Below are 144,179 nucleotides of genomic sequence, written 5' to 3' on the forward strand. Positions count from 1 at the left end.
GTGTGACGTCATTCTGGTTCAAGCTGCCGCAAGTGAGGTGACCTTGGGGCGAGGCGTTGAGCACTGATACGACGCAGGATGCTAGCAGGTAGCGGAGTACCCTGCTAGCTGGTAGCGCTTGGCTTAAATATTTATTATTAATACCTTATCAGGCAAATGATTTTTTTCTCAGTGGATTTATTGCACAATTTGTGCATTGCGGTAGACTCCGTAAAGATATGGCCGTGGCTTGTCCCGGTATTATTAAATGAATTAAATCTTGAGAATGGGGTAATATTGTCTCGGATTAATCTGTTTTTATGCGCTATGCGACTTTTGGCTACAATTCCAGTGTCTTGAATTCCAGTGTCTTGAATTCCAGTTTCACAAGTAAAGCGTAGCATAATTATAGTATATCAGATTTTTTCTAATTTTCTTAGATATCTCAATCCCTTTACTGGAATTTGTTCTTCCATTATAGTTTTCCGTTCTTCCGGGAATTTTCTCTTAGGTTAATTTTCTTCATTTAATCGCAGCCTAAATTGGAATTATAACAATATGTTGCAGATTTAAAGTAAAGTTTTAACCATTCCACTATCATCATCTTAATATGTATTTATTATTTTCATGTTCAGGTGATGTTGCAAGGTTTCATTCAAATGTACTCGCTTTCAGACTCCCTCATAAAATTTTCTGGGCAATCTAAGAGTTCTTCCAATTTTGTTAAACTCTGAGGCCTCAGGTACGATACGAGCGGCGAGCGGCAACCTGAGCGGCACGTTAGCGGCAGCGGTGGCTACAATACGAGCGGCAATTTTCTTAACCGCTCAGGTTTCTCACCTTTTCTAACATCAGTCTTCCTTTGTTTGGCCGTATTCTCACTACTTTGATGTATCTACGCTGACATTTTCAACTACACTGAAGGATGAATCTACTGAGCGGCAGTGGAAAAGAAATCGGTCTGGACTTGGAACCATGAGCGGCACTGGGCGGCGCCGCTCACTGTCGCTCGACGCTCAAACGTATCGTACCCACCCTCAATGGATTTACACGCAACTAAATGAGGACCGATATCAGAGCTCACGCCGCTTGCTGCTCGCCGCCCGCCGCTCGTATCGTGCCCGAGGCCTAATGCAATATGAAAATTCACTATAAATTTAAAAAACATTCAAAAATGAAAAAGGCCCTTACAATTAAATATTATTTAACCTTCTCATGAAGGTATTTAAGTTATGCAGGAAGTGTTCAAAAACTACCTTTGGTTGGCCGATCCAATCCCCTGATGTCGGAAAGAAAATTTCACAGGATTTGAAAGCTCGTTTTGAGGGTCTGTTTTATGTTTGTGATCTTTTCTTGACAGTTGGTTCGTCTCTTGAAATCAATTAGTGATGTCAATTAGTCTACTCAGCATCACTACCTATGGGGGTATCCAGGGGGGGCAACTGCCCCCCTCATAGAAGCAGAAGTAAGTACGTGCAGCTAAAAACCAAAGTTTTGAGCCAGTTTTCTTTAAATCCATGAAAAGTGATATTAGTGTAAAACAAGTAATCAACCCTTTCGCTACTAACGAGGAAAATATGCAGCAGGTTGTTTATTGACCAGGAAGACGAAAGCAGCAAATTTTCTTCTGAGTTTTTTTCTTTTTTTAACGCTGGAGAACGAATGCCGAAAATATATGTTTCCCTCTCCCCCTTTTATGACGGTCGCAGGTGCACGACGACTTTGTTTCAGAACCCAGCACTGCAGGGCTTAGGCTTTACCCTCGAAATCCGAGAGTAGGTACCTGGACCCCTCGTCTTATATTACCCCTCTTAGCAGTATGGGACCCCGATCCAAAATGGTACATTGATCATTCAGTCAGTTTGCAAAATAAATATTTTTTCCTTTCTCAAAAAATTAAACTAAGAATTGAATTATTTTCATTTTGAGAAGCATTTACAATTTTTAAACTAAATTCTGCCATAAATATTATTAACTTATAACTTGATTTCAGCAAAAATATCTACATGGAAATTGATGGTGCATTAAATCTGTTAATACAGATGGTAGAGCTTTGTTCAAAATTTGACAATTATCAGAAAAAAAAACGAATTCAGTTCGAAGTCTGCAATTTACATGCAAGCAACAATTATACATAAGTAAGGGTGCGGCCCGACACCTAAAAAGTCGCGGGTCGCACGCTTTGAATTGCGTGGGTTCTTACCCTTGGTGTCAGGAGGCATATAATCACACACAAGTATTTTAAGTTTTTGACCCAACGTTTATTTTCCATTTAAAAACCCAGTTTCCAAATTAATTCAATGAAATGACGTAAAGTAATGATGAATCAATGCGTCTACAATAGCCATAATTTAGGATATTACCAATGTCTCTGGAAGGAGAGGAGTTGCTGGTGATGGCACGGGTGGATATCGAGGCGCTTTGGTACACACGGGCCATATGGCAAGCGCTTCGACTCCAACTGACGGCTACATTGCTGACTGACCACTGACGAGTGCCCAGTGACTGAGTATGAGTTACTGAGTGAGTCTGTGAGCACCAATAGCATCTCCACCGTGCCATTATATATAGGGAAGTGGAACCAGGATGTTTTCATCAAAGAGGAAGGTTTGAAAGTGAAAAGGTACAAATCCCGAGGCATAGTTTGTCATAGCTGGCTATATGGAGCCGTCACACAACAATACATTTATGCATATTTTGGAAATGGAAATCTTCCATTTCTGGATCACTACACATATAGCCAATTCATATAAACAAAGCATGATTGACTGCAAACCAATGCCGCTGGTAGGGTTATAAACCCCTAAAGGAGGGAGCCCAACTACCCTGTGGAGAGGGGACAGAAAAATCCCTTGGGGCTCAGTACAGCAGTCATATGCTAAGGAGAGAACTCCCCTGCCTGGAAAGCGTTAAGATAAAATTATTTTCTTTTAGAGCAAATTGTCTAAAGAACTAATAATGCGCTGTTATAATTTTCTTGAAATTTTGGTTTCCTAACCTTTTCTGTGTTACAACTCGAACAACCATGGCTTGGCCCCCCCCCTCTACTTTTGATCCCGGGTACGCCCTTGTCACTAACTTAGAATTTGAAAATGCCTTCCCCTCATTTTTCTCCTTAATTTAAATGGTATTCCCATTGCAGTATTTACATCATCTCTGTTACACTGGCTTACTTTTTGAAATTCCCAGTCACCAATCTGGCAGCTAAATGTTGAGCTTTCCATCTTGTTCCACGTAAGGATCTCACACCGACCCTCAATATTCATAGATAGGCCTTACGAATGCTATACAGGCTAAATCTTCAGGCTATACAGGCTAAATAACCCTATTTTAATTCACGAAATTGTGCGAATTGGCCAAAATTAAAGTGCTCCCATCATTCTGAAAAGTGGTTCTTCAACATATCGAGTGGTCTAGTTTCGAAAAATGACAGTATTGAATTTTTTTAAAACTAGATTTATTGACCCCCCAAATGCCCTTAATGTACCCGTGGCATTTGAATGTAGAGGGATGATGTACCTGGGTAGCAGGGGTGCAGCTTGGAATTAAGGCTTGGGGGGGAGAGAGGTTTTGGTGCGACTAATACCGGGGTGTGTGAGGGTATGGAATACCCACCAGGATAAGCTGTAGGTATGAGGTTAATAAATTGCAGAATTTTAAGATAAATGGTTCAAGATGGTGAGTTTTACGGCTTTCTGAGGGATATTTTTTATTAATTCTTACACTTCTATTAGCAATATCAATCCAATCAAGTAAAATGGATTAATCTTAAGGCCGCTATACACAGGGAATGATCATGATGAATGATCACGGGATCATTCACAGGATCATGTGAGCAAAATAGAACATGTTCTAATTTTCACTGAATGATAATGCGCATGAAGGTTCATTGGCGAATTGTTCTGTTGTACACGGTGAATGATCATGCGGAATGATCATGCAAATGACATCATTTGCCGTGTATAGCGAGCAGCCTTTAACAATTTCTCTGAGCTCTGGGGGGGGGGGGGGTTTATCCCCCAAAACTGTGCCCTCGCCGCACCACTGCTGGGTAGAAGTGTTGTGATGGAAAATGTGTGCTTATTTGGGTGGACTCCCAGTGGTTTAAACGTGCATAGTTAAAAACCTAGCGTTTCAAATATAACTTTATTAGGGATGGACAGATTCAGGATTTTTATCGGATTCGGATCGGATCCTTGATTTTCGGAGCCGGATCTTTCGGATCGGATATTTTTGGATTTAAATGCATTTTCAAATTCCTGACATTGAGATTCCCCTGATGATTGTTCACTCTCTTGGGAAGAGTCACACTATGTGCCAGTCGTATTTTGCTATTTTTATTTTCCACGGCTGAAATTCTCCTACGTAACCTATGCGAGAGCATTTAAACAAAACGGTTCATGAGTAGGACAAGAATCGCCTGCGACGGCGCATTCCAAGATAGATTCGGAACTCTTTCCACCGTTATTGGGCGTTGCATTCACTGACGCTATTATTTTAAATTTCGGATCCACATCCGATGTCTTCCGCGACTTTGGATCCGATGTATCCGATGAAGGGCAATATCCGCGGATATTTGGATCCGAGGTATCCGATCCGACCATCCCTAAACTTTATCTGATCAAGCAATATGATTGGTCAGTTTATAATAAGTAACGAGCAATCACTGAAAACGTACTACCAAATACTTGTAGTATGCTTTAAAATTCTTCAAGCTAATGCTCCTAATTGACAAATATATTCTTCATTCAGTGGCGCTGACTCGATGGGGCCTGAGGGGGCCCAAGCCCCCTCAAAAATTAGTTATGGGTCCAAGGAGAAAATGCATCAGGCTTGTCGATTTTCCCCGGTGTGTCCAGATATCGAGATTCGAGTTATCAGTGTTCTAATGTTGATCATATGACTATAGTGAAGGCTTTGCCTATGAAAACTGGAGTTAATTTCAAATATGTCCATATTTTTACGCGTAAATATTAACAGAGATAATAAATAGACACATGGTAACGGGAGGATCTTAAAAGTTTTGAAGATCGGGCTGGAGGGAGCATCATAAGGTTTTTTTAATATAATTCTAATTGCCCTTTTTTTTTCTATGGTAATTATTTTGGATGCGTGAGGTGATGAGCCCCAAAAAATTATGTTAAACGACATCAGGGAATAAAAAGCACCATAGTATACAGTAAGTAAGATATCTGCACTAGCAGAGTTTTGGAGGTGGCGTAAAAGGTAGCAAATAGAGCTAAGTTAATTGGCTAAAGATTGAATATTCTTAACCCAGGACATGTTACCACTTATATATGAACCCAGGAATTTAGTTGGAGTAACATTCTCAATGGACTTTTTATCAATTTTAATTAAAATACTTTCCAGATGACTTCTACAACCAAATTGAACAATATGTGACTTTTCAGTGTTTAATTTCAGTTCATTATCTGCGCACCAGTGAAGAATGATTTCATTTGCAGATTTAGAACTCATGGTAAGGTCATTTTGTGATGGGGCAGAAAGTAAGATGTTTGTGTCATCAGCATATATTATGACTTCAGCATTAGGAATATTGGAAAAGGATGCTGGCAAATTGTTTATGTAGATTAGAAAAAGAACTGGGCCCAATATGGAACCTTGAGGTACACCAACAGAAGTGGTACTACTCTCCGAGCAATATATATTACCCTTTACGGAGAGTGACACAGCTAGTGTTTGATTGGTGAGGTAGGCGTGAAGCCATTTGTTAGCTATACCTCTCATGCCCAGATTATTAATTTTGTTGAGAAGGCATGAGTGATTAACATCATCAAGGGCCTTAGAAAAGTCAGAAGATTCCCATAGATTTTTTTGTGGTCAAGAGAAGACAATAAGAAGTCAGTGGCTTGAAGTAAGACAGTAGTAGAGGAACGGTTTTTTCGAAACCCATGCTGATTAGAAGATTAGATTATGGTAAATTTTTCTAAGAATGATGTTAATTGGTTACAGAAAATTTTTTCAAAGACTTTCGACAGAACATCTTGAAGTGCAATTGGTCTGTAATTATTCAAGTTGTTTGAGCATCCCTTATTTTTATAGAGGGATGATTTTTGAATGTTTCAGAGAAGATGGGAAGATGCCTTGCCTGAGAGATTCATTGACAAGAAATAAGAGAGGTTCTTTTATATAGGTATAAGAAAGATGTAATATTTTCCCTGGGATTTCAGCAGGGCCTGAGAAGTTTTTGCTGGCAAATGTAGATATTATGGCTCTTAGTTCAGGTTCCGTACAGGGACGAATGAAGAATGAAGAGGCCAGAGGGGGGGTTATATGATGGAGTGAGTTATTGGAAGGGGTAGAAGGTGAAGTGGTCGCTGATTTGAATGTAAAAAGGTCATTAAATTCATTTGCTAGGTTTGAACATTTAATGTGTAAGTCATCCTCTGACCGTACAATTCGAGGGAGAATGCATTCGTGGAATTTCCCTGTTGACTCACGTATAATATTCCAAGACACTTTGGATTTATTTTTTGATGCAAGGGCCCTATTATTGTCATATGACGTTTTGGCATGTCCCAAGAGTCTCTTGTATTTCCTTCTTTGGAAAGTGAACTCATCATGTAGGAGAAGATCATTTGAATGTTTCACTCTTGCTGAGAGATTTTTGAGGAATATAGCACCTAATTTGATCTGTTGTCCAAGGTTTTTTTTGGGATATCACAGTTTTTTTCATGGGAACAAGAGGGAAGGCAACATTATAGCTGTGCTGAAGGTAATGTGTGAAAGAGTTGAAAGCCTGCATCAAATGCGATGCACTGTTGTAAATTTCAGACCAATCATAATTGACTCTAAGTTCGATAAAAATGTGTCCTGGTTTACTTTAGAATAGACTCTTGAGTAATAAATATTCCTACTGTGAGTGGGTGGACCGACATTTATGGACGACAATAGGGGACAATGATCGGATATGGTTGCATCAAGAACTTTGGTAAACACCTGCCTTGAGTGCAGGTTAGATACAATGATGTCCAGTAGAGATTTTGAATTAGACGTGATTCTGGTGGGTGTCATATTGACAGTAGGTAATAAATTATAAGATTTAAGTGAGAGCAGGAAGTCACGTGATGCATTATCGTCAACTAGCAAATTGCAGTTAAAATCACCAGTTAAAATAATGGAGATATGAGTGAGTACAGAGCTGTGATACGTGAAAGGTTATAGCAATATTTGTTACGATAGTATAAAAATAGTTGTAAATCAATTATAAAAAGCAGAGACTAGAATTTTGACATGCCTTTCATTCCATTGAATTGGATTTGTTTATTGATGGTAACTAAGCTGAGACAGTTCATAGTTAGCTTTCAATTTTGATTTCACTGGACACTTACAAAAAGAATTCCCTGCTCAAAAAGACATATCCTAGACATCTAGTAGATTTTATAATATCCACCAAATTGAAGATATTTTCAAGACTTCTAGGAGATATTTAAAATATCCAAGACGTTGAAGATATTTTCTAGACATCTAGTTCATATTTAAAATATCCAAGAGATTGAAGATATTTTCTAGACATCTATTTGATATTTAAAATATCCAAGACATTGAAGATATTTTCTAGATATCTAGAAGATATTTTGTGCTATGTGGGTTGTCAGGTTCACCCCAAACGTTTGTTTATCGAGTTAGTCAGTGATCAGAAGTGGATTTTATAGCAGTATTATATGTTTATATTTATATTCAATAGGTGGAGGGCCAAAAGAGTTAGAGGTGTAGATGGTATGACTCAGGACTAATTGGTTTGATAAGATGGCTGTCAGTGCTGTGTGTGGCCAAAACATGAACTGCTCATGAATATAAATCATGGGTTATCACTCGGATATGGATAAGTGAAGAATGGATATTACAGGGGTATCACGGCAGACTACGAGCAAAAGGTTGAAGGACGTAGACAACAAATTGTGGCCCTTGCTCAAACACTTTAAATAGTTTTTTAAATGTATATTTTGTTAAAGAAAACAGAATGCACTAACTATTGTTTTGGAAACGCCTTTGTAGAATTGTTGGTGCACTTAGCATAAGTTCCTGGTCCTATCTCTGTTATTTCTCTGTCATGCTGAGATTTTAAGGTAAACATCTGTTGTTGGAGTTAAACCTAAGTGGCTTGATTTCCACGTGATCTAACTGGTCAATCGGGAATCAAGCTTCACAATTCAAGCCGAAAAGCTGGATGCAAGCTTGAATCACATGCCTCCATGCTAGCTAGCTTGATGCTGCTGGAATCAAGCGTACAATGTAAGCGTTGAATCAAGCCTACCAAAGCCAACTTATATACGAGGTATCAGTGGCACAGTGAGGGGGGGTTTTGGGGGATATACCCCCCTCATAGCTCAGAGAAATTTTTAAGTTTAATCCACTTTACTTAATTGGATTGATATTGCTAATAGAGTAGTGTAATGATTAATAAAATATCCCTCAGAAAGCCGTAAAACTCACCATTTTGAACCATTTATCTTGAAATTCTGCAATTTATTAATTTCGCACCTACCGCTTATCCTGATGGGTATTCTATACCCCCACACACCCCCGGTATTAGTTGCACCTAAACATCCCCAGCCTTAATTCCTAGCTGCGCCCCTGCGATGTATGTTCAGAGGGTAAGTTCCGTATAGACATGATAAGAGAGAAAGTGCAAATACTTCAAAGAAATTTATTATTGCACTAATATCGACCATTCTTACACTAGTTTGCGTATTGGATGCCGTGATTTTCAAAGTACATATCTGTCATGGCGTGGCAAGAGTTTTTGTGTACCTTCTTCGCAGAATGTTGCAGCCACAGGGATGCCGACTTACAAAAAATATTGGGGGCCCAAACTGGGGATCTTGATCTGGGAACTTTAATAAGTAGGTACTGTATATTCTGGTTAAATGGTACATCGGGACTTGTGCACTTTGCCCCAATTAAGCGGCTGCCCCAATTAGTTGAACTATCCTGGGTACAGGCATAAACAAAGGTTTAAATGATAGAAAGAAGACTGAAGAATGTTTATAATGCAACACCAGTTTGTTTAACTATTAATTTGATTATTAAATCAGCGAGTTTAGTTAATTTATTATGATTTTTAAAAATTACAACAATTTAGTTAAAAATATTTTTCACAGCCTCGGGCGACGCTGAATGAGTGTCTTCTACTAAGTCCTAGTAAAGAAAAGTCCTATCCTCTTGTGGATAGTATAACAACAAGAGATTTCAAAATAAGGCAAGAATAGGAACATTTGTGAAAAATAAGAGTAAATCAAAGGAGGAAAATTAAAAAAATAGTATTCTGAAACAAAACGCGAGTACAGAGTCTATGTTGCCGACTCACGGCCCAATTAAGTGGAGAATACTCTAGGATATTCCTCTCTTGGGTTCTGTTCTTCACTATCTGCCCCAAGTAACCGGTGGACCCATCAAACGGAATCTAATGTTGTGAGTTTTAAGTTTTTTAAGCATTTTAGAAGAGTCGTATGATCAACATTAGAACTCCGATTACTCAAATCTCTTGCGTCTGGACACTCCGGGGAAAATCGACTAGCCTGACACATTTTTTCCTCACACCCATGACGAATTTTTGAGGGGGCTTGGGCCCCCTCAGGCCCCATGGAATCGGCGCCACTGTACAGCCAGTGTAGTCATCCAGTGGCGTAACTATGGGGGGTATGAGGAGATGTATACCCCCCCAAAGTCAAAGAGAAATAAAAAAATAATTTAAATTTCTTGTCTGGATTTGATATACACTAACTAGGGATGATCAGATCTGATACCTCGGATCCAAATATCCGCGGATATTGCCCTACATCTGATCCAAAGTCGCGGAAGACATTGGATCTGGATCCGAAATTTAAAAAAATAGCTTTAGTGAATGCAACGCCGTGGAACATATGAGTGGAAAGAGTTCCGTTCTCTCTTCGAATGCGATTCTTGTCCTACGCCACTGGTCAGTGGTTTATCCGAAGATTTTTCCTGTTTTCATTGGCAGTCCTAAGCATGTAAAAATGTTAAAAGAATAATTTGAAGGCCTATAAAAATATAAAAATGTCTACGAAAATCTAAAAAGCATCCTTCGATTGTATGTACCCAGAGTGTACTTGAATAATTACTTTGTTTAATTGCAGGAATTTGAAAATGCATTTGGATCCGAAAATATCCGATCCGAAAGATCTGGCTCCGAAAATCAAGGATCCGATCCAAATCCAAAAAAAATCCTGGATCCGTCCGTCGCTAATACTAATTGCGTCTGCTTGAAGTTAAATTTTAAGTGCCAAAATGATGTAAAATATATTTTCAGGCATGTTATTTTTCAAAATTTTTCCTTAAACCCCAATTTCCTGGAGGGGTTGCCCCCACTAACCCCCCTCATACCCCACAAAGGATATTCCTAGTTACGCCACTGTAGTCATCCATGAGGCTACATTTTCTTTCTGCTCTTTGTCGCTGTTTGTCGATGTTTATGATAATATTCCGTGCAGCACCGACCAAGCAGGGGTGGATCCGGGATTTCTTTCTGGGGGGGCACAAGGATACAGTGGTGCAGTGAGGGGGGTTTTGGGGGATAAAACCCCCCTCAGAGCTCAGAGAAATATTTAAGTTAAATCTATTTTACTTAATTGGATTAATATTGCTTATAGAATGGTGCGAGTATTAACAAAGTATCCCTCAGAAGGCCGTAAAACTCAACATTTTGAACCATTTATCTTAAATTTTATTCTGGCAGAGGGCACCCGCACCTCCCGCTTACCCTGGCGGGTATACCACTCCCACAGGCACCCCAGTATTATTTGCACCTGAAAACCCCCCCTAGGCTTAATAGGGTGGTTTCCTATTATTTTTTTTTGCCTAAATCGAAAGATTAGAGTGGAGTGCGCATTTCATACTCTTAGATTTTCGAATGATGATGCCTATTATCCGCGATTAAATGAAAAGTGAAAATTTTCAAGCACGCGAAAACGTGATGGCTAAATATGAAGGCCGGGAAAACCCCGTTTGACATCATTCTGGTTCCCGCTGTCGCCGTGTGAGGTGACCTTTGGGTCAGGCTCTGAGCGCTGATACGACGTAGGATGCTAGCAGGTAGCAGAGTACCATGCTAGCTGGTAGCACTTGGCTTAAATAAGGATTATTAATACCTTATCAAACGAAGAAAACTTTGAGACCTTAGGCAATTTTAATAAGTGGTTATTAAGATATGTTTCCCTGAGCTCTGTGCCTCATCCATGCATTGGTAATCTCAGACGACGTATAACTCCTATCTACTCGTATAGAAACTAGGTCCCTGTGGCGTCACGTGGAGTGGCATCGCATGGGCACCAATCTGGCCTTTTCCAAATGAGGATAAAATTGACCATTGCCGTTCGTCTAAACTGGGATTTGTAAAACCAAATAATTTGTATATTATGAATAAACTAATGGTGGGTAACGAATCGCAATCAATGCCTTTCGTTTTCTTTGATGAAGGAAACTACGCTATTCCTAGCTGTGCCCCTGCAAGGATACCTCGTAATACAAAACGAACGCAATGATGTTAAGGTGTACTCAATTTTTATTTAACACTTACACAGTTTATTGAACCTCGACTATAAATTTGGTAAACTTTCATATGTTGATGAGTTTCTAACGCAATAAGTATTACTGCACTGAAATAACTAGTATTCGTGTGATGTGCAATTTTTTACCCAAATGTACGTGGTATGTTCATGATTGCATAGCAACTCAATGGAAAGCAAAGCAATTCAACTGGAGAATTTTAAGTCCCTGGGAGATTTTTTAGTGTTACGTAGCCTTATTTTGACGTTAGTGGAGATCCATCTTTGCTATTTCAGGTCAATGAAGATAAATGGCCTTAAATGTGGCCAACATGCATATCTGGCCAACTGTAGGTACCAAAATAATGTAACTGCTCAATTACATTTGGTTTTATAAGTTTGTAATCAGAAGCACCGGTTACAATTTGAATATATTTTTTTAAAATCAAGGTCTTACGCAAGAATTTAATGGTGGTGGTTTAGTCAAGAGAAATAATCTTGTGTAGCTTTCCACATTATGAGAATGGGACTGAATAATTAATTAATGGATGCAAATAACCCATTTCAATGTTTCCATAGTGTTCTATCGTCGTGCATATGGTTGTCACCCAAAGCGCAGTGTGTAGGTAGCACAGAAAATGTTAAAAATTGAAAATTTGACAATTTAGGTAATATTGTAGCAGTGCTTCTTATTTCATTAAATACGCAAGCTAAATGCTAATACCACATTTAAAAAAATCTAGTTTTCTAGGTTGTACAAAACGTCAATAGATATCAGGGATGCCGGCTTATGAAAAATATTGGGGGGGCCCCAACCAGGGATCTTGCCCCGGGAAATTTTATAAGTAGTGAATTTTAAGTTTTTTAAGCTATTTAGAAGAGTCACATGATCAAAATTAGAACCCTGATAACTCGAATCTCGATATCTGGACAGTCCGGGGAAAATCGACAAGCCTGACACATCTTTTCCCCACACCCATAATGAATTTTTGAGGGGGCTCGGGCCCCCTCAGGCCCCTTGGAGTCGTCGCCACTGATAGATATCCCAGGAATCAATGGGTAGAAATGAAAGATATCAAATATGCCCTTTGCTGGATAGTTGCCAACTTGCATCAGGGGCTCAGGTAAGAAAGTTCTCAAAATCGGACTTCATTAATCACCTCCGCTCGACGGGCCCCAAAGTTAAAGATTTTGCAAACATTCAGGCTGAATTTAGACATTGGATACAAGATTTAGATATGGAGAATAAACTAATGCTAGCATAAGCCCGTTTTGGTGATAAACAGTGATAAATATAGCATTTATGGTTATAATTACGAAGTTTGAAGCTAATCTTATGAATTTTATGCTTTTACGATGGGTGAGAATGTTGTTGATGTGAAAAATGAGAGAGGAAAAAATAAAAGAACAAATATTGAGAGTATGCAACCCGCGTGCCACCAAAAAGTCTGACTGGGGTGGCATCTCGAGAACCAAACGACAGAAATGAAAGAAATTTGAGTTTAATCTCTGCAAATGTCTAACGAGCCGTTTTAACAGACAAAAAAGTGATATATTAATCGGAGAGTGACATCATCTTCACTTATGTCCGAAAAACGCCCAAAAATACCAAAATTTCAAAACTTAAAGCGCGATGCGGAATGTTTTCCCGGTATCCGATTGTAAAAATAATTTTCATGATTAATTTTCTCACCAAATGGAAAAAAAACTGAGGGGCGTCCCAAAAGAAATTCGAAAACTTTAAACATTAAATTTATAAATAAAAACCACCCTATTTTAGCATAACTTGAGTCATAGAACAGAGAAAATTTAACGATGAAAACTTATAATTAGTCACAATTGATAAATGTAAACTATATTTACTGTTGATCTCTCCATTCTATTCCGGTTTTCACCGCGTCCGTTGTGTTTTAGTGACAACAGTCTCGCTGACATTGCAGTCAGCGTCTTCAGGCCGAAGGTGAGGAAACTCGGAAAAATTTTCCGCCTTTTATATGCATAAAATTATTTTATACGAACCCAGTGGTGGATGTAAGGGGGGGGAGTAAAGGGTTACAAACCCCCCCCCTTTGGGGTCGAAAACATTCACAAGATAAAATCGAAATATTTGTATGCCACCACTTTGTAATATTACTTAGTTATATTTTCTGGTATGTTCACCTGCTATAATGAATTTAAGTACCAATGGAATAGTTTTTAACCTGGGGCCTATTTTACGCACTTTGGCACTAGTAGAACAATGTACTACATGTGCATATTAGTATTTTTTCAAGACTCAAAAACAGCCGTTTTTGAGTCTTGAAAATCCCAAGTTTCTGAAATCCCCGATCCCCCATTGGTTGGGGGGAATTCCTTGTTTGTCCCCCTCTTGGTGCAATCCTAGATCCGCCTAATTTACGAACCATCCTCAGTAACGCACTTATTTTAGTGGAGAGTAGAAAAAAAATCAAAGTCTTACGCAAGAATTTAATGGTGGTGGTTTAGTCAAGAGAAATAATATTGTGTTGCCTTCCACATTATGAGAATGGGACTGAATAATTCATTTACGGATGCAAATAACCCATTTCAATGTTTCCATAGTGTTCTATCGTCGTACATATGGAATGGAATGCTTCCATAGCATTCTATTGTTGGACATCCTGCTGGGTAGGCACACCTCTTGACAATGAGTTCAAAGGGTAAACATAAGTAATAGGATGCTACAATAATATAAATATAAAATAAACCAGGGACCATCAAAAATGTATTAGATATGTATCATATACAGATTTGCGATGAGTTACACATGTTATATCCATATTATGGCAGAAGATATAATACGTATAATATCTATACCAGATCATATATGATGTATATAGATTATATTTTATATTTACATATTATCTGCGTGGTAGAGGATATTTGCATGTATTTTATGCAGAATTAATTTGTATACCATGATACGTATTAAATCTAGATATAATCCATTTGGTGCTACTATAGGGCACCTACATTGATAAAAGAAGCTGTGAAAATATTCATGCGAAGGTTCAAAAGATTCAAAATAAATATTTTAACCCTTTCAAGACGTGGGTGTTCTCTCCTTAGCATGATTGCAGGACTGCGCCCCAAGAGACTCTTCGGTCTTCTCTGCACGGAGCATTTTTGCAGGACGTTCTTTAAGAAGGGTCTCGCGGATAATCACACATTCTCAGCACCAACCTTTTTCGATCCTTCCTAATGGGGACACTGCATTATCTCGGACTCCAGAGTGTAGTTGGGCTCCCACTTTCGGTGTTTATAACCCAACCAGCGGCATTATTTCGCGGTCAACTTAAGATTTGTTTACATGAATTCGCTATATGGATAACTATTGCTTGAACGTAAATTGCAGACTTTGAATTGAATTCCTCGTTTTATTCCGAGAAATTTCAAACTTTGAACGAAGCTATACCGTCAATATTAAAGCATTTAGTGCAATAGCAATAATTTCCATGTTGATGTTTATACTGAAATCGAGGTTAAAGTTAATATTTATGGTAGATTCTCGTTTAAAAATTGTGAACGCTGCTCAAAAGACAAAGAGTTCAATTCTTAGTTTATATCTTTTGAGAAAGGAAGAAAATATTTATTTCACAAAATGAGTGAATGATCAAGTGTACGATTGTTAATAATCCCTTAGCACAAAGAGGGGTAATATAATACGAGGGGTCAGGGTACCTGCTCTCGGATTTCAAGGGTATGGCCCAAGTCCCGCTTTGTTGGGTTCCGAAACTAAGACTTCGTAAACCTGTATAAAAACTTCATACTTCATGCTTCGCAACCATCATAAAATGGGGAGAGTAAGGAAACGTATATTATCGGTATTCGTTTGCCTGCGTCAAAAAATCACCGACGAAAATTTGCGGCTTTCGTCTCCCGGGTCAAGAAACGTCCAGACACATATTTTCGTCTTTAGTAGCGAAAGGGTTAAACATTTGACCATCGCTCAAACTACTATGGCAGTTTCCCAAAGTTTTTTTTTATTGATAATCTCAGATGGAACCCAAGTGGACTTTTCTTCACTGTAGGCATCGCTAATGCGGATTAAATCTCACCGGCCACTCATCACGGCGGGACACGGTGACTCCCGCCATTTTATATCGTACTGGGCATTTCGTACTCTTTCCTTTCCGCTTCATGCTGTTGAAACTTCAAGCTATTCACCGAATGGATGAAACAAAATTATTGACCGGATTAACGTCCGCTTTTTTAGTCTGGAAAGTCAACTAATATTGAACATGGTGGAAGGGTTCCCATAATTTTCACATGTTGTACGTAGTAGAGCTGTGTCGTTCATGAATGAATCGTTCATTTTGAACGGTTCATTGGCATGAACCGAATGAATCGAAATACGCTCCTCGTTCAAAGGGTTCATAAAGAATCGTGTGGTTCATGAAGAATCGAAGAATCATTTAGAATCGAAGAATCATTTAGAATCGAAGAATCATTTAAGAATCGCAGATTCGTTTAAGAACCGAAGAATCATAAGAATTGAAGAATCATGTAAGAATCGAAGAATCATTTGAAAAATCGTCGGAGTAGTAGAAATATAAAGGTCTGGAATTACTTCGCGGGCCGCGGATGACAGTAGGTCTTTCTAGTCATTTAAGAGCAGTGGGGGATCCAGAGAGCCTCTAAATATTACCATTATATCTTGAGTTTTTTAATGCACCATTATATTTAGAGTTAAAGAAATTTTGTTCAGTTGTCGGGGAAGGTTTACTCCTAATCGCCCCCACGTTGCATAGGTTACCCCAGGCACCCAGCCCCCTTCTTGTCACAATCTTGAATCCACCTGCACTGGTTGAGAGTGAATATTCCATGAATTTCTCGCTTATTATATGGAACCTATGGAACTTAACGTTCTTCGTCCTCCGACAGTTGATAAATAAGAAAACACATAAATAGGATTATACTGGAAAATAGGAATTACTTAAATTCATTGAGACAAGAATAGCAATAGTCCATTAAATGTTTTGTATAAGAACGGAATATCTAGGATGTATATATATGTACTCGCTAGAGAGGTTAAATCTTCTTGAATTACTTCGTGAAACATTTATTTTATTTTCTATGTCACTATGGTTTCATTTACTAATTTTTTGTGGCATAATTGATTTCATTGCGGTTGCATCATGATCATTCTCTTTTGATGCTAAAAGGTAAAAAGCCCTCTGAGAGACTGACGCATAATGCCAGGTGGCTCGGGCTTTAATTCTTTCTTTGAGCAGCTTAAGGTTCGTCGCTGAATTTTTCATAAAATCACACTTTTCCTAGAGTTAATATGACAAATGTTATGCCGTTTTACCCGTATGTTGTAGGGGTCGCGTGCGCCATGATGCCTAACAATATTGCTGACACCGCTGTCAGAGGTGTTGCGTGAGTTACCCGGAATAATTTCATGACCACTTTGCTCCCGATAAGTCTGTCTGTTTTAAGGGAAAATTTCTTTATGGTGTAACGCCAATTAATAGAATCTAATTTAATAATGAATCACCGAATACGAAGGAAACATGTTTAGTCGTATATCTCGATTATTACCTTAAAATTTTATATGCATATATTCATGAAGATATTCTTACTAATAATTACATACATAATTATGTAAGTTCATGCGTACAGCCTTAAAATGTTTTCGGTGAACTCTGGATTATTTCGCTTCATTGCAATCATTTGATTCACATTGTTCGTTTAGCTCGCAGAGTTCATTGAGTTCACGTTGTTCATTTAGTTCGCAGAGTTCATTGAGTTCACGTTGTTCATTTAGTTCGCTGAGTTCATTGAGTTCACGTTGTTCATTTAGTTCGCAGAGTTCATTGAGTTCACGTTGTTCATTTAGTTCGCAGAGTTCATTGAGTTCACGTTGTTCATTTAGTTCGCTGAGTTCATTGAGTTCACGTTGTTCATTTAGTTCGCTGAGTTCATTGAGTTCACGTTGTTCATTTAGTTCGCAGAGTTCATTGAGTTCACGTTGTTCATTTAGTTCGCTGAGTTCATTGAGTTCACGTTGTTCATTTAGTTCGCTGAGTTCATTTAGTTCACGTTGTTCATTTAGTTCGCTGAGTTCATTGAGTTCACGTTGTTCATTTAGTTCGCTGAGTTCATTTAGTTCACGTTGTTCATTTAGTTCGCTGAGTTCATTGAGTTCACGTTGTTCATTTAGTTCGCAGAGTTCATTGAGTTCACGTTGTTCATTTAGTTCGCAGAGTTCATTGAGTTCACGTTGTTCATTTAGTTCGCAGAGTTCATTGAGTTCACGTTGTTCATTTAGTTCGCTGAGTTCATTGAGTTCACGTTGTTCATTTAGTTCGCAGAGTTCATTGAGTTCACGTTGTTCATTTAGTTCGCAGAGTTCATTGAGTTCACGTTGTTCATTTAGTTCGCTGAGTTCATTGAGTTCACGTTGTTCATTTAGTTCGCTGAGTTCATTGAGTTCACGTTGTTCATTTAGTTCGCAGAGTTCATTGAGTTCACGTTGTTCATTTAGTTCGCTGAGTTCATTGAGTTCACGTTGTTCATTTAGTTCGCAGAGGTCATTGAGTTCACGTTGTTCATTTAGTTCGCAGAGTTCATTGAGTTCACGTTGTTCATTTAGTTCGCAGAGTTCATTGAGTTCACGTTGTTCATTTAGTTCGCAGAGTTCATTGAGTTCACGTTGTTCATTTAGTTCGCTGAGTTCATTGAGTTCACGTTGTTCATTTAGTTCGCAGAGTTCATTGAGTTCACGTTGTTCATTTAGTTCGCAGAGTTCATTGAGTTCACGTTGTTCATTTAGTTCGCTGAGTTCATTGAGTTCACGTTGTTCATTTAGTTCGCTGAGTTCATTGAGTTCACGTTGTTCATTTAGTTCGCAGAGTTCATTGAGTTCACGTTGTTCATTTAGTTCGCTGAGTTCATTGAGTTCACGTTGTTCATTTAGTTCGCTGAGTTCATTGAGTTCACGTTGTTCATTTAGTTCGCAGAGTTCATTGAATTCACGTTGTTCATTTAGTTCGCTGAGTTCATTGAGTTCACGTTGTTCATTTAGTTCGCAGAGTTCATTGAGTTCACGTTGTTCATTTAGTTCGCAGAGTTCATTGAGTTCACGTTGTTCATTTAGTTCGCTGAGTTCATTGAGTTCACGTTGTTCATTTAGTTCGCTGAGTTCATTGAGTTCACGTTGTTCAATTAGTTCGCAGAGTTCATTGAGTTCACGTTGTTCATTTAGTTCGCTGAGTTCATTGAGTTCACGTTGTTCATTTAGTTCGCTGAGTTCATTGAGTTCACGTTGTTCATTTAGTTCGCAGAGTTCATTGAGTTCACGTTGTTCATTTAGTTCGCTGAGTTCATTGAGTTCACGTTGTTCATTTAGTTCGCTGAGTTCATTTAGTTCACGTTGTTCATTTAGTTCGCTGAGTTCATTGAGTTCACGTTGTTCATTTAGTTCGCTGAGTTCATTTAGTTCACGTTGTTCATTTAGTTCGCTGAGTTCATTGAGTTCACGTTGTTCATTTAGTTCGCAGAGTTCATTGAGTTCACGTTGTTCATTTAGTTCGCAGAGTTCATTGAGTTCACGTTGTTCATTTAGTTCGCAGAGTTCATTGAGTTCACGTTGTTCATTTAGTTCGCTGAGTTCATTGAGTTCACGTTGTTCATTTAGTTCGCAGAGTTCATTGAGTTCACGTTGTTCATTTAGTTCGCAGAGTTCATTGAGTTCACGTTGTTCATTTAGTTCGCTGAGTTCATTGAGTTCACGTTGTTCATTTAGTTCGCAGAGTTCATTGAGTTCACGTTGTTCATTTAGTTCGCTGAGTTCATTGAGTTCACGTTGTTCATTTAGTTCACAGAGTTCATTGAGTTCACGTTGTTCATTTAGTTCGCAGAGTTCATTGAGTTCACGTTGTTCATTTAGTTCGCTGAGTTCATTGAGTTCACGTTGTTCATTTAGTTCGCTGAGTTCATTGAGTTCACGTTGTTCAATTAGTTCGCAGAGTTCATTGAGTTCACGTTGTTCATTTAGTTCGCTGAGTTCATTGAGTTCACGTTGTTCATTTAGTTCGCTGAGTTCATTGAGTTCACGTTGTTCATTTAGTTCGCTGAGTTCATTGAGTTCACGTTGTTCATTTAGTTCGCAGAGTTCATTGAATTCACGTTGTTCATTTAGTTCGCTGAGTTCATTGAGTTCACGTTGTTCATTTAGTTCGCTGAGTTCATTTAGTTCACGTTGTTCATTTAGTTCGCTGAGTTCATTGAGTTCACGTTGTTCATTTAGTTCGCAGAGTTCATTGAGTTCACGTTGTTCATTTAGTTCGCTGAGTTCATTGAGTTCACGTTGTTCATTTAGTTCGCTGAGTTCATTGAGTTCACGTTGTTCATTTAGTTCGCAGAGTTCATTGAGTTCACGTTGTTCATTTAGTTCGCTGAGTTCATTGAGTTCACGTTGTTCATTTAGTTCGCAGAGTTCATTGAGTTCACGTTGTTCATTTAGTTCGCAGAGTTCATTGAGTTCACGTTGTTCATTTAGTTCGCAGAGTTCATTGAGTTCACGTTGTTCATTTAGTTCGCTGAGTTCATTGAGTTTACGTTGTTCATTTAGTTCGCAGAGTTCATTGAGTTCACGTTGTTCATTTAGTTCGCAGAGTTCATTGAGTTCACGTTGTTCATTTAGTTCGCTGAGTTCATTGAGTCCACGTTGTTCATTTAGTTCGCTGAGTTCATTGAGTTCACGTTGTTCATTTAGTTCGCTGAGTTCATTGAGTTCACGTTGTTCATTTAGTTCGCAGAGTTCATTGAGTTCACGTTGTTCATTTAGTTCGCTGAGTTCATTGAGTTCACGTTGTTCATTTAGTTCGCTGAGTTCATTGAGTTCACGTTGTTCATTTAGTTCGCAGAGTTCATTGAGTTCACGTTGTTCATTTAGTTCGCTGAGTTCATTGAGTTCACGTTGTTCATTTAGTTCGCTGAGTTCATTTAGTTCACGTTGTTCATTTAGTTCGCTGAGTTCATTGAGTTCACGTTGTTCATTTAGTTCGCAGAGTTCATTGAGTTCACGTTGTTCATTTAGTTCGCTGAGTTCATTGAGTTCACGTTGTTCATTTAGTTCGCTGAGTTCATTTAGTTCACGTTGTTCATTTAGTTCGCTGAGTTCATTGAGTTCACGTTGTTCATTTAGTTCGCAGAGTTCATTGAGTTCACGTTGTTCATTTAGTTCGCAGAGTTCATTGAGTTCACGTTGTTCATTTAGTTCGCTGAGTTCATTGAGTTCACGTTGTTCATTTAGTTCGCAGAGTTCATTGAGTTCACGTTGTTCATTTAGTTCGCTGAGTTCATTGAGTTCACGTTGTTCATTTAGTTCGCAGAGTTCATTGAGTTCACGTTGTTCATTTAGTTCGCTGAGTTCATTGAGTTCACGTTGTTCATTTAGTTCGCAGAGTTCATTTAGTTCACGTTGTTCATTTAGTTCGCTGAGTTCATTGAGTTCACGTTGTTCATTTAGTTCGCAGAGTTCATTGAGTTCACGTTGTTCATTTAGTTCAAAGAGTTCATTGAGTTCACGTTGTTCATTTAGTTCGCTGAGTTCATTTAGTTCACGTTGTTCATTTAGTTCGCAGAGTTCATTGAGTTCACGTTGTTCATTTAGTTCGCAGAGTTCATTGAGTTCACGTTGTTCATTTAGTTCGCAGAGTTCATTGAGTTCACGTTGTTCATTTAGTTCGCAGAGTTCATTGAGTTCACGTTGTTCATTTAGTTCGCAGAGTTCATTGAGTTCACGTTGTTCATTTAGTTCGCTGAGTTCATTGAGTTCACGTTGTTCATTTAGTTCGCAGAGTTCATTGAGTTCACGTTGTTCATTTAGTTCGCTGAGTTCATTGAGTTCACGTTGTTCATTTAGTTCGCTGAGTTCATTTAGTTCACGTTGTTCATTTAGTTCGCAGAGTTCATTGAGTTCACGTTGTTCATTTAGTTCGCTGAGTTCATTGAGTTCACGTTGTTCATTTAGTTCGCAGAGTTCATTGAGTTCACGTTGTTCATTTAGTTCGCTGAGTTCATTGAGTTCACGTTGTTCATTTAGTTCGCAGAGTTCATTTAGTTCACGTTGTTCATTTAGTTCGCTGAGTTCATTGAGTTCACGTTGTTCATTTAGTTCGCTGAGTTCATTGAGTTCACGTTGTTCATTTAGTTCGCTGAGTTCATTGAGTTCACGTTGTTCATTTAGTTCGCAGAGTTCATTTAGTTCACGTTGTTCATTTAGTTCGCAGAGTTCATTGAGTTCACGTTGTTCATTTAGTTCGCTGAATTCATTGAGTTCACGTTGTTCATTTAGTTCGCTGAGTTCATTGAGTTCACGTTGTTCATTTAGTTCGCTGAGTTCATTGAGTTCACGTTGTTCATTTAGTTCGCAGAGTTCATTGAGTTCACGTTGTTCATTTAGTTCGCTGAGTTCATTGAGTTCACGTTGTTCATTTAGTTCGCTGAGTTCATTTAGTTCACGTTGTTCATTTAGTTCGCTGAGTTCATTGAGTTCACGTTGTTCATTTAGTTCGCAGAGTTCATTGAGTTCACGTTGTTCATTTAGTTCGCTGAGTTCATTGAGTTCACGTTGTTCATTTAGTTCGCAGAGTTCATTGAGTTCACGTTGTTCATTTAGTTCGCAGAGTTCATTGAGTTCACGTTGTTCATTTAGTTCGCTGAGTTCATTTAGTTCACGTTGTTCATTTAGTTCGCTGAGTTCATTGAGTTCACGTTGTTCATTTAGTTCGCAGAGTTCATTGAGTTCACGTTGTTCATTTAGTTCGCTGAGTTCATTGAGTTCACGTTGTTCATTTAGTTCGCTGAGTTCATTTAGTTCACGTTGTTCATTTAGTTCGCAGAGTTCATTGAGTTCACGTTGTTCATTTAGTTCGCTGAGTTCATTGAGTTCACGTTGTTCATTTAGTTCGCAGAGTTCATTGAGTTCACGTTGTTCATTTAGTTCGCTGAGTTCATTGAGTTCACGTTGTTCATTTAGTTCGCAGAGTTCATTGAGTTCACGTTGTTCATTTAGTTCGCTGAGTTCATTGAGTTCACGTTGTTCATTTAGTTCGCAGAGTTCATTGAATTCACGTTGTTCATTTAGTTCGCTGAGTTCATTGAGTTCACGTTGTTCATTTAGTTCGCAGAGTTCATTTAGTTCACGTTGTTCATTTAGTTCGCAGAGTTCATTGAGTTCACGTTGTTCATTTAGTTCGCAGAGTTCATTGAGTTCACGTTGTTCATTTAGTTCGCTGAGTTCATTTAGTTCACGTTGTTCATTTAGTTCGCTGAGTTCATTGAGTTCACGTTGTTCATTTAAATCGCAGAGTTCATTGAGTTCACGTTGTTCATTTAGTTCACTTAGTTCATTGAGTTCACGTTGTTCATTTAGTTCGCTGAGTTCATTTAGTTCACGTTGTTCATTTAGTTCGCTGAGTTCATTGAGTTCACGTTGTTCATTTAGTTCGCAGAGTTCATTGAGTTCACGTTGTTCATTTAGTTCGCTGAGTTCATTTAGTTCACGTTGTTCATTTAGTTCGCTGAGTTCATTGAGTTCACGTTGTTCATTTAGTTCGCAGAGTTCATTGAGTTCACGTTGTTCATTTAGTTCGCTGAGTTCATTGAGTTCACGTTGTTCATTTAGTTCGCTGAGTTCATTGAGTTCACGTTGTTCATTTAGTTCGCAGAGTTCATTGAGTTCACGTTGTTCATTTAGTTCGCTGAGTTCATTGAGTTCACGTTGTTCATTTAGTTCGCAGAGTTCATTGAGTTCACGTTGTTCATTTAGTTCGCAGAGTTCATTGTGTTCACGTTGTTCATTTAGTTCGCAGAGTTCATTGAGTTCACGTTGTTCATTTAGTTCGCTGAGTTCATTGAGTTTACGTTGTTCATTTAGTTCGCAGAGTTCATTGAGTTCACGTTGTTCATTTAGTTCGCAGAGTTCATTGAGTTCACGTTGTTCATTTAGTTCGCTGAGTTCATTGAGTCCACGTTGTTCATTTAGTTCGCTGAGTTCATTGAGTTCACGTTGTTCATTTAGTTCGCTGAGTTCATTGAGTTCACGTTGTTCATTTAGTTCGCAGAGTTCATTGAGTTCACGTTGTTCATTTAGTTCGCTGAGTTCATTGAGTTCACGTTGTTCATTTAGTTCGCTGAGTTCATTGAGTTCACGTTGTTCATTTAGTTCGCAGAGTTCATTGAGTTCACGTTGTTCATTTAGTTCGCTGAGTTCATTGAGTTCACGTTGTTCATTTAGTTCGCTGAGTTCATTTAGTTCACGTTGTTCATTTAGTTCGCTGAGTTCATTGAGTTCACGTTGTTCATTTAGTTCGCAGAGTTCATTGAGTTCACGTTGTTCATTTAGTTCGCTGAGTTCATTGAGTTCACGTTGTTCATTTAGTTCGCTGAGTTCATTTAGTTCACGTTGTTCATTTAGTTCGCTGAGTTCATTGATTTCACGTTGTTCATTTAGTTCGCAGAGTTCATTGAGTTCACGTTGTTCATTTAGTTCAAAGAGTTCATTGAGTTCACGTTGTTCATTTAGTTCGCTGAGTTCATTTAGTTCACGTTGTTCATTTAGTTCGCAGAGTTCATTGAGTTCACGTTGTTCATTTAGTTCGCAGAGTTCATTGAGTTCACGTTGTTCATTTAGTTCGCAGAGTTCATTGAGTTCACGTTGTTCATTTAGTTCGCAGAGTTCATTGAGTTCACGTTGTTCATTTAGTTCGCAGAGTTCATTGAGTTCACGTTGTTCATTTAGTTCGCTGAGTTCATTGAGTTCACGTTGTTCATTTAGTTCGCTGAGTTCATTGAGTTCACGTTGTTCATTTAGTTCGCAGAGTTCATTGAGTTCACGTTGTTCATTTAGTTCGCTGAGTTCATTGAGTTCACGTTGTTCATTTAGTTCGCAGAGTTCATTGAGTTCACGTTGTTCATTTAGTTCGCTGAGTTCATTGAGTTCACGTTGTTCATTTAGTTCGCAGAGTTCATTTAGTTCACGTTATTCATTTAGTTCGCTGAGTTCATTGATTTCACGTTGTTCATTTAGTTCGCAGAGTTCATTGAGTTCACGTTGTTCATTTAGTTCAAAGAGTTCATTGAGTTCACGTTGTTCATTTAGTTCGCTGAGTTCATTTAGTTCACGTTGTTCATTTAGTTCGCAGAGTTCATTGAGTTCACGTTGTTCATTTAGTTCGCAGAGTTCATTGAGTTCACGTTGTTCATTTAGTTCGCAGAGTTCATTGAGTTCACGTTGTTCATTTAGTTCGCAGAGTTCATTGAGTTCACGTTGTTCATTTAGTTCGCAGAGTTCATTGAGTTCACGTTGTTCATTTAGTTCGCTGAGTTCATTGAGTTCACGTTGTTCATTTAGTTCGCAGAGTTCATTGAGTTCACGTTGTTCATTTAGTTCGCTGAGTTCATTGAGTTCACGTTGTTCATTTAGTTCGCTGAGTTCATTTAGTTCACGTTGTTCATTTAGTTCGCAGAGTTCATTGAGTTCACGTTGTTCATTTAGTTCGCTGAGTTCATTGAGTTCACGTTGTTCATTTAGTTCGCAGAGTTCATTGAGTTCACGTTGTTCATTTAGTTCGCTGAGTTCATTGAGTTCACGTTGTTCATTTAGTTCGCAGAGTTCATTTAGTTCACGTTGTTCATTTAGTTCGCTGAGTTCATTGAGTTCACGTTGTTCATTTAGTTCGCTGAGTTCATTGAGTTCACGTTGTTCATTTAGTTCGCTGAGTTCATTGAGTTCACGTTGTTCATTTAGTTCGCAGAGTTCATTTAGTTCACGTTGTTCATTTAGTTCGCAGAGTTCATTGAGTTCACGTTGTTCATTTAGTTCGCTGAATTCATTGAGTTCACGTTGTTCATTTAGTTCGCTGAGTTCATTGAGTTCACGTTGTTCATTTAGTTCGCTGAGTTCATTGAGTTCACGTTGTTCATTTAGTTCGCAGAGTTCATTGAGTTCACGTTGTTCATTTAGTTCGCTGAGTTCATTGAGTTCACGTTGTTCATTTAGTTCGCTGAGTTCATTTAGTTCACGTTGTTCATTTAGTTCGCTGAGTTCATTGAGTTCACGTTGTTCATTTAGTTCGCAGAGTTCATTGAGTTCACGTTGTTCATTTAGTTCGCCGAGTTCATTGAGTTCACGTTGTTCATTTAGTTCGCAGAGTTCATTGAGTTCACGTTGTTCATTTAGTTCGCAGAGTTCATTGAGTTCACGTTGTTCATTTAGTTCGCTGAGTTCATTTAGTTCACGTTGTTCATTTAGTTCGCTGAGTTCATTGAGTTCACGTTGTTCATTTAGTTCGCAGAGTTCATTGAGTTCACGTTGTTCATTTAGTTCGCTGAGTTCATTGAGTTCACGTTGTTCATTTAGTTCGCTGAGTTCATTTAGTTCACGTTGTTCATTTAGTTCGCAGAGTTCATTGAGTTCACGTTGTTCATTTAGTTCGCTGAGTTCATTGAGTTCACGTTGTTCATTTAGTTCGCAGAGTTCATTGAGTTCACGTTGTTCATTTAGTTCGCTGAGTTCATTGAGTTCACGTTGTTCATTTAGTTCGCAGAGTTCATTGAGTTCACGTTGTTCATTTAGTTCGCTGAGTTCATTTAGTTCACGTTGTTCATTTAGTTCGCTGAGTTCATTGAGTTCACGTTGTTCATTTAAATCGCAGAGTTCATTGAGTTCACGTTGTTCATTTAGTTCGCTTAGTTCATTGAGTTCACGTTGTTCATTTAGTTCGCTGAGTTCATTTAGTTCACGTTGTTCATTTAGTTCGCTGAGTTCATTGAGTTCACGTTGTTCATTTAGTTCGCAGAGTTCATTGAGTTCACGTTGTTCATTTAGTTCGCTGAGTTCATTGAGTTCACGTTGTTCATTTAGTTCGCAGAGTTCATTTAGTTCACGTTGTTCATTTAGTTCGCAGAGTTCATTGAGTTCACGTTGTTCATTTAGTTCGCAGAGTTCATTGAGTTCACGTTGTTCATTTAAATCGCTGAGTTCATTTAGTTCACGTTGTTCATTTAGTTCGCTGAGTTCATTGAGTTCACGTTGTTCATTTAGTTCGCAGAGTTCATTGAGTTCACGTTGTTCATTTAGTTCGCTGAGTTCATTGAGTTCACGTTGTTCATTTAGTTCGCTGAGTTCATTTAGTTCACGTTGTTCATTTAGTTCGCAGAGTTCATTGAGTTCACGTTGTTCATTTAGTTCGCTGAGTTCATTGAGATCACGTTGTTCATTTAGTTCGCAGAGTTCATTGAGTTCACGTTGTTCATTTAGTTCGCTGAGTTCATTGAGTTCACGTTGTTCATTTAGTTCGCTGAGTTCATTGAGTTCACGTTGTTCATTTAGTTCGCAGAGATCATTGAGTTCACGTTGTTCATTTAGTTCGCTGAGTTCATTGAGTTCACGTTGTTCATTTAGTTCGCAGAGTTCATTGAATTCACGTTGTTCATTTAGTTCGCTGAGTTCATTGAGTTCACGTTGTTCATTTAGTTCGCAGAGTTCATTTAGTTCACGTTGTTCATTTAGTTCGCAGAGTTCATTGAGTTCACGTTGTTCATTTAGTTCGCAGAGTTCATTGAGTTCACGTTGTTCATTTAGTTCGCAGAGTTCATTGAGTTCACGTTGTTCATTTAGTTCGCTGAGTTCATTGAGTTCACGTTGTTCATTTAGTTCGCAGAGTTCATTGAATTCACGTTGTTCATTTAGTTCGCTGAGTTCATTGAGTTCACGTTGTTCATTTAGTTCGCAGAGTTCATTGAGTTCACGTTGTTCATTTAGTTCGCAGAGTTCATTGAGTTCACGTTGTTCATTTAGTTCGCTGAGTTCATTGAGTTCACGTTGTTCATTTAGTTCGCAGAGTTCATTGAGTTCACGTTGTTCATTTAGTTCGCTGAGTTCATTGAGTTCACGTTGTTCATTTAGTTCGCAGAGTTCATTGAGTTCACGTTGTTCATTTAGTTCGCTGAGTTCATTGAGTTCACGTTGTTCATTTAGTTCGCTGAGTTCATTTAGTTCACGTTGTTCATTTAGTTCGCAGAGTTCATTGAGTTCACGTTGTTCATTTAGTTCGCTGAGTTCATTTAGTTCACGTTGTTCATTTAGTTCGCAGAGTTCATTGAGTTCACGTTGTTCATTTAGTTCGCTGAGTTCATTGAGTTCACGTTGTTCATTTAGTTCGCTGAGTTCATTTAGTTCACGTTGTCCATTTAGTTCGCTGAGTTCATTGAGTTCACGTTGTTCATTTAGTTCGCAGAGTTCATTGAGTTCACGTTGTTCATTTAGTTCGCTGAGTTCATTGAGTTCACGTTGTTCATTTAGTTCGCTGAGTTCATTTAGTTCACGTTGTTCATTTAGTTCGCAGAGTTCATTGAGTTCACGTTGTTCATTTAGTTCGCTGAGTTCATTGAGTTCACGTTGGTCATTTAGTTCGCTGAGTTCATTTAGTTCACGTTGTTCATTTAGTTCGCAGAGTTCATTGAGTTCACGTTGTTCATTTAGTTCGCTGAGTTCATTGAGTTCACGTTGTTCATTTAGTTCGCTGAGTTCATTTAGTTCACGTTGTTCATTTAGTTCGCAGAGTTCATTGAGTTCACGTTGTTCATTTAGTTCGCAGAGTTCATTGAGTTCACGTTGTTCATTTAGTTCGCTGAGTTCATTTAGTTCACGTTGTTTATTTAGTTCGCGGAGTTCATTGAGTTCTCGTTGTTCATTTAGTTCGCTGAGTTCATTGAGTTCACGTTGTTCATTTAGTCCGCAGAGTTCATTGAGTTCACGTTGTTCATTTAGTTCGCTGAGTTCATTTAGTTCACGTTGTTCATTTAGTTCGCTGAGTTCATTGAGTTCACGTTGTTCATTTAGTTCGCAGAGTTCATTGAGTTCACGTTGTTCATTTAGTTCGCTGAGTTCATTGAGTTCACGTTGTTCATTTAGTTCGCTGAGTTCATTTAGTTCACGTTGTTCATTTAGTTCGCTGAGTTCATTTAGTTCACGTTGTTCATTTAGTTCGCTGAGTTCATTGAGTTCACGTTGTTCATTTAGTTCGCAGAGTTCATTGAGTTCACGTTGTTCATTTAGTTCGCAGAGTTCATTGAGTTCACGTTGTTCATTTAGTTCGCAGAGTTCATTGAGTTCACGTTGTTCATTTAGTTCGCTGAGTTCATTTAGTTCACGTTGTTCATTTAGTTCGCAGAGTTCATTGAGTTCACGTTGTTCATTGAGTTCGCTGAGTTCATTGAGTTCACGTTGTTCATTTAGTTCGCAGAGTTCATTGAGTTCACGTTGTTCATTTAGTTCGCAGAGTTCATTGAGTTCACGTTGTTCATTTAGTTCGCAGTGTTCATTGAGTTCACGTTGTTCATTTAGTTCGCAGAGTTCATTGAGTTCACGTTGTTCATTTAGTTCGCAGAGTTCATTGAGTTCACGTTGTTCATTTAGTTCGCTGAGTTCATTTAGTTCACGTTGTTCATTTAGTTCGCAGATTTCATTGAGTTCACGTTGTTTATTCGGTTCGCAGAGTTTATTTAGTTCACGTTGTTCATTCGGTTCGCAGAGTTCATTGAGTTCACGTTGTTCATTTAGTTCGCAGAGTTCATTGAGTTCACGTTGTTCATTTAGTTCGCTGAGTTCATTTAGTTCACGTTGTTCATTTAGTTCGCTGAGTTCATTGTGTTCACGTTGTTCATTTAGTTCGCAGAGTTCATTGAGTTCACGTTGTTCATTTAGTTCGCAGAGTTCATTGAGTTCACGTTGTTCATTTAGTTCGCTGAGTTCATTGAGTTCACGTTGTTCATTTAGTTCGCAGAGTTCATTGAGTTCACGTTGTTCATTTAGTTCGCAGAGTTCATTGAGTTCACGTTGTTCATTTAGTTCGCTGAGTTCATTTAGTTCACGTTGTTCATTTAGTTCGCAGAGTTCATTGAGTTCACCATGTTCATTTAGTTCGCTGAGTTCATTGAGTTCACGTTGTTCATTTAGTTCGCAGAGTTCATTGAGTTCACGTTGTTCATTTAGTTCGCAGAGTTCAATGAGTTCACGTTGTTCATTTAGTTCGCTGAGTTCATTTAGTTCACGTTGTTCATTTAGTTCGCAGAGTTCATTGAGTTCACGTTGTTCATTTAGTTCGCAGAGTTCATTGAGTTCACGTTGTTCATTTAGTTCGCAGAGTTCATTGAGTTCACGTTGTTCATTTAGTTCGCTGAGTTCATTGAGTTCACGTTGTTCATTTAGTTCGCTGAGTTCATTTAGTTCACGTTGTTCATTTAGTTCGCAGAGTTCATTGAGTTCACGTTGTTCATTTAGTTCGCTGAGTTCATTTAGTTCACGTTGTTCATTTAGTTCGCTGAGTTCATTTAGTTCACGTTGTTCATTTAGTTCGCTGAGTTCATTGAGTTCACGTTGTTCATTTAGTTCGCAGAGTTCATTGGGTTCACGTTGTTCATTTAGTTCGCTGAGTTCATTGAGTTCACGTTGTTCATTTAGTTCGCTGAGTTCATTGAGTTCACGTTGTTCATTTAGTTCGCAGAGTTCATTGAGTTCACGTTGTTCATTTAGTTCGCTGAGTTCATTGAGTTCACGTTGTTCATTTAGTTCGCAGAGTTCATTGAGTTCACGTTGTTCATTTAGTTCGCAGAGTTCATTGAGTTCACGTTGTTCATTTAGTTCGCTGAGTTCATTTAGTTCACGTTGTTCATTTAGTGCGCAGAGTTCATTGAGTTCACGTTGTTTATTCGGTTCGCAGAGTTCATTTAGTTCACGTTGTTCATTAGGTTCACGTTGTTCATTCGGTTCGCAGAGTTCATTGAGTTCACGTTGTTCATTTAGTTCGCTGAGTTCATTTAGTTCACGTTGTTCATTTAGTTCGCAGAGTTCATTGAGTTCACGTTGTTCATTTAGTTCGCTGAGTTCATTGAGTTCACGTTGTTCATTTAGTTCGCTGAGTTCATTGAGTTCACGTTGTTCATTTAGTTCGCTGAGTTCATTGAGTTCACGTTGTTCATTTAGTTCGCAGAGTTCATTGAGTTCACGTTGTTCATTTAGTTCGCTGAGTTCATTGAGTTCACGTTGTTCATTTAGTTCGCTGAGTTCATTTAGTTCACGTTGTTCATTTAGTTCGCTTAGTTCATTGAGTTCACGTTGTTCATTTAGTTCGCAGAGTTCATTGAGTTCACGTTGTTCATTTAGTTCGCAGAGTTCATTGAGTTCACGTTGTTCATTTAGTTCGCAGAGTTCATTGAGTTCACGTTGTTCATTTAGTTCGCAGAGTTCATTGAGTTCACGTTGTTCATTTAGTTCGCTGAGTTCATTTAGTTCACGTTGTTCATTTAGTGCGCAGAGTTCATTGAGTTCACGTTGTTTATTCGGTTCGCAGAGTTCATTTAGTTCACGTTGTTCATTAGGTTCACGTTGTTCATTCGGTTCGCAGAGTTCATTGAGTTCACGTTGTTCATTTAGTTCGCTGAGTTCATTTAGTTCACGTTGTTCATTTAGTTCGCAGAGTTCATTGAGTTCACGTTGTTTATTCGGTTCGCAGAGTTCATTTAGTTCACGTTGTTCATTCGGTTCGCAGAGTTCATTGAGTTCACGTTGTTCATTTAGTTCGCAGAGTTCATTAGGTTCACGTTGTTTATTCGGTTCGCAGAGTTCATTTAGTTCACGTTGTTCATTCGGTTCTTTATGAACGACATGAAAGAACAGTTCATTCACATGAATAGAACCGAATGAATCGAATCACGGAAATGAACCGAAAATCCCACCTCTAGTACGTAGTTCCTTGGATTTGAAAGAGCATTTTGTGTTATGCATGGATTACTGAGAAGTATGATGCATAATGCATGCACGCATTATCTGACATAGACAGTCATTAAAAACTTATTGTTAGCTGTTAGAAGAAAACTCATTAACCCATTTATGCCGAAGGTTTGAAAAATGCGAAATTAACCCTGATTTTTACATATTGTCGATAAAAATGTGTATCAAAACAATATCCGAAAGAAAAAACAATGTATCTCTTGCCAATTATTAATTACGAGGTGTTCCAAAAATGGAACACTCGGCAAATCATCTACTATGACGTACTCATTGATAACATGCAAAAAATTTGATTCAACTCACTATTAATAATGATATCCAGGTGAACACTTAACATGCAAGGATACATTGCAGTTTTTACATTGAAAAATGGTATTTTATGGCATTTGACACAGCGAGTCTGCTTTCCCTGCTTTACATTCTAATGATTCATGCCGTCATTACGTGAGTCAAGTTTATACGATTCATAGATTTCATGGTCTCCCGTTCCCACCAGGCTCAGCAGAATTACCGTATGTCTCTATATAGTGACAGGTCACACGGCGACGAAATTCAAGATCAACGCCTTATCTGACAGAGGCAGTCATTAAAAACTTAGCTGTCAGAAAAAAACTCATTAAAACTTGTTAACGTGGGACGTAAACGTTTTCATATTAAGGGCCGTTTTATAATGTATGGACATCTGTTTTATTGTCTGGTTAAACTGGACATTTAAAAACTGGGATTAGGATTGGTCAAGTCTCAAAATAGGGTTTTATAATGCGTGGTTAAGTTAAGTCTGTACGTTATTGAGGCAATAAAGTAAAACCAAGGATTTCCACGGGACAAAAGGTGTATGTGGAGTTTAAACCTTTAGAGACGGGAGCGTAAAAGTTTTTCTTCCTCTGTGAGCGGGACATGAGCAGGGAAGATATTTTACCCTCGATCCCGGACGTGTGTCTAGCAGGTATGGTGGACACTATTAATCCGGGACCGCCCACCCTATCCACTGACGAAAGACCATGAATATAACATGTCCTTGGTATTTAGGGTAGTTTCCTTCATCAAAGAAAACGAAAGGCATTGATTGCGATTCGTTACCCACGATTAGTGTATTCATAATATACAAATTATTTGGCTTTAGAAATCCCAGTTTAGACGAATGACAATGGTCAATTTTAACCTCATTTGAAAAAGGCCAGATTGGCGCCCATGCGATGCCACTCCACGTGACGTCACAGGGACACAGTTTCTACACGAGAGGATAGGAGTTATACATCGTCTGAGGTTACCCATGCATGCATGAGGCACAGAGCTCAGGGAAGCACGTCTTAATAATCACCTATTAAAACTGGCTAAGGTCAGAAAGTTTCTTCGTTTGATAAGGTATTAATAATCCTTATTTAAGCCAAGTGCTACCAGCTAGCATGGTACTCTGCTACCTGCTAGCATCCTACGTCGTATCAGCGCTCAGAGCCTGACCCAAAGGTCACCTCACACGGCGACAGCGGGAACCAGAATGACGTCAAACAGGGTTTTCCCAGTATTCATACATAGCCGTCGCGTTTACGCGCGCTTGAAAATTTTCACTTTTCATTTAATCGCGAAAAATAGATATCGTTATTTAAAAATCTAAAAGCGTGAAATACGTACTCCAGGAGTAATAAACTTTCGATTCAGGCAATTAAAAAATAATAGGTAACCAACTTATTACGCAGGGACAGAGGACCCACCACCAAAAAGTATAAGAAAGAGAGACCTATGATTTCGAATAATTTTCCCCGGCTAATGGACAACGGGAAGATGTTTAAATTCCAAGGAAATGCAAGGGTTCGTCGAATTACTAAAAGTCACGTTCAAATATTTGAACGTTACTTATAGTAAATCGATTGTTATAGGATTTTTTTCCTCAAATTTGGCCAGCGTGACATATTTATGAGCGATTTGATATCAAACAGTAATAAAACCCATATTACTCGATATTTCAACCATATATTCAGCCGATTTGAACTTCGCACATAACTGGTAATTACGCAGGGGAGAAAGACCCACCGCCAAAAAAGCATAAGAGAGAGAGAGAGACCTATGATTTGAAATAAGTCTCCCCGGCTAATGGACAACGGGAATATGAATAAATTCCCAGGAAATGCAAGGGTTCATTGGAATTGTTTTCATCGTGAATGCGCCGTGAAGAGCTCTCTCTCTCAGATAAGGGATAATCCGGGTAGGACTCCCCGTGGTGAGGGTCAGTGGCGCAGCGAGAAATTTTTAAGAGAATTTTTTTTTCTCAGAGAAATTTTTAAGTTTAATCAATTTTACTTAATTGGATTGATATTACTAATAGAATAGTGTAAGGATTAATAAAATATCCCCTGCGCCCCTGGTGAGGGTACCCAGTCCTTGAAAGACTCCTTCGTGCTATCTGCCAATAGGTTAGGCCGAGTTCAAGGAACCGCGGAACGGACGGCAATAAAATCGTAAGGAAAGGCTGCCAGTGGTAAGAAAATGTGGTCAAACGTAGAAAAACGTTTTTCCCGCACTCACCATTCAGACCATTCAAAACCTTTCCCACAGGCTCAGGGTTAACTGAGCTAAAGGCTATCGATATTTTATCACTACCGTCGACAGGTCCAAAAGATGTAGGTGGTTGTTTTCGGGAATAGCGTAGTTTCCTTCATCAAAGAAAACGAAAGGCATTGATTGCGATTCCTTACCCACCATTAGTGTATTCAAAATATACAAATTATTTGGCTTTAGAAATCCCAGTTTAGACGAATGGCAATGATCAATTTTAACCTCATTTGAAAAAGGCCAGATTGGCACCCATGCGATTCCACTCCACGTGACGTCACAGGGACCTAGTTTCTACACGAGAAGATAGGAGTTATACATCGTCTGAGATTACCAATGCATGCATGAGGCACAGAGCTCAGGGAAACATATATCTTAATACTCACCTATTAAAACTGCCTATGGTCGGAAGGTTTCCTTCGTTTGATAAGGTATTAATAATCCTTATTTAAGCCAAGCGCTAGCTGCGTCGTAACAGCGCTAAGCCTCGCCCCAAGGTCACCTCACTTGCGGCAGCGGGAACCCGAACGACGTCACACGGAGTTTTCCCAGCTTTCATACTTAGCCGTCGCGTTTTCGCGCGTTTGAAAATTTTCACTTTTAATTTAATCGCGAAAAATAGATATATAGTCATTTAAAAATCTAAAAGCGAGAAATACGTTCTCCAGTAGAAATAATCTTTCGATTTAGGCAATAAAAAGTAATAGGAAACCACCCTATTGCTGCTTAGGTAACATTTTCACACTCAAATAACGTTTCACTGCTCCTACTGGGTGCGTTATCAAGAGAATGGGAGGAAAAGCGTTCTCGTCCCGAGCTTAGGTGTATAGGTTTCGATATCCCATTGTTGACCCGAATTTAATTCTCACGGAAGGTCATTAGATTGGAACCCTCGAGAGAAACGAAACGAGTGAAACGTCGCGTAAGAAAATGTTACCTACGCAGCAATAGGGTGGTTTCCTATTATTTTTTTATTGCCTAAATCGAAAGATTATTACTCCTGGAGTACGTATTTCACGCTTTTAGATTTTTAAATTACGATATCTATTTTTCGCGATTAAATGAAAAGTGAAAAATTTCAAGCGCGCGAAAACGCGACGGGTAAGGAAATATCTCCGTGTGACGTATTTCTGGTTCCCCCTCCCGTCTTGTGAGGTGACCTTGATCGAGGCTCTGAGCGCTGATACGACGCAGGCTGCTAGAGGGTAGCTGAGTGCCTTGCTGGCTGGTAGCGCTTGGCTTAAAAAAGGTTTATTAATACCTTATTAGATGAAGAAAACTTTCCGACCTTAGCCAGTTTTAATAGGTGATTATTAAGACATGTTTCCCTGAGCTCTGCGCCTCATGCATGCATTGGTAATCTCAGACGATGTATAACTCCTATCTTCTCCTATAGAAACTAGGTCCCTTTGACGTCACGTGGAGTGGCATCGCAAGGGCGCCAATCTGGCCTTTTTCAAATGAGGATAAAAATGGACCATTGCCATTCGTCTAAACTGGGATTTCTAAAAACAGTTAATTTGTATGTTACGAATACGCTAATGGTGGGTAACGAATCGCAATCAATGTCTTTCGTTTTCTTTGATGAAGGAAACTACGCTATTCCGGAAAACAACCACCCTAGCTGCACCAAAAGGAGTATGTCTGTATATTTTTAAGATTTCGAAATATATTGGTTTACAGATTTGCCAATCTGTATATTATGCATATTTTATACATGTCTGATGATCCATGGTCCTTGATGTATACCAGAATCTCTAAAATATACAAATAATATCCTTACGGCGTAACCAGAGATCATCAAACATGTATTAGATATGTATCATGTACAGATTTACGACGAGTTATACGTATTTAAATAATATAAAATCCATATTATGGCAGCAGATATAATACGTATAACATTTATACCAGATCATATATGATACATATATAGATTATATTTTATATGTACATATTATCTGCGTGGTAGAGGACATTTGCATGTATTTTATGCAGAATTAATGTGTATGCTATGACACGTATCAAATCTAGATATAATCCTTTTGGTGCTCCTAGGGCACATACATTGATAAAAGAAGCTGTGAAAATATTCATGCGAAGGTTCAAAAGATTCCAAAAAGTTTGGTACTTACTGAAAATTAGCTCGGCGGAAGCGGACGACGCAATGGTGTTCCATCATGTTGTTAACCAAATTTAAGACGATGTTTTTACTATTACTACATGTCCTAAACATGCCCCATAATCCTCCTCCTGTCAATGTGCGGGCTACACTTGATGTATTATCATCAACATATCAATAAATAATGAACGTATACAAAAATAATTGGTATTTTCCAGATAAAAAATATTTCTTTTGAAATAAACATAAACATTTTCAACAACCATTAAAAAATTACAATTACAAATAGGTACATCGTTTCATAAAAGTTTGTAAGGTTCACTATTATATAAGTGTGGGCAACACACGAGTTTCGTAACGTAGGGTCCATTTAAAGGTGATTCCAGTCAGTCAGACTCCAGCAGTTACATCTCCAGGTGACTCCGTGGGTGTCTCCAGTCGCCTGAAGATGTAACTATGTTACGAAACCCGGGTCGTGTTCATATTAATATAATAGTGAACCTTACAAAGGTTTATTCCTTTATTTCCAAATTGGGGAGGTTTCACAAAGTAAAGCCTGAAGTTATCAGTTACATCATTTCATGTTAAAAAATTCACTTCAAAGGCCTTTTATCAGCGTTTAAAAAACAACGTATGGTAGGATAGGATAGTTTCCTTCATCAAAGAAAACGAAAGACATTGATCGCAATTCGTTACCCACCATTAGTGTATTCATAATTTACAAATTATTTGGTTCTAGAAATCCCAGTTTAGACGAATGTTAATGGTCAATTTTAACCTAATTTGAAAAAGGCCAGATTGGCGCCCATGCGATGCCACTCAACGTGACGTCACAGGGACCTAATTTCTATACGAGTAGATAGGAGTTTTACATCGTCTGCATGAGGCGCAGAGCTCAGGGAAACATGTCTTAATAATCACCTATTAAAACTGGCTAAGGTCGGAAAGTTTCTTCGTTTGATAAGGTATTAATAATCCTTATTTAAGCCAAGCACTACCTGCTAGCAGGGTACTCTGCTACCTGCTACCAGCCTGCGTCGTATCAGCGCTCAAAGCCTCGCCCCAAGGTCACCTCACACGGCGACAGCTGGAACCAGAAATACTTCACATGGGGTTTTCCCAGCATTCATACTTAGCCGTCGCGTTTTCGCACACTTGAAAATTTTCACTTTTGATTTAATCGCGAAAAATACATATATATCGTCATTTAAAAATCTAAAAGCGTGAAATACGTACTCCAGGAGTAATAATATTTCGATTTAGGCAATAAAAAATAATAGGAAACCACCCTATTATTGACGTATGCAGTTCTAATATTATGTTTTCCTATTCGGTTAAAAAATTCGCCATTAAAATGATATCTTAATCCGATATATGAAAGAACGGATTGCGTAACATGGTCCTTGTAATACATTTATTCATCCTCATGTACATTTTTTCACACTTGATTAGGATTAGTTGCTCCCAGGCTTTTTAGCAAAAATATAAAAAAATACATTCATTGTTAAAAAATAAAACATTGAAGCGTCGACATTGTCCTCCTTTAAAAAAAACTCATTTCAATGAGGAGGAACAGTATCTGCACAAACATACAACAAATGTAGACAACAGTAACATACTAAAACGTTAATGTAAACTTAGAGGTTCACCGATGATATTCGTGAATGTGAACAAATATATATATTTTTTCACTCTTTGTTGTGGCAACCCGCAAACATAGGGATGAGTCGACCCATTAATGCCCAGAGAAAATTTTTATTTAGACAATTTTTATCAAAATTTAGAATGTTTTCCCCAAATAGTTACCTCACTTCGGAAAATAATATTATTCAAGTGGGACAATGTTTTTTCTGGCATTTAAGCTGCCAGAAAAGATATACAGTTCACGATACAGTACAGTACAGTTTGCGATAAAAATTGTTAAAAAAAATGTACACATTTATCAAAATTTACCTTTGAGTACTAAAGAGAGAAGGGGTACCAACTGTAATAAAAATCTTTTTTATTTTATTAAATTATCTCCCCACCTTCCATGTAGCCCTCGCAATATTTATTTCATTTGAACATGATATTAGATATGGTGAAAGGTTTATGTTTTGCTTTTTTAACCAATTCCTCAGTGATAATCCTATCAAAACAATACAGCATGTGAGAAAAAAGAATTTTGATTGTATCAATAATAAAAGCAAATAAAAACTGCGAAAACTAACAATTATTATATAAGGTAGAAGCCAAAATGGATACATTCGTTAGTTCTAGGAGGGGTGTCGAGTCCGGTATTCCTATATTGTTAAACGTCAAAGCTCGGGAATGACCACTTATATACATTGTGTGTATGTAATTCTTATGGTTATGTAAGAAAGTTTGTTATCCATGTGTAAATTACTGTAAGTTCACGATCGAATCTAATCGGTAAGGAAACACATCGCTGAATTAAACGAAATGAATTCATTTTTCATGTTTATTAGCACCAGTCATATTTTAAACAGTGTACGATGGTAGCCTCAAAAGTATTCCACAAAGGGGTACCTATACATTCCACAATCATTAAAGGGTTCGTCGATGTAATGTATTTGAATATCAGTGGAATGAAATTATATTATTATTATTATTGTATATTTTCGTTATTCGGGTCCTATGGCAACGAGCTGTGATATCAGAAGTGATGCGAAATGTTGACGGCGCGTGGGAAGGACCGTGTGATTCAGAAAAATGATCACTAGAGCGATCGCTTTTCGCGACGAAAGAAAATATCTCGTGATTCAGGCTTAGGGCGCGTATTGGGGAAGAAAACATGTTTCAAAAGCGGGAAAATATTTTGGTAACTTAGGTTTCCAATTGGCATTAATGGGTTGATATTGTTTCCCAATTTTTCCCCACACTTCTCCACAGTAAGTGGACAACTAAGCGAGATACCACAAGAAAAAAATGTATCCCCATAGAATATTTAGGTCAAAAAAACCTCATTTAAATTCTTTCAAACATTAAACTCCAAGCATAAAATATATTTTACTATAACTCCCGGCGAGGTTACTAGTTTGTAGATTTAAATCTTTATTGTTGTTGAAAAAATAAATATTCTGTTCGAAAAGTTTAAAAGTAGAACGATTTTGTAAATTTTTTAACATACGAGTTTTTTACAAAAAATTACAATTACAAATATTTTACAAAAAATTTGTAAAATAACATCGAATATATCAATGCATACAAAAATGTTTTGTCATTCCACTTCCATAAGTAAAAAAAACACTGTACAATAAAGTTTCCTCATTGAAAATTGAACAATATTTGTTTCGTAAGGTGCCACGAAAGCTTGCACGTGCACATGCAATAGGATCATTCATACGTCATATAAAAATGTATCGTAAGAAATAAAGTGATCACTTAAGCCATCAAAAAATAATCTGTGTACTTAGTGAGTGCATTCAAATGCAAATGCATATAGTTATTTCAATCATATTTATATGTACAAAAATCACAAATGCAACGATGATTCTTTTAGCTAGGTACAAATGAAATGTCTGATAAAAAGATAATGTATTTCGCTCATTCATACAAAATTGTGTGCGTTGTATAATAGTTTAAAAGTTAACAGCAAACTCTTTCTAGGTTGCGTTGGCAACACGTTCATCTATGTAGCAATAAATAGTAAACGAATGGAAATGACAGACTTAGAAAACGAATGATAAATGGATGTTATTGTTGTCAACGTCAACAACGTTCTACCAAAACATCGGGCAGCACGTTTTTTTAATTCTATTTCGCATCAATTTTTTTACTGCCTCGTTGACAAAGAAATAACGTCGAAAATTATAACATTTTCAGCGATTGCATTTTGTTTACTCTATCGGGCGACATTTAACATTCATTGATCATTATTTAAATATGTCGAACTTCCACCATATAATTCCTGAATCTGTTGAACTTAATCGTTGACATATTTTGTGATTTCTAAATGAAATCATTATTATCGCAAATCATAGGATATATACTGATTTTTTGATACGGATCAGAATGTCCCATTTATCTTGACCACCCGAAATAACTTATTGTCCAGATGCAAATTCAAAAATGTGTCAAGCAAATGTTCATTAGCCGTCAGGGGGAAATTTAATCAGCATGATTGCCTTCCTTGTAGCTTTGTTATTCACAAATATACGAACAGCGGTATGTCTTTTTTAAATGGCACCATTCATTTTTTATTCGGCAATTCATTTCCTCCATTTAAAAAATAAATACCCCTGTTCATATATTTGTAAATAACAAAGCTGCAAGGAAGGCAATCATGCTGATTAAATGTCCCCCTGACGGCTAATGAACATTTGCTTGACAAATATTTTTGAATTTGCATCTAGACAATAAGTTATTTCGGGTGGTCAAGATAAATGAGACACCCTGTATAATGAAAAAATCATACCATATTTCTTCTAAATCTTTGAAAAGGTTATAGATATCTGACCCAGAATTTCTCATTTCTGTTATTTTTCCTTGCATGACAATGACGTTATTTTTCAGGAAACAATTAATGTGTCCTCAGAAAAGTATATTATTCGGAAATCTATTTGAAATGTCATCTACAGAGAGGATTACGAAATAAGCGTACGAAAATACAACTATTTTGTAAGGACTTCACACAAGCATGCAAGCCCAATTCGACGGCACGTGATCAAAAATTTGAAAGGCACAACAAACGACACATTTCAAGCACTTGACGCAAGATGGCACCACAATTGGTCATTGAGTAGTAAATATCGTCGGGGAGATTACTTAGGAGACCCCAGTTTGTCCCCCGGATGCTGCAATAATATTGCCTCTTTGGGCGCAGTTCATACCCGCATTGAAAATACGGTAATTTCCTGATTTTCCGTGAGCGGTTTATCCGTGATCGAATTATCCGTTCGCGAGATTCTCCCTCAAATGAGATCTTTTCCGTGATGTAAATATAAAAGAAATTAATTTAAACACGGTTAAGCCACGCCCACTTGGCTTTAAAGACACATTGAAGCGGGTAATATTTGTTTGCAAAAAAGTACGCAACGCGGCGTTGACGGCAGTGCGAACCATTTGCTCTCAATATTTGCAATGTTATATTTGGAATAGCATTTTGTAAGCATGAATTTAGTAGATGGTTCAATCAAGAATATATCAATTTCGATCTTATTCGAGCTTGTTTCGGAAAACCGGATCGCACTGCCCACTAGCGACGCAAGTGGCGACTTTTGTAAACCTATTTAAATGCACTGTGGGTGACGACACATACAGAGACCAACTGAGGAAGAATTCTCCACTGCAAAATTCGCATTTTACTACCCGATGACCATCACTCTCTCTCCAAGCAACTTCATTTGTTTTTTTTCCGAACACCAGAAACGGAGAGTCAAGTAAACAGTTTCCATGGCTACTGATGTCCGGCGTATTTTGATGTTTCCGCTGCTTATATTCCCCTGTAGTTCCTGTAGCCGAAAATGGCGCTCAGCAGATAGAGGGCAGAGTTGATCAGGCCGATTATCTATGGAGTACAAGAAAAAAAAATTAACAATTCTATGTCAGAAGTTGTGGAAATACATTGCATTCATGATGGAAGATATAAAAATATATACAGAATGTCCCAAGGGTCGTGTGTAATTTTTGACCTGTAATTTTAGTAACTTTCCATAGAGCAACCCACACAGCACAAAGATATCCATTGGATATCCATGGCATCCATTAGATATCCAAATGTCCTCTATCTGGACATACCATGGATATACATTAGGCATCTATTGGATATCCTTTCGAGGTTTCTGTGGACATTTATGACTCCCATTGTTTACGTCGTCAGGAAGAATTGTTGTCCACCATTACTTGACTCATTGATAAAATTTTTTTCGGGTAAGGCCTTACGCAACCTAACCCAGTGCGGAACCCGTGAAGATCATGAAAAGTATTCGTCACGAAAGCCTTCGATCTCTCACGATGTCAATTAAATTACGCAGTCTTCTTTTATCACGCATGCCGAAACATGCCCGTGTGGAAAATATGAACTAAATCCTGATTTCCAGAATAAATTTCGAACTTTACGTAACTGCTGCCCTCATTAAAATATAATTTTCCACATTTTTAAAACGTATAGAAATCGATTTTTACATTTATGCTACAATTACCATGTACCGTAATTTCAATATTTTCAATAATAAATCTACCATAGAAAGTCTAATGAATGTATCTATGGGTGTACTCTAATGGATATACAGCCATGAGTATCCATTGCATATCCAGCCATGGATATCCATTGGATGTTCATTGATTGTACTCTTGATGGATATCCAGCCATGGATATTCTATGTATATGTATTAGACATCTCCCATGGATATGGATATGTGGTGGACATTGTGGATATCCATTGGATATTTTGTGCTGTGTGGGAATGTTCATGAAAATTGGCACACTTATGGGGAAAGGTCCTAAGTTTTGTCGAGTGTAAGCAAAATTTTACAATTTTGAACTTTTGACCTCACAATTTGGGTCCAAACTAAAAATTTGAATTTGCCTTACGGGGTTTCAATGTTAAAAATATCGAGATAGAAAAAAGGCTGAATTTCATTGACCAAGATATCAATTCTTAGGGTTTCGGACACGAGAAACCCGAAAATAACATTTTTATTTACGAAAATTAAACCGTTGACCCAGTAAGGTCACCTTCAAGGTCATGAGGGCGGCAAAAGGAATAGCATACCGACAAATGTGTCGATACATGGGTTTTATAGGGTGCCCAAGTCATTGGTATTGTCCAAATACCCGTATTATTCACTAATTGACCTCCGAGGGTCACAATGGGGGTCATAGAGCTAAAGTTCGGGCCATCATGACAACCAACGTGTCAAACCATAAGTTTCGAAGGATGCCAAAGTCGGTTAGGCAGTTCATAGATCCGTATTGTTGATTTTTTGATTTCCAAGGGTCACAATGGGGGTCAACGGTCATAAAGTTAATCCGGTATCCCAGCGCAGGGGCGGATCAAGGATTTCTTTCTGGGGGGAGCATAAGGATACCTCGTAATACAAAACGAACGCAATGATATTGGAACCGCATTAAAAATCTTGCATATTTTTGAGGGTCTGGGGGTGGGGGGGGGGGCACGTGCACCCCCCCCCTGGATTCGCCTGTGTCCTAGCGCCTAACCATCGTAAAGTGGCAACGTTCGGAACTACGTCAACTATTGTCAGGACATGCATTCACACTGCTAGTTCGGACAACTATCGTGAGAACGATTGTAGTGTGAACGAGGCATTACGTGTATTCGGATGTGGTAGTCTTTGTTGAGGAGGTAACATTACCGTCAACTATCGCAGGAGGGTTTTCCTATCTTTCGTTTTTTAGTTTGACGAATGGCGCCAAATTTTACGGCCATGGGAACTCTTTTTTTTTCATCTGTTAACCCTTTGATGTCCAAGGATCCAAAATATATCCCAATTTTTTTTTAATTTCTCTCAAAATCAAATGAGAAGGTGTATTATTGTAAGAACAGGTTGTTTGGAAGAATTATGCTATTGGCTTCTAGTTTTAAATTCTTCTTGTGATATCCTTCAGAAATTATAGTTTCCTCTTTGCCATGAACCTCACTCGAAATGATGATTACGAAGTGGAATTTTGATAGTTTATAACAAATCAATCAGGATGTCAATTATAAAAAGACTTTCTTTTTATCCTTTATGCGCACATTGCATGTGGAACTGCTACGAAAAACTCCGCCTTTGGGCTTTAATTTTCACAAAAATAGCCAGAAGGAAATTATCAGCGGAATAGCCGAGGCGAAGAGAGCATTCCACCAAAAGAGAGACCTGCTAACAGCGGGAAACTTAAATATGGAAGTAAAGAAACATTTTATAGGAACTTACATTTGGAGTATGCTCCTATACGGAAGTGAGGCATGGACATTGACAGCAGCGGAGAAAGCAAGGATAGAGGCCTTCGAAATGTGATACTATTCATAAAAGGCCATTTTTCGGAATTTGCAACGTTTCAGATTTTAAAATTTTTCAGCTATTTAATTTTATATTATGCATCTAGACTTTTTCCCAATACTTAAGATATATTTATATCTTACAACCATACATAGATTATTAGAGTTTATATAAATTACAGGCGTTGAAAAGGCCACAATCACGAAAAAATTTCAAATAATTCGGGCCGATATATCGGCCCCTTGCAGTTTTCGCTCGACCAGCGAGGGCCGATATATATCGGCCCTGTGGCAGTAAAAGGGATATGAATGATGAAAATCAAATGGATCGACCGAGTTAGTAACGAGGAAGTCCTAAGAAGGGTAGGAGAGAAGAGAAGCCTCATTTAAACCTTAATAAGAAGACGGAACAACCTTATAGGCCACATCTTGAGACATGATGGCCTGATGAAGACAATCGTCGAAGGACAAGTGGAAGGCAAGAATGGAAAAGGAAGACCTCGAACAAAATATATGGAACAAGTAAAGAGAGATGTGAAAGAGAGGAAATACGTAGGTGTGAAAAGATTAGCTGATAGGAGAACTGAGTGGAGAGCTGCGTCAAACTAATCCTAGGATAGTTGACGAGTGATGATGATGATGAAGTTTTTTACGTCATGGGACATATATGTCCCTATGGCCAATAGGGGAGCGAGCCACGATTGGTTTTATTTCACGTCACAGACGCCATCTTAGAAACTATTATAGATGTCGCTTTCGTATAAATGTTTTTTAATAATAATAATTGTATTACTCCACACACAAAATACACGAAAATTGGAAAATTGAGTAATTTTAGGTAGCCGCGAAGGATAACCTGTTTGAGGCTACCATCCAAAATAATAATACATTATGCTTTACATATCGTGTAGCTCATTTTGTGTTACCTTGATAATCTATACTGACCAAGCTTAAGTGCGTACATGAAAAAAACAACTAAAGTAGTATTTATAATTCATTTACATCAATATTTTATAACAATATTTGTTCTACACTCTCTTAAGTGAGAAGCCAAGAATGTGCATTTAGCAAAAACTTTTCCAAGACTTTGAAATAAAGCATGACTGGGGTAGTAAACCTTTGTTCCCACGTACAAAAAACATCTTTTCAACAAAGTCAAATTTGGTTGTGGTAAGGGCACACTTGTTTTACGGATTTTTTTGGAATCCACGCCTTAATAATATTAGCCTTAAAAAAGTTTAATCGCGGCAATTTTTGTGGACCCCAAACAGTGTTGAAATTAGTGCTGTGCGAGAGTCTCGATGGTCGAGACGAGAATTTCATTTCTCGGCATTGCGGGGACGAGACTTTCGAAGCGGCGAGAGTCTCGCCTGTGTCTAGAGTCTTGACGAGAGTCGGGAAGTCTCGCCCCTTCGAGATTTCTCGACACCGGTCGAGACTCCCCGGCAAGGCGAGAATTTCCGATGAATACTGCAATCAGACGATGATAGAGTTTACCAAGCTATCCCTTGCGACTTTTATAGATTTATTCACACTATAAAAATATTTTATTTAACGATTTACCCTCTGCATCCAATTTTTCTAAGAGTGTGCACGATTCTAATAGAGTTCCCAACGAGGGATTTGGAAAAAAAATTACTTCCTGTTCCTGACCTCAATATTTAATATAAAATTTGAATCTTGGAGTGTAGTCTTTAAATTGAAATGTGAATTTTGCCGACGTTTCCGTTTATTTACAAACCATTATCAAGGCTTAAAATGAAATTGTGCATATAATTTTGATACTTAGGCATGTTAAAGTGTTACACCATTGTTTATTTTTGTAGTACTATAGTAAAAAAGTAACATTCACTTGTAAATTAACAAAAAAGAAGAAATCATAGTTTAATTTTATAGAATTTTATACGCTTTTTTGAAATGTTTATTTATGGTAACTAAGGTTCATGGTTACCAGTCAATTTTGGTTTATTAAATAATAAAATATGCTTAAGTTGTCAATGTCGATCTTACAACTATTTCTAGTTTTGGAAATATATAAGATATCATAAAATAATACTTTTGTTAAATTAGAAATGGTTTTATTTTTTTCGAGGAGCTGGGAGTCTCGACGGGTTTCGAGAAATCTTGGAGGGGCGAGACTTCTCGAGTCTCGTCAAGACTCTCGACCCAGGCGAGACTCTCGCCGCGCCGAGAGTCTAGCACAGCCCTAGTTGAAATACAGTGGTGTGGATGTTTGATACTCACCGACGCCGCCAAGAAGGGTTCGTAATAGTAACCGCGGTACTGTTTATTGTTGACCTGGACGAGGAGAGTTGCTGACGCGGCCAGCAGGAGGATGAAGCCGATGGCGTGGTACATGAGCTCCTGAAATATGAGACGGAAAAACAATATGAGAGACACCCAACTCCAATCCACTTGGCTGAATACTAGGGTGGTGCGAAAAAACTCAAGTTCCAAATTTCGTTTCGTAATAGTGCGGAAAAGTTGCGATACGTTAGTACAAGAAAAACAAAAAAAGAATTATTAAAATCGGACGTCATCTTCCGATCCCGCAAAGCACCTGAAAAAATGACAAAAATGAAAAAAATTGTTTATTTTTTCGTTGTAAAAAAATTAAATTAAATTAATATCTTTTACCGCTGTAGCAAAAAATGATTACAAATAGCATAGGGTATTATTTATATACGCATATTTATGGCTTTTAACTGTTATTACCGATCGCACAAGATCATTAAAAATGTATAAATTTTGCAATTTAGCCGTTTTTTCAGAGTTGTGTCATAATAACTTAAGGTAATATTTTAGTCTAAAATACATGTTTGATTATGCAGCTCTTCCTTTGTTTATATATGATTTAATAATATTTAAACAACCCAGAACTCACCGCGGAGAGGTGGCTGCACTTTGAGTTCTACCCACACCCTCCATCCATCCAACCAATGAGGGTTACTGCTTCTACAATATTTAAATTTTTTTGTCCTTCTTTTAAATTGTAACTTTTGAAAACTACTTTGTGCTGCGATTTAGTGGTAAGGTCTGGCATTATGGACCTTGATTTAAATTAGCCCTAATAAATCCATCTCTGGATCGATAGCCACAAAGCTTAAGGGATGCATCCGTTACCAATTTCACACACGGCTCCATTGCTTGCGTGTGATATGGGAAGTTATAATATCCCAATCTTGTTTATCGCCAGATTCAATGAAGGAAGCTATTTCTTCATTAGTAATTATTCTCATAAGAAGAGGTGGAGTAGATAGTTTGATTACATTCCAGGCAATCAATTCTATATGGTCAGTTATTTCGAAGTTCGTGGTAGGAGTAATGAAGTTTACGATAGGTTTGCCTTTTGGTTAAGTCTGTCTGGCTTTAAATAGGTACTCTTTTTAGCCCTGGCTCTCTAATGTGCCTTCTGTAATCAAAAACCATCGCCATCAATACATTCTCTTCGTGATCAAAGTTAGAGTTCGTTCAATAATAGGGAAAACTACTTTCTTTTAATATCCAGGTATGTATCGAGAGGTTTCCTTTGCTCTGTTCACACGAGCCATCTAGCATGTGAAAATGGTCCACTATCCCGGTTTGCTAAGTCATTTGGAAAGTCGCCACTTGTGATTGCTTGACTAATGTCAATAAGGTATCTTTGGTCCTTGCTCAAAATTTATCTATCAACTTGTAGAATTTCACATTCAATTGTTTGGAAATGCAGTTTGGAAGCTTTCCATAACCATTCATATTAGTCCAATTGGCCCACTAAATGATTTTTGGCCACTTGTTTCACCATCTAAATACTGAAAAATATGACAAAAGTAATTCAATGAAATGAAGTAACCCAACTGCCCACTGCAGCGGGTGTCATTGGTGTTTTACGAGCTTTCTAATAGTGCAACCTTTCCATCTAATGTTGATGTTCGTGCCATCACAGCAAACTAACTCTAAGAACTCTAATGATACTCCTTGATCAGAGAGATAAGATAGTATGGAGACCACTATATCTTTAGCAGATCCGGAGCTTGGAGAAACATAACTCAAATACACAAAAGAAAGCCGGTTCTTTTATTAGAGAATGGTGTTCCGCTGTAACTGTCGGACAGTACTCCTTCGATTCAATCATTTCTATTACTATGGTATTGTCTACCCTTCCGTCAAAGTATAACCGTGTAGCTCACCTAAATCAAGATGGATTTGCTGCAAATCGCTTATAATATTTTTCTTTTCCCTTTTAATTCTACATCGGTCAATGAACTTAGAAGTATATTCTTCAGTTATAACACCAAGGTCTACAAGTACACTTGATGCTATAGCAGCAGCTGTACGGTGAGACACCACGTATTGATCACAATGAAAAGCTGTACTTTGGAATTTTACCCCCATTTGCCATGGTGATTTATATTTTTTTGGATGTAATAGGCATGTAATCTTCCTAGTCAACGAATTTATCCTTGATTGTTGAACTTTGCGTTGCGTCATTTAAAACCTCAACATATTCACTTTCGGTTTCAATAGGGTTAACATGCTGCCTTTTTAAAGTGCAATTTTGCCTTTCATTTCTAGTGGTCAGTTTTATAGTCATTTTTGATCTAAAGAGCTAATTAAAACTTCTCAAAAAATATCCTCAAGTAATTATTAAAAAACTGAAAAATAGGCGAAATTGTAAAATTTATACATTTTTAATGATCTTGTGTAATCGGTAATAACAGTTAAAGCCATAAATATGCGTATATAAATAATAAACTATGCTATTTGTAATCATTTTTTGCTACAGCGTTATAAGGTATTAATTTTATATATTTATTTTTACAACGAAAAAAAAAACAATTTTTTTCATTTTTGTCATTTTTTCAGGTTCTTTGCGGGATCGGAAGATGACGTCCGATTTCAGTAATTCTTTTTTTGTTTTTCTTGTACTAACGTATCGCAACTTTTCCGCACTATTACGACACGAAATTTGGAACTTGAGTTTTTTCGCACCACCCTACTGAATACTACTGTCGGCGTCAAAATAATGTGCCGCTATACTTTGAAAATTTATATCTGGACTTCTGTGCCTGCCATTAGAATGAATTATGCGTCATTTTAAATATAATTCTATTGTAAATTTTGAATAATTTTTTGTTTTATGAAAAATTCAAAAATGTTGACACGGGAGTGCAATAAGAGACTCCGTGCACCATAAAATTAGCCGCTTTATCAACTTCATGAACATTGTAACTCAACCTAGGGAAAACTACTACGTCTACCACATTCATCTTCCACAATAAGTTGTAAACATTAATGTAGATTAATGAAATGGCTTTTGCGTATTTTTAAAACGCATATTTTGTTGTGAAATAACGAAAATGTTTAAACACTATCTAGTTCCACGGTTTACCCCGAAAGAAAAAATATAATCGATAAAAAACTTCCTTATTTATTAGAAAAATTTCTATTATCCATAATCTATAAAAATATTGATATTTGTGAATTCTAATAGCTTCTATTAATGTCATGTTGCCAAGCGGGGCTTAACCGGGCCAGTGCCGGTTACCAGGAAGCAAAGTTTTGCGCACAAGACGTGGCAACGCAGCATTTGCTCGCTCCGACGTATTTTTTTAATGCTCACATTTAATCTATAGTTCATTAAAATCACGAATTTTCGGATCATAGAAAATTTTCAAATAAATTAAGACCTTTTTTTTATCAATTTTATTTCGGGGTAAACTGTAGGACTAGCTAGTGTTTAAACATTTTCGTTATTTTACAACAAAATATGCGTTTTAAAAATACGCAAAAGCTATTATATTAATGTTTTCAACTAATTGTGGCAGATGGATTTTGTAGACGTAGTAGATTTCACTAGGTTGAGTTACAAAGTTAATGAAGTTGCCTATGGTCTATGCCCAATGCCACGGTCGGAAAGTTTCCTTCGTTTGATAGGGCATTAATAATCCTCATTTAGGCCCAGCGCTATCTGCTAGCAGGGTACTCTGCCACCTGCTAGCAGCCAGCATCGCAGCAGCACATATATCATCGCCCCAAGGTGACCTCACAAGGCGTTAGCCGGGACCAGAATGACGTCACACGGGCTTTTCCCAGCATTCATACTTAGCCGTCGCGTTTTCGCGCGCTTGAAATATTTCACTTATTATAATCAGAAGTATATTTACTCTGTGAAACTGACACCTGAATTATTTCAAATTTTGCGTAATTTAACGTATTTCAATATGGCCGCCAGCCGAAATTCCTATTTCAATACCATAATGGCGTATTTTCGCTGTCTCCTCTCTAATATTCTTAATTTATGGTTCAGCATGGAATGGTATTTGGAGTTAACTGAGAGTTGAGGTCATTTGACATGACATTCGACTCATTTACAAGATGGCCGCTGGGCGTAATTCCCATTACTATATTACAATTGTGTATTAATAATAATAATAAAATGGTTTATTAACGGGCTTAGACACCCAGTATAAAAGTACAATACATAAAAAATATAAACCATTACAATTATAAAAAAAGAAAAGATATAAATTACTTCATAATATTATGCAATCAAAACTCAATAAGAAAGACCATTACAAAAAGAAGACATGGTATATAGAACGCAAATTCATCAAAGCTCACAAAAGTAATATGGAAGAAAATAATAATTATAAAAGTATTACACATTTACCTACCTGTTGAATTAGCAAAGTTTTAAAAAGTATTTAATGGTGTGTCAAAAAAAGTCCAAGTTATTCTCTTATAATTTATTCTTTATAGTCTTTGTATATCGATGTTTAAGTTATACCAACACGTATCTCAAATTCGGCTGGTTTGAGACAGGTATGTTAAACAAAATGTAATAACATCACAAAAATGAAATACAAGCAAAAAAACAACTCTTTATTTGCAAATGGATGCTTCTTTTTTAGTTTTATGTACTTTTGGTTTTTAATTTCGGTGTGCAAGTAAAAGAAATTAATCGTTCTTTTTTGCTCTCCTGAAAAGTTGCTATTTTTGAGATACGTGTTGTTAGAACTTAGGCATCGATATCTATACTTGTAACTATATGCATGGTTATTGTTGATATTGATATATCCTTGCTCTGAACGCGTTAATGGAGGCATTATTGATGGGTGAGTGACTTACGTATAGAGTCTTGGAGATGATGGTTGCCGTGGCGAGGGAGAATAAACAGGAGAAGAATAAACACGCCGACGCTATGAGGAACGTGGTCACCATGAGGAGGTAGAACAGCTCGGACGTGTAGCCATAATTGCGGAACCCGGTGGAGTAGTGCGCGGCCAAGCCAACGCACACAGCGCCAAGCAACTGCAGCGGCAACAATGGGAAAAAATAAAACAAACAACATCAGCATTCCGACAATAAAAATCGAACAGTTTACAGGAAAAATTAACCGTATATTTAACTCTGTGAAAGAAGCAATGAACTGATCATCAGAAAATTGTAAAGGGGCTCAGTTACTGTCACTTTTTAAAATTTTCACAACAATGGATGCTTTTTTTACCACAATGGATGTTTTCTTTAAAAAATTTAAATTCTATACTTCATTAAAAATTACTTCATTATCCACAGCATTTAATGTAGAATAGAGAAAAGTATCGGCATTTTTTTCTTCTATACATGAGCGTTTTTGATGGTTCTTCTCCCCCTGCCAAACACCTTAGATGTGGCTCGGTGGGTATTATTTAGATGTAGATATATTTGAACCCCCGTATTTTTACGTAAATCTCCTTAAGTTGGGAGTTTCGACTTTAATCATCCATCTTTGACTAAACTAGTATCGATACCCTGTTGCTAAAATTGCAGCCGGAACCAGAATGACATCATACGGGCTTTTCCCAGCATTCATACTTAGCCGTAGCGTTTTCGTGCGCTTGAAATTTTTCACTTTTCATTTAAGTGCGAAAAAATAGATGTCGTCATTTAAAAATCTAAAAGCGTAAAATGCGTACTCCAGGAATAGTAGTATTTCGATTTAGGCAATTTAAAAAAAATGGGAAACCACCCTATTCACAACTTTCTGTATATAAAATAAAAACGTCGGAGTCTGGGCTGTTCTATCGTCCAATCGAAGCAAACTAAACGCAAAGCGATAAAAAAACATACGATAGAGACCGTTGGCTCCCGATAAACAAACTCTGTTGATTATAAATACGACTCACGACTTGCGCCAGCTTCAGGAGTCCCGGCAGTGTTTTGAAGTACCCCGTGTTGATGAGCAGCGCTGAAGTGGTCGTCGACGTGGTCGTCCTGGTGATGGTCACGGAGTGCGACATTCTGCTGTTTCTTCTAGTTCACTCGTCCAGCAATAAAAGGCAGCAATCCTGGAAAGATATAATTGAACGATGAAATTCGCCAATATAATTAAATTATAATTGAAGATATGCGTTCTAATTCCCCAGTTAGGTACCTAAAGCCGCGTCCCAACTCGTCACAAATTGGGGAGCATGGATTTGGAAGGCCAAATTTTGGGTGGCCATTCCTTAAAGGGGAATGAACTTGGGACATCCTATAACAGGTTTTACCATCTGCTGAGACAGAAGCCAATGAAAAAGCAAGAGAGATATGGAATAATTTGAGCGAATGATTAAGAAAAACTCTTCACATTCCAATTTGATAACGTTCTCGTGCAATGGGGTGCTCTCATAAAATTAAAAAGGTAATTTTTTTTACTTGTCTAGATAAGCATGTTAAATTTATTAACGTATGCAAAATTTTAATTCATAATTCTAAATATTCTTGTTGCTAGAGAGCTTCAAAGTTTGCAAACATTACTAAACTCTTTCGCGCTACAAGAACGCTTTGTGACGTCAGAATACGAGTAAGCAGACTCGCTCCATGGTGATAACAAAACAGTAACGACGATAGCAAATATCTACGATGATACTGATTCATAACTTGAAGGGTGTGTGAAAAAGTGTTGTGAATAGTTTAATAGTTTTATGGTGCCTGTATTGTGTAATGGTTGACAACGACTTCGAAAAGACGCATCCTGGGAACGTTCTGAAGGTACATTAATTCATGGCCGCTTATTTCTTCTCCAGTAATGGAGATTCCCAGCCATTTCTCCGACAGCCTCTTCATGTACAGTAGATTCCGGTTAATTGGGACATATCGGGACTTGTGCACTTTGCCTCAATTAAGCGGCTGCCCCAATTAGGCGAACTATCCTGTATATGGGCATAAAAAAACATTAAAATGATAGAAAGAAGACTAAAGAATGTTTATAATGCAACATAAGTTTATTTTACTATTAATTTGATTAATGAATGAACGAGTTTAGTTAATTTATTATCATTTTTAAGAATTATAACATTTTTGTTAAAAATATTTTTCACAGCCCCGGGCAATGCTGAATGAATGTTTTTTACTAAGTCCTATTAAAGAAAAGTCCTATCCTCTTGCGGATAATATAACAACAAGAGCTTTCAAGATAGGGCAAAAATAGGAACATTTGTGAAAAATCAGATTAAATTAAAGGAGGAAAAAAAATAGTATTCTGAAAACAAAAAATTTTAATTTCGTTGCGAGTATAGAGTCTATGTCGCCGACTCATGGTCCAATAAAACGGCATGCTGTCCCAACTAAGCGGAGAATACTCTATTGGGTTCTGTTCTTCAAGATCTGCCCCAATTAAGCGGCTGCCCCAAGTAACCAATGGACCCATTAAACGGAATCCACTGTGTAACGAAAACGGTGAGTCCGAATAGGAGTATCTAAAGGGAGGAAAGACCTCGACTTACGCAAAAGTCCTGACTGCTCGTATGGCTGCTTCTGGGCCCCTGTGAGTTCACGTTTCCACATTTCCCTCCCGGGAACGAAACTATTGAAATGTTGCTGGTTTTGACTTTCGTTTAGTTTCTAGTGCCATAAAATTCACCAATTCTTGGTTAACCTTGTGGTATTCCATTATAAGTTTTTCCTGGATGTACACAATTACTTATACCACTTTTTTATATATGAGAGCACGACCCGGGATTCAATGAATAATCATCATCATCATTGAAACTCGGGTCGCGCTCTCATATATAAAAAAAGTTGTATAAGTAATTGTGTACATCCAGGAAAAACTTCTATTGCCATCCCTGACTTCGACTTCGACTCCGCACGCACGTCAGATTAGCAGATTAGGTTCCCCGTGTACAACGGCCTTTAACACCAGCTAAAGTCGACGAGGATGGACAGGGAATTGACCGGGCTAAAAAATAAATTATAGCAACATTGGAGTCAAAATTCAGGCGCAAGAGCCCTATCGAATAGAGTAGTTTCCTTCATCAAAGAAAACGTAATAAAGGCATCGATTGCGATTCGTCACCCACCATTAGTGTATTCATAATATACAAATTATTTGGCTTTAGAAATCCCAGTTTAGACGAATGGCAATGGCCAATTTTATCCTCTTTTGAAAAGGCCAGATTGGCACCCATGCGATGCCACTCCACGTGACGTCACAGGGACCTAGTTTCTAGACGATTAGATAGGAGTTTTACATCGTCTGAGATTACCAATGCATGCATGAGGCACAGAGCTCAGGGAACATCTCTTAATAATCAACTATTAAAACTGCCTTTGGTCGGAAAGTTTCCTTCGTTTGATAAGGTATTAATAATCCTTATTTAAACCAAGCGCTACCTGCTAGCAGGGTACTCTACGCTACCTGCTAGCAGCCTTCATCGTATCGGCGCTCATAGCCTCGCACCAAGGTGGCCTCACACGGCGGCAGCCGGAACCAGAACGACGTCACACGGAGTTTTCCCGGCATTCCTACTTAGCCGTCGCGTTTTTGCGCGCTTGCAAATTTTCACTTTTCATTTAATCGCGAAAAATAGATATCGTCATTTAAAAATCTAATAGCGTGAAATACGTACTCCAGGAGTAATAATCTTTCGATGTAGGCAATTAAAAATGAAATAGGAAACCACCCTATTGTAACACCATTCAAATGTATTTCTGAAGGGAATTCAACGTCAAATGCATTCACAATACATATAAACTCTATTGTTTTATTAAACGAACGATTCGCGGGAATCGCTCATTTCAACGACTCGAACGAACGCCTCTCGATCCGTGAGTGGAAAAAGAGTGTGTTTGGGGCCGATTGTGTAACTTTACGTTCGAACGTAAAGATCCGGTTACCGTGGAGTTTAGATCAACAACTCGAAAGCAATTGAAGGAGCGATTGTGTAACATTACGTTCGAAAGTATTCCGGCTCTCGATCGAAAGCATCTCTTCGTCAACACATCACTTGACGATAAGGCTAACGAATCGTTCGCAGGTGAGGTTTGGGATGGAATTTAAATGTTTATTACCTTTCATGGCCATGTTGTATGTCCTTTTTCTTGGATTATGTGAATTATGCAATCAATTATATTCATAAATCGCAGTGTTATGCTGTTGATTACGTGAATTTGTAGTGAATTAACATAAATAATTGCAATTTGTGCGTATTAGTTCACTATGGTATAAAGATGAGCAAGTTTACATTTGCTTCGCTGTGTAATGTGTGTGCAATTGAAATGAAATTATCTCATGTGGAATTAAGTGAATTAAACATTCTATTTAATTTATACATCATTGTGTTATGTTTTTAATAACGTGAATAAGTAGTGAAATTACATCGATAAATACAATTTGTACGTGTTAGTTTGCTATACGATACAAAGATGAGGACGTTTACAATTGCTTCGCTATGTAATGTGTGTGCAATTCAAATGAAATTATCCTTTTTGTATGCTTGATTTAAACGTGGTTCCACTATAGTATATTAGGTAAATTATAGTTGTGCTATAATACGTTGCCAAAATGATATTCTCTACGAGGTTTAATTTAACTCGGATGATCGGGCGGTTATTGACGAGTAAATGATTTAATTTATGTATTCAAATAGTTTATTTTAACTTCTCAATGACGTCGTAAATTAAGTTGAATTTATATGGTTTATGTACTTCAATTAATGTCTCTGATGCGATATGGTTTCCACAAAAAGGGTAAATTTTTTGAAGTGATATTCGGGTGTTTGAGACGAGAGGAGATATCAAAGATGACTCTGCATATTTGCTTTTTCTTTCAAGTAATAGGTGAAAGGTTTGTGATGATGAGAATGTTTTTGATTGAGAATATTAACGTACTTATTTATTTCATGAGTTACGTGCTTTTTTAACTGTTTACCTTATGACTATTATTAAGACGTCGTACTAATTCACACTCGTCAGTTTTTATTTCTTGCAAATATTCAATATTCTGCGGCATTGCTCCCTGCAGACACACAACGGCGAAGACGAGAGCCTATCAATATCGAATATCCGCTCATATATTTACTCTAAATGAATTAAGTCAATTACAAATGATACAAGTTATTATTTAGCGAATTGCAAAAGTAACGAAATGGAGACTTACCGCGGCATTTCTAAATAGTCAGCGATATCTGAGTAAAAACTACTTATCCCAAATATCAGCTACGCTCCAACGGAAAGGAAGGTATTTAATACTGAATTGAGAAAGATTGATTTATACGCAAAGTTAAATTCTTTCAATAATATAAACTTAATTGGCCGATTGTCTCTGAAACCAATATTGTTAACTTAGTTTCGCTTTTCAAAACAAACACAGCCACTCTCGGCCTTACTGCGCATGCGCTCAAGGAAAACAATCGCGAAACTTATTCCCAATTCCAAGTAAATATGACAACGTCGTAACTTTCGATTGCTTGTTGACGATCGTCCATACACAATCGCACTTACAGCTAACGTTCGAATACCGGAAACTCAATCGAGAGTGAACGGATCTCTAACGATCGAAAGGTAGCCAAGTTACACAATCGGCCCCTTTGTTGGTGTGTGAGTCCCGTTCTATTTTTGTCTCTTCTCCTTCGTCGCGGAGACGGCGGCCGTTGTTTACTCTCCGTCTCTTAGACCATTTAAGTAAGTAGACGTGCCATTCGGGCGGAACGCTGTGGCCAACATCGCACGGCGGGGAAGTGAGTGGGATGAGGGAGCGTGACGTCACGGTTGGGACTGCAGACGATATTCCGTATGCGCGCTTGAGATATTTTAACGCTCATTCGCTGCAAAGTCACCGAAAAGTGACGATATTGGGCACGCAAAATGATTATACACTTAATAAATATATTTTTACGATGAACTAAGGACTGTGCGCAAAAAGCTAAATAAATCAAGATAAAGCTAGAAGCGATCGTATTAAATAAATTGATTAAGAATGTCATATGTAAACATGGGCGTACCCAGCGAAGGCCAGGGGGAGCAGCTGTCCCCCTAGAAGCAAAAATCGCAAAATTCTTTAAGCAAAATCAGTACTGAATTGGAACGAAAGTATTCAACAAATTTTCTTCAAACCAACGAAAAATGATATGTATTAGTATAAGTTAAGTAACTGAAATAAAACTATTTTTTCAAGGAAATGATCTCATAAACTAATAAAGCGCTGTTATAATGTTCTTCATTCATCTTTTCCATGCTAAAATGTCTCAACTTGGCTTGCCCCCCCCCCCTCCTAGAACATGGCTTCCCCCCCTAGACCATGGCTTTCCTCCCCCTAGACCATACCTTTTCACCCCCTCTAGGTAAAAAGAAGGGGTCCTGGCAAGTATCTCGTAATTTTTTCCGCAAAAACCAGTTTATTGCGATCTCGGTAATCTTCAATAAAAATAATTAAACAAATCGTTTTATTTATAAGCCCAGTACAATGAAGCCTAGATTAACGTATTTACACTGAAAATACGCATTTTGAAAAGTCCTACGTGAGATTAAAAAGAAGGCGTGGAGCAAAATCCCACGATATTTCACAAAGGGTGAAGGTAGGGGTCCAAAAAAAGGCAAAATTATTTTTGAAATATTCCTTATTACTAGTAGATTAACCTAACGGTGACATTCCTAGAAAATGAATATTAAGACTGTCCCAACGGTCGTGTGTCATTTTTGACCCGTAATTTTAGTAACTTTGCATCGAGCAATATTCATAAAAATTGGCACACTTGTGGGGAAAGGTCCTAAGTTTTGTTGAGTTTAAGGAAATTTTTTACAATTTTGACCTTTTGACCTCGCAATGTGGGTCCAAACCAAAAATTTTAATTTGCCTTATGTGGTTTTAATGTAAAAAATCGAGATTGAAAAATGTCTAAATTTCATTGACCAAAAATGTCAATTCTTGAGTTTTCGGACACAAGAAACCCGAAAAAAAACACTTAAATTTACGAAAATTCAACCGTTGACCCAGTAAGGTCACCGTCAAGGTCATAAGGGTGGCAAAAAGAATAGCATACCAACAAAGGTGTCGATCCATGGATTTTATAGGGCACCCAAGTCATTGATATTGTCCAAATACCCGTATTATTCACTAATTGACCTCCAAGGTTAATACGGAGGTCAAAGGCCGTAGAGGTAAACGTCCGGCCATCGTGACACCCAGGTTTCGAACCATATGTTTTCAAGGGTGCCAAAGTCGATTTTTCAGTTAAGAGATCCGTATTGTTGATTTGTTGACCACCGAGGTCTCAATGGGGGTCAAAGATCATAGAGTTAAATGTCTGGCCATCATGATAACCAACGTGTCAAACCATAGGTTTTGAAGGGTCCCAAAGTCGGTTACGCAGTTCATTCATCCGTGCAACAATTTATTTTGACCTCCGAAAGTCATAATGGGGGTCAAAGGTGATAGAGATTTTAGTCGACCGCTTTGACTTTCTGACCGCTTTTGATTCAGATATTTTAAACTTCATTCGCTACTTCGATTACCAAATTTTATCTCCCTCAATAACTTCAATAGCATTTAAAAAAAGGTGATTGTTTGTTTTTAAACTCTAGCTAAATTTGAGGATTCTTTTTCAAAACTCTCTTCTACAATTCTTGGACATTAAGCCTGATATAGAAAGTAGGAATTCATGGTGTGGTATAATTTAAAAATTCTATCTACAGCTGACGAAAGAGGTAACTAGCGCGTTTTACTGTAACCAAGTATTTTCTTATACATGCGACTTCCGCATTTTCACAAAATTCGTTCAGCATTTGAAGACGCAGTGTAATGTAGAAATAGAAATATATTTTAATGACAATATTTTCCACATCTGCGGGCAACAAAACAGCAGCTGTTTGAACGGCCTTATGTATCATGTGCGCTGCAAAACCGATTTGATAACTTGTGATGTACAGACCTTAGATCTGAAGGAATGACTATAAAAAATAGAATGGAAATACATCCTTCTGCTAATGCTAGTTTCTTTTCTTCGTTTTCATAAATTGTTTTTACTTAAAATTTCTGTATTTTGGAGGAAGATAGAGCAGTATTTAAATATCTTTTATGGTCTTGCGTCTCCAAGTGCTTCGAAATATCATACTGCCGTGAAAAATAGAAATTTATCCGTTACATTTCACACATTTGACAGAGTAATCGCGTCTGGATTTTTTTTAATAAAATGAGATTCACTTCTTAGATGATCTTTGAATCCACATCCTCTTTTCTTACGTATTGTGACAAGAATATAAAAAATTAAATTATGTCGTAAATTGTTTAAAGAATTTAATTGAAAACTCTGTAAGTACATACGTACAAAATTACATAAAAATATTTAATAAGTTATTCAATATATTAAATATAATTGATTGTTATAAAGCAAATTTATTTTTAAAATTATTTTAATCCAATCCTCTCTTTCTTTCTAATTATAAATATGTTAATAGGTATTATTTATTCCCAGAATTTTCCGTAGCGTACGTAAATCGTAGGTGTCACTTGCAAAGCCGGCGCTAGACCTTTTTCCACCATCGCAAAATATATATAACACGAGAGCTGTCTGCTAAGTAAAAAAATTATGCATTTATGAAATAACTAAATTACTTACCTAAATAATATGAATGCTGATTTGTTGACATCCCTTTTTAGTAGCGCTAGCACGCAGCTCAATTTGCATCGCATAATTGACCGTTTAAAAATTACTATATGCGAAGGCGTTGCCGCGTTACTTCGTGGACGACCGGCAAATTCTTTACACCATGACCCTTTTCCTCTCTAAAATTCCCCCGTTTACAACTTTTGTGCAAGATTTCATGTTTTTATAACGATGTTCCGAATGATGCTAGATCGCTAACGAGATAAGAAAAAAATCTGCGGAAGTTTACAAAGGGCTTTGTCTTCATTTTACTGCCACAATATTTTTTCGTCGCTGCCAATGACGAAAAATGCCACTGTTCATTAATTGTAAATTCACCAATCCAACCATGGCTGAGAGGATACTTCTCGTACATAACGCAATATATATTAGTACTTTTAATTGAAAAATCGCGAAGAAAATGGTCAAAATACCGCAGTGATACAGTGAATCCCCATTCGTTGCCATGCGCTACGACGATGAGCGTCCCAACCGTTACGTCACGCCCCTTTAAAAGTGGGCGGGGAAGGAAGGGAGCGGAGGGGAGATGTTGGCCACAAGGCGAGACATGGGTAGGGGTGGGGAATGGCGGGTCTAGTTCTTATATGGTCTAAGCTCCGTCTCGTCACGTGGCGAAACATGGCGTGTATAAACCCACGTCGACTTCAAAGCAAAGCAACTCCCTTCTTTCGACACTGTGAGGTTGAACGTACGGGTGAGATCTTGTGAATGTATGGTAATGATTGGCCGTTCGCTATCGATTCGTTCAAAGTAATTGGATCAGTTGGTAAATCAAATGATTCGAGAGTCATTGAGAGAAAACAATTCGATCACTTGGGACTTCGATTTTATCAAATTGATCGTTACAACTGCAGGTTGCGCAATCCTGCACACATTTTATGAAACGGAAACAGTTGAAGTTTGATATCAAAATAAATGGAGTAATATGGACGTTATGAAGCTACATTAAAATGAAATATGTACTAGCTAAATTATACAGTTTTTATGATCCTTCAATCAATTGAACTTGTTTCTGGAATATTTCTGTTTTTGGGACGGTAATTTAAAAAAAAAGACATCATAAAACTTTCACAATTTTGCATTTATATTGGCCTTTACTGAAGTCGCAAGCAAAGACTTGCTTCTATGATGATAACGATATGAGACATGGCTGAATTATTAGTGCTTTGGGGTACTGAGAGTGACACCAACCTATTCGTATCTATTTTTATGCCGTGTCCATTTACCAGGAAAATAGACTGCTGATCATTTAGCTTAGCGAGGAGCATCTATTTCATCAGTCTTATGACTAAGAATAAATCTTTCTCGGTCAAAGAAAAGCATAATTTACATGGATCAGTGTCTTGGAGTCTTTAAGAATGGAATGCTTTTTTTTTCCAACATTTGGGTATATTTGTGTACCTTCATGAGGCCTATACTTGATTATCAGTAAAGTCAATTACAATTAGAAACATAAAGTCATAAAAGGTTATTTATATGTTTTTACAATATTAAAAATATTTCAGTTATATATCACTTAAAAAGAAGATACTAGATTTTTGAATAACTTTTTAGCAATGAATTGCAATTGGGCATTCCACAGAAAATGGATGCATGATTATGCGATGAAACATATCCTCCACACTGAACATTACAGTGAAAGCAGTTCTTCTCTAACCTGCGTATTATTCGTAAAATTCCACTTTGAAAATTGTTTACTAATCTTACGCTCCAAACGACCCATCGCCATGTTTGCTTGGCGTGACGTCAGAGTTCAGTAAACAATACTTTTACGTGTTGCCAGTATCCTACTTTGTCCCAGTTTTAGAAAACCCTATGAATCTCTTAATACCTTTTTCTCAGCATAATAATGTGGTTTCTTATTCTGACGAATATTTCTCGGGTTGCAGCCAGGTTAATTCTTTTACATAAGCCGGCGTTTCGGGAGACGACTTGTCCTCAAGGCTGACTCATCCTCAAGGCTGTGTTACTTTATGGAAGTCCAATTTCACACTGAACTGGATCGACCGTTTACCGAAGACAACAATACGGCACAGGTGTCGTCCGATTGGCTGTAGGTCTTTTGAAATTCTGCACGTTCTTCCCTTATGTTTTTCATACAGCTTATTATAGGTGTGTCCATGCATTGCTAAGTTGAAAGCCGGTGTCCTGATTGAAATTTTTGGGATTGAGGCGAATCTATATCGCTTCCTTAATTACGCGGTCCCAGTAACGTTGAGCGTGGCAAAGGATTTCTGTATCTTCCCATTTAATAGCATGGTCTTCATTAATTCTGTGCTCCTCCACGGCCGACTTTTCGTGTTGCGCTAATCTGAAAAATCTTCGGTGTTCTTTTAGCCTCGTCTCAATCGTTCGGCCTGTCTCCCCCACATATAAAAGCATTAACCTGGATTTACCCGAGAAATATTCGTCAGAAGTATTCACCAGGAAAAATTAAAATCGTATAAAAATGTTTTCTTATTATTGCCTGAATCGAAATATTATTACTCCTGGAGTACGCATATCACGCTTTTAGATTTTTAAATGACGATGGCTATTTGGGAATTGCCTATATGGTCACCTCACACGGCGGTAGCGGGAACCAGAATGACGTCACACGGGCTTTTCCCAGTATTCACACTTAGCCGTCGCGTTTTCGCGCGCTGGAAAACTTTCAATTTTCATTTAATCGCTAAATAGATATCGTCATTTAAAAATCTAAAAGCGTGAAATACGAACTCCAGGGGTAATAATCTGTGAACGGCTGAGTCTGCCATCGTCTTCAGGGATAAATCTACCGTGGAGCCAAATTATTGACGGTATTTTGTTTATTTATTAATATCGTTGGTGGCCGTGATTGACGATTACGTATACAGAGTGTTTCAAGAGGAATTTGCAATTCTTCAGGAGGCGAAAGGAGACTAATTTCTGCATTCTGTGGTCCTATAAACATGGGGTCGCAACTCCATAGTTACTGAGCTACGGGAACGCAAACATTTTTTTTGGATGAACTTTGCAGTTACCATGGAAACTGTTTTTATTGGGTGTCATGTCTATTCGATATTTTTTAAATACTCTAGATCTTTAAGGATATTAAGTAATTAAGTTAGGACAAACATTTGCTTCTAAACTTGTCTGAAACAATTAATATTTGAACTTCATTAAGCAAGAGCTTTGGGCGATTATCAGCAATGCGATTGTGCAATATCACACATTTTCAGATGAATCGCTTCGGAAAAAAACGATATATGAAATAAACACGAACTGTAAATGTTAACGTAAACCCTGAAGAGATCTTTCACTTTGAAAATAAGGAATAATTAAACCACCATTCTTTTTCATTTTTTGTTCATTTATATTGTTTCGTGCTGTCCTAAGTTACGGATACTCCCCCTTACTTGAGACACCTTTTGTTTTCTAATGCCAGTACCACGTTAAAACTAATAGGGTAGTTTCCTTCATCAAAGAAAACGAAAGGCATTGATTGCGATTCGTTACCCACCACTAGTGTATTCATAATATGCAAATTATTTGGTTTCAGAAATCACAATCTAGACGAATGTTAATGGTCAATTTTAACCGCATTTGAAAAAGGCCAGATTGGCACCCATGCGATTCCACTCCACGTGACGTCACAGGGACCTAGTTTCTACACGAGTAGATAGGAGTTTTACATCGTCTGAGATTACCAATGCATGCATGAGGCCCAGAGCTCAGGGAAACATCCCTTAATAATCACACATTAAAAATACCTAAGTTCGGAAAGTTTCCTTCGTTTGATAGGGGAATAATAATCCATATTTAAGCCAAGCAATACCTGCTAGCAGGGTACTCTGCTACCTGCTACCAGCCTGCATCGTATCAGCGCTCAAAGCCTCGCCCCAAGGTCACCGCACACGGCGACAGCTGGAACCAGAAATACGCCACACGGACTTTTTCCCATCATTCCTACTTAGCCGTCGCGTTGTCGCGCGCTTGAAAATTTCTACTTTTCGTTTAATCGCGAAAAATAGTAATCGTCATTTAAAAATCTAAAAGCGTGAAATACGTACTCCAGGAGTAATAATATTACGATTTAGGCAATAAAAAATAATAGGAAACCACCCTATTTATACAGGGACAGCGTCATTAAAATTAGCCGTACTTAGCAATCCGTAATCAGCAGAAACAATCAACAACCCACTTCTCCAACCTCCCGCTCCCCTCCCCCCACCACCTGACACACATAATTAAGATATAAGAATTTAAATTCCCAACTCTTCAGAATATCTCGAGAAAGCGACCAGCATCGGTCGACAAGCTTCTAACATTGATCCTCGGGAATTATATAGATCGCTTAAATTCGAGACTTATTTTATGAGTAATAAAGAACGATCTGAAAAATGTAACGCCAAATACATTCATCTTAAGCAGCGCCTGCGTCAGGAGTTTCCGTTGCAGATATCCAAATTGTTTCTATCGCCTCTGTTGATTATCATTTTCTTCACTAAAATTCTCAAGACTTTTTGTCATTTCCTTTTTATGATGTTTAACTCTTTTTCATTGAACTTACACGTTTTAATTTTGACCTTACTACTTACGGAATCTCAGATTTGTAAATACTTCTTACTATCTAATCAACATATTTAAACCAAATCGTCTGTTTTAACATTTGCATGTCCTAATATATCGTTTATTTATTTCTCTATTTATCAAATATCCCGTGGTGCCTACTCAACGGAGGCTGCCTTAATAACATCGGTGGATGAAAGGAGTCTCTCCTAACCGTAGCTGCCTCATCAGCCAGTTGACAGAACATCCAAGCATCACATGTAGTGGACTTATCGGCATACGTGCCAATAAAATGCTTAATAACATCTTATGTAAAAGAGCCCAGGCCCAGGGGGAGAGGGGACCGGATTGTGGCCTCATCTGGGCCTGGTTAAGTAAACCAAAAGTCAAAGTCGGGAAACGTTGGGACACCTTAAAAAATTGACGCGGTGGCATAGCCCAAAAAGTTTTTATTCAACATGACGAGCACACTAAAAAGTTTAAACGAAGAATCACAGGGTCCGTTCGATAAGTATCGGGACTGGTTCGCAGTGGCCTCAACAATGCGGTGGATGGGGGGTACCGACTTGTCGGCTCGCCCCACCACTCCGGCGCACTTTAGTTCAGTCGCCTCCGGGCATGAGTTGAGACACCAGGTTGATTGTTGTGACGTGTGATTGTTTGTGGTGTCGTCGCTTCCCAGCACGGAGCCCACTGTCGAGAAACGCTACGCTGCGAAGTTTTGCGTTAGAACTCGGGAAATCCGCGTCGGAGACCCTTGAACTCATTTACCGTCTTAGTGCCACGGGTCGATATATCGGCTCGAGCGTAGACCGGATTTTCAAACTAATATTGCCGTAACAATTAAATTTATCCTTTATCCAATTTATTAGAATATTATAATCAAGAAATAATTACTTTTTAGTGAAATAAAAAACATTACATTAAGATCTAAAATAGTTAACTTCATATTGTATTTTTTTCATAAAGTGCTACAAAACTCTTAAATTTAGGTTGGCACTTTTCGCTAGAACCACCAAATTTCGGTGGCTTTAAAAGCGTTAAACAGGCTTATGGGGATGCCTTGATGATGCCTTGAGCTGCACTAGAGTTTTTGAGTGCACAAATGTTTAAGGAAGGCCGGGAGCTCGCCGAATAGGAGCACCGCGTCGGACGCCCGACGACCGCTCGAACCGATGCTCAGGTCGACAAATGAAAAACGTTTTGGACTCTGGCAGGCCCATCATCAGTGAGGCCTTTCAATCGCAACCGTCCACAACATTGTAACAGAGGATCTTGCGATGACGAAATGTGCGCGAAGCTTGTTAGACATTGCGTAACGCGCGTGTGATCAGCCATTGCCAAGAATTGGAAACTTCACCATGACAATGCGCCGTGCCACAGTGCGATTGTTGTGCGGCAGCTGCTAGCGAAATTCGGCGTGGCGACGTTGCCGTTGACACGAAAGATAAGACATCCTTTGTTATACTGTTGGTAGCGGCCGAAGCTATCTTCACCGTATTCACAGTCGTAGTGATTTCGAGTTTTCAGTGATTTAGTCACCGGCAGTGATCGGCTACTTCTCTTCAACCACAGGCAAAGATATATAGCATATCACTTCTGTGCTTTCATCACACTCGTGATGAAAGTGAATACAGTGATCCAATCACAGTGATTTCGAGTATTGAGTCACCGACAGTGACTGCTACTTTTCAGTAACGGTGATTCAATTACAGCGATGTATCGCTCATATCTAGTAGCTGATATTAGAAGCTGGCGAGGCAGCTTCGTGTGAATGAACCTTTAGGATCGGTTCCTCTGCCACGCGAACGAGGGACTCTTTCTTTGATGTCGGGATTAGAGGGAGATGAGTAAAAATGCGCCATATTGCGTGACGGGGCAGAGTAAACAACGTCTGCCGTCTCTATGACGACGGAGAGCCCAGAATAGAACGGCACACCCACAACACACATTTATTTCACTCTGCACACATCGGAGATGGGAGGAGTCGTTCATTTTGCTGATACAATATTTTTGATTGATGTCACTTGAATGATTCAATCAATTGATTCAATCATAGAAGAATCACGATTCTTCCCTCATGTGGGATGATTCACCGTTCCCCTTCACGATTCTCGTTCACGATGTCATGGGGGCCGATTGTGTAACTTTACGTTCGAACGTAACGATCCGGTTCCCGTGGATTTTAGATCAACAACTCGAAAACAATTGAAGGAGCGATTGTGTAACTTTACGTTCGAAAGTATTCCGGCTCTCGATCGAAAGCATCTCTTCGTCAACACATCACTTGACGATAAGGCTATCGAATCGTTCGCAGGTGAGGTTTGGGATGGAATTTAAATGTTTATTACCTTTCATGGCCACGTTGTATGTCCTTTTTTTGGGATTAAGTGAATTATGCAATCAATTATATTCATAAATCGCGGTGTTATGTTGTTGATTACGTGAATTTGTAGTGAATTGACATAAATAATTGCAATTTGTGCGTATTAGTTCACTATGGTATAAAGATGAGCAAGTTTACATTTGCTTCGCTGTGTAATGTGTGTGCATTTGAAATGAAATTAACTCATGTGGAATTAAGTGAATTAAACATTTTATTTAATTTATACATCATTGTGTTATGTTTTTAATAACGTGAATAAGTAGTGAAATTACATAGATAAATACAATTTGTACGTGTTAGTTTACTATACGATACAAAGATGAGGACGTTTACAATTGCTTCGCTACGTAATGTGTGTGCAATTCGTACGTGCAATTCAAATGAAATTATCCTTTTTGTATGCTTCATTTAAACGTGGTTCAACTATAGTATATTAGGTAAATTATAGTTGTGCTATAATACATTGCCAAAATTATATTCTCTACAATGTTTAATTTAATTCGGATCATCGGGCAGTTATTGACAAGTAAATGATTTAATTTATGTATTCAAATAGTTTATTTTAACTTCTCAATGACGTCTTAAATTAAGTTGAATTTATATGGTTTATGTACTTCAATTAATGTCTCTGATGCGATATGGTTTCCTCAAAAAGGGTAAATTTTTTGAAGTGATATTCGGGTGTTTGAGACGAGAGGAGATATCAAAGATGACCCTGCATATTTGCTTTTTCTTTCAAGTAATAGGTGAAAGGTTTGTGATGATGAGAATGTTTTTGATTGAGAATATTAACGTACTTATTTATTTCATGAGTTACGTGCTTTTTTAACTGTTTACCTTACGACTATTATTAAGACGTCGTACTAATTCACACTCGTCAGTTTTTATTTCTTGCAAATATTCAATATTCTGCGGCATTGCTCCTTGCAGACACACAAAGGCGAAGACGAGAGCCTATCAATATCGAATATCCGCTCATATGTTCCCTCTAAAGGAATTAAGTCAATTACAAATGATACAAGTTATTATTTAGCGAATTGCAAAAGTAACGAAATGGAGACTTACCGCGGCATTTCTAAATAGTCAGCGATATCTGAGTAAAAACTACTTATCCCAAATATCAGCTACGCTCCAACGGAAAGGAAGGTATTTAATACTGAATTGAGAAAGATTGATTTATACGCAAAGTTAAATTCTTTCAATAATATAAACTTAATTGGCCGATTGTATCTGAAACCAATATTGTTAACATAGTTTCGCTTTTCAAAACAAACACAGCCACTCTCGGCCTTACTGCGCATGCGCTCAAGGAAAACAATCGCGAAACTTATTCCCAATTCCCAGTAAATATGACAACGTCGTAACTTTCGATTGCTTGTTGACGATCGTCCATACACAATCGCACTTACAGCTAACGTTCGAATACCGGGAACTGAATCGAGAGTGAACGGATCTCTAACGATCGAAAGGTAGCCAAGTTACACAATCGGCCCCATGGAACTGGTATATACGTATTGACCGATTGATTAAAAGCGCTAGAATTTGATTTTAAAGAATCGTTTCTATTTTCTACGCAGTGAATTCAATTATATGTTATAAGTTGTGATGGATGCACTTTTAAAATTTATGGGTTATTTTAAATTGAAGGTATTGGTAATTATTTAATGCATAGATTTTGTTACCACATTTTGCATAGATTTTGATGCACATTCACGCTGCTGACGGTTTCAAATTTGAGTTTTCATATTGAATCTTATTTATCTATATGACTGTGGCCCCTCATTTATCAAAAACATTTCTCGCTGGGAGCGCCTATTTCGAGATTCGAGGGATTCGGTGGTCACCACAATAGAGGTTCTAAACTTTACGAAAATACAATAGAGGTTCTATACTTCAGCAAAATCGACGTTACGCATTTTGAAAATCGTATAATCGTTACTTCTAAATCAGAAACTGATACCTACACGATATCACTACTGTGCCCTTCCATTTCTCGATCAGCTTCTGAGAGTTTTCCAAATTTCAAACCAGTCAAAATCTTAAAATTCCCTCAGATGTCCCGGCATCTCTGAGGAACCGGAAGAGGGACTGACTGATGATCGACTTGCTTACGAGAAAAGGATCACGATTCTTTTGATTCACACGGTGATTAACGGATAAAGAGCCGTTCGTCTTAGTCGGCATTGTTCCGCTCAGAGCTCAGGGAAACGCCTCTTAAAGACTAAAGTGACCTACCAAATGATATTTATTACTTTTTTTGCATATCCTATTTCATTTACAACTGATTAAAAGATATTATGAAAGAAAACCATAACTGTAATAATTATCCACACTATTTTATTCGGTCAATCGGTTCCAATGTCTCGTGATTAATGCGTGTGAAAGTTGAAACCGGCTGAGTGAATTAAAATATGAAAAAAAACGATTTAACATTAATAGATAATCCCTTTAATAATTGCCTCTGCCAACTCTCCCCCCCCCCCCTTGAACCCTCCGTACCTCCTCCCTCAGCTCTCCTCCAGATTTTTCCAACACTCTTTCTCCTAACTACGAAGAAGGTGGTGAAGCCACCGAAAATGTAGTCGTATTATCGTTTTTTATTTATCTCCCATTTTCTTTTATTCTGTGTCTTCGTGGACACACTCGCCCCAAGGAAGCTGATGCCTCCACCAATTTAAACCACTGCTTTGACCCTTTAAACCAGGGGTTCCCAAACTGGGGGGCGCGCCCCCCTGGGAGGGCGTGACACCCAAATGAAATAAATAAAAAAATTACAAAAATAATTTCCTCAGATCTTTGAAATAAAGTCTTCCTAAGTTTTCATAATTGTTTTTGTAAAGTTTCAATAAAGTTGTAAATTTTATCAAAGAAGGTTACAGTACTGGTTAAAGTACTTAAAAGTTTACCCCAGTGTCTCAGAGAAAGCTGTTCGGATGTACCTACTTGCCTTTTTCAACAACATACATGTGCGAAAAAGCGTTTTCAACTCTTGTGGTGATCAAAACCAAGTACCGCAACAAACTTGATTTCGAAAGTGACCTGCGCTGCGCTTTGTCTGAAACTCAACCCAGGATCTGTCAACTTATCAGCATGCAAGCGCACCCATCTCACTAAATTACATTTTATGTTTTGTTTTTGTTAGTAGGTAGGCCTATTGTTTCACCTTCCTTAAATTGAAAATGTATCTGTGTTACAATGTTAAATTTTGTATCAGTAATTTCATTCGTTTTTCATGTAATACTTGTTTTAATTTTCATCATACGTACAATTATTGAATCTTTCCATTCTGCGTTACTGCATTCAACAGTGAACAAAAAAATCTACCTACTCACCGTATCAAGTAGGCACATACTTGTACGAGTACAAGTAGGAGTTGGTATGTACGGCACCGTGGAAATAGGGTATTGCAAAATGGAAAGCTGATCTGTGTAGCCGGGGGGGGGGGGGGGGGGGGGGGGGGGCGTGGTACAAAAAAGTTTGGGAACCCCTGCTTTAAACACTGAGGTAACCTACCAACTGATTTTTATTACTTTTTTGCATTTCCTAATTATTTTACAACTAATTAAGAGATATTATGAAATAAAACCCCCGAACATAAATTTTTAAATGCGTTTTCAAGCATGGTCTCAAATTGAACACGGTACAACATTTTGCTATTTCTTGAAAAATAGATATACTATTGACCAAAAAAACAATTTTAAATACGCAGTGTATACTGATCTTTTGAATAAATTGAAGCATTTATCACAGGAGAGAGAGAGAGGGTAAGGAAAAATATCGAAAAAATCGCGTACTCGCGACAGAGGTGATGAAATCAACCAATTTAGAGAAGGCATAATTAACGCCCAATGTATATATAAAAGTCAAGCGATTCACTTAATAAAAAATAATTCAAAACTTCAATTACATAATAAAAACAGTATAAGTAATCACAGATACGAAATTTATCATGAATTTTTATAAATCTCTTCGCAAGTGGGAACATTATACTGAAAACGGTTTTAATATACGTAATAGTTCCTGCTATAATTTACCTTTTTTATAAATGTAATTGAAGGAAAATGCGAACCTGCTGGAAAGCGATGAGAGCTCATACGATGGATAAAACAATCTTTGGATCTTTAAAATGTTTGTGCACATTAGACAAGAAGTAATGAGGGCTCGGGGGAGTCCTGCGAGGGTACAGCACACTGGGGCCGGGAACCAAGTCCGTGACTCATACGCCCAATCACCCGGGGAGGGGGAGGTCAGGAAGGAAAAAGGAAAGAGGGGCCGCCGCGATAGGAGCCCGACGACGCCTCTGGAGTGGGGAAAGGGTTGGAAGGGACGGGACGGGGTAAAACACTTCAACGGAGTGAACAGGGCCCACTAAGTAGCGAAACCAACCATCAGTCATTACTGTGCCAGCGATTTTAGAGGATTATCGTATGAGGAAGAATAATCCAACGACCAAATCGCTAGATTTCTCTAGCGATTGGAACGTTGGATCTCTAACACATTGTATAGTTAGAAATATATGAAGAGTTGTTTCCTATTATTTTTTCATCGCCTAAATCGAAAGATTATACTCCTGGAGTACGCATTTCACGCTTTTAGATTTTTAAATTACGATGTCTATTTTTCGCGATTAAATGAAAGCTTTCAAGCGCGCGACAACGCGACGGCCAAGTATGAATGCTGGGAAAAGCCCGTGTGACGTCATTCCGGTTCCGGCTGCCGCCGTGTGTGGTGACCTTGGGGCGAGGATGTGTGCGCCGCGGAAATGCAGGCTGCTAGCAGGTAGCAGAGTACCCTGCTAGCAGGTAGCGCTTGGCTTAAATAAGGATTATTAATATCTTATCAAACGAAGGAAACTTTCCGGCCATTGGCAGTTTTAATAGGCGATTTATTGAAGGGTCAAAGCAATGGTGAAAATTTGTTGCAAAAGAGAGTCCTCATGCGGACACTTGCCCCAGGACTCTTACCCCTAACTGCACTTGCTACACGTAATACGTCATAAAGGCCGTTTTACTCGGGGCATGGAATTGCGCAGGTTCGAGCTGCATTAATTTCTAAAATGGCGTGGAATTGCGCGAATGCATGAACGAAATTAGAACAGGGGCTATTTTGCCGTCTCGCATCCACGCATTCTCGCATGTGTTCTAGCAATTCACCGCTTTACACGACGCAATTTTGATTGCGCCTTCGCACGTACGTCAGATTGCGCAATTCCGTGTACCGTGTAAAACGGCCTTAACACAACCACATGCTGAGTTACGAACGAGCTGACTGCATGGATTTTCGTGGGAAATAAGTCATGTAAAGGAAGGCAGGACAAAAATATTAGTTACACAATCGCCCGAAGCACTTATATAAAAATTAAGAGCTTCTACAATTCAGATAAATGTTAGATAAAAAAAAATAATAAAAACTCACGTCCCGCCGTCCGTTATCTTTCACTGAACACACCCATGGGTAAGCTACAAAAATTCACGTGAATGAACCTGATTGACTCCTAGTGACGTATTCACGGTATTTAGAGAAATATATCCGGAATGGAATCTTGCCGCGTGCAAACCTTTGCCGCTCACTACCCTACTTGACAAACGGTCGATTCGTATCGGTGTGAAATTGGTCATTAAGACAATAACGCGCTTTAAGAATGGTAGACAAGTCGTCTTCTGTAACATCAGCCAATTCCAGGGAAACAGGCATCGAACGATTGATACGAAGCTGAAAGGGAACCGAAGCCATTTAAGAGAGAAGTGCTATGAATACATAATACAATAGGGTGCTTTCCTATTTTTTTATTACCTAAATCGAAACGTTATTACTCCTGGAGTACGCATTTCACGCTTTTAGATTTTATAAATGACATGTCTATTTTTCATATCTATTTATCAATGATATATCTATTTTTCGCGATTAAATGAAAATTGAAAAATGTTAACCGCGCGAAAACGCGACGGCGAAGTATGAATGCTGGGAGAAGCCCGTGTGACGTCATTCTAGTTCCCGCGGCCGCCGTGTGAGGTGACCTTGGGGCGAGGTTATGAGCGCCGCTGCGATGCAGGCTGCTAGCAGGTAGCAGAGTACCCTTCTATTAGGTAGCGCTTAAATACGTATTATTAATAGCCTATCAAACGAAGGAAACTTTCCGGTCATAGGCAGTTTTAATAGGTGATTATTAAGAGATGTTTTCCTGAGCTCTGTGCCTCATGCATGCATTGGTAATCTCAGGCGATGTAAAACTCCTATCTACTCGTATGGAAACTAGGTCCCTATGACGTCAAGTGGAGTGGCATTGCATGGGCGCCAATCTGGCCTTTTTGAAATGAGGATAAAATTGACCATTAACATTCGTCTAAACTGGGATTTCTAAAACCAAATAAATATTTTGTGCATTATGAATACACTAATGGTGGGTAACGAATCGCAATCAATGCCTTTCGTTTTCTTTGACGAAGGAAACTTTCATATTCTGTTCGGGGGTGGAGGGATTCCAAAACCAGGGTGGGAAATAAAAAAAAAAAGGTTTCTTATTTAAGGGTTATAAATTAATTTAAACAATTAAATTAGTACCACTTAAACATCCTCCTGATTTATTTCTCAAAGAGTAATTCGTAATTTAAGTTATGTAACAAATTTAACTGTAGTATTATTATATTTATATTTTTATATGATTGTAATTATTTGTCATTCATTACTTTTACCGAAAAAGAAATTGATAATTTATTATTAATCGAATAGAATAAATATAAACTTAATTTAACAGTGCCATTTAAATATAAATTTTTAATATAGAAAATGTAAATTGATTGCCTTTTATTCATAACTTTTCCCTTCAATGATGAAAATACACTTCCGGGCGCAGAGATACGTTCACAGCACAAAAAAAGGAGATATAGAGAACGGATCGCAGGAATCGTTCGTTCATTCGTTCGTTCGTTCGTGGGGGGAATGAGGTCAGCGACCGACTCGCCCATCCTTCATTCATGCGCCCAACCGCCTTTCCTTATTTGGTCACCGCGGCAACCACCGCCATTACATCACTCCCCCCTCGCTAGCACATGTGGTTCAAGGCCACGATGACGCACACATGCACAACTCGTCATTTCTGAACTTTCTCCTCTCCCTCTCGTTGGCTCATGAATAGAAATAAGCCGATGAGATTCTCCGGAAGAGAAAAGTTTTGTCATCGCTGCTCGCCGATCGGCGTCCGAAACAAACGAAAAGCGATGCCCGCGCCACACGCGCGCTCGGCCGTAAACTGGGGTTGGTGAAACGAATTCTCGTGGGAGCTGTGTGGCCAGTTAGGCTGGTCGGCGATCGCCGAACTTATCGGCGGCCCCCGAGCTAATTTGGCCCCGACAATGCTCGCTTCTATGGTGAAGCGTAAACAAATAAAGTCGTTTCTCGTTTAAATCGTTTTTTTTTCATATTTTAATTTACTCAGCCGGTTTCAACTTTCACACGCATTATTCAAGAGCTCTTGAAGCCGGTGAACCGAATAAAATAGTGTGGATAATTATTACAGTTATGGTTTTCTTTCAGAATATCTGTTAATCAGTTGAAAATTCAATGGGATACGCAACAAATAGTAAAAATCAGTTAGTTAGCTTTTTAAAAGTTCAAAGCAATTGTGTAAATTTGTTGCATAAGCCTGGGAAGAGAGTCCGCATGCGGACACTTGCCCCAGGAATCTTAAACTGCACTTGCTACACATAATACGTCATATCAAAACCACATGCTCAGTTACGGACGAGCTGACTGCATGAATTTTCGTGGGAGATAATTCACGTGATGGAACGGTAGACAAAAATATTAGTTACAGAATCGCCCGAAGGACAAATAAAAGTTACGAGCTACTACAATTCGGAAAAAAGTTGGATTAAAAAAAAACAATTGAAACTCACGTCCCGTCGTCCGTCATCTTCCACTGAACACACCAATGGTCACGTGAATGAAACTGATTGACTACTAGTGATATATTCCAGTGGCGCATCGAGGGGGGGGGGTTTGGGGGATAACCCCCCCCCCAGAGCACAGAGAAATTTAAGTTTAATCCATTTTATTTGTTTGGATCAGTATTACTAACAGCATAGTGCAAGGATTTATCAAATACCCCTTAGAAAGCCGTAAAACTCGCCATTTCGAACCATTATTCTTGAAGTTTTTCTGGAGGAGGGCACCCGCAACTCCTGCTTACCCTGGTGGGTATGCAATACCCCCACACCCGTAAGTATTAGTTGCGCCTAAAACCCCCCCTAGCCTTAATTCCTAGCTGCGCCCCTGACATATTCATCATGATGGGCAAGTCAAACGAAAGGAAAATGTTTCGTTTCCATCCGGAGGGACGCGAAAACACGAGGGCTACTAAAGTTCATGAAGTTGACAAAACGGCTAATTTTATGGTTGGCGGAGTCTTCATTGCACTGGCGCGTCTACATTTTTGAATTTTTCACGAAACGAAAAACAAATAAGAATTGAGAATATATGTCCTTTAAAATGACGCATTGTTCATCATTATGGCATGCACTGAAGTCCAGGCATAAATTTGCAAAGTAGTACATCGGCACATCATTTTGACGCCGACAGTAGGTTTAGTATCCTTCCCGCACGAAATTAAAATCAGCGAGGAGTTTAGTTTCGATGCGAGACGAAACTTACTCCCTTGGAACGAAACTAAATCAATCGAAACCAAGGCCGTAGCCAGCCTCAATGATTCCCCCCCTCAACAAGGGGGATTGATCCCCCCCCCCCCGAAATGAAAACAAAAATTAAATAGATATTACCTACTTTATGCTTGCTTGGTGCTCACACGACGATCTTATATAGCGGCGCAGTGACATGTAAATGTCAGTACTAGTAGATAGCACGTACAACGCCAACTAAGGAAACAACGAAACTTCGGAGTCGTGTTCGAGCTGAATTCAGGAATATTGGATAGGCTTAGAGATGCAGTGTAGGTGCAGTGTGTGTAGTTGCAGTGCAGTTTGTGAAATAATAGTGCCGTGAATTATTAGAGAAATGAGTGAGTTATGATTTTTTAAGAGTCCGTACTAAGTGAAACTTGCAAAGTGTAATATACCTATCAATTTATCTATATCAAGCAGTTTAATATATGAATCGGTAGGTATTTCAATTTGGCATTATATTTTTAGAGCACTGTATTAAATAAAACAAGCCGTTTCGGAGATAGAAAAGTTTAAAATAAGGATCACGAATCTTTAGTGGCAGGTGAATTTGAAGGTATGTAGATATTTGTGTTTGGATTTGTTTACCCTCGAGCGGGCGCGCCTGATATTTCTACACGACCGGGCGCGTGGCGTACTTTGTCCACGATACATGCATTTTATTATTATTATAAGGGCGGTTTTTTTTTAAGGTTTAAAAGTTTTTCATCATCACCTTGTTTTATTCATCAAAATATCATAATTTCCTTTTATTTTCTTCATTTTCATTCATTCATTCATTCATTAATTCTTTCGTTTAACATCTCTTTCATCGCCTTTCCACTCTCCGAGGGGGGGGGGGGGGGGAGGGCCGCGCACAGGGGAGGTCCGCCTAAGGGGCTGGTTACCGCAACCTTGGACCACATCCCTCCGCGCAAGTGGGCCCCCCTCTCCGAGTGGTTGCGCCTCAGTAAGGATCCGCCTTTATTATTACATTCTATCTTTTATGGCTCTATCTTCATTTTTAATGTCATGTCCCCTGATAGATGCATTTATATGATAACTCTCGATTATCGTTAAAATTTATCTTTATTTGAAGAAATTAGTTCAAGCTTGTACATTTATAGGTGATATTGATATATAGGGTACACAGATGGTAGAGGTGGCACACGCTCGGTCGCGCGACGTAATTTATACGCCACGGGTGTCGGGTTCCTCTTGTCGATCTAAAAAAAAATTCTTCAATAATTTGTACTTAAAAAAGTCACGCTGCAGATAGTGAAAATTACATTGTAAGAATACACAACATATTACATTACATGAATATTATAACATTATCTACCGATTCGATCGATGGATTTTTCTTCCCCATAGGAAACTCCACTAGAATTGGTAGAAAATTAATTGCTTATGCTTGGTTTCGCCATTTAGTGGGCCCTTTTCGCTTCTATAGCGTTGACGTGTTTTTCCCTCATCCCCTCCCTTCCGCTCCTATCCCCTCCCAGAGGCGTCGTCGGCCTCCCATCGCGGCGGCGCCTCTATCCTTTTTCCTACCTCTCCAGCCCCTCCCCCGGTGATCGGGCGTATAAGCCACGGGCTTGGTTCCCGGCACCGGTGTGTTGTATCCTTAAGAGGGTTCGCCTGGAACCCTCATCATCATTGTAAGAATACACGAGACCATTCAAGAAAAGCGAAGTCCGGTTGTGTGGCGTACTTAGAGGGCGCCACGGGTGTCGGTTCCTCTTGCCGATCTAAAAATAAATTAGCTGCAATACTTCGTGGAGTTTTGATAAATCGCAATATAGACCGTCAAAGTACATTATAATAATGGACGAGGCCATTCTAACCCAGAATCTACGTTAATGTTGAAATCCTTGGTTGTATTCAAAGACTGGCGTACTTTATACGCGTTATAGCGCGCTCGCTCGTAGAGTGAAAATCATAGCTTTAGATTCGAAGATACGACGATTACCTAGTCAATTTAATTTTTACAGGTCTGTTCTGCATTTGAAGTGGCAAGAAAAAAATTATTTAAATATTTATTTTTAAAAATCTGAACCTGACACTGCGCAAATGGCTGAAAATCGGATCTGAATTTAGCTTTGCATCACTCTTGCCAGGTTCAGCTTATCCGAAATGCTATTGGAATCATAAAATCGATTGAAAATTTTATCTAGTCCTAGGAAAAACGATCAAAGTGCCTAAAACAGAATATCGAAAATAAACTTCCCCGAAACGCAATGGAAAAGCCTTGCGGCGATGTGCCTGACCCGTCGGGTTGAAAATCATGATGGGTTGTTAAGATTTAAAGAAATCTATAAAGCAATTGTGCACACATTATACAACTTATGCAGTGACATGGATTCTGAAACATCTTTAAAGGCTAATTATTTTCTAAGATCAGTCATTTCAAGTGATTTTGTCGTAAGCTTACATCCCTTACACACTGTCGCTATGTAGAAAACTCCAATCTCCCTTATGCGATTTGGCAGCAGCTTTACAACATGTCGATTTAATTATCAAGACTATTGACGATGTTCGTCAAAATGTTGATACAAAATTTGCTGAACTTTTCATGCACGCGGAGAAATAGCTCAGAACTGTTAACGAGGAAATGAATATTCCGCGAATAACAGCCCGCCAAGAGCATAGGGTGAACTACCACACAAAAGAGCCTGAGACTTATTTTAGAATTACTGTAACGATTCCACTTTTGGATGATTTCATAGATCAGCTTACGTCGAGATTTCAAAATCACAAAGACACATTATCATTTCTCAATATTTTAATACCATCTGTGCGTTGCCGCAGAGTTGACATCGACACCGAGGAGTTAATCAATTTGTTCGCTGCAAAGAACTCTAGAAGGCTAAATTTAATTATTTGATTATATGTTTATATTTTCCTTTAAGGGTTTATAATAAATACGTATAGTTAACCATATTCGCTATTTTATTTACCTTAATTACAATATGGAATGGAATTACAAACATGGAATACAAAGAATTACAATAAGGAATGGAATATCATTCAGCACATTGCAAAGGTTAATGGCTATCAACCAGCAGTAATTCATAACCCCCCCCGAAAATATTTTCTGGCTACGGCCTTGATCGAAATTCCACTGCTCATTGTTACGTTTCGATCCCATAAGTTGAGTGTAGGGGGATAAGAGGGAATAGTTTCAAACCATTACGTTTGACACACTACGTGCAGAGAGGTTAAAGCATTGAGCTTCAAAATGGAATGGCAAGTTTTTGTTCACCGTTCTCCTGTTTGTGGTAAAAATATGAGTGCCCCATGCATCTAACGGCGGTAGGCCGAACCTCTTCTTCATTCAACCATACCTCGTACTGGTAAACTGTTCGAGGTTGAAACACGCGGTCCCTCCGGAGCTAAACATTATCTACGTTTCGTTTCGTAACAGGGTTTTAGTTTAGTTTTCACCCGAAGTAATTTTGACTCCGATTTCGTTTCAACCCTGAGTTTAGCTCCCTAGGTTTAAATCCATTTAGTTTCTACATTTCGTTCCTGGGAACGAAACTAATGAAAATGTTATGGTTTTCACTTTCGTTTCCTTTCTCTTGCCCACCCTAATATATTCATAATATCTCCAAATAAGTTGTAAAGTAAATAGGATATGCAAAAAATATTAAAAATCAGTTGTAAAGCCTGAATGACACGATCAATTTTTTTCGTCGCGAAAGTGATCACTATCGCGATCACTTTTCCCGTCGCGAAAAGCGATCGCTCCAATGATCATTTTTCTGAATCACACGGTCACTCCTGCCGTCGCTTTTCGCATCATTTCCGATATCACAGCTCGTTACCATAGGGACCCGCATCACGAAAATATATATCTAGCGTGTTTGTTTATCTATGACGTTCCCACAATTGTCAAACGCTGCGCTGCAATCACACCATACGGTCATGCGTTCCGATTGGCTGATACGGGGTTTCAGTGACAGTTTTAGCGACGTAAAAAGCGACCGGACGAGTGATGAAAAATAGCGATGGGAATCCTCATCGCGATCGCGAAAAACAATTGCCGGCGACGATCATTTTGCGAGTGATCACTACAGTGATCACTTTCGCGACGAAAAAAATGATCGTGTGATTCAGGCTTAAGATAGTTCTCCCGGGTACGAAACTAATGAAAATTTTATGGTTTTGACTTTCGTTTCTATGGCCAACCCTGATATTCATAATATCTCTTAATATTTTGTAAAGTAAATAGGGCATGCAAAAAATAATAAAAATCAGTTGGTAAGATAGTTCGGTCTTTGAAGGTTTAACCAATTTTTAATGCCAACTGTGGAAAGGACGTTCGATTGCACTGTCGATGATAGCAGCACTCAACGTGTTACCATGGTGATAAACGCTGTTTGGGGTTGATAAGGATGTGGAAGTGATAGAATCGACCAGCTGCAAGAAGATAAATTCCGAGAATCCGTAGAGCACTTCAAGTAGTTGCATTCTTCTGTGATGAATTCCTGGAACTCTTCTCCGTGTACAGTACACGGTCGTTTCAAACCACTTCCTCGTCCTTATCTATTCCAAACAGTGTTTATCACCAAGGAAACATGTTGAGTTTAGCTCTCATAGACCAAGCAATCCAACGGTCCCGTAAAAGTCAGGATTAAATCCTTGTTTACAGAAAAATTAGCAATGAATTATCCGTGCGCAACACTTATAAAAAAGCACAGATCCGAGCTCAAAACAAGAATAAACATCAAGCGATAATGTAAATACTGCTGAAGTTAAACGTGCATGATCTAAATACATGCATTAATTACATTCTTCGGCACTCAACAATACGAATCAATTTTCAATTCGAAGCAAGCAGAGATCTGCGTTGTTTATATACAAATCCATAGATTTAAATGGCATGAAAAAATTGTTTTCTACCAACTGTCAATACTAGCTTCCTTATATCAAAATTCATTGTAAAGTCACTTGAACGAAAACTACGAGATTACCAAGTGCTCAAAGTGGGGCAACTTGATTTTACGCTAAAAAAAGGTTTTTACAATAATATACTTAAAAAAATAATAACAGTTGTAATAAAAAACAGAAATTGAAAACCTTAGCAAAATTTATTTTTGTTTAATTAATCAAAATTAATGGTAAATAGTTTTGGTAATAGCTTAGTAACGTAATATCTATAAATTTGTGCAAAGGTAAGGTATATCAAAATTTTTGTGTATTCTCTTCTTATTTAAAAAAAATTGTATCATCGTAAAAAAACTCTATCGCAACATTTATTTATGTATGTAACGATATTGTATATCATTGTATTTTATATTGTTCTTATGTTTTAATTCACAACCCTGATGATAGTTTTACATAAAATGAAACGTTGGCTAACAACTTTTTTGCATTATTTAAATTTGACTATTTTATCAGGAATTTGAGATTTTATTTTTCGTCAAAAGCTGGGGATTCAACATTTAAAAAAATGATACCTCTTTATATTCATACCTGCAGTATTAACGAAGTATATAAGGAATGATATAATAAGACCTTTTTGTAATCTAATATATAAAATTCTCGACTCATGATTTTTTGTACACAAACTCCTACGAAACGACTGGACCGATTCCTATAAAATTTGGTGTGTGTATTCAGTGGGACTGAGAATTTATTGTATACTATTTCTCATTCTTCTCCAGGGCCCACGACGTACTAAAATGGGCCCTAAATCATTTCCATAAGAAACACACGTAAAGTTTGTTTTTTTATGCCTACATACCTTTTTTCTTTTGCATATTTAAACTATAGCGTAGTTTCTTCATCAAATAAAACGAAAGGCATCGATTGCGATTCGTTACCCACCATTAGTGTATTCATAATAAACAAATTATTTGGTTTCAGAAATCCAAGTTTAGACGAATATTAACGGTCAATTTTAACCTCATTTGGAAAAGGCCAGATTGGCGCCCATGCGATGCCACTCCACGTGACGTCACAGGGACCTAGTGTCTATACGAGTAGTCAGGAGTTTTACATCGTCTGAGATTACCAATGCATGCATGAGGCACAGAGCTCAGGGAAACATCTCTCAATAATCACCTATTAAAACTGCCTATGGTCGGAAAGTTTTCTTCGTTTGATAGGGGAATAATAATCCTTACATAAGCCAAGCACTACCAGCTAGCATGGTACTCCGCTACCTGCTAGCATCCTGCGTTGTATCAGCGCTCAAAGCCTCGCCCCAAGGTCACCTCACTTGCGGCAGCGGGAACCAGAATAATGTCACACGGGCTTTTGCCAGCATTCATACTTAGCCGCCGCGTTTTCGCGCGCTGGAAAATTTTCACTTTTCATTTAATCGCAAAAAATAGATATCGTTATTTAAAAATCTAAAAGCATGAAATGCGTTCTCCAGGAGTAATAATCTTTCGATTTGGGAAATAAAAAAATAATAGGAAACTACCCAATTGAAATTGTCATATTTAGTTCAATCATACACCATTGGAAAGAAAAAAATGCATATTTTTATTCTTGCAATCAATTTTCGTTTTCCACGTGATTTACGGTGAAATTTGAAGAACACTACAAAAAATTGTGAAATATTAGCGTTTTTGCTTATTGTCCCCTTCACGACCATCTGTATTGTTTATGTTGAAAAATTAAATATGCATAAAATATTGAATAGAAATAGTTCATATGGCAAAAAGATGTTTACCGGGACAGCTAGTAATATATATGATGATAAAAAGGATTTATTTCGTGACCAAACATTGAGAGAGATACGAATAAAAATGCTAAAGGTCGTCATGGTGACAGTAAACCAAAAACGCTAAAATTTCAAAATTTTAACGTAGGTTTTTTTAAATTCGCTTTAAATCACGGGGAAAACGAAATTTTTAATGCAAGAATAAGTGTGTGCATATATATTTTTATTTCCGATTGTGTATGTTTCAACTATACAAATGTGATTATTATCACTAATGGGGAGCATGCACAATTTTTTTAAAGTACCAGAATAGCAAGGTCCCTTCCTCAAATATATTTCCCGAAAATCTGGCGGATGAACAATGTTTTTTAGCAAATGAAAATGTGACTTCGTTGTTTTCCACTGATTTATTTCGTTCGTACGACATGGTTCGAAAACTGATAATGACTTCTTTGGTTCAAAACATGTCGTACGGACAAAATAAATCTGTGGCAATCAACAAAGTCTCCTTTTCATTTTCGAGTATTAATTTCCACGCAGTTGAGCCTAATACAATTGAACGAATGTTTTTTAGCTGAGTGATGAGTCTTTAAAATTAAATCTTCATCGGCTGCTTGAAAACACGACCCCATCGGAGCGTGACGTCACGGCACGGTATCCACTGATGACAGACTGAGGAAGTGGATAGAAAATTGGTCTATGCAGAGGCTCAAACGAAAATTTGGCCAAAATAACTGCTATTTATACTTCGATATTTTGTATTCAAAATTCTGCGGCTCTACTCTCTTAGCGAAGTGAATGATGTACCGTCCGATGACGTCAGAAGGCGTTTGAGGTCACGTGACGTCAAGCGATATTCGAGCTCTTAATGGTGTTTGTGGAATAATAGGAAATTTTTAGCTTATGCATTTGGACTCGTGAGAAAATTGTCTATTCAGTGAGACTAACTAGCTTGATGAACAAATTTCATGCATGTTCCCCATTTAAACAAGCAAAAGAAAAAATGTCTGCAGGCATTATTAACGAACTTTAAATGTGCTAATTATCGAACATTTTATGTCAAATAAATGGCTAAATAGTGAATTTTGAGATAGAGATATTATTTTTCGTGAGAAGTCGGCAAGTCAACGTTTAAAATGATTCCTCATGTATTACTGTAGGTTCACTTTTAACAAAGCATACAAAGAACTTTCAGTAATAATACATATACATCTACATAATACCCCGCAAGCCACCTAGAAAGGCGTGTGGCAGGGGGTGTTAGGACACCTGCCGTTTACATATGAAAAGAAAACGCTCAAACAAGATTACGCCTAGCATTTACTAAAGTCCTTTATGGTTCGGGGGAAAAAGGAAATCCCATTCTATCCGTTCAGCAAAACATCTCTCTTAATTTATCGCTTCTATCGGACGTGGAAATATAGTGTGGCTCTAATAATTATTATGTTCTCTGAGTCGCTCTTAAAGATATCCAATCTCAATTGTTCAAGCAATCTAAGCCTTGCGCGCACAGTGGCGACCACATATGGGGGGCGCAGGGGGCCCGCGCCCCCCCTTTGCAGGGCCACCTGCATTTCCTAACATAGCAGAACAAAAATTGTAACTTTTTTATATCATAAGATAGCATTATCCTGCATAATTGTAAAATCAGCTTAAATGAAACTTTCTCAAACTTCGCATGCGACTTTTTTTTCATTCCGGTAAAAGTTCTCGAGAAATATTTTGCGCCCCCCCCTTGAGTATTTTCTGTATCCGCTACTGCCCTAACTTAAGGGCGGTAACCCATGCATTCGGCGAATGTGATTACGACGTAAATAAATATGCTCGAAAGATCGTCTCGCACCTTGGGAGAAAAAATATACCATGCACATTGACAATATCTGACCCTTCGTCATACACATTACAAAAAATAAAATACAGAAAATACCGAAAAGTTTTTATAATTCCATATATTTGACCTTCCGTCGTAACCCGTTAACATTAATGATAAACAGAATAGCACACAGTTATCAAAATCTCCCGCCGCCGACATTGTTGAATGCGAGCACTGATGGTTACCGTGAGGAAAACGATAGTATTATAACTGGCGTATACACAGGGTGTTCCATTTATCTTGACCACCCGAAATAACTTTTTGTCCAGATGTAAATTCAAAAACCTGTCAAGCAAATGTCCATTAGCCGTCAGGGGGATATCAATTAGCATGACTGCCTTCCTTGTCGCTTTGTTATTTACAAAGATATGAACAGCGGTATGTATTTCATAAATGGCACCCTACATTTTTTATTCGGCAATTCATTTCCTCTCCTGAAGACCCATTAAAAAATGTAGCACAGTGGACAATTAACATAAACAGAACGTCGTGAAAACATAAGAAACTCGTCCACTTACCAGAGTTGGCAGTAAACAAATGACAAGCAAGTCAATACATAACTTGAAAGTCACTTTGAGCCCGGGACCACAACCGCGCCCACTTACTGGAGTTAGCAATAAACAAATGACAACCAAGTCAAAACATGGTCCACTGTGCTACTTTTGTGAAATAGTCTTTAGGAGATGAAATGAATTGCTGTATAAAAAATGTAGGGTGCCATTTAAAAAAGACATACCGCTGTTCATATCTTTGTAAAAAATAAAGCTACAAGGAAAGCAATCATGCTTATTAATGTCCCCCTGACGGCTAATGAACATTTGCTTGACACATTTTTGAATTTGCACCTGGGCAAAAAGTTATTTCGGGTGGTCAAGATAAATGGGACACTCAGTATAGGTACCACCGCCCCCTGGGGGCGTTGCTGTAGTATATGGGGGTGAAAAGTGCCAAGGCAGGGGGGCAACGGAGGGTACTGACAATGTGACTAATGCGAAGGTTCCATAACATTCCTTTTGTCTTCGTTTTCAATCTTCGTTTCTGAAGTTTACTTTGTTTCCCGCGTCTGGAAGTAATTTAAACCATGCGTTTTCTAACATTTTAAACTAAGAACGGTTGACAAATATTTCCAAGCCTTTCTTGCACAAGGGAAACGTTTGAAGGGGCTCAGTATCATTTGGTCTATCGTTGGTACAACTTCACGACACAGAGAACTTAATTATTTATTAGTAATTTAATTAGTCAATTTTTTTAATTTCATTATTACAATGTACTTCATTTGGTTAATTAGTATATGATTCTGATTATTATTTTAAAGATACCGATCAGGGGGGGGGCGTTGAGTATAGGTTTATGGATCCAAGGGGGCGGTGGCTGGAAAAAGTTTGGGAAACACTGCTCTAAATTTTCTGGACAGATTGCCAATGTCTCGCTGACGAAGATAAGTGGCTCACTTCCCAGGATAGGGTCCAGTCAAACCACCCTTCCCCTGGTCTTGGTGGTGTAGACCTGTGCCCTGACGTCACGAGCGCGGGAATCTATAGCGTATATAGTTTCCATCATCAAAGAAAACGAAATAAAGGCATTGATTGCGATTCGTCACCCACAATTGGTGTATTCATAATATAAAAATTATTTGGTTTTAGAAATACCAGTTTAGATGAATGGCAATAGTCAATTTTAACCTCATTCGAAAAAGGCCAGATGGGTGCCCATGCGATGCCACTCCACATTACGTCACAGGTGCTGTACGAGTATAATTATTTGCGAATTACTTCAACAATTAATTTCTCGACCAATGGACCTTTTTTCCGTCCGTAAAAAAATAAAGACACCTCACTTTCAGGAGTTTAATCGTAAAAAAAACAACCAACTCTAACGAGATAAAAAGCATAAGATGGAGAACATTCATTTCTACGTTAGATTAGATTTTTAAATTCCTCCCGCTAAAGTATACCTATTCTATGATTAGATTCAATGATTATTATTATTACGAGCGTGCTGCGCCCGCTCCCAGTGGGGGCTTCCCCCGCTCTTTTCAATGCAGGTCCACAGAGGGATAGGCGCGTTTCTAATTTTAAAATGTAGAAAAAAAGACAGGGTCTAATGTACAAATTTAATTGGAATGGTCATGTACAAATTGAGGTCAGAGGACATCTTTAAACACAACATTGGAAGTAATTACACTATCCTCTGTTAAACGCACATGATGACTCATACTTACGTATCAACAGGAGACTCGAATGTGGAATCAGCCGCATTTTGATAAAAGTTATTTAAAGAATGCGAGATATTGTTGCAAATGAACAAATGTATCAGCTTTTGCGCCGTTAACGTCAGGAATATTTACCGTTTTTTTTATATTTAAAAACCAATTTTAGGAAACAATAGCAATATTTAAGAAGTAAAATATGCCGTCGCATGTTCTCTGATAAATTCTGTGCATTTTGGTACCTCATTTGTAGAGTTTGGTTGAGTATAAGTTTAGAAAAAGGTATCTATACATTAGAAATCATATAGAAGATGGAAGTTTACATAGTACCCAATTTAGTTTTTAATCAGGAAAGTGTACATAAAATCACTTTTCCCAACTTTGAGGGCTTATTATTAACAAAGTTTTAGTTGAAATGATTTTATGTTTTAATATAAGGAAGTTAGATCTATTTCTAACCGATTGCAGAAAGCAAATGGTTTACGCCAGTATGTAATATTAAAGACGTTTTTGTAAAAAGCGCTGCCCTCTGCACACTTCTGACAAGGAATGGCTCAAATGAATATCGAATGATACCCTCGCGTGTAAAAAAAACTAATTATTCTTTGAGAAAATATTGTGTACGATAAATATGGGAGAGGATTTTTTTTAAGTGTTCGACCCAAGAAGGAAAGAAATTGTTTCTCTTTTATGATATTTTTCTCAAATTGTAATTGGTTGCATCGTTTGGGCGATAGAGCCGATCAAAATTCCGACGTCTTTGATTTTTTATGCAGACAGAAGCGAATCGATTCATTCGTCCCATATTAATGAATCGTTCATGGTTAACGATTCACTCATGACCGACACATATCGACTCAGGCCCTGTACTGAATTATCTCCTGCATTACGTCTTCTTTACGGGAAAGATAAATTAGGAATGAATATAAATTAGAATTAACGATAAAATTAGCTTAAAAGCTTCGTAGTTAAGCGTCGAGAGGACGACCACAATCATTCTTCTACAGAACGAAAGCAGAAATCTTCAAAAACAATTGAATTACTCACTGCAACAATGGGACTATACGATCGATTCTTCAACAATAGTCTTATAAATACATCATTAACATAGAAAACATATATACGAGAATACATGCATATTATGATAATAATTCATCTAATTAAACTCATAAAAATATTATGTATTACAATGGGCAGATATTAAATATCATAATTATCTTAATATGAATATATATGTTTTGTTTGTTAATGATGTATTTACAAGACTATTGTTGTACTTTGCGATTGCTGTGCATTTCATTTTTAATATGGTGATAAATATATGATTATTATAATATGGAGTGTTTACATTGTTTTGTTACGAGCTATTTTTCAGTCTGCATCGATTTCTTTTCCAGAGTTTCTCTTTGTAATTTCTCATGACATCCACATTATTTTGCATCCAAACATGTCTCCTTGAAGTGAGGCACGTTTTAGAATGAAGAAAACACGAATAAAGAGCGCAATAAAAAAAAAGAATTTGACACTGCGCATTTCAGAGTTTCGCGTTAATTTTCGCGTTCATTTCATCAAGATCTGCGGAAATATTTTCTGTGGACACGCATTCTACACATACATACATACATATTGACGAATATTCTTTCGTATCCTACCCTGGGTAATTCCTACATTTAATGCATTGCTAATTTTTTTAATGCTTTCTGTGTTATGTAATGTAAAATTACGTGCGGCTCGTAACTTCATCGTGTTGCCACTCCCTCTAATCTCTAATGGCGTCACGTGATCTACATCTACATACTAACCCGCTGAACACCAAAAAAGGCGTTTGGCAGGGAGTGTTATGACACTAGTTGTTCACATATAAAAAGGAAATAATACAACGATATAACGACTAGCATATGCGGATCTAAAGGGGAGGGAGGCAAGTTCCCTTAAAAAATATGCAAGATTTTTAGTACGGTCCCGTTATCATTGCGTTCGTTTTGCATTACGAGGCATCTTTGTGCCCCCCCCCCCCAAGAAGAAAATCCTGGATACGGCCCTTACGACTAGCATTTATCATAGTCCTTTATTATGTGGGTAAAATACAATTACCATATCTATCCATTCGGCAAAACATCTCTCTTAATTTATCGCTTCTATCTGACGTGGAAATATAGTTTGGCTATAATATTATGTTCTCCGTGTCGCTCTTAAAGATATCCATTCTTAATTGTTCAAGCAATTTAAGCCTAGCGCGCAGCCTCCGAGTCTCCAGCGGCTCCCAGCCTAATTCGCTTAATATCTGGGTAACACTGTCTGTACGCCCGTAGCAGTTTTTGACGAACCGCCCAGCCTTCCTTTGTATTTTATTCAGTTCGCACATTAAGTCTTTCTACACCGTATCCCATATGATATCGCTGCATATTCAAGGTGCGGTCGGACGAGTGCGAAATAGCACCTTTCTTTCACTTTCTCATCCGAAAATCTTCCCATAAAACCACTATCCCACTCTTTGGAAGCGATTTGATCATGAGTATATCGGACCAGTAGCGAGGGCGGGTTGCGGTTCCGGAAACCCCCGAAATAAAAAAAAATAATAGAAAACCACAATAGGGTGGTTTTCTATTATTTTTTTATTGCCTAAATCGAAAGATTATTATTCCTGGAGTACGTATTTCACGCTTTTAGATTTTTAAATGACGATATCTATTTTTCGCGATTAAATGAAAAGTGAAAATTTTCAAGCGCGCGAATACGCGACGGGTAAGTAGGAATGCCGGGAAAACTCCGTGTGACGTACTTCTGGCTCCAGCTGTCGCCGTGTGAGGTGACCTTGGAGCGAGGCTTTGAGCGCTGATACGACGCAGAATGCTAGCAGGTAGCAGAGTACCCTGCTAGCTGGTAGCGCTTGGCTTATATAAGGATTATTATTCCCCTATCAAACGAAGGAAACTTTCCGACCATATGCAGTTTTAATAAGTGATTATCAAGACATGTTTCCCTGAGCTCTGTGCGTCATGCATGCATTGCTAATCTCAGATGATGTAAAACTCCTATCTACTCGTATAGAAACTAGGTTCCTGTGACGTCACGTGGAGAGCATCGCATACGTGCCAATCTGGCCTTTTTCAAATGAGGATAAAATTGACTATTAACAGTCGACTAAACTGGGATTTCTAAAACCAAATGATTTGTATGTTATGAATATACTAATGGTGGGTAACGAATCGCAATCAATGCCTTTCGTTTTCTTTGATGAAGGAAACTACCCTTTAACCTTCCCACCATTGATGTCGACTTATAAAAAATATTGGGGGGGGGGGGCAAACCGGGGATCTTGCCCCGGAAGATTTTATAAGTAGTGAGTTTTAAGTTTAGGGCAAGAATTGGAGCATTTGAGAAAAATAAAAGTAAATTAAAGGAGGAATATATAAAAAAATAGTATTCTGAAAACAAAAAAATTTTATTTCGTCGCGAGTATAGAGTCTATGTCGCCAACTCATGGCCCAATAAAGCGGCATGCTGTCCCAATTAAGTGGAGAATACTCTGGGATATTCCTCTATTGGGTTCTGTTCTCCAAGATCTTCCCCAACTAAGCGGCTGCTCCTAGTAACCGGTGGACCCATTAAACGGAATCTACTGTAGTGAGTGCGAAAAATCCACAGAGGAAAAATCATTCGCCTTCACCGGGATTCGAACCCGGATACCTCGACTATTTCGCACTATTTTTGCATTGCGGGTGACTCCGTAAAAATCTATCACCGTGGCTAGTCCCGGTATACTTTAATACTGTAGTGAGTTTTAAGTTTTTTTTAAGCATTTCAGAAGAGTCATATGATCTACATTAGGACCCTTATAACTCGAATATCGACATCTGGACACTCCGGGGAAAATTGACGTGCCTGAAACATTTTTTCGTCACACCCACAACGAATTTTAGAGGGGGCTCTGGCCCCCTCAGGCCCCATGGAGTCGGCACCACTGTTTCCTACATAAAAGAAAATAATGTCCTGAAAAATTATGAATTTTCGAAACATTTCTTTGTCAAATTAAGTTTTTCGATCATGGAAAGTGTTAAAATTAGTTTAAAACGCATTACTTAGTACCCTGTGTCTAAAAAAAATGTCCCCCCTGGTTTTGGACCCCCCCTCCCAATGAACGAAATTCCTGGTTTTATGGATGGTAGAGATGGTGTCGCGGTTGTAACGCTTCATTCTCCGTGACTACGGGAGAAAAACAATGGAAGTCAAATAATAGATGACAACAATTCTCCTTGACGACGCGAAAGTAAACAAAAAGGAGTCACGTAATAAAAGTAGTGGAGTTCAGCCATACGTACATATGGGCACCCGATTTTTCATACTGAATATTTATCAGTTGTGTTTGCAATTAGTTTTTAAATTGATTTGTGAAGTAATGATTTGTGTCGTCGCCCCCAATTTTACTTCGTGAATATTTACCCAGGAAAATGTGTCTATAATGTGTGTTAGTTGGATTGTTTGCGATATGTGTGATTTTATTTTCGAAGTAACGGTGGCATGTAACATCGCCACTAATTTTTCTTCGTGATTTACAACTCAGGACGATTTTGCGTTTGTGATTTGTGCGTATTTGATTTGCAAAGTAAAAGTGAACATTACACTATGAAAGTTGTCTTAATTGCTAAACCAATCCAAGCTTAGTGCACGGTCTCCGTAACGGCTTGGTTACACGGTACATTGACACGTACAATTTAATTTACGTTTGCGTGAATGATTTTTGTGGACCGGAACGGAACATTTACGAATGCATGAACCAAATATAACAGGTACTATTTTCCGTTAATGCATTTGCACAAGTTGGGTTGTTACACGGTACATTTTCGTGTTCATTCATGATTTAACTTGTACGTGTTTATGTACCGAGTGAACAGGCCTCGACACCCAGGGGCGCAGCTAGTAATTAAGGCTTGGGGGGGGGGGTGTTTATGTGCAACTAATACCGGGGTGTGTTGGGGTACGGAATACCCACCAGGACAAGCGGTAGGTGCGAGATTAATAAATTGCGAAATTTTAAGATAAATGGTTCAAAATGGTGAAATTTACGGCTTTCTGAGGGATAATTTATTAATCATTACACTATTCTATTCTCTTAAACATGATTCGCCCTGACATCGACACTTAATTACAAAATGTTACACAGCTAAGAATTAAGACTGGAGGGGTTTAGGTTCAACTAATACAGGGTCGTGTGGGGGTACGGAATACCCACCAGGATAAGCGGTAGGAGCAATATAAATAACTTGCGGAATTTTAACATAAACGGTTCAAAATGGTGAAATTTACGGCTTTCTGAGGGATAATATTATTAATCCTTGCACTATTCTATTAGTAATATCAATCCAATTAAGTAAAACCGATTGAACTTAAAAATTTCTCAGAGCTCTGGGGGGTGGGGAGGTTTATCCCCAAAACCCCTTCCCCCTCGCTGAGCCAATGTCGAGACGAACACGATTCTGTTAATTAATTATCTGCTTTTTTTATTTCTAAAAAACCGGCTCTAAGCGAGTGTATTTTTTTCTTCCCGGTCCACTTCACATTTCTGAGATTTTCATTTGAACAATAGGGTGGTTTCCTTCATCAAAGAAAACGAAAGGCATTGATTGCGATTCGTTACCCACCATTAGTGTATTCATAATATACAAATTATTTGGTTTTAGAAATTCCAGTTTAGATGGATGGCAACGGTCAATTTTAACCTCATTTGAAAAAGGCCAAAATGACGCCTATGCGATGCCACTCCACGTGACGTCACAGGGACCTAGTTTCTATACGAGTGGATAGGAGTTTTACATCGTCTGACATTACCAATGCATGCATGAGGCACAGAGCTCAGGGAAACATCTCTTAATAATCACACATTAAAAATACCTAAGTTCGGAAAGATTCCTTCGTTTGATAGGGGAATAATAATCCTTATTTAAGCCAAGCGCTACCTGCTAGAAGGGTACTCTGCTACCTGCTAGCATCCTGCGTCGTATCAGCGCTCAAAGCCTCGCCCCAAGGTCACCTCACACGCCGACAGCTGGAACCAGAAATACGTCACACGGACTTTTTTCCATCATTCCTACTTAGCCATCGCGTTTTCGCATGCTTTAAAAATATTATCTTTTCGTTTAATCGCGAAAAATAAATATCGTCATTCGAAAATCTCAAAGCGTGAAATGCGTACTCCAGGAGGATCTTTCGATTTAGGCAATAGAAAAAAATATATGGAAACCACCTTATTGAGTCGGACTCGGGACCGGTGGATCACAGAACACGCGATCCGTTCCATTCGGAAATGAATCGATCCACTCATGAACGGCTCACGAACGAGCGATGCGCTCAGAGTTCTGCTTTGAGGTCATTCACCCATTGATCTTCTCGTAGGCTTAAGTAGGTCAACCTCATCTTTTAAGGGTGACTGGAGAAACCTATTCTGGAGGAGGAGAACCTTTTTATTTTTTATAGTCTGGAGAGGAAAGTGGCCTTTGCTCATCAGCTAATGGAATAACCCAGAGAAGCCTTCTCACTCTTGAAATGAATCGAAGACAATATTCATTGTAATTTACGATAGCTGACCCGGCGAACTTCGTAACGCGTAGCAATCAATGGACAATTTAGTTAATCTATTTGTTAATCTTGTACCTATTGCTTGTACCTATTGCTTGTACCTATTGCTTGTACCTATTTTGAAACATATTTGACGCGCTATAATAATCTAAGAAAAAATATTCAATAAAACTACGAAAATAAGTATAAAAAATGGCTCGTAACAAACAGTTCTTTATTCGATCTATATAAATATTTATTAATCCAGGTTAATTCTCTTGAGAAAGTGAGGTCACACTTATTGACTCGTCGACAGGAACAAGGCCATTACCGATAGTCAACAATTGCCCGGAGATTTGTTTAAAAACACGGTACAAATACGCAGTAAATATTTTTATTCATATACTTCGCGACGGTTAAAACCAATTTACAATACTATGGTTTACCGAAAAAGAAAAGAGCCTTACTCAAAATGGCTGCGTAGAAAACAATTACATTGAGAAGCCAGTACCAACAGTAAAACATGTAAAAACAAAACAAGAAATAATAACAAGACAATAAATTTTATTATTTAGTACATACAGAGTGAAAGGTAACTATGAAACTTAGTTACCGTAAATAATAAAAGTTGCGGGAACGGTCTCCGTTAAAATTCTAGTTTCTTCTTCTTTGTTAATTTAGAACTGCATGTGTGTATATTTTTTCAAATAATTACTGTAAAAATATTTTTATAACCCTTTATTTTGTTTACATACATCACAACTATAAAAAAAATTTATTTCAAGCCTTGATGAAGGTTTCAAGTTAAACTGAATCGTAGGAAAAAATTGTAACTTCATTTCTTTCAAGGCATAAAGAACAAGATAGAGGTTTAATCATAATAATATAAATAACAGGCTTCAACATCAATTGAGTTTCTGATATGCGTGATAATAGGATAAGTAAATAAGGTTGTCCACGGCAACACCCCACGAGAAGGTTCCGGGCCAGGTTTATCGAAAAAATTATAAATAAATTCGAGTGAAGCACATCACGATAAACAAGCTCATATTATTGAGTCGCCATGCCAACATGCCTCAACTCACTCGAAGGCGTGCGTACTAAACTCGAAAGCTTTTTGAGGGCGTGTAAATATAGTCAACATGTTGCAGCATGCCTATTTTCGTCGTCATTACGCAGTCCTCATCACGTCACGCGGATTCCTGGACGAATTCAAATGAGCAAACGAGATGAAATTCATGCACGCAAGCATTTTTCCATGGATGTGTGGCGAATGTCTTAGTAATCCTTAAGCGTGACGAATTAATTTCATTATATAGACAAATAAAAACAGGGAAAGCAAGTATTTTTACGGGTGGAACGACATCTTTTCATCCTAATGCTAACGATTCGAAATAATTTCGCTGCGAATCGACTGTTCCTGGAATTAACTGACGCCAGAATTTAAATAAAAAAAACTATTATCTCATTCACGAAATGCTCACTCGATCGATAAAAATCAATGCCTTTTCAACTTTCGGCGTGACACACTTAACAATAAATCGTACGCGTGAAAAAAGACACGCCCATTTCGGGATATTTTCATGCATAAAATGTGGTATTTTTCGCTTGATTACCAAGTATTTCTTCTAGCATTTAGCTAAGGTGATCATGTTCAAATTATCCAGAATCAGAAATATTCATGGGAATTTCCAGCATCGCCATGGAACTGTTTTTCAGAAAAATTAATTTATGCAACTTACAAATTCAGATTCCGAAAGTTCCAAAGGATAAATTTTATCTTCACAGCGCTAACAGACAAAATTTCGGCTCAAAATCGTAGCACCACCATAACGACAGCATCAAACAAAACATTAATTGTTGACGTAACGTTTTAAACATGCTTTATCCGTTTAACAACAGTGAAGATAACTTCGTTGGTGTATTAAATAAATAAACCACGCTTCGTGACTCAATTCCAGCGACTTCTATGACTAACACAAATTGACACGATATGAAATAACAAGCGTAGGGAAGTCCATTTCATCGGAACGGTTAATTTTGAAAATAAATTTCAGAGAACGCCGCGTCAATACGATTTATAGCTCATTCGGTGTATGACAACGCGACTGTTAACCCAGCAACTGACAATTTTTGTAACAATCAAACTGTAGTTAGAAAAGATCCTGTTCAGCCATTTCGGAGATTTTTAATAGTATGGTTTTTAAAACAATCTTTCAAAAGGACTAGCATGACATTTCAAGTCGCGGCAAGGTTATTACTCATGAAAAAAAGCCATATAAGTCGGTACTCACCAAAACGCGATTGTTTACGCGATCACTGTAGGTGTGTTTATATCCAGAAAGAATCTGCTCCCGTAGGCTTTGTAGCGATATCACACTATTCGATTAATCAGTCAAAGATCACTTATTCCAAGACGGTATCGTACGAACTAACCACGCCCATCCAACAACGCGCCGATACTGAAACTGGTGAGGTGGTGAGTAGACGGAAACCAACCAAGGAATGTACACGGCAGGAGACTGAACTTTCCTCGCTTACGAGGCGCCGGAAGAAACGGCGACGAGTTTCGATTTCTCGCCGCTTGGAGCGCTGCAGCTCAAACTGCCATAGAGCGGTCGTTTTCAACGGAGGCTGAGACGACTCTACGGTAAAAGCGACGTTTTTGCGCCGTTTTGAAGCTGTTTATGCTCCAAATAACTGATAAAGTGAAAGAAAAAAGTCAGCTGAATAAATATAAGTCTTCATTTTAACAAGTTTTGTGAGTTAAGTATCTTAAAAACCTACCAATCGTTAAATATTTTCTGTTTTTTAATATTATCCCATTCGTTTTTGTTTGTTTTTTTCAAAATAATTGAAAATTTTCACGATGATAAAACTTAACGATGATAAAACTTATTTCGGCCTAATACATATTAATTATAAATCTTAATTGAATCTGGTACGTTTAAAAATGGTAGGTATTAATTAGGTATAGTATCCATATCAAGTTTCATTGCATCATAGGGTAGTTTCCTATTATTTTTTTATTGCCTAAATCGAAAGATAATTACTCCTGGAATACGCATTTCAGGCTTTTAGATTTTTAAATGACGATATCTATTTTTCGCGATTAAATGAAAAGTGAAAATTTTCAAGCGCGCGAAAACGCGACGGCTAAGTATGAATAATGGGAAAATCCCGTGTGACGACGTTCTGGTTCCCGCTGCCGCAAGGTGAGGTGATCTTGGGGCAAAGCTTTGAGCGCTGATACGACGCAGAATGCTAGCAGGTAGCAGAGTATCCTGAAAACAGGTAGCGCTTGGCTTAAATAAGGATTATTAATACCTTATCAAACGAAGAAAACTTTCCGACCTTAGCCAGTTTTAATAGGAGATAATTAAGACATGTTTCCCTGAGCTCTGTGCCTCGTGCATGCATTGGTAATCTCAGACGATGTAAAACTCCTATCTACTCGTATAGAAACTAGGTCCCTGTGACGTCACGTGGAGTGGCATCTCATGGGCGCCAATCTGGCCTTTTTCAAATGTGGATGAAATTGACCATTGCCATTCGTCTAAACCGGTATTTGAGCGTTTCTACGTAACTGTCATACTAGGGTTCAAAAATTCAATTTGAATGAAATGGACAGTTCAAAGTCCTAACATGGTGTAAATATTCCAAATTTTAATAATCCGTACTTGTTTCTTCCCATAATCCAACCATTTTTTGCGAAAACGCCGCGTAATTGAGCTCTCGTATTATATGAGATAATGATTCCGTTTGCAGAGCTATTCTATTATTGAATATTTCGCCACTAAGATGCGAATTTTCTATGAAAATTTCCAGTTAACCATTCTCCCCAATCATGACTGTGTCTTACCAATCCATTTCATCAATACTTAAAGTCACATGCTCACGCAGAGGAATGGAACGCAACAGTGCGTCGTTTTGGTGTCAGTCAGTGACGATTGACATAAATTTTTTTCCGCTGACCAAAATCGAGGGATGCGGGAGATAAATCGTTTCGTATCCAAATCAAGTCCATCCCAAGGATGAAAGATCAGAATAAAAAAATTCCCCAGTATTCACCATTTTTGTTCCTAAGCGCTGTCACTGACATTTTAACCGCTGGTATTGCTCAAGTTTCAAATTTTGGTGCGTGCGCTTAATTGGCCCCGACTGGTACACGAAATATGTGGCATAATATGTTCCTCGAGTAATAATGCCATATAAGTTTTATTGTTCTCAGTAAATTATTTGTTTATACTGCGGAGTATTTTATTTTTTTTTGCCAATTGTTGACTTATGCATGCCGCTTATCACCGTCACCTCCATTGTCGTCGCGTCCTTTTGGTACATTTGTTGTGAAAGCGGGACATAGGAGCAGAATGATTGTTGAGATCTGAAATCGTTACTTGTAGCAAGTGTCAGGATTTATGGAGATGGCAAAGACGGGAGCAGAAAGACAGCGCGAGCATCGTGAGAGGAAAAAGCAAAAAGCGGTGAATGCGAGGAATTAAAAAGGAAGGATAGAGAGCGGCAATGAGGTCGTAACAGATCATGGCAAGGGTGGTGTTGATGTAGTTGAGGGCAAAGGCAGAAACATGACCTGGGAAGCTTTTAAGTCGGCTTCTCTGGTAATAAATGCAGTGAAAGTGTATTATTAAAACATCGTGAAAATAAAATTTGCAGAGATCCCTGTACACGCCATTTCTGCCTTCAATGAAATGCTGGACTGACAGTGGCACGGCAGTTAACCCATACGGAACACACTCTTTGTTCACCATGTGGAGTTAGTTGCTATAAATATAATTAAGATGTCTCCTTAGATAATAGATCACAGTGATAGGCGTACTCACTATTTTAAGCGAGACTATAGAAATGGAAGCAAAATTACTGGATAAATACATACTATGTGCTTATGTTTCAGTGGGGTAGCCAGGAATTTCGTTCGGGGGGGGGGGGGGGTCCAATACAGGGGGAAAATTAAAAAAAAAAACAGGGTACTAGGTAGAGGGTTTTAAACTAATTTTAACACTTTTTTCTGAAGGAAAATAATTGTGTTTTTATATTTGGGGGGGGGGGGGTGGTCCGGACCCCCTGGACATACCCTCCTGGCTACGCCTTGTTATTTTTCTTTTATATAAATTTCTGTGTTCAATATAGATATATTTTGCAATGCTCATTCCATGAAAAAGAAAAGTTAACAAGCATCAAATCACATGTGTCAGTCAGTGACAATTCCCGTCAGTCAGTGACACTCCATTTTTATGACCAAAGAGAGGAAACCATTACTCCCACAAAGTCACGATTTCGCATACGTTTGGGCAACACCTAAAACTATTTTACGTATTTCGTAGATTTTCTTTATCTTGCATAATTTCAGAGCAATCATAAGAAATGTGAGGATATAAAAAAACGGAGTTTCATATTTGTCAGTCAGTAACGACGACTTTGAAGTTAAAAATCTCCGGTTCTCCAGGGGTCACAGGGTGGTACCGAAGCCAGTGTACGCTTTCATTAACTTATTTTGGTGGAATCCTCCAGAAAGTTCCTAAATTGATTTGTATTAAGTCAAAGCGGAAATATATGAACAAAAACTGGGTGTAACGGTCAGTCAGTTACGCGTAGAAACGCTCATTTCTAAAACCAAATAATTTGTATATCATAAATACACTAATGGTGGGTAACGAATCGCAATCAATGCCTTTCTTTTTCTTTGATGAAGGAAACTACCCTATTCCCACAACTATCAAAAATATCGCTTAACGTGTCATCTCCAAGCACGAAAAGTTATCATGGTAATTTCAAAATTTGCTCCTAAAAACTCTTATTGTGTATAATGTGCGGCGTCTTGATTCATTATTTCATGGTTTCGTTCTTATCGTTTTGAATAGTGATGGGTCGATCATGAACGATTCGATCAAAAAGATTGAATCACTAGGTGAATCAAATGACTCATGATTCATTTCGTTAAACAAGCCGATCATCAATCATCAATCACTCCGACTTCCGGTTTCATATCAATCATCCCGGTTTCCGGTTTATTTCAAAATTTGGAGGGATTGATGCTTGATCTCTTTTCGACAGGGAAGAAATAGTTGAGAGAAAATGAAATACTATGTTATAAAGAACTGAATACTTGTGTAATCTTTTTCTTATATGTTTTCCAGCAGTTATCAGTATTAATAACAAAAATACACGTAAAAGGAAAATATTAAGATGACTCTTGTAGGAGAACGTTAAGAAGTAGAAGTTAAAGCTGTTAACATTTTATTGTGCCGTTCATAAAATTATCCTGCAGATCAGATTAATGCATAGTGTGTGGTGTATTTTGTGTTATATTTTGAGGTATATAGTTAGAAATTATTCTACTGGTGTTAAGCAACTGTGGCAGTTTTTCCTTCCCAAATATTTTCATGACACTACTTCCTTCATTTTTGCAATCTAATTTACTCATCTAGGAATTCACAATCAAAATAGTATATGAAATGATAATATGGATAGCAATCAGCGTTACCAATGCTCTTCGCAGATGAGGCAGTATTTATTCGATTATTCAAAGTGATTTATTACATCCATTGATTGAGTATTTTCGATCTTGATTCCTTTTGAGTCTTTTCGATCATGATTCCTTTGAGTCTTTTCAATCATAATTCCTTTGAGTCTTTTCGATCTTGATTCATTTGAGTCTTTTCGATCTTGATTCCTTTGAGTCATTTCGATCATAATGATTGAATCATTTATGTGCCTCGAGTCAAAATGATTGAATCACTAAAATGATCGACTTTGCCCATCGCTAGTTTTGACTTTATTATTCTATAGTTTTATCGTGTCTGTATTTTATATTGGTCGTTTTGCATTGTTGCTATGAAGTTGTTATGTTAGAAATAAATAATCGGTCACTCAGACTGCAACAACAATGGAGTTTGCATTGCATTGAATTGGTTGTGTTCATTAAATATTTTGATTTTAATTACATGCTTTATATCTATATAACTTTTCTTGGACCAAGAGTAAATTTGTCGAAAAATTTCGTTTTGAACTAGAGTTACTTTTGATTCTTATGGGGGGCACTTGTCCCCTGCTGGGCACGTCCATGTTAATTTCATTTGCATCGGATTGTCTGCAAACGCGAGGAATAGCGTGGAAAGGAGATGAATTTGATGCATTGTGTCATCTTCGATGTAAATTAAAGTTATAAACCCTAATCAGTGCTGGTCAAAAGCACAGAAAATAAGTGAGTAATTAAAAAAGTATTTGAAACTATATGATTCAGCTGATGGCGAAATGTGGCGATCGCTATTCAATTGTTTGTATTTATGAGTCCTCGTCTCTCATTTATGCTTTTGAATTTGAGCCTACGCTATCGCATGCCGCAGCGAGGTCTGATATTTTATCCTTCGCTCCATATTATACCTATATGCCAATGCGCTCAAAGGGAAAGATTACTCTGGATTCCGTACACTACCAAGACATCGTGAATAACCTCTGTCGTTCAACTCTGCTGCTGCGTCGTCGCAGGAAATTCTTATCGTGTTTTATTTACTCTTCGTGAAGGCGGCAGTTCTCCTGCGATTTCTAATTCGTGTTTGTTTATGGGAAACATAGGTGTGCAAATATACAGGAGAGGCTCTAATGGGAATGATGAATGCCATTTATTTCATTATTCACTGTTATTTTTAAGTTTTTAGCATAGATATTTCGAATCTTTACTATACGTGAGATAAATATTGACCCTAGATTAGACTACAATCACTGAGAATCACAGATTAGTATAAGACATACCCTAATAATCACTGTGGATCCCGAACGAAGACATCGTGAATGATCGCTAATATCATTCACTCTCGCTGTTAACATGACGAACAACTGCCGTTCGACTGGCCGCATTTTCTTCAATGTTTGCTTAAAATGCAGTGAGCTATGGTCACGTACTAACCGTAGGAAGAGATCGTGTCTATAAGGCGTTGGGGCATGACGCAATTCAGATTTGAGGGTGGTTGAGAAAAAATATCGCATCGACTATGCGAAGTGACTCTGAATATCGTTCAGTTGCTGGCTAACCGTGTGACGAGAGTGTTGAATTTTATTCCCGAGTGTGCCTTTTCTGTCTAGTGAAGAAATTATTCGCGTGTTCTGATAACACGAGGGAAGTGTTTTACACTTATCGAAGATGTTGATTTTTTGTGGTGCAAAGTGAATAAGTGCATTGGTGAATGTGGATTAATAAAATAATGCGAATTTGGAAATCACTGGATTAGCCCCTGGTGCATATAGTGTCAAGTGTGTTCAGTGATGTACGTGTGGACACATCTTGTGGTGATTGTGTTGTATTGTGTAGCTTGTTGTGTTGACAAATAAGTGTCTAACGGCTCCAATTACAAGGAAAAAATCAAGTAAGGATAATTTTCATCTTTTAAAACTAATTATAATATATTTGTCCATACTTTCGCGTGTGTGATTAAAATTTTATTGGCTTTATTATTAATCACACAGAGTGCATTTAGAATTCTTCGTCGCCAAGGTGTAGCATAATTATACTATAAAACCCTCTGCCGACCTCTGATTGACTGATTCATACTAATATTTGGTGTGAACGAGACGAGATACGAAAAAAGTCATGGAGTTAGTCCCCACTGAAATTCTAGCAAAAGTTGTAGTAACACTGGACTTTTTTAAAAATCGAAGGCTAAATATCACCGAGAAAAAAAGATCCTACGGTCTAAAGATTGTTTCCGTGGCTGTCTGACGTTGGTGGTTCGGCGAGTTCTTTTATTCCAGCCTTTATATCAACTCACCAACCTGTCTGTTTGTCTGGTACAAATCTTGTAACTGAAATTTGACTCCCTTCCTGTGAAGCAAAAACGCTGAAATTTTGCACACTTCTTCATTTCCGATGACAATACATGAAAATATAACTTTTTCTCTCCAACCCCCCTTTAACCACCCCCCAGTCAACCTATAGCCCCCCAAAATATGTTTTTGATCTAAGAAGTTCCAAATGGTCGATTTTCGTGTTTCGTGGCATTTTTAACATAGGGGTAGGCATTTAAAAGCATAGGGGTGGCATTTTGAAACATAGGGGGCTTACCATTCACTGAAACTTTAATAAATATAGTGACTTTTTTAATACGTCACTTTTGGTTTTTCGGGGTCACTGAGTTTTTTTGCTTTGTGTCATATATAAACGTTGATTATCCCCTGTAATCTAAATATAAAGGCTGGTTTTTAAAATAAATTTTTTTATAACAGCTTATTTTAGTTATGCTTCGACAAAGAAACGCAGTAGAAATTGATCGAGTTTAAAAATATTTTTTGATAGCACTTATTGCCAAAGACGAATCATTCGTACCATTTCAATACCATTAAGTCCGCTTTTAATTTTAAGAAGACGTAAATAAGAATTGCTGTTATAAATGCTAATAACATTCAGCATAACAGCCTTAAGGATTACATAAGTTAGTAGTCTGCACTATAAGCTAACTAACCTATTTCAAAGCGAGTCCTAACGCAGCCTTAATAGTCTCGTCTTATATATCGTGGAAAAACCGACATTCTGAATCAATGTGCTCTACAGTCTATTATATCTCTTATTTTATTTTTATGATCTGACCTACGGTAGAATGTTGGCGCACGTAATATCTAACTAACTCCCTCCATAAACACTCTCATTAAATCTTTACAAGGATACAAAATTATTGGACCAATAAAAATAAATTGTTTTCGATAAAATTTGGGGGGTTATGACCCCTGTTACTCCCCCCTACATCCGTGGTTATTAGCATCTGTTTTCGTGAGGGTAAGCTGAAGTACAGCCATGGGGTTGGGGGGGTTGGCACCCCTGCGTAGATTGCAATTTCACTTTAATTCATATGAAAATTCATTTTCTTTACTCACGTGTTCAATATTATTTCCCGTGAATTTCTTCTCCGATGCCATATTCGTACCAAATATCGACATCGCATTTTCTCCTTGCTTATTTCTCATATCCGTGACAGCAGCTCCGAATAACACTTGGATCAATGCCCAGGAAAACAATTGGTACAGCATCACTGTAAAATTACACCAAGGAATAAATACAGCATTAGAAAGGATTTTGGAAGTAGATGTAGATTTACATAAATATATTGCATGAATCCGATAGTTTGAATAAATATTATGGGATTATCGTTATAGTATGGGACTTGTAGGGATTATATTGATAGGGTGATTAAGCAAACAAATGATAATCATAAATATCAATAAGTGACTACACTAAATATTGCTGAGATACAGGTAGTTTATCCGAGAAATTGAAAAAAGTACTTGTAATATATTATGGGACTGTGAAAACAATGTCAATAACCCATCCTATGCAACCCGATAAGTTTATGGAATATTAATGAGGGATTCCTGTTGAAAAGACAACAGAAAGGGCGCCATTGAACAATTGCGGTGGGGCGTGGAACTACATTTGAGGGGATTTACGAAAATATAATTATATTGTAATCACTCACTCGATCGCTGCCTCAAACGGAAGGTTGCCATGCAGAGACGTAAACATAGACAGGACATTCCGTACCCCCATTCTCTGTAAGCAGTAAAGCACATGTACCGTAGGATCATTTCCCAGCAAAACGGCGATGAAGGATTTACCTGTAAAAATACACAAAAAAGACCGTCACTTACGGCCTGTTTACACGGAACATAAACCATTTACAACTTAATGTCTGAATGTACGAACGCGTAAATGAACATGAAAATGCACCGTGTAACCAGGGCCGGCCCCAGCAGGTGCGGGGCCAGGGGCGAACTTTCAGTGCGGGGCCGTTCACTTAAAATATTGAACTCTATACCCCATCTACAAACTCGAGCACTTTTAATCCCTACCACTCTCTGGCTAAGTATGTGTTCCCCTCTCAAATTCAGACTTCGTAATTACGCCGTTATGATACCATCACGCAGTTGAGTTCGTTGTTATCACTCACACGACACAGTACTGTACTGACAAACGCAATTGCACAATAAATTTACTGCATTATTAATCCTTTTTCATGATATTAATTTTTCTCTAGCCTGGACTTAACAATACAGTAATGGATGAAATTGTGTTTTCAAAACTATCGCATATTTTAATTTTTTTCCCGAACGCGGGCCCCCCCAAGTGCGGGGCCCATGGTGGTCGCCCTGCCCTAAGGCCGACCCTGCGTGTAACCACCCAGCTTAAGCAAATGCATCTACAGGAAATAGAACCTGTTCTAATTTTGTTCATGCATTCGTGAAATATTCCGTTCATATCGACCTCATTCGTTCATGCGTTCACACATTAACCCGTACGTTGTAATGTGCCGCTTAATTATGCCTTAAGAAAGAAATACCGTTTGAAGGGAAACCGATTTTCCCGCTGATAAAACGCAGGGCGGCCAGATGGTTGTGATGAGTTGTCGAGTCAAAAAGTGCAGCAAATTGAATCATAAGTTCCCAGCAGTTGACCATGTTATTGTATTTTGATGGATATTAGCCAAACAACGACGAATCAAGCAATGAAATGCATATTATACGATGGCAATTATAATGATAATACACATTAATAATAATATTTTACTCACGGACCCAAATACTGCCAATCACGTTTATTTCGTCCCAGCAAGCCGTTGTTTGCACCAGGTTTTCTTCCAACTCTGACCTCTCGTGCACACGCTATTTCACTGTTTTTAAATTTCTCCAGCAAACTCCGCGTGCACGAAAAATAATCACGTATCTGCATCCGTGTATCCATTGGGTCGTCATACAGACGTCAATGGAGTTAGAAACAGCCGTCTGTTGATGTAGACAATGTTACGCTATAGCGGTGTGCAAGCAGTTTGAAATGAGACAAAAGATAACGATTCATATGGTGTGGTGACGGTTAAGAAGACCGTTGAGTTGTGGGTGGGGGAGGAAAGTCAGGGAGGTGGGGAGGATACGAAAATGGAATGAGGAGTTGAATAGAGCATTTAAAAACCGTCGGAGAGTCAAAAGGGCCCAGACACTGAGACAGACGAACTTGCTGCGCCACACAAGGAAAGCAGACGTGACGTCAGGGAAACAAAAGCCAATCGGTGCTCGAAAGCGTTGATCAAAAAGTGGCGTAATAGTTTTTAAAATTATTTTAAATGAATTAATTTAAAATATTACATTTAAAAATTAACTTAAAATTTATATTAATTATTAGCTGAACACTGATACTCTATTTTCATTTTTTTACGAAATAAATGAGACTCAAATTTTCGTGACGTCATAAACGTCCTTCACTCAGGTGACGAATCGCATCCACGGAGCCCCAATCCTTCTCAGTGTCCTGCTAACCGCCGTGGAGTTAAGACGTAAGTAAGCAAGCCATACATAAGTTTTTGTTTCCCCGTGTTTTGCATATGTCATTGCTATATCATTTTAGTGGTTAATATATCAGTGAATCTGCTTTTATCAGTGCTTATAATAATTCGCGAATATCTCTACTTTATTGAGATTTATCCCGACTTTGATTATTTTTATTACCCTTTGCAAAGATCCTCAAGGTTTGAAGGTAGCGTAATTGTGATATATTCGCCATTTTGTTTCCATTGTTCCTGCCAAACGATGGGACTTTATTGGGAATATATTTTCTTTTTTCGATTTCCAATTTTTCCCTTACATTCACCGCCTATTCGCTTTCACAAGTTCGATTGCTATTACGAATGGAGATACGTCTAAATTGCACATCAATTGAGTTCGATGTCTAGTGATCTAGTTTCAGTAATGTCGTCAGAATGTCTCGCATATCAGATGTCCGTAAACTGTCCGTTGCAGCGATCATATTGCGATCTTATTTTCACTAAGGCGGATTCTGATTGATTAGCCATGATTGCGATAATATGTGAATTGCTTACGAAGTGCTTTTCCCCAAGGCTATACGTTCTTACTACTCCGGTGATTTCTTTAAGAGGTTTTGAGAATAGCTTACGCGAAGGAATTCGTCCCCCATCGTTTGGTATAAGCGATTGTTATTATCTAGCCTTCTTGTCTTCGAAGCTATTGCCGCAAGAATATTCCGAGTTTTTATGGGGCTTGTCACCAAGGAGATGGAATTCTCGCAAGGCTGCCCCATTTGACCGCCGTCTGCTACACCCAGATGTTTTCAGTCACGAGACATTATGAGGAGATCTCATTGGACTCATTATAAAATATATTTCGTGTTGATATTTGAAGTAGACGTCACTCTCCTTTGTCTCGTCGGCAAGCATTTGTGATCGCTTAAATTTATCACAGTTATTCGAATATTTCGTCCGATTGCAACCGACAAAAGACTTCATTTTTCTTCGCTAACTTTCTCTTCTTTACCATTGAATCACACGTCTGTGGCAATTAATTAGAAATGAATTGAATAGTTAAGTGGATTACCTATCATTTTTCACTAATTTTTAATTTCCGACATAAACTTCTCCGTCTTCACAATAGCCGGACGTTACTTCGATAATAGATAATTATTCAGATTTTGTGCATACTGTACTCTTGTTTCGTGTGTTATGATAGCATTATGTTAACATGTGTCCATTTCTTATTATTTCCAGTAAATTGTTTCCGTGTGAAAATAGTGCTGTGTCAGTTGGAATGGAATTTCTACGAGTGGAATTTCTGGGAATTATACGTATTACGTCGGAGAGATATCCTAAGGGGAGAAATGGTAAGTAGATTTCAATTTTTTCTACTATAATACAATATTTCATTATGTTATATGCCAAAAAGTTGCCATTGATATGCTAATATTTACTTGAAATTGAAGCAATTGTTTTTTATTTGCACGGGGTTGTATGCTTTCGCCTACGAATTAAAGATTTTATTTTTCTTTGGCTTGTTCCTCCGTGGATGGAATTATTAGTAACAATTTTTGAAAGTAATACGAATAAATACAAAGAAATATTCCCAACCTCCAATTCAATTGACTCACTGTTTTTTGTTCCTACTGATGCGAAAGAAATTAGCAGCATTATTAAGGAATTAAAGTCTAAAAAATCTAAAGGTGTTGATAATATTTCCACACAAGTTATAAAAGAAGTAAATGCAAATATTTCGGAGGTCCTTGCCCATATTGCTAATCTAAGTATGTATACTGGAATATTTCCTAAACAATTAAAAACTGCAATAGTGATACCAATTTTTAAAAAAGGTGATAAAATGAACGTAAATAATTACAGACCAATATCCCTATTATCTGTATTTGCTAAAATAATAGAAAAAGTTGTTAAAGTCAGACTTCTTAAATTTCTAAATCAGCATAGTTTTTTCAATAAAAACCAATTTGGATTTATGAGTGGTAAGAGTACAGAGGATGCATTATTAAAATTCTGTTCAGAGCTGAACGACGGACTGAATAAGAACTGTAGAGTTGCTGGCTTATTTGTAGACATTACCAAAGCCTTCGACTCCATTAATCATAACATACTAATGAATCAATTATGGGAAGCGGGTATACGTGGAACCGCATATGATTGGTTTCAAAGTTATCTTTGTGATCGAGATCAATGTGTGCGTCTCAAAAATTGCTACAGTGAAAAGATTCGACTCACCTGTGGTGTCCCACAGGGTTCTGTGTTGGGACCCATACTCTTTTTAATATATGTAAACAATTTATGTGCTGGCAGGTTTAAAGGTCAATTAACGTCATTCGCAGATGACACTGCACTAAGTTACTCTGTTAATAGTGTTGATGATCTATATGAACACATACAAAGTGATCTATTAACACTCAATATGTGGTTTTCGGCTAATTATATGTTGTTAAGTGAAAAAACGAAATATATTATGTTTAGCATGAGTAAATCTACCTCAAACAAAAGTAAACTATACAATCAATGTGCAAATTGTATAAAAGATAATGTTACTTCCTGTGATAAATGTATTTTGATCGAACAGGTTAGTCACATAAAATATTTAGGTATATATTTTGACCAAAATTGTAAATGGAAGTCTCACATAAATAAATTAAAATCAGAAATGATTACTATTGTAAGAAAATTCTACTTCCTCAGATACATATGCCCTGAATCAGTGTTAAAAATGGTATATTATGCTCTCGCTAATTCAAGATTGCAATACGGAATAGCCTGCTGGGGTGGAGCATATTTTATCAACATTAAACCATTGATAGTGGCGCAAAAAAGGGTTATCAGGGTTATAACACGATCGTATAGGAAAAGCCACTCATTTCCTCTATTCAAAAAATTAGATGTCCTCCCACTAAGGCATTTATTCATTTATAAAGTCCTTAGAATATTCTATAACCGTAGTGGTGAAAAGGCCCGACCACAAAACTATGACATTAGAGCTTGGAGAAACTTCCATATACCTAGGCCGACGACCGAAATTTATCGACAGTCATACAATTACTTAGGGCCTAAATTGTTTAGCATGTTGCCGAGTAATGTAGCAAACTCGGAAAAAAGATGGGGATTTAAATCCGCAGTTAAAAAATGGCTTATGATGTGTGAGGAAGTAGAGTTTCTACTAAGAAAGGTGGGTTAAAAAGTTTACAATAAAAGGTATATTGTATATTCTATGTATGTAATTATGCGTTTATATAAGAAAAATAAGAAAAATAGTTATCCTTGTCCAAATATTTGAAATACGTTTTGTAATAATGAATGCAATCGGCAATAGAACAAATAACTGAATACAAAGAAATTTTACTTCTCATGTGTGCTAGCACCAGACCTATGTAAAAAGTTTATGATGGTAGCCCCAAAACTACTAAAAGGGGTACCTATATATTCCAAAATATTTAAGTATGTTCTAAAATGTAATATTTGATTGTAAATGGAATAAATTATATATTATTATTATTATTATTAAAAAAAAATTGCAGGGAAAATACAAAATAAGATCGATAGATCGTTTTATGCGATTAGGTTTTTTTGTGTAAATCTCAAGATTGAGATGACGGATTTTTTTTTCAATTTCCTATTTCATATTTAATTTGTTTCAAAATTTATAATTTTACCACTTAGTGGCTTCTAAAACTTTATCTACACTTGAGTATTCGTAATTGATATTAGCGTGTCATGATAGGGCTTTATGAGTGGGTCTTCTGGGTGTGTTTGCACTTGGTGAAGGATTGGCCTTATTCATTTCGCTTTTGTTATTATTTGGGGACAGTGGATTGTTTCCTTGGTGACATGTAACATGTTTATGTCTCAATGCTACTTATTGATTAGCCTGCTGTTATTCGATGAGATTTTAAGTAGTAATTAAGTGATTTAAATAGTCTTATCTAGTTGGCATTTACTGGAAACCTACTCATTAACCTTTAATGAACTCCCTTCTTCGCAACGGATATACATTTTGATAAGATATTGCGTCGATATCTACTGTATGTTTGAAAGCATGGCAAAGGCTCCTAACTTAATCGTCCAACTCTTCCGAATGCATTTAGTTATTAAATAAGTTAATGAATTCTTTGTCATTAGGAATCCTTGCTATAGATATACAAGGTTAACTCCCAAAACGACCTATCCAGCTGTTTTCATTTACCCTACGAGACACCTACCGTCACTTTATATTTTTACGAAGTCATTCTAACGGGCATTCTTGCATCGCAAATTCCAGATTTGGAGTTAATTGCCTCCACAATAAAAAAGTCAATATAATGTTGAGCAAAATATTTGGTTGAGAGTACGACGGAAAGAAGATAACTTGTCTGCTTACTACTTTACGAAATAGAGAGAGACGATGACCTTCAGATTTCTTGGCTTGAATTTTAGTCTTTCGCAAAGCTTTGCCGGTTCGAAAGACTGGTTGGTTTAGGTTCTTCTTCTTCTTTTGAAGGTCGACCTTGTTGATGAAGACATGACTCCAAGCTTAACTGTATTTTCAACCATTTCTTTCGTTTTTTTAATCATTGTTGGACGTGAATCTAATTTCTATCGCAAACACTTTTACGTATGGAATTCTCAATCGTCATTTCTTTTTTTTCTACGAATTATTTCTTCTTTAGTACTCTAAATGAAGAGATGGGGCCTGAGTAAGTGACAGATGAATTTTGCTTTCTCTTTATCTATTATTTTATCTCTTTTTATGCTAAAAAGACGTGTGGCAGGGGGTGTTAGGACACCAGCCGTTTACACAAACAAAGAAAATGCTGTAGCGAAATTACGACTAGCCTTAATTGAAATCCTTAATGGTTCGTGAGAAAAATTAATTCCCATATCTATCCGTTCGGCAAAATATATCTCTTAATTTATCGATTCGATCGGAGCTGGAAATATAGTGTGGCTCTAATATTATGTTCTCCGTGTCGCTCTTAAAGATATCCATTCTCAATTGTTCAAGCAATCTAAGCCTAGCGCGCAGCCTCCGTGTCTCCAACGGCTCCCAGCCTAATTCGCTTAAAATTTGAAGAACGCTGTCTGTACGCCCGTAGCAGTTTTTTGACTAGTAACCGCGCAGCCTTCCTTTGTATTTTATTCAGTTCGTTGATTAAGTCTTTCTGCACCGGATTCCATATGATATCGCTGAATATTGAAAGTGCGGTCGGACGAGAGCGAAATAGCACCTTTCTTTTACTTTCTCATCCGAAATTCTTCCCACAATATGCTTGACGAATCCTAATTTCTTCAGAGCTCTGTCTAAAATATGCCTTATATAAATTCCACACGACTTTCCCCCTTTTTTATCGCCTGCGTAATAAGAAAAGAAAACACAATGTTCTGCAAAATATGGTTGAAAATACGATCAAATTATTCTAACTTGGTTGCTTACACCTCTGTGATAGAGAAACTCAGACCTTCACAGTTAATCGACTGGATTTTCGTCTTTCGTGAATGTTTGCTGGTTCCAAAGACTAGTAAGTTTAGGTCTTTCCGTGTTCTTAAAATAATGATGCTAATTTGCTTATAACTTTATTACACCTACCTCTGTGACGTACATTTTGTGCCTCTTTAAGTTCGATAGACTTAGTTACGAACCAACATTTTGCGAATAAACATTAGTAACGCACTACATATATCTATATTTTGTGCCTTTTTGTGTGAATATTTTGTCCTTTTAAGTTCCAAAGACTTAGTTACGAATCAACATCTTGCGAACAAAGAAATGAGTGACTGATTACATAGCATATCTATCGGAGAATAGAATTTGTTATATTGTTTTCATCCGATGAATGATTTGCCATTGCGGGAATTTGTCTATTTTTTAGTTTGAGTTTATAGTGATCCCAATCCAATGAAGAAGTTTGTTTTAATTTCTCAATTATCCCGTGAACAGTGTTTGCTGGAGTCTTTCCTATGCATTTGCAAAAGAAAATCTATCCAGCAAGCCGCCGAATATATACAACTAAAAAAAGGTCGTCATGTTTAAGAGAATATTTGTCATGCTATCCCTTCCAAGGCATTGCTATTGCGTGTTATTGCACATGCTACTAATACTATATACTAATTTGGTCACCTGGCTTGAGTCTCGTGTACTTACGGCCTTTTGAATGCTCACTAAAGTAACTTGAATTGTACTACGACCACATTCTTGTCCCTTGTGGACATAACACATTTTGAACTGGTGCAATCGAACGCCTTTTGTCAAAATGCCGCGTAATTCATTCTGGATTACCCTTAGAACTTTGCTTGCAGTCGCATAGTGCCTCGCGTGGTTGACTTTTGTATCTTTAGGCATGAAATAGATCAGCAGGACACACTTTCTGACCCAGAAGACGTAAACCAATGATCTTGCCCGATGATTTGAGAATAGGGTAGTTTCCTTCATGAAAGAAAACGAAAGGCATTGACTGCGATTCGTTACCCACCATTAGTGTATTCATAATATAGGTACAAATTATTTGGTTTCACAAATCCCAGTTTAGACGAATGTTATGGTCAATTTTATCCTCACTTGAAAAAGAGCAGATTGGCGCCCATGCTGTGCAACTCCTCGTGACGTCACATGGATCTAGTTTCTATACCAGTAGATAGGAGTTTTACATCGTGTGAGATATTACCAATGCATGCGTGAGGCACAGAGCTCAGGGAAACATGTCTTAATAATCACCTATTAAAACTGCCTAAGGTCGGAGAGTTTCCTTCGATTGATGAGGTATTAATAATCCTAATTTAATACAAGCGCTACCTGCTAGCAGGGTATTCTGCTACCTGCTAACAACCTACATCATAGCGGCGCTCATAGCCTCCCCCCAAAATAACCTCACTCGACGGCATCGGGAACCAGACATACGTCACACGGACTTTTCCCATCATTCATACTTAGACGTCGAGTTTTTTCGCGCTCTTGAAAACTTTCACGTTTCATTTTATCACGAAAAATAGATGTCGTCATTTAAAAAAACTTAAAAGCGTGAAATGCGTATTCCAGGAGTAATAATCTTTCGATTTAGGCAATGTAAAAAAAATAATAGGAAACCACCCTATTCCACTGAATTTCGTGAACGTTGAGACGGCGAGCAGTAAATTTTCTGCAACGCTTCGAACATTTTTCAAGCGTATGCACTTTGGGCAGTAAACTTCTTTCAAATTGATGATGAATTTCAATACAAGCAACCATTTTCGCTTGCAGAAACGTAATGACAGACAGCTGTTCACACGGCAATTGGGACGCCCATCTCGAATGGACTCCGTGCCGATAATTATCTTGCCAATGAGTAACTTTAACCCACTAGTGCACAGCGTCCGTTACACAGGACGCGCGTATTTAATTTTTTTCTGGGCTCTAATTGACTGGTGCTACATTTTGATGCTATAATAAGTTCAGATGGATGTCTGTCTTCACTGCACCGCTAATATTTTATTTCACTCCTTGAATTTATCGACTTGAGAAGCATTTATGTATAGACATGGCATTAAAAGAATTTTCAGTCACCCGCACGGGGGTAAGCAAATTATTTATTTTACGGTAGTATTTTGCTCATAATTATTATAACTTTTATCTCACTTTTCTTTCAAATTTTCATCTTTTTTTTATATTTCTATATAACATCAAGTTTTTCTGCACTATTTGGAATCTGTAATCAACACTGAAAACAGACAGCCGGGTACAGTGGCGCAGCGAGGGGGGGTTTTTGGTGGATAAACACCCCCCCCAGAGCTCACAGAAATTTTTAAGTTAAATCTATTTTACTTAATTGGATTAATATTGCTTATAGAATAGGTCGAGGATTAATAAAATATCCCTCAGAAGGCCGTAAAAATCACCATTTTGAACCTTTTATCTTAATTTTTTACGGCGGAAGGCCTCCGCACCTCCCTGGCGGGTATGCAATACCCCCAATCCCCCCAGTATTAAGTGTGCCAGAAACCCCCCCCCCCCTAGCCTAAATTCCTAGCTGCCCCCCTGGTCCGATGTATCGGAGGGGATGTATTATTTAAACTGTTGATTTTAAAAAATTGCTTAAATAAGTTAAAATGAACCTCATTAACCGGAATAATTACTTTTGAAATTAATATTTGACAAAAATAACTTTGTACACAAATGGTTTAATGTGACTCCAAGGGGAAAGGACATGCGACAAGCGAAACACGATAGGGAAGCTAGTTTTTGCGTAGTGCTGCATTCGGCGACTGCAACGCTTTCACTATAAAAATAGCTATACCCGAAACTACTGATATAAATTTGCAAACATCGGATTCATCATGCTTTCTAATCGAAACGAATTCATTTCCCTGTTGGTAAGCCTCTGTAATCAATGCTGGTGGCATAAATAAGACGAGCGTGCTGTGTCCGATCCCAGCGGGCTTCCCCCGCTGTTTTCAATGCAGGTCCACAGAGGGATAGGCGCGTTTCTAATTTTAAAATGTAAAAAAGGCAGGGTCTTATGTACACATTTATCTGGAATTTTCATGTACAAATCGAGGTCAGAGGACCTCTTTAAACACAACATTGGAAGTAATTACACTATCCTCTGCTAAACGCACATGATGACTCATACTTACGTATCAACAGGAGACTTGTGAATGTGGAATCAGCCGTATTTTGATAAAAGTTATTTAAAGAATGCGAGATATTGTGGCGTACTTTCCTTATCCACTTCAACGCATATTAATCACTGCTGTCGTTCATAAATTTTGAATGGCGTAAATTCGTTTTCTATTCCACAGATATCGATATTCGAAACACAATCTCATTTCATGAAGAATTTTGAAAAATATTCCATTCAGTTATTCTTCTCCATCACGTTCTTTTTCGTACTATACGAATGTTCTATCGTATTCAATAATATGTAGACAGCAATGACTCCCACTTAGCTGATGTAGTCGGGTCGGTGAAAACTTGGAAGGTTGGCACAAGAAGCAACCTGCGTCCTTAGTCTTCGCAGCACCAAGAGCCGACGAGGACGGACGCGACACAGCTACCGAAGCAGGAGTCAAACTCCAGGAGCATGAGCCCAATCAGAATTAAGATTAGCGAATGGAATACACTGAAGAAACTCACGTCCCTGCAGGCATTTTAGCGGTCGGAGTTTTTCATTCGGGCCCCGTGGCGAGGTTTTTTCCTATCGTTAGATTCACATTACGTCTTGCTGTTTATGTCTCACTAATACTTAGTTCCGTAGCCGATTGCGTCTATGCTATGAGTAGTATATGTGGTAGAGTTCTGGGTGACTTCGAGTCCGAAGTAATCACACGTTTTCCAATTTTTAAAAGAGAACGCAATGCAGTTTTAAAAATGAACGTAATATATGCACATTGCTCAAAGAGGATTTAAAAGGCGAATGCATTTAAACGGCGAAAGTTATTTAAGTAATGATTCGATCTACAGTTGGTGGCAGAGCCGGCCTTAGGGCGGGGCGACTGCCCCGGGCCCCGCGCTTTGGGGGGCCCCGCGTTCGTTAAATAAAATTAAAATATACGATAGTTTGAAAACGCAATTTCAACTATTACTGTATTGTTAAGTCCGTGCTAGACAAAAATACTATTATGAAATAGGAATAATAATGCAGTAATTTAAAGTAAAAAGCGCGCTTTTTATGTTTATTTTACGTTATCATTTTATGAATAAATATAATTATAAAATTTTATTTGTATTATACTATTTTGAACTCAACTGCGTGATGGTACCATAACGGCGTTATTACGAAGTCTGAATTTGGGAGGGGAACGCATACTTTAGCCAGAGAGTGGTAGGGATTCAAAATGCTCTAGTTTGTAGATGGGGTACAGAGTTTAATATTTTAAGTGAAGGGCCCCGCACTGAAGGTTCGCCCCTGGCCCCGCACCTGCTAGCGCCGTCCCTGGTTGGTGGATTGGGTTAATCAACATGCTATGAAAGAAAGGTTAAAGTGTTCAAGTCACGACCATTATACCATGCAAATAAACATTCTAGTTAGAAATAGGAAAACGAAATGTTAGCGTAGTGAGAGATTCATTCATGAGTTATAACATGCCAAGAGTAGCTTGCAAATATATCTAGCATTAGCTAAGCATAAGCTACTAGTTGATAAACGGATACTAACGATTCATATGCGATGCGTCATGGCCTCTGCTTCCTCCAACATTTGAAGGACAATTTCTTGAAAGTTCGGCGGAAAACAGAGAATCAGGATAACATAAAACCTTCAGTTTTCAGTTTTCAACTACCAGTGTGTGTATGGCATATTACACAATAGATATTATTTTTCTGTGCCTAAGTCGGAAGATTATTACTCGTGGAGTACGTACGTATTTCACGTTTTTAGATTTTTAAATGACGATGTCTACATTTCGAGATTAAATGAAAAGCGAAATATTTCAAGTGCACGAAAACGCGACGGCAAAGCATGAATCATGGGAAAACCCCGTGTGACGTCATTCTGGTTCAGGCTGCCGCAGTGTGATGCCACCTTGGTGCGAGGTTCTGAGTGCTGCTACGTTGCAGGTTGTTAGCAGGTAGCAGAGTGCCCAGCTAGCAGGTAGCGCTTGGCTTAAATAAGGATTATTATTGCCCTATCGAACGAAGGAAACTTTCTGATCTTAGTCAGTTTTAATAGGTGATTATTAAGAGATGTTTCCCTGAAGTCTGTGCCTCATGCATGCATTGGTAATTTCATCTACATCTACATGATACCCTGCGAGCCACCTCTAGGGTGTTTGGCAGGGGGTGATCAATCACCAGCATGCAGCATGCATTTGGACTCCCACATGCACACCACACCGTCCAAAAAACGTCCCGTATAATAACAAACTATACTACTATATGCTGTTAGAAATAGAATATAGAATAGAAATTCAGAAACATGCATTAAGTTTTACATAGGTTAGTAGGCTACACTGCAAGTCATGCAATCTATTTACGAGTTCTATATCTGCCGTTATAATCTCCTATTGATCGTGGAAAAAATGACATTCGGAATCTGTCTGTTCTGCAATCTATCTCCCTTATTTTATTTATATGATCTGATCTTCCGTAGTGCGTTGGCGTCCGCAAGATATGGTTAACTTCGTCAGAAAAGACACTGCTCTTGAATTTATCTAAAAGGTTTAGTCTATTTTTCAATCTACGGTCCGACAGAGATTCCCATCCTAGTTTATCTAAGAGGTCAGTTACACTAACAAGATTATCGTAACGACCTTTCACATGCCTGGCAGCTCTTCTTTGCACGCGTTCTAACTCTGTTATTAAGCCTTTTTCATGAGGGTCCCAAACACTGGCAGCTTATTCCAAATGTGGTCTAACGAGGGAAAAGTAGCTAATTTCTCTCACTTTGTCGTCGCACTTTCCTAATATTCTTTTAACAAAGCCCATTTTACGATTAGCTTACCGGTTATTTCTCGGATATGTTTATTCCACGATAGATCATTATTGAGTCTAACCCCTAGATATTTCGCTGATTCAACTGCTTTTAACTGGGTGCCCCGAATGATAAAGTTACGCTGTAGGGAGTTATTCTTCTTCCAGAAATTCATTACGACGCATTTTTACAAATTTAATTCTAACTGACAAGCATCGCACCAAGCTTGGATAGCAGCAAGGTCATTCGTTAGTTCATCTATATCTTTGCTGGAACGGATTTCTCTGTAAACTACAGCGTCGTCTGCAAATAATGGTAACTTAACTCTGCACTACTTTGCCAATGTCGTTTATATAAAGAAGGAATAGGAGTGGGCCAATGACACTACCCTGAGGAACGCCAGAAGTGACTCTAACCTCATTGGAGACTGCACCGTCTAATACTACTCTTTGGACGCGGTCGCTCAAAAATTCTCTAATCCTGGAAATGACATCTTCGTCTAGACCATAAGATTTTAGTTTTATTATTAACTTTCCATGGGGTACTTTATCAAATGCCTTTTTGAAATCAAGAAAAATCGCGTCTACTGGAGTGTTGTCTTCCCCGGAGACTAAAATATCGTGGGCGAAAAGCGCTGAGTTTCGCACGATCTGCTTTTCCTGAATCCATGTTGAGTTCCCATTAATAAGTTTTGCGCGTCTAGGTGTTTCATTACGAGCTCACAACGATGTGTTCAAGGACTTTGCAAGAGATGGACGTTAAAGATATCGGCCTGTAATTAGAAGGCTGTTCCTTGTCTCCACTTTTAAATATTGGCGTTACATTAGCGATTTTCCAGTCATTAGGTACTTCGTGTTGCTTGATGGATTTACAGAATATTAACTGCAAGTAATGGGCAATTTCTGAGGCTAGTTCTTTATATACGCGAGAAGGGATTTCGTCTGGACCAGGTGATTTATTTGGACTAAGCGATTTCAATATATTTTCTATTCCGAGCGTACTAATGTCAATAGCTGGCATCTTATGTATACAGGGATTGTCATCGGTCTCGGGTGAGTTTTTGGAAGGCTCCGTGACGACGAATTTCAGACGATGTAAAACTCCTATCCTCTCGTATAGAAACTAGGTCCCTGTGACGTCACGTGGAGTGGCGTCGCATGGGCGCCAATCTGGCCTTTTTGAAATGCGGTTAAAATTGACCATAACATTCATCTAAACTGGGATTTCTAAAACCAAATAATTTGTATATTATGAGAACACTAATGGTGGGTAAGGAATCGCAATCAATGCATTTCGTTTTCTTTGATGAAGGAAACTACCCTATCGTATAAAAACACGTTTGTTTTTACTTTAGTCATATCACCTTTCCTAAGCGTCCATGTTTCATGTCTATGCTGTCAGAACATTCAATGAAAAAAAAAGTTCAGGGAATTCCTTCTCAAGGCCTGTTCACACAATAAATTTACATGTTCGAGTTAATGTCTGAATGTATGAAGTCGTGAATTAACACGAAAATGCAACGTTTAACTTTTGCGAACGTATGTACTGAGAATAGAACCTGTTCTAATTTGGTTCATGCTTTAGTATTTATGTTCCGTTCCGGTCCACGAAAGTCATTCACGGAAACAGCCATTAAATAACTCGTACGTGTTAATGTATCGTGTTAAAAGACCTTTAGTATCAACACCAACGCTGGTTTTCGCTACTAGAGATCTCTTAAAATGGAAAGGGTTTTCTTGGTTTACGCAATGCTTTATTAGATCTCAGGGGAACGTACGTTATTATTCTCCAGTGTACTAACAGAGTAGCAGAACGTCTTCCTATTTCATTCCGCCATTTAATAGGTTCCTTACCTGCGTGCTATGAACCCAAGTTGACCTTGCTGGGCTGCCGGTTGTTACCTTGTTGGTTGCCATGGCACAATCGCGAGTTTAATGGCTTAACTATAGGAATTAGCTTCGGGGGACAGGAGTGGGGGTTTTGGGGGATACACTCTCCCAGGAAACGGGTATTTCAGGAAAAGTTTTGAAAAATAACAGCCTGAAAATGCCTTTTACATCATTTTTGCACATAAAATTTAACTTTAATTATATGCAGTTGTTATGTATCGAATCCAGAAAAGATTTTAATACAATTTTTTGATTTCTCAGAGGGTTTGGGGGGGTATTGCGTCCCCTCCTTCCTCCCCTATAGTCCACTGATGAGAATCATGTCAATTACAAAGAAATGGTGTAACAGGAGGTCTTGGGCGACATGGAATTAATTGTGGTATGCTTCTGCCTGCCTCTCATTTGCTATAGTTTTGTGTAGGAGAACCACTGCAATGGAGAGAGAACTGGAATTAATTGTGGCTTGCCACTGTATTGTCTCACGTTTTGGGGGCAGGCTTTTTTCGGTCCTTTTTTAATGTTTTTTATGCCCGAAACTTTACGCAAAGTCGAGCTACACCGTTGGGTCCATATCTAAACTGTTATTCCGCATTCTGAGTATCTGCGTCGAACACAAACTACGATATGTATTTTAGGGAAGCATTTATTTATTTCATCACCATAAACGGATCAAAGGCTTTTACATTGGCTGTTCATTAAATAAATAATACCTAAAAGATAACAAACAGTAGCCTTAAAAATAAAAACTAACAGAAAACAAAATTTTTTAACATAAGAAGGGGCACTATTTATTAGACAATGGTGAATTATTGAGATGGCATTTTGAGGTGGCTTTGTAACTAGTGTCAGAGGAAAATAGGTCAAGGGAAAGGATTTTTGAAGCTCTGCAGTTAAAACAAGGAGGGGATTCGGTAGAGCAGAGAGAGTAGAGGGATTGAGAGACGGAATGTGAAGCAGGGAGTTGCTTCGTAAGGGGCGAGGAGGAATATGAAAACGGAATAGAGGGAGAATTTCGTTTGTCCGTAGAGAACCGCTAAAGATTCTATGCAGAAACATGAGGTCAGATAAGACACGGCGGGTTGTTTTGATAGATATCCTGAGGGAGGAAAGGATAGCGTCACGGGCGTAATATCTGAGTGTGGGGATTCGATGGCGGACAACAGCAAGAAAGAAGTTTACAGGACGGTTGAACAAGTTTAGAGTAGCGGGGCAGGCGGTAAACCAAACTGGTGAGCAGTATTCTAGTATGGGGAGAATGCATCTAAAAAAGCTGTTCTTAACACTAGAATGCCGATGGGTGTCATTTTGACACCCTACGCGAACATTATTTTCATAGCTTGCCTGTAAAGATTATTGTAGAATGAAATATATCGTGACTTTTAATCATTTTTAAGACTCAATAAGTTGACAGTGTTAGCGATGTCTCTTTTTTCCGGCCTAAAAAATCGAATTTACCTTGAATGCCGGAGGGTGTCACTCTGACACCTAGTATATTTTATCATTTCTTCGTTCGGTTTTAGGCGCTTCGTGGGATGCAACTTCGTTATTACTAGCCAAATTAGTGTTTTAGAATAGTACACCTTCGTGATTGTTTATAGTGTTTTACATTATTTCAATAAATATCAGCTGTTCATCATTTTTTCGAAATTTTATTAGCTCGTGAGATAAGTATAATCCGCTCTATTTGCGAATGATTTTCCTTGAAATCAGCCAAATTTTACCGTGACGACACTTATTTTTTTATACACTACACACGACGACATACAAAAAACATAGGCATAAAAAGACTGGCTACTTGGAAAAAAAATAATCTCCAACATAACACAGAACATGGGTGTCAGAATAGACGCCTTCCCGGCATTCTAGAGGTATGCCCATTTCCCGGCATTCCAGTGTTAAAGCGGTAGGGTCGTGAAGGTCAGTTAGTTGATATAGCATACCATAACAATGACTATCGCTCCTTTCACGATCATCGAAATGTGATCCTGAAATTTTAATATGTCATCAAAGATCACACCTAGGTCGCAGTGGGAGGTTACAAGAGGGATAGGCTTATTTAAAAGGCTGTAAGTTAAGTAAGCTATTCATCGTGTCATGCTAATGCACCACAAATATCTTTTTCCTTGGAAAAATATGCTATAATAAAAAGAAATAAATTAAATATTAATAAAAACAGGATGAAAAATTACTAAACGAAAATAAAAGTTAGCATTTTCGAAATCTCCCTCCCCATCACGAAAAGTGCATGAAAACCTAAAAAAAAGGGGTCATTCAATTTTTTAGAGTTACCATACATACAAATCTTTCTCATAAAAATAAGCTTTAATAAAAAGAAATGTAAATAATTATATTCATCATTAGTCTCGAAAACTAATATTTTCAATTTAAACTAACCTCTGACATCAGAAAATTAATATTTTTATTTTTTAGGTATATCTAATAGAACTATTTTCATATTAATGAAACACCCTATATCTATAGGAATTACCCTAAAAATTTAAAATAATATCATTTAAACACAAGTACTATTTGTAGGAAATTAACCTACGTAGATGAATTCTAAATCCATAGCACTTTTCACAATGAAATTCAAAATATAAAAATATTTTTCAATTATGGTCCTTTCGTACTAATAACTGATGTTAAATTGGTGATAGAAACCGACCACGCTTAAACCGGTCTGAACTCAGATCATGTAAGAATTTAAAGGTCGAACAGACCTATTAATTAAGCTAATGCACCTAATTATTATCTTAAACCAACATCGAGGTCGCAACCCTTCCCGTAAATGTGAACTCTGAGGGAAGATTACGCTGTTATCCCTAAGGTAACTTAGTCTAATGAATCGTCCCACGAATCGAACCTAAATTTGATGATAATTTCTTGTTTGCTTTCAATATGCCAATGGGGAACATGCATGGAATTTGTTCATCATCCTAGTTAGTCTCATTGAATAGAAAATGTTCTCACGAGTCCAAATATATAAGCCAAAACTCTCATGGTACTCCACAAGCGTCAATAAATGCTAATTAAAAATGCTCGATTATCGCTTGAAGTCACGTGACCTGAAACGCCTTCTGACGTCATCGCACGGTACACCATTCACTTCGCTAAGAGAGTAGAGTGTTAGAGGCTTGAATGCAAGATATTTAAAGTAAAAATTGCAATTAAAATCGCCAAATTTGCATTTGAGCCCTCGTAGATCGATTTTCAATCCACTTCCTCAGTCTGTCATCAGTGGATACCGTTCCGTGACGTCACGCTCCGATGACGTCGTGTTTTCAAGCAGCCGATGAAGATGAATTTTTAAAGGCTCAAGAAAATCTAAGAGCGTGAAATGCGTACTCCAGGAGTAATAATCTTTCCATTTAGGCAATAAAAAATAATGGGAAACCACCCTATTATTGAAGTGTTATGAAACTAAACGTTTACTGAGGGGCTCGAAACACCCCGAGTATTATGATAAAAACAAGAGGGAAGACTTGTGGCGGCAGCAACCAGAACATTTCTAAACATCACGGACATATTGTATTCACTATGAATTCGGGTGGTTCGCAGTGAGCATTCATGGTTACAAACTAGCTGAAGAGCGCGTGCCTCATCTTGAGGCAGAAAATGCGCATTCGCATTCGCAGCGATCAGCCTCGCACTTTTGGATAACGGCCTAAGCGTCGCTCTATAATATTCCGTCGGCGGATGGCGATTTCTTTTGTTTTTTCATTCAATGCGAGCGCACCACTTCGCCTCCTAACACTTTGTATGCCATTGCCGTAATATATTACGTCCTGCTAATCGTTCTGAGGATTGCCTGTGAACGTAATATTACTTCCATCTATTTTATTGTCTTTGTTTTTGCGTGAAGCTGTGATATTTCGCCCGTGGTACTTTCCTAGTTTACTGCTTAGTGGTTCTGTTATTTCAAAAAACAGCTGCTCCATAGAATTAAAGACTTATTTCAATGTTTTGAGGACGAAAAGTCCTCTGCAGCTACCGGCACCCTTGTCTCAGCTCAGTTTGTGTGGACATTCTTTGGAATAAAGAACCTTTTTTGAGCGTGTATTGACCCATTTGACATCCAGGATTTGGAATTTTGTGCTTGGAACATTTGACTCTAGAGTCATTGGAGCCTTGGAACATTGATTTTGCGTGATTTCCATAGTAAATAGTTCAAATTGAGCGCAATAAAAAGTATTACGCATTTCACGGCGGTATATCATTTGTTGCGACTTTTTTATTAAAAAAACAGTAGGTTTTCATTATTAAAATATATATTTAAAAATTAGCAATAAAAGTTATTCAACTCATTAATAAAGAGAAGCAAAGTCCATTTTTATTGAAATACTCGTCGATATAAATATATTTTTGATGTTGATAATTTAAAAATAATACGAATTTTTTAGAAATGGCTGGATTTCTACGTGGGGATTTGAAATTAGCATCCGTCACTCAAAGTGATAATCCACGAATTCACTTCCTATATCGCTCTAGACACACGCTATTGCCACGAAGTTCAGCTTCAATGCAGAAATACTGATGGGCCACAAACTTAATATACGTAGACGGATTGTCTTTTTATATCTACCACAATTATTATTGTTGTTTCCATGGTGTCCATTTTAAGTGTCGGTCTTACACAAATACCATTTATAATTTCGAGGATTCGACTTACCTCCTTCTCTGAGCCGGATACTAGAGGTTACATCTATATAATACTCTGCGAGTCACCTCTAGGGTGTTTGGCAGGGGGTGATCAATCACCAGCATGCAGCATTCAATTGGATTCCCTCATGCACACCACACGGTCCAAAAAACGTCACGCAGACTAACAAATTACACTACCATATTCTGTTAGAAATGATTATAGAATTTAAAAACATGATTTAAGTAATACACAAGGCAGGGGGCTATGAAGTTCACCTTTTCAACGCAGAAATACAGACACGCTACGAACACAATACATACATATATATGGATTATCCTTTCACAATTTATTTTACTATTTACCACAATTATTGTTGTTTCTACGGTATGCATTTTTAGTGTCGGTCTTAAGCAAATATCTTTTAGAATTTCGAGGATTCGACTTACCTTCTTCTCTTAGTCGGAGACTGGATGTTACATCTAAATCTTCATAATACCCCACAAGCCGCCTAAAAGGCGTGTGGCAGGGGGTATTAGGACACAAGCCTTTTTTTACATAAATAGCAAGTGATCAAAAAAATTACGACTAGCGTTTATTAGTGTCCTTCATTGTTGCCGGCGTAAAAACGAATTCCCATATCTATTCGTTCGGCAAAACATCTCTCTTAATTTATCGCTTCTATCGGACCTGGACATATAGTGTGGCTCTAATATTATGTTCTCCGTGTCGCTCTTAAAGATATATCCATTCTCAATTGTTCAAGCAATCTTAGCCTAGCGCTCATCCTCCGAGTTTCCAGCGTCTCCCAGCCTAATTCGCTTAACATCTGCGAAACGCTGTCTGTTCGACCATAGCAGTTTTTTGACTAACCGCACAGCCTTCTTTTGTATTTTATTCAGTTCGCGGATAAGTCTTTCTGCACCGGACCCCATATGATATCTCTGCATATTTAAGGTGCGGTCGGACGAGAGCGAAATAGCACCTTTCTTTTACTTTCTCATCCGAAAATCTTCCCACAATACGCTTGACGAATCCTAATTTCTTCAGGGCTATGCCGCATATATTCCTTATAAATGTGTTCCCCACGTGATGTTCGAGGTTATCGTAACTCCCAGGTACTTCACTTCGTCTGTTGCCTTTTTTATCAACGCCATCCACAGCTTAAGCATGGTTAAAGTTTGAAAAACTCTTCAATAAAACACATCGACATGCATTTGCTCAGATTATGTTCGAGTCTTGGCTCCACAAATGAACATTTTTTTGGGAAAATCTTCCACTGCAAATCTTCTAGAATTCGATAAATTTAGAGTCGAGTATTTGTCACGGGTGATACAATATGATGACTGTTTTGCCATGAGCTGAAGTTATATAGGAGTATCCACGCAGTCAATTTAAACGGGGCATTGAAGGAAGCAGGGAATTTCTTAATATATGATACCAAATGTTGCTCTATCTTCCAATATTCGACAAAGCCTTATTCGTTCGCCACTTCGCACAACCTATGCTTTAATTATCATGTGTAGAAATGAGTAGGAACTAACAAGTCTATTAGGCTCTAAATTCATGTCTTATTTCTCTAACCAAAAGTAACGGCCCTTAATAAATTTCGTCGCCTTAGTGTCGTTAAGCGTAGTTATAAACTTGGGTGCGGAAACATGAGTGGTAAATTCCTTATTGCGTGTAAGAACTGTTAGTTCATCATTCTATGAAACAATATTTTCTTGTGGACGGAAAAGTTGGTATATAATACCAATGAATAATTCCTGTGCTGTCGCCTATAGTTACCTTACGATGGTCTTGAAAGCGATATGAGCTCCTCATTGATAAATGTTGGACTAGACCACCATTGAAGGCTCCTATGATTTTAGCAAAACTCCGAAAACCTTGAACCATTTATCATTATTTGAAGCCGATGTTTTAATTTTTTAACGTAAAAACACGTCAGAGTTTTCCTTTTCAATTTTTTTACCCCTGAATTCTACGAAGTACTCAGTATTACGAAACACATTGATGCCTCATACAAGGAATTTCTGAAAATTGGAATTCGTTTTGCTACTTTGAACGACGTTCAGATAATGTAAAGTTTATTTTTATAAAATGGAATAATCACTAGTGTTATCTTTGAATATATATACAGACTGTCCCAAGGGTCGTGTGTCATTTTTGACCTGTAATTTTAGTAACTTTTCATTGAGCAATGTTCATGAAAATTGGCACACTTATGGGGAAAGGTCCTAAGTTTTGTTGAGTGTAAGCAAAATTTTACAATTTTGACCTTTAGACCTCACAATTTGGGTCCAAACCAAAAATTTGAATTTGCCTTATGGGGTTTCAATGTTAAAAAAATCAAGATAGAAAAATGTCTGAATTTCATTGACAAAGATGTCAATTCTTAGGGTTTCCGACCCGAGAAACCCGAAAATAACACTTTTATTTACGAAAATTCAACCGTTGACCCAGTAAGGTCACCGTCAAGGTCATAAGGGTGGCAAAAAGAATAGCATACCGACAAAGGTGTCGATCTATGGGTTTTATAGGGTGCCCAAGTCATTGGTATTGTCCAAATACCCATATCATTCACTAATTGACCTCCGAGGGTCACAAAGGGGGCAAAGGTCATAGAGTTGAACGTCGGGCCATCATGACAACCAACGCGTCAAAACATAGCTTTTGTAGGGTGCCAAAAGTCGGTTAGGCAGTTCATAGATCCGTATTGTTGGTTTTTTTGACCTCCGAGGGTCACAATGGGGGTCAAAGGTAATAGAGTTGAACTTCGGGCCATCATGACAGCCAAAGTGTGGAACCTTGGGTTTTAATGGATATATATATGGGGTGCACGGGGGTGGGGGGAGGTCAACCTCCGTTACGTGGCCGCTCGCTTTGCCTAACATAGCAGAACCACAATTTTAACTTTTATATATCACAAGATGTGTTTGTCTTCTATATATGTACAATCAGGTAAAATAAAATGAACTCATGTGCCTTGATTTTTGCTCATTACGATAAAAGTTAAGGTAGCTCAACATATCCTTTGCGCCCGTTGACTTTCTTCTGTTTTCGCTACTCAAGTCGGTAACAGTGTAGAATTGTGATTGGTTTCCAACTGTTGAAAGTATTATAATATTTATTCTGCAATTTTCTTCTCAAGCATCTCTTTACACGCCGTTTATTTATATCCTTACTCTTTTGTAGACTATTTCCTTGTTATTAATTTCGTTTCTTTACTGGAGAACCTTCAAGTTGGCTTCCTTCATACATCAGCCATCTTAATATAGATCAGTTAATCCTCTGTTGATGCATATCGATTATATATTCTTTCGAGTGTCATATCCTTAAGAGACTGCTACAATTCCATCTCAGCGACGGCCTTATATGCTATGGACTATTGCTGGAAAAAGTATCTAAAAAAATCCGTGCCACCGCTATCGCCATGGGGGGAAATTGGTTTCCTTTCTGACGCTATTTCTGTCTATTAAAACGAGATGAAGGGAGTTCAAATGCCACCTAAAGTCGAGACGGAATATGCCCTGTCTATGCCCCGCTCCAAGCTTAATTCGTGGTATAGTCGGTAAAACAGAGGTGCTGTCGAAATACTATTCGACTTCCATTTCATATCTTTCTCGCTCTGTTCATATCTTTCGATGCTTCGCACTTTCTCTTTTCTTTCGTGCCAATTCACTCCTAGTCCCAACCCACAGCTTCGCATTCTCGACTCTGAAAGTTTTCGAAGACGAAAAGCAGACTCTAGACAGATAATAGCGATATTTATGAGTCCCTTTCAGCATAGAATAGAATGTATTATTTATGCTCCAGCCATCACCCTTGGAGCAAAACCCATTATACAATGATAGGCTAACCAAAAAGCTCATTAGGTACATATACGAACAATCAAATCCAAGTGTGGCGTGATAATTACATTTTAACATGGTTTTGTTTCATTATTTCATCGTTATTTATTTTATATTGGTCATTTTCCTTTTTTGCTATGCAAGTTATTACGTTTGATATAAATAAACAAACATTCGTTGTTTAGCGACAATAGAGTGCACATCGCATTGAACTAAGTAGGCATTGTTATTTAAATATTTTATTTTAATTAAGCTATAAGAACTCTCGTAAGAACCAATAGAAGTAATAACGATATAACAGTATGATAAATAAATTAAAATAAGATAACAAAGAAGCAATGATTATAGTTTAGCCTCTCGCATGGGATCTGTAGGTTGTGTCTAGTTAAGAAGAGGTTAATGTTGTACCTCTGTATTGCTTAGAGGCTTGAGTAATTTATATTTCAATGCATGACTGGAGCCTTTCTGTCCTAAGCCCTCAGGGATAGAATCCCATAATTTATATGCCGTAACGAGAAATGATTTTTGATTGGTATTTTAAAGTAGAATCGGATAACAAATAGAATAGTCCTTAATGCAAGATGTTATCAGAGTAGTTTCTGATACATTCTTCAACATTTCCCTTAGAGAATATAGAAGGATGAAGAATAATTCTGAACACCTCAATAATCATCATGATATTATCATCAACGAACATTTATATACTAAGCATCGTTGTACTGAGTACTATGTCGTTTTCAATGATACGTGGGCACCCAAGAGCACCACTTTACTGATGGGGTCGGTGAAAACTAGAAAGGTTGGTACTCAAAGCAAGCTGCATCCTCTGACTGTACGGCGCAAAGAGTGTGTCTTAATGTCGGCGTCAAAATGATGTGCAATATATAGAAACGGCTTCTTGACTAACAATAAGTTTGTTATGTAGCCAGATGGTTAAGGTAGAGTTTCCACCGATAGTCTCAGGTTCGATTCTCGGAGTTGACATTTTTTTCATAATTTGTTTCTACTATTCATTTCACCGAAGCCTGCTATTCCACATTATCTTCACGACATTCACAGAAAATTTTGTTTTTCTGCGTTGAAATATTTTTTAGCAATACGGAAGAGTCTGCTGTTTTCTGAAGTAAGTGCACGGAAGAGGACCAGCCTCCTAGCATCACAAAATCCAACGAAATTGTAACATGACGTTGTACTATTTGCCGTGAAATCGCCGAAGACGTTTAATATATTGTGCGTTCTTTATGTCCCATCACGAGACAAAATTGTTAATCGTAAGAAAATATAACTGGACGGATCCGCCTTTTTACGAGAGAAAGTAAAAGTTCTGGCGGTGGATTTTTTTTAAATCTAGCATGAGCTGCACATTTATTCATGTAGTATTAAACATTTGACATCATCATCACCGGTCAACAATCCTAGGATTGTTTTGACGCAGCTCATCACTCAATTGTTTTATCAGCTAATATTTTCACACCTACGTACGTATTTCTTCGCTTTCACATCCACCTAACCCTTTCCATTCTTCCCATCTACTTTTCCCATGACAATTCTACAGGGATGCCGACTTAGAAAAAACTTTGGGGGGGCCCAAACCGGGGATCTTGCCCCGGAAAATTTTAAAGTAGTGAGTTTTAAGTTTTTTAAAGCATTTTAGAAGAGTCGTATGATCAACATTGGATACCCTGATAACTCGAATTCGATATCTGGACACTCAGGGGAAAATCGACAAGCCTGACACTTTTTTTCCTCACACCCATAACGAATTTTTGAGGGGGTTTGGGCCCCCCAAAGGCCCCGCGGAGTCGGCGCAACTGCCATGGTCTTCATCAGGCCATCATGTCTCAAGATTTACCCTGTAAGGTTGTTCCGTCTTCTTGTTAAGGTTTTCATTCGGCTTATCTTCTTTCTTACTTTTCTTAGGACTTCCTCGTTACTAACCCGGTCGATCCATTTGATTTTCATCATTCTTCTGTAGCACCACATTTCGAGGGCCTCTATCATTGCTTTCTCCGCTGCGGTCATTGTCCATGCCTCACTTCCGTATAGGAGCATACTCCAGATGTATGTCCTCATAAATTGTTTCTTTACTTCCATACTTAAGTTTCCCGCTGTAAGCAGGTCTCTCTTTTGGTGGAATGCTCTCTTTGCCTGGGCTATTCTGCTGGTAATTTCTTTCTTGCTTCTCCCGTCACTAGTTATCTTGCTTCCCAAATAACAGAATTCGTCCACCTCTATCAGTTTTTGCCTCCCTATTTTAATGTTGGTCTTGACTTCTTCTCTTCTGCTGCATACTAAGATCTTGGTTTTCTTCGTGCTTATTTTCAGTTGATATCTACTCATTACCCTACCCATATTAGCCAGAATTTTTTTCAAATCCTTCTCTGTTTCTGCTATAACGGCTATGTCATCGGCAAATCTTAGCATGCTAATTTTTTCTCCATGGATATTCACTCCCAATTCCTTTTCTTTGATTTCATTAATGGCTTTCTCAACGTAAACGTTGAAAATTACGGGTGACAATGTACAGCCTTGTCGCACTCCTTTCTTAGTTCTTGCTTCTTCACAGCTGGGCCCTGATTTTATCACGGCTACTTGGTTTTTGTATAAACTGTGGATGATTCTTCTGTCATTATAAAGAATCCCAATTTCCTTTAGGATTCCAAGCATTGTGCTCCAATCCACGTTGTCAAATGCTTTCTCTAAGTCCACAAATGCAACGAATGTTGGCTTGTTCTTTTCCATTCTCTTTTCTATGAGCAGTCTTAGGGAGTTTTCTTCTTTTTTCTTTCTTACTTCTCCCGTCGCTAATTATCTTGCTTCCCAAATAACCGAATTCATCCACCTCCTCTATCAGTTTTTGCTTCCCTGTTTTAGTGTTAGTCTTGATTTCTTCTCTTTTACATACCTCGTGGTAATTCTCCTGGAATGCTGTTGCGCTAAAAATATTACGGGAGATGGGAATGTTATACAAATTTTCCTCCTAAAGATTCTACAGAAAATAATACAACTCCATTTCCGTACTACTGTGAAAGTGGAGCCGCTCAAATTCGTTGCGATATTTTGAATTCGACACTACATAAAATACCCCGCAAGCCGAAACAGTAGGACAATTCTTCGTTATAACTTTTGCGTCGCGTATATTTTTGGGTGGACGCAACGTTGCCCGACAGATTTTGGTAGCTTTCTCAGAGGAAAGCTCACCCAACAATTGACGCGACCACAATGCCTAAAAGTTTATATTTAACGTAATGCATCAATAGGGGTTTGGCAGGGGGTGTTAGGACACCAGTCTTTTACACGTAAAAAGGAAATTCTCTAAAGAAATTACGCCAACCATTTATTTAAGTTCCTTATAGTTCGGGGAAAAAACGAATTCCCATATCTATCCGTTCAGGAAAACATCTCTCTTAATTTATCGCTTCTGTCGGACCTGGAAATATGTTGTTGTTATAATATTATGTTCTCTGTGTCGCTCTTAAAGATATCCATTCTCAATTGTTCAAGCAATCTAAGCCTAGCGCGCAGCCTCCGAGTCTCCAGCGGCTCCCAGCCTAATTCCTTTAACATCTGAATAACGCTGTCTGTACGCCCGTAGCAATTTTTGACGAAATAAGAAGCCTTTCTTTGTATTTTATTCAGTTCGCGAATTAAGTCTTTCTGAACCGGATCCCATGTGATATCGCTGCATATTCAAGGTGCGGTCGGACGAGTGCGAAATAGCACCTTTCTTTTATTTTCTCATCCCAAAAATCTTTCAGTTTAGCTCACTGCTATTTAGTTTAACCAGTTAAAGAGTGTCCCCAAATTTACAGCACCATCTTGCATTCACTGGTGTTGCTTTGCTGAAAACCAGGCGGGCGTGTGCACTTATTTAACCAAATTTATTGTATTTATTCAGTTGTCCAAGTATTAAACTATTAAAATCTTTGGTGGTCACGCAAAGCCGTTTCCATTGTAGGTAAGCTAGCGGGAATAGGCCACTTTTCTCTTGGTTTTTTATAGCCAAATTTTCGAATCAAATTCCTTTAGACACAGCATTGCAAACTTACACTGAAGATACTTATGATCGGTGCTAAGTCTATTTCATTCCATATCGAGAGGCATTGCTGGTTGTTGATAATAAAGGCTTAAACCCAAACGACATATTGTTGACATCTTGCTCTGCCATTAATTACTTCATTGGGTTTCGCTACATGATTTCAGAGAACTTATTACGTCACCGAATGCCGTATGATGGCAGCACCATGCCAGGGAAGGTATCAAGGTCAGTAAAGGACCTGACCTTGGAACGTATGTCGCAATTCATTGGAAGGAACTGGGTAGTATCGTCATGTTCGGTTTTGAAACTTTTTTGCCTTTTATTGGAATTTCTTTGAAAATTACTAAACCTAGGCCTAACACCTAGTTCCATGAGCCTCGGTATAATTAATCGGTTAATCAATGGTGACCTAGGTTGTGGCAATACCTTGGAAACAAAACATCAATAAATATGTTCAGAGTTTAGAGGTATGTCAAAATTTTTTGTATATTCCATTCTGTTCTTATATATGTTTATATATACATATTTCTTTAAATTATATTGTATTAAAAAAACCCAATTGTTCCTTTGTTATGTATAAATATTGTGTTTCGTCTTATTATCTGTATATTATATTGTTTCACACTTTTTCTAACATAGCCCTGAAGACGATTTAAGAAAATAAATCGAAACGTTGGCTGCTAACTTTTGTATAAATGACCTAAACTCCAGGAAATACCATATTATATATTAAATAAGGTCAAGAAAAGGAAAAAAAATATTAATTTAGGGGACAAATTTCGTCCCAATTTTACGTCCGCTCAACATTTTAAAAGGAATAATATAATAATTTTCCGCTTTAGCAATACAGCCGCGCGTCACACCCCTTCGATGGTGAGCTGGTCGCGTACTAACGGTCAGCTGATTGGTCCTGCGCTCATATAGCTGCATTCCTATTGGTCAAATGAATCACCAACAAACAATCAAGTGCAAACGGAAAATCGCCGAGCTCATAAAACATGTCTAAACTTTTGCGGCTTTAAAAAACAAAGTAAACAATGAGTACAGATTAAATTATTAAAATAAGACATTGCAATATTTCCACTGAAGGAGACGTCGCCAAAGTGATGTTCAGGATCTGGATACGGATGTTATTAACTGAAAGTATATAGGTAAGGTAGAAAAAGTGTCACGGCTTTCTTCCACATAGACCCGGGTTCGATAGATATTCCCTTGTAAAGACTTCGCGCAACATGACATCCCTTGAGTAATCACCGTGGTAAGGCACAATTCGGAGTTTCGTTTAAAATCCATAAATTGATATTAAATTTTAAAAATCGCGAAGTAACTAAATAAAACGAATGGGGATAAAATGTAACAGTGATTTCAAAAATTAGAAGAGAGAAAAACACGGTCGTAGTTAAGAGGTTAGCGATTACTCAAGGGATGTTATGCTGCGCGAAATCTTTACAAGGGAATATCTATCGAACCCGGGCCAATTTGGAAGAAAGCCGTGACACTTTCTACCTTACCTAAATAGTTTCATTTGATAACATACGCATGCAGATCCCGAACATCACTTTGGCGATGTCTCCTTGTGAGTTTTAATATCACACAACGCGTTTCTAACGACGAGTGTTGTTTGTAATCGTTGTTTGTAACGACGAAACGCGTTGTGTAATAATAAAACTCAGCGTAAATATTGCATCGTCTTATTTTAATAATATTAAGAACTTCCACCATAAAGTGCCCAACATCGTACAAGATATGCAGATCAAATTATTTTTTGCATTCTGCGGAAGCATGTATACCAACTTAATAATACAATTTTGACAATCAGACCATCCAAACTCCAATACTATAATTTTCTGAGAACACGCCTCGTCTTTATGCCGTAGTTGGCAATGTAAGACGCGTTTTCCCCGCAGAAGGCCCTGGACTGATTTTAGTTTATAATATTCATTTGATGAGGATTGCGGGGTGGTCCATATATTCCGACTCCTCAAAATGTGAATTTTCTTCGAACGTCGATTAGAAAATTCTTGATGCTCACTTATTTTTACCTACGAAAGTTGAAAATGACGTCTCGGTGCTCTCCGAAGATGTAGTTTAATTAGTTTCTTCCACAATCGTCGAGTTTCTGTAGCATCCATATCACGGTAGACGAGATCACGAGAAAATAAGAAAATGTGGAAAACGCTGCGGTATTCATCGTCATCCTCTATCTCCTTCTTTGCGCTCCGAGGAACTCATTTGTCTAGAGACTGCTTTCTGTCTTCAAACTATCAGGGACGTAATGAAGGTGAGGGGAAGAAAGCGATGATAAGGAAGTTGAAAAGAACGTCAATTTGACAACAAAAGAATATCGAATGCGCCTCTACCATTATAGAGACCACGCTACGCTGAAATTTCGCAGAATTTGATTGTAGCCAAAAGTTCCCAGCTGTTTTAGCTCTCTACCGAGAAGTTCTGCACTTTTGGTGGTTTCAGTTGATCAATTTTCTCGGTATGTACATTTACATAATACCCTGCGAGCCACCTCTAGGGTGTTTGGCAGGGGGTGATCAATCACCAGCATGCAGCATGCATTTGGACTCCAACATGCACACCACACTGTCCAAAAAACGTCCCGTATAATAACAAACTATACTACTATATGCTGTTATAAATAATAATTGAAATAAGAAGCATGCATTGATTTTTACATAGGTTATTAGGCTACACTACAAGTCATGCAATCTATTTACGAGTTCTATTGCTGCCGATATAATCTCTTATTGATCGTGGAAAAAATGACATTCGGAATCTGTCTGTTCTACAATCTATCTCTCTTATTTTATTTATATGATCTGATCTTCCGTAGTATGTTGGCGTCCGTAAGATATGGTTAACTTCGTCAGAAAAGACACTGCTCTTGAATTTATCTAAAAGGTTTAGTCTATTGGTATGATCATGGCATTGTGTCGTAGGCTATGTTAAGTGGGGGTGGGAAGGGATAAGGGCAGTCTTGTTGACTTTGCGCTTGGCGTATGGTGATGGGGTATAGGGTTCCAAAGAGTTGTAAGGAGTTCGTTTTGCGTAGCAGCGAATGATTTCTCGAACCGGGGAAGGTATAGTTTCAAAAAAATAATATCTTTATTCATCTGTAGCACAATAATAATTGTGATAGAAGTCGTCAATTAATACACCTCATGTGAGGACACAGTAATAAGAAATACCCTGGACTTAAGAGGCGGCAGAATGCACATATACAACACAAATAATTGAGAAATCATACAATTTGAATCAAAGTACAAAAGAACATTTAAAAGCAGATAGTGGAGAAATCAATTTCCTCCAGAGACTTATTAAAGTATACCGGGACTAGCCACGATGATAACTTTTTACGGAGTCACCCGCAATGCACAAATGGCGCGAATAATCCACAGAGGAAAAATCATTCGCCTTGACCGGGATTTTTTCCACTGTGGATTATTCGCACTATTAGTGCATTGCGGGTGAATCCGTAAAAAGTTATCACCGTGGCTAGTCCCGGTATACTTTAATAAGTCCAGAGCGAACACCTCTATGTGTTCAAAGTTCTGGCTTTGCTCTCCGGCTGTGGCGCCATGCGCACGACTTGGACTGCTAGTCGCATCATAAGCTCAGCAGTCCATACCACCTTGACCGGTATAGTCCACAAATTTCCACAGGGGAGAATGACGCCTCGGTAGCTTAAGTGGTATGGTATTTGGAGGAGGCGACCGACAGCTGAGGTCATTTGCGCCATGAGGTTAGGGTGTGGAAGGAAGGGTGGAGAGAAACCCGGCGTCGGCATTAGCCTGCTCTTAACGAAAGGCGCCAAGGGGACCACGGCTTAACGTCCCATCCGACGGACGGAGTGTTACGCTTGAAATGTCCTCCACGCAACACTCAAGCAGGGATCGGGCAGTCTCTGAAAATTCTCTGCCACTGCCGGGATTTGAACCCGAGCCCGCCGGGTGGGAAGCCAACACTCTAGCCACCACACCAACCCGATCCCCCGTAGCTTAAGTGGCTAAAGCACTCGGCCGTAAATCGAGGGATCCGGGTTCGAATCCCGGTCAAGGCGAATGAATTTTCCTCTGTGGATTTTTCGAACCAATGAAATGGTGAAACTCTGTCACATTGTCATGGAATAAGTTTCTTTTAACAATAAGGACATGTCTTGTGTTTCATTAACTATATATTGCTTCTTCGTTAAAACTTTCGCGGGTGCTCGTCATTATGATCAAAAAAATTTTGGACTAAGTCGACACGTCAATTTTTGAGTGGCGGCAACGCTTGTTTGTTTTTTCTTATTACGGGTTGCCAAGTACGGCTAATTTTAATGCCGGTGTCCCTGTTAAAATTATTCTTATCTTCTTTGGATATTTCGATAGCTTCTCGGACGAGTCTCTGTTTAAAACCATTAACTTTGGCGAGGATTTTGACTTCCTTGAGGTGGATGGTGTGGCCTAGCGCTGCGTGTTCGGCTACCGCGGGCTTTGTTGACTGCCCCAGTCGAATCGCTCTCTTAAGCTGCACAATATTTCGAATGCCCTTACTCCTGAATTGGTATTTGGTACATTACTATAAAAACGACCGTTGTCAGCAGGCCTTTAAATACGTATGGGAGGTTAGGAAGTGGAGGCCATTGATCATCGAGGGTCCTTGCCTCGAAAAAGTTTTTTTGTTAATAAAAGAATCCGTTTCCCTACTTTAAGCACACGATTCCACGAAGTCCATTCTCCGTAGTAGTGTATGGAATGCACTCAAAGAAAGAAAACCTTTCAGTTCAACTCTTGCAGTGCCCAGCGGTTGCATAATAAGGTTTTGCATCGATTTCGAGGTTTTAGCCGGCTTTTTAATCGATTCTAGCCCACTGTGCGTCTGGGGGCCACTTACATCACGCGGCATACACCGGTATGTCTATCTTTAATCACCGCGAGCTGAGAAAGCTTTAATCAAGAAATTACCGGAGGCAATTTATAATAGTCGACGTGTAATTCATCTTCCCATTGAAAAAAAATATAGATCCTTATTATCATTCCATTTTCAAAGCTTTGACGACACGTAATAATTGAAACATAAATAGTATACTATCTTGTATGCTATATACTAATAAGGAATACAATTTTTTCACTGTGGTTGTGGAAGACTTCTCAGGGAAAATTAAGGCTATTTCTATGGTCTGTAAAACAATAACATTAATGCAATTAATTTATTAAATTCTAGAAGATTTGTTGTAGAAGATTTTTTTACGAACAACGTTTATTTGTGGAGCCAAGAGTGGGGACTCGAACTTAATCCGAGCAAATGCATGACGGTACATTTCTTGCGAAATTCGTCCAACTTTAACAATGTTTTGCTGTGAATGGTATTGACATAAAGGTAGCAGACGAAATGAAGTACCTGGGAGTTAAGATAACCTGGAACCTATCGTTGGTAACACATACCTACAAAGAATATCTGCGGGATAGCCCTGAAGAAATTAGGATTCGTCAAGCGTATTGTGGGAAGATTTTCGGATGAGAAAGTAAAAGAAAGGTGCTATTTCGCTCTCGTCCGACCGCACCTTGAATATGCAGCGATATCATTTGGGGTCCGGTGCAGAAAGACTTAATCAACGAACTGAATAAAATACAAAGGAAGGCTGCGCGGTTACTAGTCAAAAAACTGCTACGGGCGTACAGACAGTGTTACCCAGATGTTGAGTAAATTAATTAATTTAAATGATGAAAGATGAAAAAAATCTTTAAAAACCCTTCAAATGGGAGGCGAAGGAGTGTTAATTAAGATGGTATAAAATCTTTTTTTCAAAAACACTATTAACAAACCACTGCATGGGGATGAATTTAGCTATTTTTAAACTCTATTTACACTCACTTCAAAACAATCGATTTTGTGGTTTTGGCGAGCTTTTGAAACGATTCTAGCAATTCACTGTGCGTCTGGGCCATTCAAGATTTACATCAAGCGGCATACACGTCCGTGTGTCTCACTTTAAATACTTACGGCAATATATTCTTTTACAAATCTTAGGATAAACCTTTGTTTTCCCATAGAAACCTTTCACAACAATTGATAAAGTTCGTGCTATTAATCTTTCATTACCGCATTTCATTAAAGGTTTTGTTGAAAATTTAAGTTTGATCAGAAACAGATGAAATATTTATGCAAGGCGGCGTTGAAAACATCCTTCATTGTCCCAACTTTTTTCCGTCGTTTGATGGATTACAGCAATCTATTAAGTTGATCACAATTACGAGAACACATAAAAAAATATTTAAAACAAATTGATATGTGAATACCTAGCATGAAATGGCAATAAACATTTGGCATATAACTCAAATGTATTGATTAATATTGATATTCACCGATAGATAAAAAAAAACTTTTAAATTACAATATCATTTTTATTTATTTCAGGGTGAACAAAGACAGCCGTTATCCAGGAGTAAGAAGATCTTAAGCAATAAGAAAGCTGACAAAATCAAGATGATACATGGCGTTTCTATGACAACGGAAGGCTTGTTTGCGGCTGATGGATCTCCTGTCAAGTGGATGGTTTTCAGTGATGAGCAGAAGGTTGCTCATTGCTGAGGTTTTTATTACAATTCAGTGATTTCTGATTCATGCTGTTAATATGTTGCTTCTTTCCCAGCTGAGTTCATCGGAAGAAAAGCTAATTAGCATGGTATATACCGCGGTATGATGGTAAAATGAAGTCTCTCCCTTTGATGAGTGTAATTCAAGAGGGGCGATTTGGTATTATGAGGTATGAGTTGAATTCAGCTTTTGGTAAAAAATCGGATCCGATGAGGTTATTATATGGTTATAGACCCATATAGTGAATGGGTCTTATTATGAGAATTCTCGTGGACGGAAAGTTCACAAAACCACATGGTGAAAAGTGTGAAATATTAAAAAGGCGCCATAAATACAAAAGGTATCAAAAGTTGAAAATAAAATAGGCCTAAAATACAAAACCTAAGTAGGCAGGCATAAGGTGCATAAAGGTTAAGCATATTTTTGCGTGTGATTATGGTTTCTTTGTTTTGTAATGTATTTTTTGGGTGACATCGAATGTGTATTTTATACAAATGTGCACTAACCAGGTCCATTACAGAATGAGGTACATATCCAAGTATGAAGGTTTCAATATGGCCTCTCTTTGATATTTGTAATAAGAGGTACGAACTGGTGTGATAGGGTATGAGTTGCATTAATCTATTGGTAAAATCGGATCCGATGACGTTATTATATGTTTATGGACTCATAAAATAAATGAGTCTTTAGGATGAGAATTCTCGCGAACAGAAAATTCGCAAAAGACCATGGTAAAAAAATTCACATTTACAATAGGTGCCAAAAATACCAAAAGGTAGAAAAGTGTAGACGGAAAAAGCTAAAAATACAAAATTTACGTTGGCATGCAAAAAGGTACCGTGTTTATTAATTTTTAGTTGGTTATTATGAATTTTTGTTTTGTGATGCATTTTTTGGGTGACTTGCATACTTGTACTTCATGTTCATGTGCACTAACCAGCTCTATTACAGGAAGATGTAGAAGAGAAAAGATAGCAATGAGATCTCGAAGAAAACAAGCGATCCGATATGCGTGTGAACGTTGCGTTTTATCCGATGCGTTGCACGATTGAGCGATAATTGCGTTTTGATCGCATGAACGGCGAAATAACTCGAGTGCGATTCGTGTGTCTTCCAAATTTAGGAGGAGAAGAAAGAAGACAACAAGAGAAGAGGACCACAATAAGAAGAAAGCAAGTGAATTAGATTAGCTTTTGGGCCTTTAGGGCCGTGATCTTTGCGTCGAATAAGGCTAGGATTTTTAGCTTGCGTTAATTTTAGTTTTTTTTGTGTCGAATCGAGGTTTCGCATGCGCTATAAACCATTGCATTGCACGGGGATGAAACTGTGTCACTCGGATGGAAAAGTGGTCATTTCCTCCCTGTGTCATAGTGACTTCCCGTGCATTGTAGTGGGGCGTATGCGATTTCTCGGGGGAAGGGTCATTTATTTTCCTTGTATGTATTCTCTCCCTCTCTCCCCAGGGTCTAGGTCATCAGAACTTCACGTGAAGAGGACCCCAGCTTCAAAACTAGGTTAGCTTTTGGGCCAATATGGCTATGAATCATTGCGTCGAGTAAGGCTAGGATTTTTAGCTTGCGTTAATTTTAGTTTTTTTTGTGTCGAACCGAGGTTTTGCATGCGCTGTAAACCATTGCATCGCACGGGGATGAAACTGTGTCACTCGGATGGAAAAGTGGTCATTTCCTCCCTGTGTCATAGTGACTTCCCGTGCATTGTAGTGGGGCGTATGCGATTTCTCGGGGGAAGGGTCATTTATTTTCCTTGTATGTATTCTCTCCCTCTCTCCCCAGGGTCTAGGTGATCAGAACTTCACGTGAAGAGGACCCCAGCTTCAAAACTAGGTTAGCTTTTGGGCCAATATGGCTATGAATCATTGCGTCGAGTAAGAATAGGATTTTTAGCTTGCGTTAATTTTAGTTTTTTTTGTGTCGAACCGAGGTTTTGCATGCGCTGTAAACCATTGCATTGCACGGGGATGAAACTGTGTCACTCGGATGGAAAAGTGGTCATTTCCTCCCTGTGTCATAGTGATTTCCCGTGCATTGTAGTGGGGCGTATGCGATTTCTCGGGGGAAGGGTCATTTATTTTCCTTGTATGTATTCTCTCCCTCTCTCCACAGGGTCTAGGTCATCAGAACTTCACGTGAAGAGGACCCCAGCTTCAAAACTAGGTTAGCTTTTGGGCCAATATGGCTATGAATCATTGCGTCGAGTAAGGATAGGATTTTTAGCTTGCGTTAATTTTAGTTTTTTTTGTGTCGAACCGAGGTTTTGCATGCGCTGTAACCATTGCATTACACGGGAATGAAACTGTGTCACTTGGATGGAAAAGTGGTAATTTTCTCCTTGTGTCACGGTGACTTCCCGTGCATTGTAGTGGGGCGCATGCAATTCCTCGGGGGAAGGGTCATTTATTTTCCTTGTATGTATTCTCTCCCTCTCTCCCCAGGGTCTAGGTCATCAGAACTTCACGTGTAGAGGACCCCAGCTTCAAAACTAGGTTAGCTTTTGGGCCATTATGGCTATGAATCATTGCGTCGAGTAAGGCTAGGATTTTGAGCTTGCGTTAATTTTAGTTTTTTTTTGTGTCGAACCGAGGTTTTGCATGCGCTGTAAACCATTGCAGTGTACGTGGATGAAACTGTGTCACTTGGATGGAAAAGTGGTAATTTCCTCCTTGTGTCACGGTGACTTCCCGTGAATTGCATTGGGGTGTATGCGATTCCTCGGGGGAAGGGTGATTCATTTTCCTTGTATGCACTAACCCGCTTTCTCCTTAGGCTGAAGATATTCCAGTGGCCGAAGACATGAAGACCTCTGAAGATTGAGACCATCAGTGAACTGAAGAAGGAACTTAAGAAAGATCAACCAGGATATTCTTCACATGGAAATCGGTAAGAATAAAATTTTAAAATAATATTTCGCCATTGATGTCTTAGATGCTGTTTTGGTTTTTATATTTCATCGCATCGTTAGGTTTATGTAATTATGTTTTGTGGAAGAGTAGACGTTATTATGTCTCCTATGAACATAATAAGTTTAGAACCTCAAATTGATAATGAATTTAAAATCTAGTTTCCCTGTATTCTCAATTGAGTACCAATCAAATATGATTTGCCCTAAAATGGACGCTTACATTACGAAATGTTACACAGTTATGCTAGATATGAGTTCTCTACAACCTATTACTGTTTCAATTTAATGTTCATCACGTTTTGTTAAGTTTTTATTATTTTTTTATTGTATCCGATTCAGTTTATATTTTTTTAAATTCTTGATGCACATTATATCTTTTAGAATAGCTACTTCATTTTTGTCTTTTTTGTGTCTGTTAAATACATCTAATATTCTGTGAGCTTAATAATACATATAAATTCTTTCCTTTTGTTTAAAGATCTTTTTGCCTCGTAGCACGCGGAAACGTTATGATCACTGCGTCTTTTTTATTTGTAAGCCTTTTTTAATACGCAATCACTGCATTTATCTGTCCAATGATTGATTCATATTGGTGACTTATTTCCATTCCTTATCATTGAATTCGAATCCTTCCGAAAAGATTTCCAAAAGTTTGTTTTTTTAATTTTTCGGAATATACCTCTTTTTGTGAATACGGTTGTATACCTCTCTATGCGTATATAACACTTATTCTGTTGCTGAAATATCGATTCAATGGAAATATCTCAAAATTAATTTTGCACAGACTTTATTTTAAAGCATTGAAACATGAATGTAAGTTATTTTCAGGTTAGAAATCTACAGTCATTCTACAACTTGGTTAACCACTCTGAGCAAATCCCTCAACATTCTTTTGTAAATTAGATTTTTCTTCTCGTTCCTCTCTGTCGAAAGGAATCGCCTTTTAAAATTTTCGTGAAGAGGTAATACATGCACTTTATAGGCAATTACAATTAGCGCATGGCGAATAGAAAGTCAATTCTCGTGTCCCATTCATTATAATTGCATTTATATGGAGTTTATGTGAGTCCATAGAATTAAATTCAATTACCGTTTCTCTCTCATCAGCTGCAAGTCATCGCAGAGGATTATGGCAGTGCGCTGTCGGAACAAATGGCGCTAATCCGGAATGTGATAGTGCAGTGACATCACGCCGAAATGTAAGAAAATCATTCAATTACATTTTTCTGTGTCCGTGAATTATTTTAAAAGTGTACGATGTGAATATCTCTAAAAAAAGAGAGAAGATAATTTTATTTTTGTTTAATTCAGTAATATTATTTTTCTTTGACTTGTTCGTTGTGGTGTCGATTGATCTGCTTGATTAGGCCTTGGTAACGACACGTAAATAGCTTCAGGCAATGGTGGGTTTTTTATTCAGAGACCTTATAACTTCCTCAATTTTTGCCGTTTTTATAGTGTTGGAAAGGAGTATTAGTTGATGGAATTACAATATTTGAAAAAGAATTTGAATCATTCTTCCGATTTCTTCAACTCTTCCGTAGTATCCCTTACGCTCACCCTTAATTTCAGTATTTTTCATTCAGCCAGGGTGGATATCCGAAATTCAGCCCAACATATGTCTGGTATTTACCCTGTCAGCTGAATCAGTTACTGCTGAAAATGAGCATTGAACGATGAAAATTACGCATTTTCATCAAACTGCTCAATTTTTCTCGGTGTTATTCCATATTTCTGTTCATAAGATCGTCATCCTTTGCAAATAGCTCATAAAGTTCGCTGCATGCTTTTCTTATTCCTTTAAATGTTTCCCATCGACGTTTTAGACATTAAAAAAAGAATAATATTCACAAATCAATTGTCGCACGTGAGTTTGTAGCCGTCCTTCCCCATTCATTTATCAATAGAGAATTCTCTATTCTCGTCCAGTCATAAGAGTATCATTTCCAGCTTTGCAAAAGTAGAATTACGAAAAATGTATTCGCGATTTTAATTTGATCCGGAGAATTGATTTCCGTGGAGTGCTGAGCCGAACAGTCTATTTATTTTCGGAATCGATAATTTAAGGTGCCAATTAAGAGATTTTTTTGTTGTGGTTCAGAATAAATTTCATTCTTGCCTTTTTTGGCGTCAAACTCTTTAATGATACCTTAAATGTACATAATTTATTGTATAAAACATTAGTATTACTATATACATTTTTTAATCATATGAAGGGTACATAACTATGTACCATGAAACTATAAATGACATGTAAAAAATAATATTATTTCATAAAATATTGGGGAGGAAAATATTTTATAATACCTATCTCACCATGTAATTTTTGACAAAAATCTAAATGATTATGCACTACATTGATAACGGATTTCAAGAGATTTTTTACCAATAATATTAATAATTGAACTGTGGCTGGGCAATGAAATTAATATTCATTTTCAAGAAAGCCATATTTTTCATATCCGTTTGAGCCAAGATGATGATTCACGCCATGTGTCATAAGGAAGAAACGATTTTTCGTGCACAAAATCCGATTAGATTAAATTGACCCTTACGCCATTCACGAGAATACAGGTAAAATTTAAAAGTAGCCGTATGTTCACGTTCCTTTTATTTATACGTCTTTTTTCATTTAATCTGAATTTTCTATACTTTCATCGTCAGAATGCATTGATTTCTATACATTTTCCGATGTGTAACGGTGAATATTAATTTTTCAAATCGGTACGCTCCAATTTTTATGGTTTAGTACTTAGACAAGTGCAAATTATTTATTTTTTCAAGCTTTAAAAATTTTAAATTCAGTTAATCCTTTCATACATCAATATCATTTGCTAATTCACTACAAGGACCCTAAAGGCTTGGCAAATCTATAAATATTTTAGCTGAATTTCCACGTCCAATGGTACCATGCATTTTCATTTATTCCTGGAGATATTAATTTTTTACGTTTATTAACAGATATCCTGTAAGCTCCATCACATAAAAACTTTAGTTTATTTTCAATTAATTTTCTTTATCCTTTTCTAAGCTTGTCTTCGTGTAAATTGTGTTTTCAAAGATGATAAATTAATCTTTTTAGATAATATAAGATTTGGCAGGGATATTCAGCAACGACACTGAATAATTTTTTTATTTTTGTTATATCTAATTCCGCTATTCATAAAACTTAATCAAGGGAGTCGAATCCTTTTTTATTTTCAATCGAATTCTTTCTTATTTTTTCCACTTGGTCATTTCAAGAATAATATATTTTGTACCTTACAAGGTGACCTTTCTATCTCATGGATGAGTACATAAGATAATTTGATTTGTCAACAGGGACAGAGACAGAGAGGCAATGATGGACATTGAAGAAGGAGATTTAGGAATGAAATAAACGTGGAAAACCTCTGCATTGACCAATGGAAGTGACTCAGCATCTCAGCAATTATGAAGAAGGAAACAAATTGTTTGGATTGATAACTGAAGAACTGAAGATTGAAGAGATGAAGACACGATAGGAACATAGGACCCATTTGAAGACTCAAGAGACGAAGAATGGCGATCCGAAGTCTGAAGATTTAGATTATATTTTGTTTCGAATTTTGTGTCTATTTCGATTGTATGTGCCTTTTGTATTTTTTGATGAATTTGATTTAATTTGTGTTTTAATGAGTGAATGGAATTGAGTTTTAGTGTGAGAATGAGATCAAGTGTGAATGTGAGAATGTATTTAGTATATATGTATGAGAGTAATTGTGTCAGTGTTCGTTAGAGAAAGTGCTTTAGGGTGAATGAGTGTGTGTTATTAATTGTGAATGACGTTGTTACTTTGTGTGAAGTGTATTATTTCGTGTGAATGATGTATG

At 38.0% G+C, this 144,179-nt stretch overlaps 1 protein-coding gene across 1 annotated transcript; it reads right to left on the bottom strand.

The window, feature by feature from the left end:
* Positions 1 to 40,402: 40,402 nt before the first annotated feature.
* Positions 40,403 to 95,215, bottom strand: LOC124170286. Its single transcript, XM_046548996.1, has 5 exons — positions 95,015 to 95,215; positions 52,095 to 52,256; positions 51,058 to 51,240; positions 46,192 to 46,311; positions 40,403 to 41,513 (listed from the first exon to the last, which is right to left on the bottom strand). The coding sequence occupies exons 2-5, from the start codon at positions 52,206 to 52,208 to the stop codon at positions 41,439 to 41,441; spliced, it is 492 nt and encodes a 163-aa protein (XP_046404952.1). The 5' UTR covers positions 52,209 to 52,256; positions 95,015 to 95,215; the 3' UTR covers positions 40,403 to 41,438.
* Between the last annotated feature and the right edge of the window lie 48,964 nt (positions 95,216 to 144,179).

The sequence above is a fragment of the Ischnura elegans genome, chromosome 13 (genome assembly GCF_921293095.1).
Source record: "Ischnura elegans chromosome 13, ioIscEleg1.1, whole genome shotgun sequence".
NCBI classification, from domain to species: Eukaryota; Metazoa; Arthropoda; class Insecta; order Odonata; family Coenagrionidae; genus Ischnura; species Ischnura elegans.

What these genes read in the sequence shown, in the direction of transcription:
- LOC124170286 (XM_046548996.1), bottom strand. Translation starts at nt 52,208, where the DNA reads ATGTCGCACTCCGTGACCATCACCAGGACGACCACGTCGACGACCACT. An exon ending in TCCTGAAGCTGGCGCAAGTC is followed by an intron (nt 51,241 to 52,094) that starts GTGAGTCGTATT and finishes TTGCCGCTGCAG; the next exon opens with TTGCTTGGCGCTGTGTGCGT. An exon ending in AACCCTTCTTGGCGGCGTCG is followed by an intron (nt 41,514 to 46,191) that starts GTGAGTATCAAA and finishes TGTACTCCATAG; the next exon opens with ATAATCGGCCTGATCAACTC.